At 43.2% G+C, this 115,569-nt stretch overlaps 4 protein-coding genes and 1 non-coding gene across 7 annotated transcripts in view; 2 read left to right on the forward strand and 3 right to left on the reverse strand.

The window, feature by feature from the left end:
- LOC120059101 (eosinophil peroxidase-like) overlaps positions 1-4,433 on the forward strand; it is a 20,697-nt gene extending 16,264 nt beyond the window's left edge. For both annotated transcript variants that reach the window (XM_039007909.1, XM_039007908.1), the window contains exons 9-13: positions 1,316-1,574; positions 2,000-2,170; positions 2,723-2,960; positions 3,122-3,371; positions 3,540-4,433. In XM_039007909.1, coding sequence (XP_038863837.1) covers positions 1,316-1,574; positions 2,000-2,170; positions 2,723-2,960; positions 3,122-3,371; positions 3,540-3,545 — 924 coding nt within the window. In that variant the 3' untranslated portion in view covers positions 3,546-4,433. The remainder of the gene's footprint in view (positions 1-1,315; positions 1,575-1,999; positions 2,171-2,722; positions 2,961-3,121; positions 3,372-3,539) is intronic.
- A 19,280-nt stretch (positions 4,434-23,713) lies between these two features.
- On the reverse strand, positions 23,714-46,932 carry LOC120059102 (la-related protein 4-like). Its single transcript, XM_039007910.1, has 16 exons — positions 46,384-46,932; positions 43,658-43,760; positions 39,976-40,134; positions 39,661-39,748; positions 37,552-37,688; positions 37,108-37,211; positions 36,821-36,931; positions 36,628-36,681; positions 36,250-36,468; positions 35,786-35,889; positions 29,055-29,285; positions 28,565-28,616; positions 28,180-28,338; positions 27,870-28,018; positions 27,393-27,612; positions 23,714-27,231 (listed from the first exon to the last, which is right to left on the reverse strand). Exons 1-16 carry the CDS (start codon positions 46,501-46,503, stop codon positions 26,797-26,799), a joined length of 2,445 nt encoding a protein of 814 aa, XP_038863838.1. The 5' UTR covers positions 46,504-46,932; the 3' UTR covers positions 23,714-26,796.
- A 120-nt stretch (positions 46,933-47,052) lies between these two features.
- LOC120058818 (integrin beta-7-like) lies at positions 47,053-54,567 on the reverse strand. Its single transcript, XM_039007550.1, has 16 exons — positions 54,506-54,567; positions 54,322-54,401; positions 53,906-54,089; positions 52,909-53,079; positions 52,385-52,548; positions 52,126-52,206; positions 50,549-50,707; positions 50,379-50,474; positions 50,169-50,258; positions 49,933-50,073; positions 49,501-49,691; positions 48,891-49,129; positions 48,457-48,667; positions 47,984-48,168; positions 47,662-47,822; positions 47,053-47,464 (listed from the first exon to the last, which is right to left on the reverse strand). The coding sequence occupies exons 1-16, from the start codon at positions 54,507-54,509 to the stop codon at positions 47,351-47,353; spliced, it is 2,271 nt and encodes a 756-aa protein (XP_038863478.1). The 5' UTR covers positions 54,510-54,567; the 3' UTR covers positions 47,053-47,350.
- A 2,728-nt stretch (positions 54,568-57,295) lies between these two features.
- On the reverse strand, positions 57,296-86,507 carry LOC120059103 (ATP-dependent 6-phosphofructokinase, muscle type-like). Of its 2 annotated transcripts, XM_039007911.1 has the most exons (20): positions 86,404-86,507; positions 86,004-86,081; positions 84,154-84,343; positions 83,621-83,786; positions 83,330-83,483; positions 81,893-81,988; positions 81,595-81,687; positions 76,270-76,395; positions 76,089-76,153; positions 75,924-75,987; positions 75,075-75,221; positions 74,708-74,778; positions 68,941-69,028; positions 68,509-68,661; positions 66,785-66,949; positions 63,080-63,141; positions 60,277-60,388; positions 58,735-58,834; positions 58,099-58,204; positions 57,296-57,755 (listed from the first exon to the last, which is right to left on the reverse strand). In XM_039007911.1, exons 1-20 carry the CDS (start codon positions 86,500-86,502, stop codon positions 57,569-57,571), a joined length of 2,322 nt encoding a protein of 773 aa, XP_038863839.1. In that variant the 5' UTR covers positions 86,503-86,507; the 3' UTR covers positions 57,296-57,568. The 2 variants fall into 2 exon arrangements, with proteins under 2 accessions (XP_038863839.1, XP_038863840.1); XM_039007912.1 differs by lacking the exons at positions 86,004-86,081; positions 86,404-86,507 and adding an exon at positions 85,425-85,529.
- LOC120059634 lies at positions 84,723-84,779 on the forward strand. Its single transcript, XR_005478158.1, has one exon. It is a non-coding gene; the product is annotated as a U7 small nuclear RNA (small nuclear RNA).
- Positions 86,508-115,569: the final 29,062 nt, after the last annotated feature.

A 115,569-nucleotide genomic window follows, 5' to 3' on the forward strand; every position in this document is an offset into this window, starting at 1 on the left:
GATATCACCATCCAGGTAGTAACAGACTCATATCACCATCCAGGTAGTAATAGACTCATTTCACCACCCAGGTAGTAACAGACTCATATCACCATCCAGGTACCAGTAACAGACTCATATCACCATCCAGGTAGTAACAGACTCATATCACCAACCAGGTACCAGTAACAGACTCATATCACCACCCAGGTAGTAACAGACTCATATCACCACCCAGGTACCAGTAACAGACTCATATCACCATCCAGGTACCAGTAACAGACTCATATCACCATCCAGGTACCAGTAACAGACTCATATCACCACCCAGGTACCAGTAACAGACTCATATCACCATCCAGGTAGTAACAGACTCATATCACCAACCAGGTACCAGTAACAGACTGATGTCACCACCCAGGTACCAGTAACAGACTCATATCACCACCCAGGTACCAGTAACAGACTCATATCACCAACCAGGTACCAGTAACAGACTGATATTTTTTGTAAAAAAATAAATATTTAACCTTTATTTAACCAGGTAGGTTAGTTGAGAACAAGTTCTCATTTACAACTGCGACCTGGCCAAGATAAAGCAAAGCAGTGCGACACAAACAACAACACAGAGTTACTCATGGAATAAACAAGCGTACAGTCAAAAAAAAGAAAGTCTATATACAGTGTGTGCAAATGGCGTGAGGAGGTAAGGCAATAAATAGGCCATAGTAGCGAAATAATTACAATTTAGCAAATTAACACTGGAGTGATAGATGAGCAGATGATGATGTGCAAGTATTAATACTGGTGTGCAAAAGAGCAGAAAAGTAAATAAAAACAATATGGGGATGAGGTAGGTAGATTGGGTGGGCTATTTACAGATGGGCTATTTACAGATGGACTATGTACAACTGAGATTGGTTAGCTGCTCAGATAGCTGATGCTTAAAGTTAGTGAGGGAAATATAAGTCTCCAGCTTCAGCGATTTTTGCAATTCGTTCCAGTCATTGGCAGCAGAAAACTGGAACGAAAGGCGACCAAAGGAAGTGTTGGCTTTGGGGATAACCAGTGAGATATACCTGTGGGAGCACGTGCTACGGGTGGGTGTTGTTATCGTGACCAGTGAACTGAGATAAGGTGGAGCTTTACCTAGCATAGACTTATAGATGATATCACCACCCAGGTACCAGTAACAGACGCTATTCACCACCCAGGTACCAGTAACAGACTGATGTCACCACCCAGGTACCAGTAACAGACTGATGTCACCACCCAGGTACCAGTAACAGACGCTATTCACCACCCAGGTACCAGTAACAGACTCCCTCCCTCCCAGGTGCTTGTGTTCAGGGACTACCTGCCGCACATCGTGGGCCGAGACACCATGGCCCGGCAGCTCGGCCGTTACCCTGGCTACAACGAGACGATTGATCCCAGCATTGCCAACGTGTTTGCGACAGCAGCGTACCGCTTTGCCCACCTGGCCATCCAGCCCACGCTGTCCCGCCTGGACATCAACAACACGGAGAATCCCATGTTCCCCAGCGTGCCCCTTTTCAAGGCCTTCTTCACCCCCTGGAGGCTGGTGTTTGAGGGTGAGTGGTGGTGGGTCACATAGGAATGCTTTGCAGACCCCTTTGCCAGTTGTAAACTAATTCACTCTCTGGATTATTAATTAAGCAATAAGGCCCGAGGGGGTGTGGTATATGGCCAATATACCACGGCTAAGGGATGTTCTTATGCACGATGCAAAGCAGAGTGCCTGGATACAACCCTTAGTCGTGGTATATTGGCCATATACCACAAACCCCCGAGGTGCCTTATTGCTATTATAAACTGGTTACCAACGTCATTAGAGCAGTAAAAAATAAATGTTTTGACATTTCAGTGGTATACGGTCTGATATACCATGGCTGTCAGCCAATCAGCATTCAGGGCTTGAACCACCCAGTTTATAACAGTCTATGATGGGGGGAAAGGTTAAAAAAAAACATCCTATTCTCTGTCTGTCCTCCTTCAGGTGGTATCGACCCTCTTATCCGTGGTCTAGTGGGTCGCCCTGCTAAGCTGAACACCCAGGACCACATGATGGTGGATGCTCTGAGGGAGAAACTCTTCCAGTTCATAAACCATCTGGCTCTGGACCTGGGCTCTCTCAACATGCAGCGTGGACGTGACCATGGCCTGCCTGGTACACACCTTTAATTTTCCCTCTATACTGTTATACTGATACTACAGATAACACATTTATACTGTTAGACTGATACCACAGATAAACACATCTATACTGTTAGACTGATACCACAGATAAACACATCTATACTGTTAGACTGATACCACAGATAAACACATCTATACTGTTAGACTGATACCACAGATAAACACAGCTATACTGTTAGACTGATACCACAGATAAACACATTTATACTGTTAGACTGATACCACAGATAAACACATCTATACCATTAAACTCATATCCTTTGGCTGTTAACACAAAATCAATCATCACTCTAATTCCTCTCGTCTTCCATATACTGTATCTCTATTGGTCAGTTCCAAAATCATTCCTCTCGTCTTCCATGTACTGCATCTCTATTGGTCAGTTCCAAAATCATTCCTCTCGTCTTCCATGTACTGTATCTCTATTGGTCAGTTCCAAAATCATTCCTCTCGTCTTCCATGTACTGCATCTCTATTGGTCAGTTCCATTCATTTATTATTTCCTTTCTCTTCCCTAACCTAGACTACAACGCTTGGCGTAAATTCTGTGGGCTCTCAACACCTAGTAACCTGGGCGAGCTGGCCGTGGTTCTGAACAACACAGACCTGGCCTTTAGACTGCTGCAGCTCTACGGCACCCCAGATAACATTGACGTGTGGATGGGGGGCGTGGCTGAACCCTTCGTACACAGGGGCCGCGTCGGGCCTCTCTTCGCCTGCCTCATCGCCACCCAGTTCCAGAGGATCCGCCAGGGAGACAGGTGTGTGTGTGAGAGAGAGGGAGAGAGAGAGATGTTGACTGACCTGCATCATGTAAGGCATTTGACATAGCACTGCCAGAGTGCAGTTTTTACTTTTTTTAAAGGTCCAGCATGTGTTTGTCTGTAATAGTATGTGTCTCATATCACTTGTTGATCCCCAGGCTATGGTATGAAAACCCAGGCGTCTTCACCTCGGCACAGAGGAAGGCCCTGAAAAATGTCTCTCTGGCTCAGATCATCTGTGACAACACTGGCATTACAGCCGTATCACGTGACCCCTTCCGCATCCCTGAGGGAGAGAACACACCCATCAAGTGCAACAACATCCAGCAATTAAACCTTAGTGCCTGGAAGGAGAGCGCTTCTACGGCCGATCAGGAGCAGCATGAGAATTCGGACCAGGACAACGAGGTAGTAGATTGAACTACAATATCAGTTAAGGTGTCTTTTAATCCATCCACCCCTCTCTCTCTCTCTCTCTCTCTACCACTCCACCCTCTCTCACCTCTTTCCTTCTGCCCCGCTCTCCATCCAACCCTCTCTCCAGACATCATCCTATTTTTCTCTATTCCTCTGTAGATCTGATGTGAGCCCCTCCCTCGTACCCACCTGGACACCCCAGGGCCCAGCAGCAACATATGCCATCAGCAGCTCTCCGCCTTCTCTGTCCAGCTGACCGACAACTTCCTCACACACAACAAAGCCATCGTTTTTAGCCAGGTTGTCTACAACAGACCGAACCATTACAATACAAAGTCAGGGGTGTTCCTAACCACCAGCACCACATCTGGTGATACCAGTTTTCCTTTAGTTTCTCAGTGTGGACCTGTGGCTTAACAATGAGGTGAATTGTGTCAATGGCCTCACTTCAGACAGCTTCTGCACTTCTTGCAGTTGGTCAAGGTCAATTAACCAGTAAGGGTGTTTGCCATTTTAAACAGGATTTAAAAATTACTTTCTTTGGAATCTTCTATTTTGTTATGCCTTTGTTATTGTGACTTCTTATGTGTTGCTATGACAATCAATCAAGGAGTACTTCATAAATTTGTATGTATTGATTTATGCGAAGAAATGTAAAAGACTTGCCTTTATAAAAGCGTTTGGAAATCATAAAGTATTTTTTCCCCAAAGAATTCCTATATACACACCGCCTTACCTCAATCACATACGATGGCACTAAACGTGGTACTAATGTCAATCAGCTAGAAGTTCTAGTAGCACATTTTGGATAATTGTGTAATTAGTTTATTATCAACAATCTTAGATTATATTTGTAGCCTATGTTCATGTCAGTTATCATAAGACTTTGCTAATTGTAGATTTTGCGCACCTTCTGAATTTTGTACTGATTTAAATGTTTACTGTTTGTTAATGGTGCATTTCGCTAATATTTTATTGAAATACTGTATTCGTGTGTTTTATTGCGTAAATAAGCACTGCATCAGAAAATGAAAATAAAAAGACTTAAGACAGAAAAAATATTTGTATGGTTGCAAATTATTTGCATGGTGACAGGTAGCCTAGTGGTTAAGAGCGTTGGGCCAGTAACAGTAAAGGTTGCTGGGTCGAATCCTCGAGCTGACTAGGTGAAATATCTGTTGATGTGCCCTTGAGCAAGGCACTTAACCCTTATTGCTCTGGATCAGAGCGGCTGCTAAAAGTAAATGGTGTGTTAACCTCTTCTATGCTGAGTGCTTGTATGAAAAAACAGGTGGCATACTACTACCCTAACCCAGGGGACTGCATTTTGATATCTTAACATTCTCACGACCCCAACCATGTGAAAAACAATGATGTAATTAACAGCCAATGTTAACTTTTTATTATGGGCTATGGCAGTCAGTTGAAAAACATTAACAGTATTGCTGAATGTATTCTCAACTCACCATCACATTCTTAACAGTCAATTACAAATTAGTCTGACATAATGTATCTTATCTCACCACCACTAATGAGATGGGTGCGTCTTGCAGTGATGACAATTTAGCAATTTTGTTGCTAGATTTAGCAACTTTTCAGACAACCCTGGCAACTTTTTTTTCAAACAGCACCTAGCAACACATTTAGCTACTTTTAAAAATGTATTTGGAACTTTTAGCAAATTTTGAAAAGTGACTCAAACGCTAAAATGCACGCATTTTCCCTCTAAAGGACACAAACACTTTTTTTTCTGTCACACACTCAGTCACAACACACGTGCCTGGCTGCAAAAGTGCATTGTGAGTGACGTCAGCAGCAGGCGCTCAGCCAGCAGCAACTTCAGTAAATTTCAAATCATTGTTGGCTGACTGCAGCAGCAGTAGTACGGGTTCAGCGAGCCAAACCCAATGAATATAGCTGGTCACGAATGTTTGATCTTGAACAGAACTTACAACATCAATCAACATGTCTCAATCAAAATTGTACAGCCAGAAGTACAGAAAATAGTGAGAGTCTGTACCTGAACAAATGTCAAATCCTATTTTTTGCGGAGATGGCCAGTCAATTTGAGTAACGTTATTGCGTATTCTACGTAATGACGCAGTTTTACGTTATCACTCAACGACATCGCAACATCATTGAGCAACTTTTAACAACAAATCAACCTGCCTATAGCAATTTACCCTGAAAATTAGTTGGCAACACTGGGATGTATGTCTCAAAGTCAGGGGGCGTGATCGACAGTGCGCAATGCAGACGAGAGCACTGAATCAGAGTACCATGAGTTGTAAAGCTTGGAGGGAGACGGCACACTATTCCGTTTTAGTCAGGATCCAAAACTCCTCCATAGTGAGCCGTGAATGCGTTGTCTGCAGCATTCGATTTCACATACCTGCATGTCAACTGAGCAAGGATCACAGTCAAATGGGTTTCGCAGATTCGGTCACTAATCTGTATACTTTTTTTGTTTTTGTATTTCCCTTGCATCCTTGCGTTCAGTTTCACAAATATGTCAGTTACATAGGCAAGGATACACGTTTTATTTTCATTGCACAGAAAGTCAACAAACTCGGTTTGTTTTTACATCCATTGCGAATGACATCTGTTCCTCTCTCAATTCGAAAAAATATTCCCTCGATAACCACCTAGCCTCGGTGTGAAATAGAACATTGTCATGCTATGATCTCATATATCCATATAGTTTCGCGAACAGGCGTGCGCGATGTAATTTACAAATCTACCTGCTGCGTATCTCCGAGTTCTGCGCTCAGCTCTTTTGCCACCAGTTGCTCTCGGTGTATTCATTATAGCTCAGCGGGTGTATCATATAAGGCGTCCGTATAGCATTGGGAGACATTCATAACTAGAGTGCAGAGGCCTGCTCACCGCCCCGTGCTAGATGGAGCCCCATCTGTGCAAAAGACCACCATTCGATCATATGGAATCTGTTTTTCGTCAATCTAGCCACGCAGAACACTGAACATCACCGAGACAGAACAATTTGTCCTCGTGAATAGCATTTTGTCCTCGTCCTAACATCCCCGGGCCGGCATATAGTGAACAAAAGTCAATGCATGGGCATGTCGGCCCTCACAGCTAACTTCCATTTGGAGAGCATATGGTGTGGAGTTTTTGAGTTGTTCAGTCCGTTTCCTCTTGACAGCTAGCTATAGCATCAATTATTTGTTTCACAGTGTTGTTATCTGACAAAGTTATTGTTGTGAGTTTCTGTGTCTCTGCCTCCCGCACACATGGTTTTCACCATATCAAATGCGACCGGTAATATCAACATTGCAAGCTTAGCCATTCACCATGGGAATGATTCCAGTGCAACTGTCAAGGGCGGCATTTCCCCCACGATCTAAGGATGCTCTTTGGTTGAATAATTATTATTGTTTTATTTAACCTTTACTTAAACTTTTAGATTTGAATTATTTTCATTTAGATTTTTAAAGTTACAATAATTTTGAGAGACAAAGACGATGTTATAATATTTTATTTTTATCAGGATTTTGGAAATTCTCCTGCGACCCCATTTGGTGACCGCTGCCCTAACCCTATCACTTTACACAATGAAGAATACTTAACACTCTTGGTACCCTCCTTAAAATAACATCAATAAGTATCACTGCCTGAAATCAGCATAAAAAAGGAACATATCTAAACCAGGTCCAAAGCATTGGTGTGGCTGTTTTATTTCAAATGACCTTAGTCATGTTGCACTGGACCTTTAAGGCCTTTAACAAGGTTTGCCATTACTCATTTACTCCTGGCCTTTCTGGAAGGTTTGTAGAAAACATGGAATGAAAGATAAGTTGAAGAGGAGTTTTAAGGAAAATATAGGAAAGACTGGGTATGAAAATGTTTACCTATTTAATTTCAGACTCCAAGCCATAAACAATAACCAAGCTATTTGTTCAAAATTAAAGAGTCATTATTCAGGTTGGCTTGCCACCCATAGTTTTGGAAAATGTGGCAGGTTTATGTCATGCCAAATAGTGTCCACCTCCTGAGTGACAATGTTCTAAAACAGGGTCACACAGGGTGTTTTTTGGTAGTCTTATACAAATCTTTGTGGTATCAAAAGTATACACCTCACACACATGGTTATTGGCTCAAATTGAAGACACCTGTACCATGTCAGATATTGACTTGAAATGTTTTTAAGTTTGAGACACTTTAATATACAACACAGAAGATTAAAATATAAAAACCTCTTGTTTGTTTTATCAGGTGTACACGAAGAGGCTTATTCAAAGAAGCTTTATTGGGCAATATTCCACTTCGGTGACCCCTTATCGTCTTGTCAACATGTGCAAAAGAAATTGAGCAGATATCTTATACCAATCTGTCTGTATAGGTTTTCATCCATAACAAGGCCCAGGTGTCCTCTACTACGTAAATAAGCCTAGTCCAAACTAGAACATCCTGGACAGGACACTACTCTGTCACAGGGCCTTACGCCCAATACATCTCTTTCATTCTGAGTGCCAAGCAGAGGCATCAGGTCCCGTTTTTAGTCTTTGGTATAACTCAACCATGAATAACCTTCCAATCTCTAGGCAGACACTTCACCCACAAGGCCACTGGGTTGGTTCCAGGAGTTCTATGTGTAATAAATCTCTCCAAAATGTCCAATAGTGTAAAATAGTTCTATCCACTTCAATAACTTACATGAAAGCATTGTCATGGCCAAAAGAACATTCTTTGATATACAGTGCATTCAGGTAGTATTCAGACCCCTTGACTTTTTCCACATTTTGTTACATTACGGCCTTATTCTAAAATGGATTAAATAGTTTTCTCCCCTTATCAATCTACACACAGTACACTACAAGGACAAAGCAAAAACAGGTTTTTAGATTTTTTAGCAATTTTTATAAATATTTAAACTGAAACATCACATTTACATAAGCATTCAGACCCTTTACTCAGTTGAAGCACCTTTGGCATCGATTACAGCCTCTTGTCTTCTTGGGTATGACGCTACAAGCTTGGCACACGTGTATTTGGGGAGTTTCTCCCAATCTTATCTGCAGATCCTCTCAAGCTCTGTCGGGTTGAATGGGAACATCGCTGCACAGCTATTTCCATGTCTCTCCAGAGATGTTCGATCGAGTTCAAGTCCGGGCTCTGGCTGGGCCACTCAAGGACATTCAAATCAAATTGTATTTGTCACATGCACCGAATACAACAGGTAGTGAAATGTTTACTTACAAGCCCTTAACCAACAATGCAGTTTTAAGAAAAATACCCCCCCCCCCCCCCCCCCCCCCCCCAAAAAAGTATAATAATAATGAAAGAGCAGCAGTAAAATAACAATAGCGAGGCTATATACAGGGATACTGGTACAGAGTCAATGTGGAGGCTATATACAGGGGTACCGGTACAGAGTCAATGTGGAGGCTATATACAGGCGGTACCGGTACAGAGTCAATGTGGAGGCTATATACAGGGGGTACCGGTACAGAGTCAATGTGGAGTTTATATACAGGGGGTACCGGTACAGAGTCAATGTGGAGGCTATATACAGGGGGTACCGGTACAGAGTCAATGTGGAGGCTATATACAGGGGGGTACCGGTACAGAGTCAATGTGGAGGCTATATACAGGGGGTACCGGTACAGAGTCAATGTGGAGTTTATATACAGGCGGTACCGGTACAGAGTCAATGTGGAGGCTATATACAGGGGGTACCGGTACAGAGTCAATGTGGAGGCTATATACAGGGGGTACCGGTACAGATTCAATGTGGAGGCTATATACAGGGGGTACCGGTACAGATTCAATGTGGAGGCTATATACAGGGGGTACCGGTACAGAGTCAATGTGGAGGCTATATACAGGGGGTACCGGTACAGAGTCAATGTGGAGGCTATATACAGGGGGTACCGGTACAGAGTCAATGTGGAGGCTATATACAGGGGGTACCGGTACAGAGTCAATGTGGAGGCTATATACAGGGGGTACCGGTACAGAGTCAATGTGGAGGCTATATACAGGGGGTACCGGTACAGAGTCAATGTGGAGGCTATATACAGAGGGTACCGGTACAGAGTCAATGTGGAGGCTATATACAGGGGGTACCGGTACAGAGTCAATGTGGAGGCTATATACAGGGGGGTACCGGTACAGAGTCAATGTGGAGGCTATATACAGGGGGTACCGGTACAGAGTCAATGTGGAGGCTATATACAGGGGGGTACCGGTACAGAGTCAATGTGGAGTTTATATACAGGGGGTACCGGTACAGAGTCAATGTGGAGTTTATATACAGGCGGTACCAGTACAGAGTCAATGTGGAGGCTATATACAGGGGGTACCGGTACAGAGTCAATGTGGAGGCTATATACAGGGGGTACCGGTACAGAGTCAATGTGGAGTTTATATACAGGCGGTACCGGTACAGAGCCAATGTGGAGGCTATATACAGGGGGTACCGGTACAGAGTCAATGTGGAGTTTATATACAGGCGGTACCGGTACAGAGTCAATGTGGAGGCTATATACAGGGGGTACCGGTACAGAGTCAATGTGGAGGCTATATACAGGGGGTACCGGTACAGAGTCAATGTGGAGTTTATATACAGGCGGTACCGGTACAGAGTCGATGTGGAGTTTATATACAGGGGGTACCAGTACAGAGTCAATGTGGAGGCTATATACAGGGGGTACCGGTACAGAGTCAATGTGGAGGTGTGACAGGTTAAAGGAAATACTAATAGCCTGTTATACATTAAACAGTATTAGTAAATTCATAGTATGTGAGGATTTTAAAACATCTAAGGTTAAGAAGATCATGCATTCATTATTAGTTGATAGATTGATAACATTTATATAATTGTGTTAAAATCCGTCAAGCATACAAAGGGTACGAATTGTGAGAGGAATGTGTAAACGTTATGTTGATTACTTTATGTTGTCGTGGGTAAAAGTGTTAATCTGTGATCTACTAAATGCTCTTAATCTATGAGCCTGAGATCGATTGCTCTGGTCTCCACTCAAGTTCACGGAGAATTCGCGGTCTTTTTCTCATTGCACTAAAAGTTCAATAAGTAAACATTCCGTATCACAATTGTGATTCTTTCTCCCCTTGTTCAGGTACGTTATTGATGATTAAAAAGAGTAATTTAAATGTAATAACTTGCTAACATGTCAAGAGTGTTTAAGGTGTGTCGTAGTAACATATTGAGGAAGTTAGTTAAGTTTGCAGAGAGTAATGAGCCGTGCTCGGTTGCAGCTAGCTTCGTACTGCTACGTAGCTGCCATTTTATGTCGATTGTGAATGAACAGGTGCGTTGTTAATAATATATTTTGCGGTGTTATTTGTGTAATGGTTTTTCAAACACTTTATTGCCTGTTGATAAATTGAGTTATGGTTTACTGAGTTAAAGCTTATATTATTATATTATATATTGAAAATAGTATTTGTTTCAGTGATGTACAGTGTATACTGTTGTGACTTGAATAAGCCTTGTACCCTACAAGACTCTATTTCCTGTAGATCTGTTATTCTGTAAAATGTGTTACTTTTGTAAAATGATTGCACTAAAAGTTCTCATGAGTAAACATTCCGTATCACAATTGTGATTCTTTCCCCCCCTTGTTCAGGGGTGTAACAGAGGCTATATACAGGGGGTACCGGTACAGAGTCAATGTGGAGTTTATATACAGGGGGTACCGGTACAGAGCCAATGTGGAGGCTATATACAGGGGGTACCGGTACAGAGCCAATGTGGAGGCTATATACAGGGTGTATTGGTACAGAGTCAATGTGGAGGCTATATACAGGGGGTACCGGTACAGAGCCAATGTGGAGGCTATATACAGGGGGTACCGGTACAGAGTCAATGTGGAGGCTATATACAGGGGGTACTGGTACAGAGCCAATGTGGAGGCTATATACAGGGGGTATTGGTACAGAGTCAATGTGGAGGCTATATACAGGGGGTACCGGTACAGTGCCAATGTGGAGGCTATATACAGGGGGTACCGGTTCAGAGTCAATGTGGAGGCTATATACAGGGGGTACCGGTACAGAGTCAATGTGGAGTTTATATACAGGCGGTACCGGTACAGAGTCAATGTGGAGGCTGTATACAGGCGGTACCGGTACAGAGTCAATGTGGAGGCTATATACAGGGGGTACCGGTTCAGAGTCAATGTGGAGGCTATAAAACAGGGGGATACCGGTACAGAGTCAATGTGGAGGCTATATACAGGGGGTACCGGTACAGAGTCAATGTGGAGGCTATATACAGGGGGTACCGGTACAGAGTCAATGTGGAGGCTATATACAGGGGGTACCGGTACAGAGTCAATGTGGAGGCTATATACAGAGGGTACCGGTACAGAGTCAATGTGGAGGCTATATACAGGGGGTACCGGTACAGAGTCAATGTGGAGGCTATATACAGGGGGGTACCGGTACAGAGTCAATGTGGAGGCTATATACAGGGGGTACCGGTACAGAGTCAATGTGGAGGCTATATACAGGGGGGTACCGGTACAGAGTCAATGTGGAGTTTATATACAGGGGGTACCGGTACAGAGTCAATGTGGAGTTTATATACAGGCGGTACCAGTACAGAGTCAATGTGGAGGCTATATACAGGGGGTACCGGTACAGAGTCAATGTGGAGGCTATATACAGGGGGTACCGGTACAGAGTCAATGTGGAGTTTATATACAGGCGGTACCGGTACAGAGTCGATGTGGAGTTTATATACAGGGGGTACCAGTACAGAGTCAATGTGGAGGCTATATACAGGGGGTACCGGTACAGAGTCAATGTGGAGGTGTGACAGGTTAAAGGAAATACTAATAGCCTGTTATACATTAAACAGTATTAGTAAATTCATAGTATGTGAGGATTTTAAAACATCTAAGGTTAAGAAGATCATGCATTCATTATTAGTTGATAGATTGATAACATTTATATAATTGTGTTAAAATCCGTCAAGCATACAAAGGGTACGAATTGTGAGAGGAATGTGTAAACGTTATGTTGATTACTTTATGTTGTCGTGGGTAAAAGTGTTAATCTGTGATCTACTAAATGCTCTTAATCTATGAGCCTGAGATCGATTGCTCTGGTCTCCACTCAAGTTCACGGAGAATTCGCGGTCTTTTTCTCATTGCACTAAAAGTTCAATAAGTAAACATTCCGTATCACAATTGTGATTCTTTCTCCCCTTGTTCAGGTACGTTATTGATGATTAAAAAGAGTAATTTAAATGTAATAACTTGCTAACATGTCAAGAGTGTTTAAGGTGTGTCGTAGTAACATATTGAGGAAGTTAGTTAAGTTTGCAGAGAGTAATGAGCCGTGCTCGGTTGCAGCTAGCTTCGTACTGCTACGTAGCTGCCATTTTATGTCGATTGTGAATGAACAGGTGCGTTGTTAATAATATATTTTGCGGTGTTATTTGTGTAATGGTTTTTCAAACACTTTATTGCCTGTTGATAAATTGAGTTATGGTTTACTGAGTTAAAGCTTATATTATTATATTATATATTGAAAATAGTATTTGTTTCAGTGATGTACAGTGTATACTGTTGTGACTTGAATAAGCCTTGTACCCTACAAGACTCTATTTCCTGTAGATCTGTTATTCTGTAAAATGTGTTACTTTTGTAAAATGATTGCACTAAAAGTTCTCATGAGTAAACATTCCGTATCACAATTGTGATTCTTTCCCCCCCTTGTTCAGGGGTGTAACAGAGGCTATATACAGGGGGTACCGGTACAGAGTCAATGTGGAGTTTATATACAGGGGGTACCGGTACAGAGCCAATGTGGAGGCTATATACAGGGGGTACCGGTACAGAGCCAATGTGGAGGCTATATACAGGGTGTATTGGTACAGAGTCAATGTGGAGGCTATATACAGGGGGTACCGGTACAGAGCCAATGTGGAGGCTATATACAGGGGGTACCGGTACAGAGTCAATGTGGAGGCTATATACAGGGGGTACTGGTACAGAGCCAATGTGGAGGCTATATACAGGGGGTATTGGTACAGAGTCAATGTGGAGGCTATATACAGGGGGTACCGGTACAGTGCCAATGTGGAGGCTATATACAGGGGGTACCGGTTCAGAGTCAATGTGGAGGCTATATACAGGGGGTACCGGTACAGAGTCAATGTGGAGTTTATATACAGGCGGTACCGGTACAGAGTCAATGTGGAGGCTGTATACAGGCGGTACCGGTACAGAGTCAATGTGGAGGCTATATACAGGGGGTACCGGTTCAGAGTCAATGTGGAGGCTATAAAACAGGGGGATACCGGTACAGAGTCAATGTGGAGGCTATATACAGGGGGTACCGGTACAGAGCCAATGTGGAGGCTATATACAGGGGGGGTACCGGTACAGAGTCAATGTGCGGAGGCACCGGTTAGTCGAGGTAATTGAGGTAATATGTACATGTAGGTAGAGTTATTAAAGTGACAATGCATAGATAATAACAGAGAGAAGCAGCAGCGTAAAAGGGTGGGGGAGGGGCACAATGCAAATAGTCTGGGTAGCCATTTGATTAGATGTTCAGGAGTCTTATGGCTTGGGTGTAGAAGATGTTAAGAAGCCTCTTGGACCTAGACTTGGCGCTCCAGTACCACTTGCCATGCGGTAGCGGAGAAAACAGTCTATGACTAGGTTGGCTGGAGTCTTTAACAATTTTTAGGGCCTTCCTCTGACATCGCCTGGTATAGAGGTCCTGGATGGCAGGAAGCTTGGCCCCAGTGATGTACTGGGCCGTACGCATTACCCTCTGTAGTGCCTTGCGGTCGGAGGCCGAGCAGTTGCCATACCAGGCAATGATGCAACCCGTCAGGATGCTCTCGATGGTGCAGCTGTAACAACCTTTTGAGGATCTGAAGACCAATGCCACATCTTTTCAGTCTCCTGAGGGGGAATAGGTTTTGTTGTGCCCTCTTCACGACTGTCTTGGACCATGTTATTTTGTTGGTGATGTAGACGCCAAGGAACTTGAATCTCTCAAAATGCTCTACTACAGCCCGTCAATGAGAACGGGGGCATGTTCGGTCCCCCATTTCCTGTAGTCCACAATCATGTCCTTTGAGGGAGAGGTTGTTGTCCTTGCACCACATGGTCAGGTCTCTGACCTCCTCCCTATAGGTTCTCTCGTTGTTGTCGGTGATCAGGCCTACCACTGTTGTGTCATCTGTAAACTCAATGATGGTATTTGAGTCGTGTCTGGCCGTGCAGTCATGAGTGAACAGGTAGTAAGGGAGGGGTTCTGAGCATGCACCCCTGAGGGGCCCCCATGTTGAGGATCAGTGTCGCGGATGTGTTGTTACCTACCCTTACCACCTGGGGGCGGCCCGTCAGGATGTCCAGGATCCAGTTGCAGAGGGAGGTGTTAAGTCCCAGGGTCCTTAGCTTATTGATGAACTTTAAGGGCACTATGGTGTTGAACACTGAGTCAATGAATAGCATGCTTACATACAGTTGAAGTCAGAAGTTTACATACACTTAGGTTGGAGTCATTAAAACTCCTTTTTCAACCACTCCACAAATTTCTTGTTAACAAACTATAGTTTTGGCAAGTCGGTTAAGACATCTACTTTGTGCATGACACAAGTAATTTTTCCAACAATTGTGTACAGACAGATTATTTCACTTATAATTCACTGTATCACAATTCCAGTGGGTCAGAAGTTGACTGCCTTTAAACAGCTTGGAAAATTCCAGAAAATTATGTCATGGCTTCAGAAGCTTCTGATAGGCTAATTGACATCATTTGAGTCAATTGGAGGTGTACCTGTGGATGTATTTCAAGGCCTACCTTCAAACTCAGTGCCTCTTTGCTTGACATCATGGGAAAATCAAAAGAAATCAGCCAAGACCTCAGAAAACAAATTGTAGACCTCCACAAGTCTGGTTCATCCTTGGGAGCAATTTCCAAACGCCTGAAGGTACCACGTTCATCTGTACAAACAATAGTACGCAAGTATAAACACCATGGGACCACGCAGCCGTCATACCGCTCAGGAAGGAAACGCGTTCTGTCTCCTAGAGATGAACGTACTTTGGTGCGAAAAGTGCAAATCAATCCCAGAACAGCAAAGGACCTTGTGAAGATGCTGGAGGAAACAGGTACAAAAGTATCTATAGCCACAGTGAAACCTGTCCTATATCGATATAACTTGAAAGGCCGCTCAGCAAGGAAGAAGCCACTGCTCCAAAACCGTCATAAAAAGCCAGACTATGGTTTGCAACTGCACATGGGGACAAAGAACGTACTTTTTGGAGAAATGTCCTCTGGTCTGATGAAATAAAAATGGAACTGTTTGGCCATAATGACCATCGTTATGTTTGGAGGAAAAAGGGGGAGGCTTGCAAGCTGAAGAACACCATCCCAACCGTGAAGCACAGGGGTGGCAGCATCATGTTGTGGGGGTGCTTTGCTGCAGGAGCGACTGGTGCACTTCACAGAATAGATGGCATCATGAGGAAGGACAAATATGTGGATATATTGAAGCAACATCTCAAGTCATCAGTCAGGAAGTTAAAGCTTGGTCACAAATGGGTCTTCCAAATGGACAAAGACCCCAAGCATACTTCCAAAGTTGTGGCAAAATGGCTTAAGGGCAACAATGTAAAGGTATTGGAGTGGCCATCACAAAGCCCTGACCTAAATCCTATAGAAAATGTGTGGGCAGACCTGAAAAAGCGTGTGCGAGTAAGGAGGCCTACAAACCTGACTCAGTTACACCAGCTCTGTCAGGAGGAATGGGCCAAAATTCACCCAACTTATTGTGGGATGCTTGTGGAAGGCTAACCGAAACGTTTGACCCAAGTTAAACAATTTAAAGGCAATGCTACCAAATACTAATTGAGTGTATGTGAACTTCTGACCCACTGGGAATGTGATGAAAGAAATAAAAGCTGAAATAAATCACTCTACTATTTTTCTAACATTTCACATTCTTAAAATAAAGTGGTGATCCTAACTGACCTAAGACAGGGAATTTTTACAAGGATTAAATGTCAGGAATTGTGAAAAACTGAGTTTAAATGTATGTGGCTAAGTTGTATGTAAACTTCCGACTTCAACTGTAGGTGTTCCTTTTGTCCAGGTGGGAAAGGGCAGTGTGGAGTGCAATAGAGATTGCATCATATGTGGATCTGTTGGGGTGGTATGCAAATTGGAGTGGGTCTAGGGTTTCTGGGATAATGGTGTTGATATGACCCATGACCAGCCTTTCAAAGCACTTCATGGCTACAGATATGAATGCTGCGGGTCGGTAGTCATTTAGGCAGGTTACCTTACGTGTTCTTGGGCACAGAGTCTATGGTGGTCTGCTTGAAACATGTTGGTATTACAGGGAGAGGTTGAAAATGTCAATATAGACTTGCCAGTTGGTCAGCGTATGCTTGGAGTACATGTCCTGGTAATCTGTCTGGCCCTGCGGCCTTGTGAATGTTGACCTGTTTAAAGGTCTTACTCACATCGGCTTCGGAGAGCGTGATCACACAGTCGTCTGGAACAGCTAATGATCTCATGCATGTTTCAGTGTTACTTGCCTCGAAGCGAGCATAGAAGTAATTTTGTTCGTGTGGTAGGCTTGTGTCACTGGGCAGCTCTCGGCTGTGGTTCCCTTTGTAGTCTGTAATAGTTTGCAAGCCCTGTCACATCCGACAAGCGTCGGAGCCGGTGTAGTACAATTCGATCTTAGTCCTGTATTGATCATTTGCCTGTTTGATGGTTCGTCGGAGGGCATAGTGGGATTTCTTATAAGCTTCCAGGTTAGAGTCCCGCTCCTGGAAAGCGGCAGCTCTACCCTTTAGCTCAGTGCGGATGTTGCCTATAATCCATGGCTCTGGTTGGGATATGTACGTACAGTCACTGTGGGGACGACGTCATCGATGCACTTATTGATGAAGCCAGTGACTGATGTGGTGTACTCCTTAATGCCACCGGAAGAATCCCAGAACATATTCCAGTCTGTGCTAGAAAAACAGTCCTGTAGCTTAGCATCTGCTTCATCTGACCACTTTTTAATTGACCGAGTCAATGCTGCTTCCTGCTTTAATTTTCGCTTGTAAGCAGGAGTCAGGAGGATAGAATTATGGTTAGATTTGCCAAATGGAGGGCGAGGGAGAGCTTTACATGCGTCTCTGTGTGTGGAATACTGGTGGTCTAGAGTTTTCCCTCTGGTTGCACATTTAACATGCTGGTAGAAATGAGGTAAAACATATTTAAGTTTCCCTGCATTAAAGTCCCAGGCCACTAGGAGCACCACCTCTGGATGCAGTGGCGTGCCGTGGGCCTGGGGCCTGGGCCTTCAGTGAGGTCCTACACAGTCCCACCCGAATTAATCCACCTCTTATTACCATCATTATGATGCCATGGCTCTAGACACTATACATTTAGACAGAAACGCAGTATAACCAGGCGTTGCGTCACCTTGAAATTGACAAAAATTGACATTTTTGGGTAAACAGTGTTTACCCAAAAACATGACACAATCAATGAGTCTTTTCAATATTTCCCTATTTTTCTTCACCTTTTCATTGTGCAGCTCCGTTGCCCTGCGCGCTTGTTCGTTGAGCTGTAGATCCACTCGGGTGTCAACAAAAGTTTTCAAAAGCACCATTGCTTGTAAGTGCCCAGCCTTACTTTGGTGTCTCGTTGCTGCCTTGGTTAGACAACTCAAGTTTGCAAAGCCAGTGTGGCTCCAAACACCAAATCGATCACTTGCAAATAATAGGCATTCCCAGCAGTACAGTTTGCAGTGCTTCTCGGAGCCTGTGAGCCATTGATAGCGCTCGTAGTTGGAACTTTGAAAGTGGCGAACGAACCCCTTTCCCGCCTGTGACAGGCTTTGTAGCGTCGGGCGACCTTGAGTTCGTCTTGAGAATGGCGTTATAATTATATCCTCGACCAAATCGATATCTTCTCCTCCTTCCGCCATTGTGGGTTGAAAAAACAGCTTAGTAGTACTCGAATTAATTCGTTTATCAAATTCAGTTTCCTAGTTTTGAGGTTCTGCATAGACCTGCCCATAGGACCTTCCTCTCAATATTGGTAATCCAATCAAAAGACGTGCACGCACTACGCCTGCTAGCTGGCTCCTGTGTAACACTGGAGCCAGCCAGCAGGCGTACAATAGCCAACTCTAAAGCTGATTGGTTGACACTAAATTTTCATTTCCATTCACTTTAAGCTACAAGCGCCCGCACTGTTGATTCTGAAGGCCTGAGGGCAGATTTTAGAACCCTGGCAACACATGATGGCTGAATATGATTGGATAAAAGATCTAACATAAAGACCAGCCCTCCAAATCTCAACCTGGGGCTGGAAGCAGTGCAACCAAGAGGAAAGCTATGAAATGAAGAGTATAACTCTTACTCTGGGGAATAATTTAATACATATTTGTGGGAAAATATATTTAAAAAAATATTATATTCTGATGATGTTTAGGCCAGCAGAGAAGGCCTTGCTGGCCCTGACGGCCCACCACTGTCTGGATGAGGGTTTTCCTGTTTGCTTATGGTCGTATACAGCTCATTGAGTGCGGTCTTAGTGCCAGCATCAGTTTGTGGTGGTAAATAGACCACTACAAAGAATATAGATGAAAACTCTCTCGTTAGATAGTGTGGTCTACAGCTTCAGGCCAAAGAGTTCAATCTTGGTTTCATCAGACCAGAGAATCTTGTTTCTCATGGTCTGAGAGTCCTTTAGGTGCCTTTTGGAAAACTCCAAGCGGGCTGTCAGGTGCCTTTTACTGAGGAGTGGCTTCCATCTGGCCACTTTACCATAAAGGCCTGATTGGTAGAGTGCTGCAGAGATGGTTGTCCTTCTGGAAGGTTCCTCCCATCTCCCCAGAGAAACTCTGGAGCTCTGTCAGTGACCATCGGGTTCTTGGTCACCTCTCTGACCAAGGACCCGTTCCCCCGATTGCTCAGTTTGGCCGGGCAGCCAGCTTTAGGAAGAGTCTTGGTGGTTCCAAACTTCTTCCATTTAAGAATGATGGAGTCCAATGTGTTCTTGGGGACCTTCAATGCTGCAGAACTTTTTTGGTACCCTTCCTCAGATCTGTACATCGACACAATCCTGTCTCGGAGCTCTACGGATAATTCCTTCGACCTCATGGCTTGGTTTTTGCTCTGACATGCATTGTCAACTGTGGGACCTTACAGTATGTAGACAGGTGTGTGCCTTTCCAAATCATGTCCAATCAATAAATTTACCACAGGTGGACTCCAATCAAGTTGTAGAAACATCTCAAGGATGATCAATGGAAACAGGATGCACCTGAGCTCAATTTCGAGTCGCATAGCAAAGGGTCTGAATACTTATGTAAATAAGGTATTTGTTTTTTTACTTGCAAAAGTTTCTAAAAACATGTTTTCGGTTTGTCTACATGGGGTATTGAGTGTAGATGGATGAGGGGAAAAAAATATTTAATACATTTTAGAATAAGGCTGTGTAACGTAACAAAATCTGTTAATACTTTCCAAATGCACTGTATACTGTACAATACCTTCATGTTTTCATGAGTGTTTGAGTTTAGGTCCATAACTGGCCTCTGTCTGCTTAAGACTGCTTTTATGGTAAGGATACCTTTCAACGTTTTTGTGCCAGGGACCGGCAAGATATCCTTCCTCTGGGTACTGCTAGTCTAAAAACATTTTTTATTCAAAAGAAAAAAATATTTTCTCTAGATCTACTACCCTAACATAGTTTAAAAATATTAATAACATGGACAATCAAGCTATCAGAAACAAGTGTAGAAATTATTTGATTAAACATGGATTTGACCTTACTGCCATTACATAATTAAATGCCCTAAATGTTTTGTATTTTTTATTTTATTTAACCTTTATTTAACCAGGTAAGCTAGTTGAGAACAAGTTCCCATTTACAACTGCGACCTGGCCAAGATAAAGCAAAGCAGTGCGACACAAACAACAACACAGAGTTACTCATGGAATAAACAAGCGTACAGTCAAAAAAAAGAAAGTCTATATACAGTGTGTGCAAATGGCGTGAGGAGGTAAGGCAATAAATAGGCCATAGTAGCGAAATAATTACAATTTAGCAAATTAACACTGGAGTGATAGATGAGCAGATGATGATGTGCAAGTATTAATACTGGTGTGCAAAAGAGCAGAAAAGTAAATAAAAACAATATGGGGATGAGGTAGGTAGATTGGGTGGGCTATTTACAGATGGGCTATGTACAACTGAGATTGGTTAGCTGCTCAGATAGCTGATGCTTAAAGTTAGTGAGGGAAATATAAGTCTCCAGCTTCAGCGATTTTTGCAATTCGTTCCAGTCATTGGCAGCAGAAAACTGGAACGAAAGGCGACCAAAGGAAGTGTTGGCTTTGGGGATAACCAGTGAGATATACCTGCGGGAGCACGTGCTACGGGTGGGTGTTGTTATCGTGACCAGTGAGCTGAGATAAGGCGGAGCTTTACCTAGCATAGACTTATAGATGACCTGGAGCCAGTGGGTCTGGAGACGAATATGTAGCGAGGGCCAACCGACTAGAGCATACAGGTCGCAGTGGTGGGTGGTATAAGGTGATTTGGTAACAAAATGGATGGCACTGTGATAGACTGCATCCAGTTTGCTGAGTAGAGTATTGGAAGCTATTTTGTAGATGACATCGCCGAAGTCGAGGATCGGTAGGATAGTCAGTTTTACAAGGGTAAGTTTGGCGGCGTGAGTGAAGGAGGCTTAGTTGCGAAATAGGAAGCCGATTCTAGATTTGATTTTGGATTGGAGATGTTTAATATGAGTCTGGAAGGAGAGTTTACAGTCTAGCCAGACACCTAGGTATTTGTAGTTGTCCACATATTCTAAGTCAGAACCGTCCAGAGTAGTGATGCTAGTCGGGCGGGCGGGTCCGGGCAGCAAACGGTTGAAAAGTATGTATTTGGTTTTACTAGCGTTTAAGAGCAGTTGGAGGCCAGCGAAGGAGTGTTGTATGGCATTGAAGCTTGTTTGGAGGTTTGTTAACACAGTGTCCAAACAAGGGTCAGATGTATACAGAATGGTGTCGTCTGCGTAGAGGTGGATCAGGGAATCACCCGCAGCAAGAGCGACATCGTTGATATATACAGAGAAAAGAGTCGGCCCGAGAATTGACCCGTGGTACCCCCATAGAGACTGCCAGAGGTCCGGACAACAGGCCCTCCGATTTGACACACTGAACTCAATCAGAGAAGTAGTTGGTGAAACAGGCGAGACAGCCATTTGAGAAACCAAGGCTGTTGAGTCTGCTGATAAGAATATTGTGATTGACAGAGTCGAAAGCCTTGGCCAGGTCGATGAAGACGGCTGCACAGTACAATCGTTTATCGATGGTGGTTATGATATCGTTTAGTACCTTGAGCGTGGCTGAGGTGCACCCGTGACCAGCTCGGAAACCGGATTGCACAGCGGAGAAGGTACGGTGGGATTCGAAATGGTCAGTGATCTGTTTATTAACTTGGCTTTCGAAGACTTTAGAAAGTTAGGGCAGGATGGATATAGGTCTATAACAGTTTGGGTCTAGTGTGTCTCCCCCTGGAAGAGGGGGATGACCGCAGCAGCTTTCCAATCTTTAGGGATCTCGGACGATACGAAAGAGAGGTTGAACAGATTGGTAATAGGGGTTGCAACAATGGCGGCGGATAATTTTTGAAAGAGGGTCCAGATTGTCTAGCCCAGCTGATTTGTACAGGTCCAGGTTTTGCAGCTCTTTCAGAACATCTGGATTTGGGTGAAGGAGAAGCTGGGGAGGCTTGGGCAAGTAGCTGCGGGGGGTGCGGCGCTGTTGGCCGGGGTTGGGGTAGCCAGGAGGAAAGCATGGCCAGCCATAGAGAAAGCTTATTGAAATTCTTGATTATGGTGGATTTATCGGTGGTGACAGTGTTACCTGGCCTCAGTGCAGTGGGCAGCTGGGAGGAGGTGCTCTTGTTCTCCATGGACTTGTGTCCCAGGTTTTTTCCCCCAAGGTTTTGGAGTTAGAGCTACAGGATGCAAATTTCTGCTTGAGAAAGCTAGCCTTTCCTTTCCTGACTGACTGCGTGTATTGGTTCCTGACTTCCATGAAAAGTTGCATATCGCGGGGACTATTTGATGCTAGTGCAGTCCGCCACAGGATGTTTTTGTGCTGGTCAAGGGCAGTCAGGTCTGGAGTGAACCAAGGGCTATATCTGTTCTTAGAACTATATTTTTTTTTAAATGGGCATGCTTATTTAAGATGGTGAGGAAATTACTTTGAAAGAATGACCAGGCATCCTCACCTGACGGGATGAGGTCAATATCCTTTCAGGATACCCGGGCCAGGTCGATTAGAAAGGTCTGCTCGCATGGGGTGGTCGTTTGACCGCAGACCCATAGCGAATGCAGGTAATGAGGCAGTGATCGCTGAGATCCTGATTGAAAACAGCAGAGGTGTATTTGGAGGGCAAGTTGGTCAGGATAATATCTATGAGGGTGCCCATGTTTACGGATTTAAATAACAAAGATGTCAAATCAGGTAGCCCAAATTTCAATCTGAAGGATTAATGGTTTGTATTGACTGAAATGCATCAAAAGGTTTTGGGATCTGGTAATAAGTGTGTAGAATAGAAAATCTACATTGCTTTCAAATGCGAATTTGTCACTCTCCCTTCTAACGTGTCCCGTGCGGTTTGTGAACGTCCTGAAAGCTCCACCATTCAAAAGTTAAAGACAAACAGGATAACAAACTGCTCCGTCACAACGGTTTATAGCAGAAAAGCCATCTGGAATATTGGGTGGGACATGTTCCCCTCACATGCCAAATACACCTACGCATGTAAACAATGACAAATTCACAAATTAAAACAATATGTATGATCTAGGACAGTTCTCAGACTGTCAATGTTTTCTTTTCAGCTTAGATGGTCAGAATTGATCGTCGATGTAATTGTGAGTGCACAACATATGATTAACATTTAGCACTCTTATCCAGAGAGACTCAAAATGGAGCGCTCTTGTTGGGGTGTAGGTTTGACCGTAAACTGAAGGTAGGTAGGGGCTGTAACCTTTGCTGCACAGTATGCAAGCATCAGGGTCTGAAACTGGATGCATGCTTCTATTGGGAGCCAGCGGTGAATGCAAAAGGAGCGGGGGGGACTTGGGAAGGTTGACACCAGGCACGCTGTGGCGTTCTGGTTGAGTTTCAGGGGTATGATGGCACGGGAGCTTGGAGCCCAGCCAGCACAGAGTTGCCGTAATCCAGACGTGAGATAAATCTTGGTTATTCCAGACGTATAGTGCCTGGACTAGGAACACAACATACTTTGATAAATCAAAAAAATAATAATACAGAACTCAAAAGGCCAAATCAAAATAATTTATTTTTTTGGGTGACATTTCATACAGAGTTCTAGAATTTAGTGTGTCAAACACTTAAAACCGATCCGTTGCTATATTTGCTTGTTGCCACCCCAAACCCCAAATTTACAGAAGAATTCTACTGAAAACATTATGGAGGAAAAAAGAAAAAGAAAAAAAAACTATTCCTGTAGATTCTCAAGCTTGTCAACATTAATATCATTACCATATGCTTCTAAAATTCTTTCACATTACTTGAACAGTAAGATTCTTTTTAAAAACAAGTTAGTGCATCACCACACTACATCACTAGCTGCTCACAACTCATTCATGAATAAACAGCCTCAGTGAGTGATTAACTCAATTATAAACGGCATTACTAAACCCAAAGTCAATGCATCAAGTATTTCTCTCAGCTGAAATCTCAAACAATATACAATGTCATCATCTGCGTGCTTCTTTGCCAATTCGCTCTCACACACCTTGGGGAAACCAGCCAACCAACAGTAGGATTAAAATAAATACAATCTAAGTAGTAAATGTTGTACAGTACAAACTGAAAATCCCCATGTCAAATTTCTGTCTGTTTTTACCCAATTTTAGAACTGCAAACTCACCCTAAAAAAACAATATGGTGGTAGATGCCCATCTTTGACCAAAGCCAGCCTCCCTCTGGATGTTCAGCATTAGAACCAATACATTCTTCCACACACGGCTCTAGCAAAGGGTTAATAATAATAATACCATACAGCATAGGATACTACACCTCTTCAGTACAACTGGGACAAAGAGTTTACCCCCTGAAGGACTACATTACTAAGCCGACCTTTCAACTCCGCGTTCGTCCCAAATGGTATCCTGGTCCCTATATAGTGCAATACTTTTGACGAGGGCCCTGGTCAAAAGTTAGGGCACTATATAGGGACGAGGACGCCATTTGGGACACAGAGAGCCTACCCTACCACGTCAACTAGAACTATAGGCAGCTGGCACATAGCACATAAATGGTCTGATTGTTTAACCCTTTACTTGGCTGCCAAATCTACTATATAGGCTAGCTAAATCCATCTCGGTTAACAGCACTCTTTAGCCCAGGGTTCCCAAACGTGGTCCCAGGTGCACAGCTTGGTTTTTGCCCTAGACCTACACAGCCAATTGAAATGACACTCATCAAGCTTTGATTATTTGAAATCAGCTTTGTGGTGTTAGGTTAAAAACCAGAACGTGCAGCCAAGGGGGGGCAGGACTGAGTTTGGGAAACACTGCACTACCCCTACTTCAATCTGATACTTCTAAACCATATTTTTTTATTTTATTTTTTACAATACACAAAAATGAGTTGCTAAACCTGAATATCCTCCATTGATGTGGGGAGAAACCAAACAGATCTTGCCAAGACCATTTAGGCCACCTAAGCAGTCAGGTTTGACCGCATCAACCTTTCAGCCTGGTCCCAGATCTATTTGTGCTCTTACCAACCCCATTGTTGTCAATGTCAAGCCAAACATGACAAATCCATAAGTAAAGGCAGAAACAGACTGGCACCCATCAACATATATTTCCTAAGTTTCCAAATACAAACATATCAGGAAATGAAGATAAAGAGATGAACGAACTTGAAAATGAACAGGTTTGGACCAGGAAACTGCGATCTCAACAGGCTGAGGAGTGCTCTTACCCCAAGTGGACCCGTTTGCAACAACAAAGCAGTCACATACAGTTAACTGACAAAATAAGGGAAACACTTGAGTAAATGAGATCAACACCGGTGTGATTCCTGAGTTATTTAAGCAATTAACATCCCATCACGCTTAAGGTTGAGTAAATAAATGCTGGCCAGGCCATTATGTTGGCTATCATGGCTATGCCAATATAGGTAGGATGACAATGCCCCCATCCACAGAGCACTGACAAAGTAAACCATATGCCATGGCTGTCAGTCACCAGATCTCAACCAAATTAAAACACTTATGGTAGATTCTGGAGTGGCGCCTGAGACAGCATTTTCCACCACAAACCAAACACCAAATTAGGAATTTCTTGTGTAATAATGGTGTCACATTCTTCCAATACAGTTCCAGTCACTTGTGGAATATATGCCACGGTGCTCTGAAGCTGTTCTGGCAGATCATGGTGGCCCAATGTCATATTAAGAGACACTTTATGTTGGGGTTTCCTTTATTTTGGCAGTTACCTGTATATGCCACAGACAGCTCAAGGGCGGGGGGGAAACGAGCATAAAACTAACTTGATTATTACCAATTATTTTGGTTGAATTCTTTACTGATAACATAGGTGAGCCAATCATTAACAACACTCATATCTTTAACATTTTTCATGAATAAACATTATTAAGAGGATAATGTCTAACTGGCCAATTTCAGGGAGTTGATTCTTGAATCCCAATGAGCTGTTCATTTGTTCCATGAAAACCAGTGAACTGAAGTGTAGCACTCTGTCCCAATCTGTTTGCTTAGCAACAATCGACGCATAAAACAGACATCTCAATCAATCACATCTTATTTCAGTCAGTCATTCATCCTTGCCGAACGTACACAAAAGAAAAAAAATAAGATAGTCGTTGTTAGTGATATCTTTGTTATGTACACAACATATGCATGTATGTTAAGTTCTTTAGTGCATATGTTCCTTGTAGACCAACATCTATTGTTTAAAATCTAAAATGTAGAGGGCCTTAACACAGGGCCCAGTGTGCAACCTCTCCCCAGGCAGAGTAGCAAAGGAAACTAACTCCAAATAAATCATTGATTTTAAATTCTGCTAATAATAGATTTGTTTACGAGGCCTAAATTATATATTTTTCCTTTTTCAAATCACTCCGAAAGTTAGTTGATACTTATTTAGATGTTGGTTCTTTCTCCTGGATGTCCCCATTTTAACTTCATCAACAAAGCTTTTCTTTCTCTGGGACAGTGTTCCAGGAGGCAAGGGGGGGGGGGGGGGGGGGATTACCACTAAGGTTGTTGCTTTTATATGCATTGATTTTCTTTATATATATCCATATATATATATATATATATATATCACACTTTTGTTTGTTTGTTTTTGTCAGTCATATCAGAAGTTTTACTTTGGCGACACCGGGGGGATGTTCTGCTCTTTGCCAGTGTGTCGGGGGCCTCCTTGGGGGGAGCTGCGTCGGGCCAGTTGGGGACCCCGTCTCTGTTCATGGAACTTGAGGCCCCCAGAGCTCCCCTGTCTGGGGGGTCCATTGTTGCGGTAGTACCGTCCATCCCGGGAGTCACGGTCTCGATGGTCACGATCACGTGGTCGGCTCTCCTTGCACTCCCAGCCCCCATCCCTCTCTCTCTCCTGGGCCTTGTCCTGCCGATCTCCCCTGGTGTGGTCGTCTGGGCTGGTGGTGGAGCTGGATCCTGGCTCCTCTGCTTTGTTGACGCGCTGCTCACGCAGCGGCTGGGCTGGTGTGGAGGAGGCCGAGGCTGGGGGGCCTGGAGGGGGGGCTCGCTGGCACACCTCGGCATAGCTGAGCTTGCGGGGCTCCTGAACGAGAGACAAAAAAAATGAGTTAAGATGTAGATGTTTGGGCTAAGGTCAGAGAAATCAATTATGTTTCATAAGACAAAGAAGCAATCCTTATGTAACACAGATCCACCATGTGTAAATGGCTAGAGTAGAGGTCCAGTATGATCATGGTGTCTTACCAGTGGTGCAGGGGTAGTAGTGGTGGTGGTGGAGGCCAGGGTGCTCGGTGTAGCTGGTGTAGAGGACACTGTGCTGGGTTGGGGCTTGGGGCCAGGCACAGCTGGCTGTGTGGAGGGGGGTCCGGTTGGGTTGGTCCCAGAGGTAGCAGGTCTATGTGGGGTGACTTTGGGGGCTGAGGGCTCTGCCACCCTATCCCACTTCTTCTCCTGATGTGGTACACTACAGAAGAAAATTAAACACCACCATTAGGACCGAGGCAGACCTGTACCTCCCTATTTGACCTCTACATATCATGATTCTAGTCAATTCAACCTTTACATGAAAATGCTGAGGAGGAGAATGACCAGCAGATAGGCCTAAGAAGTAGAATACTTTCCACTCGTAGGTATTCATTTAGTCTCTAAACAAAGAGTACGTGAAATGACGGCACAACTGTTACCCTAAAAAATGAGCAAAAAATGAGCCTGTTTCCTTACCTGGGGGCTGGGACAGGGGCGGGGGGTGCGTGAGGGTGTACAGCAAGTTTGGCTGTAGGCTGAACAAGACTAGAGACAGACACTGCCTCCTCATGTCCTGGGGCTGAGGCTGGGCCGGCATTCACTTCCTTGTTGGCTAGTTCCGTTGTCTACAGAGAGGAGGGCACACTGAAGTGAGCATATGACTTGATCTGCATGTGTAACTCCCATTTTCCATTGATGTGTCAACGTGTGATTTATACAACAGTCTGAGTTAATTGTATCCATCTCAGTATTAAGGTATGAACAACCACAGGGATCCAGTGTTTACCTTGTCCCTGTTCAGTCCTCGCACCACGTCAGACATCCTGTTCTCCAGTAGGGGCTCTCCCTGGGTACTGGCCACACAGCCCGGCAGCGGGGGGAAACTAGTAGTAGCCAGGTCAAACTTAGGGGGCGCCACCTTTACCTCAGCCAGAGGGCTGGGTCTCTGGAAGGACCAAGAGAGAACATTAAACATGTTAATGCCCTCAATGAGGAAATTCATTTTGCACCATAAAACTCAATGTACAGCCACACAATGTAACAGACATTAAACCATAAGCTTAAAAACAACAGACATGCACCAGGAAGTAGATAACCGGTTTGGTCCTAATTAAATACATTATTCAAAAGCCAGCTCTACATAGTTACTGTAGTAAATTTTGTAACGTTACCGTGATCCGCTCATCCTCTCTCCTCCTTCGCGTGCCTCTGTATGTCGTCCTTCTGTAATGGAGGACAGAAGAGATGCTTCTCTTTTAGAGATGGTGCTGAAATTTGTACACTTGGTTCTCTGTAAACTGGTTGGTTTTACATTCTCCATCTCAGACCTTCAGATCTCATAATCTTAGCGCTCATCGGGACAGGTGTAGAAGATAATAGCTTCGGGGAGAGGAGGAGCAGAGGTAGAGAGGGGGAGCAGAGGGAGAGGAGAAAGAATCCCAAAACCATCCTCACTCCACAGCCTGATTTCCCTCCTGTGCATCAAGTTGTCATCACTAGGTCTGAGATGATTCAGAGGAATTCACCACTTCAAAAACCCAACTACATTGTTCCAATAGGGGGGAAACAATACCTCACTGTGTGTTATGTCATGTCATAACATCTGGTCCAGATAATTTTTACCAGTTAAAACACCAAGGTTAATAATAGTGTCAGCCTCACCTTCCGCGTACAGACATGCTTCCATCATCATTGGGGTCCGAGGAGGTGGAGGAGAGGTGGGGGAAGGTTGAGGTCGGGTCCGGAGGTGTCTGGGTCTGCAGGGGCCCAGGGCCAGGGTTGGTGGTGGGGGGCTGAGGGCTCCTCAGGCCAGTCAAGCTCTCCAGGGGGACAGGGGCCACAGATGTAGGGGTCACTTCACCTGGTCTCCCCACCTGGGGTTTCACATGGTTCCTGAAAGACGAAGGAGATGTGATAACAGATCCAACCAGGTTTAGATACATCTGGGTCGTATTCAATAGGCCCCAAACAGAAAACTGACAAACAGGGAGGGACTTCCTGTACTAAACCAAAAAGAAAAATGTAATTGTTGCAAAACATTTTGCTACGGTGTGCCCTAATGAATACGACCCAGAGTTAGAGGCTAATCTTGGCACAACTGGGACGGGAATATGTGGTGGGCAATAAAATAATAGCATGCAGTATGTTGGCCAACTCCTGATGACAAATACAGAGGCAAGCAAAGAAAACCACAAAAAGATGAACTTGGTAAGAGTATTACAATACTTCTTTTCCCCTTCCTTCCATTGGTTCGTTTTTTCCAATCCATACTTAAAGACCTTCAGATCTCAATCTTAGCACTCATCGGGACAGATATAGATATTAAATAAATTCAATGAGAGGTAGAGGAGTGCACCAGACCGCTCTTCCTCTATGAACATCACTTTCTCATCTTAAGGTCCAACCAGTGTTTGCAAAAAGAGTACAATAGAACGTGACACTTTCATTGTGTGTTCCTGCTATGGTTGGATTCTTACAAATGTAAACTCAGCAAAAAAAGAAACGTCCCATTTTCAAGACCCTGTCTATCAACGATGATTTGGATTTTTACAAATTACTTCACAGATCTTCATTGTAAAGGGTTTAACTTCTTTGGGACTGGGGGGCAGTATTGAGTAGCTTGGACAAAAAGGTGCCCAGAGTAAACTGCCTGCTACTCAGGCCTAAAAGCTAGAATATGCATATCATTAGTAGATTTGGATAGAAAACACTGAAGTTTCTAAAACTGTTTGAATGATGTCTGAGTATAACAGAACTCATACGGCAGGCAAAAAAAAAAAATCCAACCAGGAAGTGGGAAATCTGAGGTTTGTAGTTTTTCCAAGTCATTGCCTATCGAATATACAGTGTCTATGGGGTCATATTGCACTTCCGAAGGCTTCCACTAGATGTCAACAGTCTTTAGAACCTTGTTTGATGCTTCTACTGTGAAGGAGGGGGGAATGAGAGCTGTTTGAGTCAGGGGTCTGGCAGAGTGCCATGAGCTCAGTCTCGCGCGCTCCCGTAAGAGTTGGCTGCGTTCAATTGCATTTCTACAGACAAACGTATTCTCCGGTTGAAACATTAATGAAGATTTATGATAAAAACATCCTAAAGGTTGATTCTATACTTCGTTTGACATGTTTCTATGAACTGTAATATGACTTTTCGTCTGAACTTTCACCTGGACCTGCCCGCGCCTCCTGAGTTTGGATTTGTGTACTAAAAGCACAAACAAAAAGGAGGTATTTGGACATAAATTATGGACTTTATTGAACAAAACAAACATTTATTATGGAACTGGGATTCCTAGGAGTGCATTCTGATGATCATCAAAGGTAAGTGAATATTTATAATGCTATTTCTGACTTCTGTTGACTCCACAACATGGCCGGTATCTGTATGGCTTGTTTTTGTGTCTGAGCGCCGTACTCAGAATATTGCATGGTGTGCTTTTTCCATAAAGTTTTTTTGAACTCTGACACAGCGGTTGCATTAAGGAGTAGTTGATCTTTTAGCAATGTTTATTATGAATATTTCTGTAAATTGATGTGGCTCTCTGCAAAATCACTGGATGTTTTGGAACTACTGAACATAACGCGCCAATGTAAACAGATTTTTAGATATAAATATGAACTTTACCGAACAAAACATACATGTATTGTATAACATGAAGTCCTATGAGTGTCATCTGATGAAGATCAAAGGTTAGTGATTAATTTTCTCTCCATTTCTGCTTTTTGTGACTCCTCTCTTTAGCTGAAAAAATGGCTGTGTATTTCTTTGACTAGGTGCTGACCTAACATAATCGTTTGGTGGGCTTTCGTCGTAAAGCCTTTTTGAAATCGGACACGGTGGCTGGATTTACAACAAGTTTATCTTTAAATTGGTGTAAAATACTTGTATGTTTGAGGAATTTTAATTATGGGATTTCTGTTGTTTGAATTTGGCGCCCTGCAATTTCACTGGCTGTTGGCGAGGTGGGACGCCATCGTCCCGAATATCCCAGAGAGGTTAAACACTTTCCCATGCTTGTTCAATGAACCATATACAATTAATAAACATGCACCTGTGGAACGGTCATTAAGACACTAACAGCTTACAGACGGTAGGCAATTAAGGTCACAGTTATGAAAACTTAGGACACGAAAGAGGCCTTTCTACTGACTCTGAAAAACACAAAGATACCCAGGGTCCCTGCTCATCTGTGTGAACGTGTCTTATGCATGCTGCAAGGAGGCATGAGGACTGCAGACGTGGCAATAAATTACAATGTCCGGACAGCTGATCGTCCTCGCAGTGGCAGACCACGTGTAACACCTGCACAGGATCGGTACATCCGAACATCACACCTGTGGGACAGGTACAGAATGGCAACAACAACTGCCCGAGTTACACCAGGAACGCACAATCCCTCCATCAGTGTTCAGACTGTCCGCAATAGGCTGAGAGAGGCTTGACTGAGGGCTTGTAGGCCTGTTGTAAGGCAGGCCCTCACCAGACATCACCGGCAACAACGTCGCCTATGGGCACAAACCCACTGTCGCTGGACCAGACAGGACTGGCAAAAAGTGCTCTTCACTGACGAGTTGCGGTTTTGTCTCACCAGGGGTGATGGTTAGAGTCCCGTTCATCGTCAAAGGAATGAGAGTTACACAGAGGCCTGTACTCTGGAGAGGGATCGATTTGGAGGTGGAGGGTCCGTCTGGGGCGGTGTGTCACAGCACCATCGGACTGAGCTTGTTGGCATTACAGGCAATCTTAAACGAAGTGCGTTACAGGGAAGACATCCTCCTTCCTCATGTGGTACCCTTCCTGCAGGCTCATCCTGACATGACCCTCCAGCATGACAATGCCACCCGCCATGCTGCTTGTTCTGTGCGTGATTTCCTGCAAGACAGGAATGTCAGTGTTCTGCCATGGCCAGCGAAGAGCCCGGATCTCAATCCCATTGAGCACGTCTGGGACCTGATGGATCGGCGGGTGAGAGCTAGGGCCATTCCCCCCAGAAATGTCCGGGAACTTGCAGATGCCTTGGTGGAAGAGTGGGGTAACATCTCACAGCAAGAACTGGCAAATCTGGTGTAGTCCATGAGGAGGAGATGCACTGCAGTACTTAATGCAGCTGGTGGCCACACCAGATACTGACTGTTACTTTTGATTTTGACCCCCCCCCTTTGTTCAGGGACACATTATTCCATTTCTGTTAGTCACATGTCTGTGGAACTTGCTCAGTTTATGTCTCAGTTGTTGAATCTTATGTTCATACAAATATTTACACATGTTAAGTTTGCTGAAAATAAACGCAGTTCAGCGTGAGCACTTTTTTTTTTGCTGAGTTTATTTGTTAAAAAGCAGTGGATGCATTTCTCAATGTAAACCACCATACAATATTAACAAGTGGTTTCCCGTACCAGTTCTCCAGCTCAAATTAAATGGCTGATGCTCAAATTAAATGGTTGAAATGGCAGTTGACAAATGAAAATGTACCAGCCAAATATTTTGGACTGACCAGATCTTCATTCCCCTGGCTACAGCAGCTAGTGGTCTTAGTTATATAGTCATCATATGAATCAGATGTCATAGGATCTCACTCACTTCTTAGTAAAGGACATATGTATTTGGTAACATGACTACATTGCCAAAGTACAGCTGTAATAATGAAACATCTAAATTAAAATTGAGATAAATTATGAAAAGAAACCAGATGGATGGTCAGGATGATGAGAGAAACAGTTGACTAAATGGAGGGCTAGCTAGGTCACTTAGCCTAACTACGATCTGGCCCATTTAGTATAGCTCATATAAACAGAGTCTAAACATAAGTTAGGTCAAATGAGTTAACAAATCCTAGCTGTCCATTATGCAAGAACATACTGTATCTTGACATTGGTTATGTTAAAGAGCTGTACTGCTTTGGCCCAGTTCTAGATTTAGCCATTAGGTTGTAGACTGGTATGGTAAGAGATGGGTTAAAACTGAACTGTTATGAACTGACAAAGCGATGAAGCTGATTCTAGACAGTATAATGGCTGTACCTGAAGGTATTTATTACTTTCTTTCTTGAATAGAGGGGGACACTGTGGGGACAGACCGTAAGAGAACAGGGAGTGGTTCAGTCAGTAATACCCATAAACTATTCATATGGAAATGCATCCTCTCTGGTTTTATGGAAGCCTAAATGGCATATACACCGCATTCAGAAAGTATTCAGACCCCTTGACTTAGTCCACATTGTTAAGTTACAGCCTTATTCTAAAATGTATTAAATCGTCTCCCCCCCATCAATATACACACACACACACACACACAATACCCCATAATGGCAAAGCAAAAACAGGTTTAGAAATAGTTATTTTAAATAAAATATATCACATTTACATAAGTATTCAGACCCTTTACTCAGTACATTGTTTTAGCACCTTACAGCGATTACAGCCACGATTCTTCTTGGGTATGACACTACAAGCATGGCACACGTGCATTTGGGGAGTTCCTCCTATTCTTCTCTGCAGATCCTCTCAGGTTCTGTCATGTTGGATGGGGAGCGTTGCGGCACAGCCATTTTAAGGTCTCTCCAGAGATGTTCGATCGGGTTCAAGTCCAGGCTCTGGCTGGGCGACTCAAGGACATTTCAGAGACTTGTCTCGAAGCCACTGCTGCATTGTCTTGGCTGTGTGCTTTGGGTCGTTGTCCTGTTGGAAGGTGAACCTTCGCCCCAGTCTGAGTGTTCTGGACAGGTTTTCATCAAGGATAACTCTGTTCATCTTTCCTTTGAACCGGACTAGTCTCCCAGTACCTGCCGCTGAAAAACAACCCCACAGCACGATTCTGCCACCACCATGCTTCACTGCAGTGGTGGTGCCAGGTTTCCTCCGGACATGATGCTTGGCATTCAGGCCAAAGAGTTCAATATTGGTTTCATCAAACCAGAGAATCATGTTTCACATGATTTGAGAGTCTTTAAGAACTCTGTCAGAGTGACCATGTTCTTGGTCACCCCCCTGAACAAGGCCCCTCTCCCCCGATTGCTCAGTTTGGCCGGGCAGCCAGCTCTAAGAAGAGTCTCGGTGGTTCCAAACTTCTTACATATAAGAATGACTGAGGCCACTGTATTCTTGGGAAACTTCAATACTGCATAAATATTTTGGTACCCTTCCCCAGATCTGTGCCTCGACACAATCCTGTCTCGACGCTCTACGGACCTGTCCTTCGACCTCGTGGATTTGTTTTTGCTTTGACAAGCAAGGTCAACTGTGGGACCTTACAGTATATAGACAGGTGTGTGCCTTTCCAAATCATGTCCAATCAATTGAATTTACCACAGGTGGACTCCAATCAAGTTGTATAAACATATCAAGGATGATCAATGGAAACATGAAGCAACTGAGCTCAATTTCGAGTCTCATAGCAAAGAGTAAATACTTATGTAAATACGTTATCGGTTTGACATTTTTTGCTCTTTATCTCCCCAATGGTATCCAATTGGTAGTTACAGTCTTGTCCGTACGGGAGTTCGAGCGATGGGACTCGGGAGAGGAAACGGTTGAGAGCCGTGTGTCCTCTGAAACACTACCGCGCCAAGCCGCACTGCTTGACGACACAATGGCCGCTTAACCCGGAAGCCAGCCGCACCAACATGTCAGAATAAAACACCATACAGCTGGTGACCGTGTCAGCGTGCATGCGCCCGGCCCGCCACAGGAGTCGCTAGAGCGCAATGGGACAATTGTGCACCGCCTCATGGGTCTCCAGGTCGCGCCCGGCTGCGACACCGGAATCAAACCAGGATTTGTAGTAACACAGCTAGCACTGCGACGCAGTGCCTTAGACCGTTGCACCACTCGGGAGGCCCTGTTTTTTTTATGTTTAATAATTTTGCAAAAGGTTCTACAAACCTGTTTTCGCTTTGTCATTATGGGGTATTGTGTGTAGATTGATGAAGAATTTTGTTCATTTAATAAAGTTTAGAATAAGGTTGTAACGTAACAAAATGTGGAGAAAGTCAAGGGGTCTTAACACTTTCCGAAGGCACTGTATATCTTACGGCCACAGACTCATGAACATGAATTAATTTAGATATGCATTCATCAGCTGTCAGTCAAAAGTTAAACCCAAGTCAACCCTTTTTGGATGAGCAGCATACGTTAACGGCAGACATAATGTACGCTTTTGATAGATAATCTTGAATTTTAAAAAAACATCCTCAATCTACAACTTCTGTGTGGCTGAAGCCTTGCTCTACAGAGAATTAAAAACTAAATGTCATAAATTCCTTTTCAAGTCACCAATGTTACTATGGTTTAACCATTTACCCCACTCACAAACTGGAATGCAAGAGTTCGAAGCAGATTCACCCACAGAAAGAAACTCATTGCACTTCAGAGAGAATACTAGACCAACTTTCAACGTACCGGTTTCTGTTGAAGGGGCGAGTTATGTGGAGGGAGTTGTTGCCAGTCTTGTAGTGTCCAGGAGAACTGAATCCATTCACAAAGCCACTGTTGGGAAACGGTGCCTGAAGAGACGGGGGAAAAAATCATATTTGTTTATTTCTTAGACAACAGAATTCCTCCTTTTTGTCTGATCAGCCTAACCTCCTGACACACAGAGGGGTTGGAAGCACAGGGTCAGCCGCAGTGTACAGCAATCCCATTTATACAGATCACTGTTGAACAAACAATAACTTAATAAAATATTTTTTAATTGTAAATGTCATCTCATGTACAAGAGAAGTTACCAAGAATAACCGATATAAATGAATGAAGTTTCAGTTAACACAATCTACTAGGATTAGTTTATAGCGTTCTGCATCTCACCAAATATTTTCAATATTATTTATAAAACCATTTAAAAGGATAAAGTCTAAGATGCTCACCAGCGGAGTCTCGAAGTAGGGTGTAGGAGAGGTTGTCCAGGTCTGTGGTACAATGCCGTAGAGAGGGTACTGCTGCTGAGGGCTGTAGACGTGCTGCATGTACAGGTTAGGGTTGTACTGGGTCTGGGTCGGGGCAGACTGCTGGGCTGTGTACAGGCTGCTGTCCATGCTACGGTAGCCATTCTTAGCAAAGAACGTGTTGATGGCTTTTATCCTCGCCTGGAAGAAAGAAGTAAAAAGTTTTAGAAACTTGTGAAATGTGTCTTTGGCTTCACAACATGATTGGGAAGGGAGGAGAGATCAATAAAGGGACATGCTAGTTGAGGGAAATTACAGACTTAATTCGCAAGTGATTGATAGTGTTATAATGCAACTCACCATGATAGGTTTTCCCTGAAATGTTTTCACCTCTTCTCTTAGATATCTGTGTGCCTGAAAAGGACAGAAAGACTCAGACAGGCAGTAATTCCATAACTCTTTTCAACAAAATTGGGACTGATGACAGCTTAATGCCCATTACACCAATCAGAAGCCTTAACACGGCTTTATAAACCAATCAGATCCAGCTTACCTGTTGAGCATCAGTGTCAGATTGGAATGTGATGTACCAGTTGTTGTTGTGCGCAAACTCTACACTAATGACTTTCGGACAGTCGTCACTTTTAAAGAGAGCCTCCACTTCCTTAGGGAACAAAGAATACATTTTTTATTAAATACAGCAAATAAGATTAAATACAGCAAATGTGCCAGCGTTGTGACTGACGGAGGCGTACATACACCAATTAACCTTTTTCAATAAGACATTGTCTGTAACATGGTTGTGTATTGACTATAACATGACTAACATGTTTGTCTTACCTCTATAGGTGTTGTCTCAGGAACCTCCCTCAGTATGATGATGCAGCGTTTGTGATCAGGACGCACCTTCTCTCCTTGCTCATCCACCTGAACCATTGGAGAGGCTGAGAACCACAAGCATGTCAGGCTCAGGGACACAAATGACATCATTATCGATCCACATACAGTAACTAGCAATGTAGTGGGGTGGGGGGGGGGGGGGTCCATCCCTCTTCTACACTGCCCTAAACATATTTCCGTAGGTGCGTTTAAAAAATAATCCATACCATTCGATCACAAGCCCACGTGGTCACAGAACTGTTTGTGCAGTCTTGCCAACTCCTATGGTCACGGTATTACCATCGGAGTTGGCAAGAAAAGACGAAAACAGATTTGTGACCAAGTTACATGGTTCCAAAAAAAACAGGAAAAAATACAAATAAAACAAAGGTTTTGTCCCCTTACATCGGAGCACGTCCAGGATGAGCTCCATGTCAGTAGTGAGGGCCTTGATGCTCTCCATGCTGGCGATGGTCCATATGGGGACAAACTGGTCACTGTCCATCTGGGACATCAGGTATAGGTCCTTGGACAGGTTCTCCCTACACAACAAACGAGGGACAAAGGTCAAATCATAAAAGATACATGCTATCAACCATGCACATGTATTCAAAGGAATACACTTATTACAATCACTTATCCAAAAACCACAAGACTCTGGGTCATTCAGTAGGGCATAATGTAGCAAAATGTTTTGCAACTAAAAAATACATGCAGTTTTTATTGGACAACTTCAGGTAGTATCTCCCGTTTCAAACATAGGAACAACTACGCTCACCTAGAGGTAGAACACCTAACCTAAAACAACATGTGTCCTCACCGAGAGGTAGAACACCTAACCTAAAACAACATGTGTCCTCACCTAGAGGTAGAACACCTAACCTAAAACAACATGTGTCCTCACCTAGAGGTAGAACACCTAACCTAAAACAACATGTGTCCTCACCTAGAGGTAGAACACCTAACCTAAAACAACATGTGTCCTCACCTAGAGGTAGAACACCTAACCTAAAACAACATGTGTCCTCACCGAGAGAAGTAGAACACCTAACCTAAAACAACATGTGTCCTCACCGAGAGAAGTAGAACACCTAACCTAAAACAACATGTGTCCTCACCGAGAGAAGTAGAACACCTAACCTAAAACAACATGTGTCCTCACCGAGAGAAGTAGAACACCTAACCTAAAACAACATGTGTCCTCACCGAGAGAAGTAGAACACCTAACCTAAAACAACATGTGTCCTCACCGAGAGGTAGAACACCTAACCTAAAACAACATGTGTCCTCACCGAGAGGTAGAACACCTAACCTAAAACAACATGTGTCCTCACCGAGAGGTAGAACACCTAACCTAAAACAACATGTGTCCTCACCGAGAGAAGTAGAACACCTAACCTAAAACAACATGTGTCCTCACCGAGAGAAGTAGAACACCTAACCTAAAACAACATGTGTCCTCACCGAGAGAAGTAGAACACCTAACCTAAAACAACATGTGTCCTCACCGAGAGAAGTAGAACACCTAACCTAAAACAACATGTGTCCTCACCGAGAGAAGTAGAACACCTAACCTAAAACAACATGTGTCCTCACCGAGAGAAGTAGAACACCTAACCTAAAACAACATGTGTCCTCACCTAGAGGTAGAACACCTAACCTAAAACAACATGTGTCCTCACCGAGAGAAGTAGAACACCTAACCTAAAACAACATGTGTCCTCACCGAGAGAAGTAGAACACCTAACCTAAAACAACATGTGTCCTCACCGAGAGAAGTAGAACACCTAACCTAAAACAACATGTGTCCTCACCGAGAGAAGTAGAACACCTAACCTAAAACAACATGTGTCCTCACCGAGAGAAGTAGAACACCTAACCTAAAACAACATGTGTCCTCACCGAGAGAAGTAGAACACCTAACCTAAAACAACATGTGTCCTCACCGAGAGAAGTAGAACACCTAACCTAAAACAACATGTGTCCTCACCGAGAGAAGTAGAACACCTAACCTAAAACAACATGTGTCCTCACCGAGAGAAGTAGAACACCTAACCTAAAACAACATGTGTCCTCACCGAGAGAAGTAGAACACCTAACCTAAAACAACATGTGTCCTCACCGAGAGAAGTAGAACACCTAACCTAAAACAACATGTGTCCTCACCGAGAGAAGTAGAACACCTAACCTAAAACAACATGTGTCCTCACCGAGAGAAGTAGAACACCTAACCTAAAACAACATGTGTCCTCACCGAGAGAAGTAGAACACCTAACCTAAAACAACATGTCCTCACCGAGAGAAGTAGAACACCTAACCTAAAACAACATGTGTCCTCACCGAGAGAAGTAGAACACCTAACCTAAAACAACATGTGTCCTCACCGAGAGAAGTAGAACACCTAACCTAAAACAACATGTGTCCTCACCGAGAGAAGTAGAACACCTAACCTAAAACAACATGTCCTCACCGAGAGAAGTAGAACACCTAACCTAAAACAACATGTGTCCTCACCGAGAGAAGTAGAACTCCAGCTCCTTCTTGAGGGACTCTGTCAGTTTCTCTGACGAGAGGGGCTGTTCCTCTGTCAGCTTGGTCTCCCCTTCAAACCAAAATGTGTTCAGTGAGTATGTAATATTGTCAGATAATTACATGAGGTCCGAAAAGAGATCCGTAAGAGGTCTGCCTGGATAATGCATTTGTAACCGTGTTGTAATTTGTCAGTGAGAAACATACAGCCTTGTGGCTATAATCAACTAATTATAACAGTTGTAATCTTATGGTGGATTATGTGTACTGTAGTTTAGTCCACCATGCTTTAAAACTAACCCAAGGTCCCAGTTGTAGTCTCAGCAGGGGTGAAGGCCAGGTCTGGAGGATCCATGCCGTTCACAGTGATCTCAGCTGTGGCTGCTGCGGAGGAGCTGCTGTCCTCCAGGGTGGTGAAGCCTACCCTGTACGGTTTACAACCGGTGGAGGGCACAGACTCTGAATAACAGGGATGGGAGAGAGTGGGAGCGACAGGGGCACCATTATTATTAGATTTATTAGTTAACCTGTTAAGGCTAGGGGGTGCTGTTGTCACTATTTATGGAAATCGTGCAATTTTTGAAACGGCTTCCTACAAACTTCTTGATCGTACAATATGCATATTATTATTATTATTGGATAGAAAACAGTCTATAGTTTCTATAGCCGTTGAAATTTTGTCTCTAAGTGGAACAGAACTCATTCTACAGCAATTTCCCTGACATGGAGTCAGATTTCACACATTTTGGCCCCTGTTCTGGAGTCAGTTTTAAGGCCACTGTTATTCCTATGAGTATACGGACACTGCTTACGTCTTCCCCTGGATGCCTTTACGTGATGACGCTTTGAATGGTATCGATTGCCCAATCACAGCCACTATAAATGAAAAAATCCTCTAGGTAGGAACTCTTTTCTAGGTGCGTCATGCGCGCGGAGGATACCGACCTACTGTTTTTCCAAGCATTAGTGTAGCCAGTTATATTTCTCCGGTCATATTTTTACTCGTTATAGGAGTTAAAAACATCATAAGGTAGTTAATTTAAAGCGTTTTATAGCAATTTATATCCGTTTAGTGCGATTTTGGGACATTTATTTCTGAGCCACTGTGAATCTCTGGGCACCGTTCCAGTTCATGCCGAACGCAATGTGCATTTCTGCATGGCAAGAGGACAGCTTTCGACCAAAAGACGATTAGACCCAAGAAAGGATTCTTTGCCCAAGATTCTGATGGAAGAACAGCTCAAAGTAGGAACAATTTATTATGATAAATCGTGTTTGTCGAAAAATGTTAGTGGCTTAGGACGCCATCTTTTTTGACGTAGCTTCGCTTGGCGCAAACTGTATTGAAAAGTAAGGATAATTTAAAAAATGTAATTCCGCGATTGTATTAAGAATTAAATTGTCTATCAATCGCTGTCCACCCTATATTTTTTAGTCACGTTTATGAGTATTTATGTATACGACTAGATCACTGTCTAATATGGCGCACGACATTTTCTGACCAGCTCGGCTACTTTTCTCATTGTATAACCACGATTTTGGTGGCTAAATATCCACATTTTCGAACAGACTGTATATGTATGTTGTAATATGATGTTACAGGAGTGTCATCTGAAGAATTCTGAGAAGGTTAGTGAAAAAATTAATATCTTTTGGCGATGTTGACGTTATCGCTGTCTTTGGCTAGAATCAATGCTGGGGTAATGTTTGGACATGTGGTATGCTAATATAACGATTTATTGTGTTTTCGCTGTAAGACACTTAGAAAATCTGAAATATTGTCTGTATTCACAGGATCTGTGTCTTTCGATTAGTGTATGCTGTGTATTTTTACGAAATGTTTTATGATTAGTAATTAGGTAAGACACGTTGCTCTATCTATTTATTCTAGTCGATTTGTGACGGTGGGTGCAATTGTAAACTATGATATCTACCTGAAATATTCACATTTTTCTAACAAAACCTATCCTATACCATAAATATGTTATCAGACTGTCATCTGAGGAGGTTTTTTCTTGGTTAGTGGCTATCAATATCTTAGTTTAGCCGAATTGGTGATAGCTAGTGGTGTTGGTGGACAAAGAAAAAATGGTCTCTTTTGCTAAGGTGTTTACCTAATAGATTTACATATTGTGTCTTCCCTGTAAAACATTTTAAAAATCGGACATGTTGGCTGGATTCACACGATCTGTATCTTTCATTAGCTGTATTGGACTTGTTAATGTGTGAAAGTTAAATATTTAAAAAAAAATTTTTTTTTGAATTTCGCGCCCTGGCTTTTCAGTGGGGGGGGGGGGGGGGGGGGGGGGTGCCGCTAGCGGCACCCCAGTCCTAGACAGGTTAAAACCTCTCTGGGATAGGGTGTAGTATTTTCACGTCCGGATGAAAAGCGTGCCCAAAGTAAACTGCCTGCTACTCAGGCCCAGAAGCTAGGATATGCATATTATTAGTAGATTTGGATAGAAAAAAACTCTGAAGTTTCTAAAACTTTTTGAATAATGTCTGAGTATAACAGAACTGAAAGGGCAGGCGATACCCCGAGAAAACAATCCATCTAGGGAAATTTTTTGAGGTCAATCTGTTTTCCATTGGGTTTCTATGGCAAGCCCGTTTTAATAGAAATATGCTTGCAGCTCCTACGGCTTCCACTAGATGTCAACAGTCTTTAGAAATTGGTTGATGTTTTTCCGCTGAGTAATGAATAAGTAGCCCTTTCCTTTCTGAGGCTCGAGCCAGGTGGACTGTTTTGTTTGGGGCGCGTGACACCTGAAGCTCGGTCCACTTTCATTTTATCAGCTATTGAACACGGTATAGTCCGTCTTAAATTTTATTGATTATTTACGTTTTAAAATACCTAAAGTTGGATTAGGAATGTTGTTTGAAATGTTTGGACCAAGATTACAGGTAACTTATTAGATATTTTGTAGTCATGTTGGGCGAGTTGGAACCGGTGTTTTTCTGAATCAAACGCGCCAAAAAAGAATGGACATTTTGGGGATATAACGATGGAATTAAATTGACCATTTGTGATGTTTATGGGACATATTGGAGTGCCAACAGAAGAAGATCTTCAAAGGTAAAGCATGAATTACATCGTTATTTCTGAGTTTTGTGTCACGCCTGGCGGGTTGAAATATGATTGTCATGTGTTGGTATGCGGGGTGCTGTCCTCAGATAATAGCATGGTTAGCTTTCGCCATAAAGCCTTTTTGAAATCTGACACGGTGGCTGGATTAACAAGAAGTCAAGCTTTATTTTGGTGTATTGCACTTGTGATTGTATGAAAGTTAAGAGAATAATAGTGTAAAAATTGTATGAATATTTAGTCGCCCATTTGAGATCCTAACTGTCTATAGGCCTGCGCTGGGACGGAAAGGGGTCTTACAGGCCTGCGCTGGGACGGAAAGGGGTCTTACAGGCCTGCGCTGGGACGGAAAGGGGTCTTACAGGCCTGCGCTGGGACGGAAAGGGGTCTTACAGGCCTGCGCTGGGACGGAAAGGGGGTGCAACAGGGTTCCCCATGATTGACTTCCTATATGTCTCCTGCTGTACCCGTTTGGCCCTTTTCAATAAAGAGAGATGATGTTCTCAGTAGAAACAGGCCTATAGATTTCAGTACATGTGGCACAGTATATGTATTGGTAGGTGCTTCCTGTTGTCAGCAATAATAGCTCATCATGGACTAATAAAGTTTATTGAATTGATTTGGTGGATAAGATGAAATTTCCTTACAATGTAAAAGCGCTTTGAACATTTGGAAAAGCATTATATAAATCAAATATGCTTATGATTCTTAGGTAGGGCGCCAGCAACGACAGGGTTGTGGGTTCAATTCCTACCAGAGCAAAATACATAGTTTTTATTTTATTCGTACTTTATACGCAACTATAAGTTGCTTTGGCTAAAAGAGTCTGCTAAATGGTATATACAGTAATATTATATGTTATTAAATGGTATATAGTATTATAATGTTATTTCTCACCTTCAGTGATGTCAGCCGGGGGCCACTGTGCTCCATCGGGGCCGTCAGCAGGGGCCTGCCACACCTTGGCATTGGGGTTCAGACCTGCGCCCTTGGAGGTGACCTTGGAACAGGGGCCCAGGAAATACAATGGAACATATGGATTGAAAAATGCATATATAAAGCCGCTCCAATCCAAGACAACATTAAATAGATTTACATGATGTATGTTACTGTACATTACACCATACACAGTGATACATGCACACACTGATAAAAGCAGGATGATCTCTTTACAGGGTGTCCTCTGATTGGCCCCATCACAACAAGGGAAATACACATGACCCCCATTTGCATTTACACATACTGAAAACAAAACAAACCCAAATCCGGTTGAATTTATGTTTTAGATTGACTCAGTTCTCAGTTAACCGAGTTAATTAGAAAATCATTGAAAATGTGCATGCTGCAAATTGGTTTAACAGTTGTACTATGCAATTATTTAACATTGGCAGAGGAATGTAGCAGGCAGGTAGCCTAGTGGTTAGAGCGTTGGACTTGTAACCGAAATGTTGCAAGATTGAATCCCTGAGCAGACAAGGTGAAAATCTGTCGTTCTGCCCCTGAACAAGGCAGTTAACCCACCGTTCCTAGGACGTCATTGAAAATAAGAAATTGTTCTTATTAACTGACTTGCCAATTTAAATAAAAGGTTAAAAAAAAAATGTTTTAACTGATCACATTTATTCGGGATTACAGTCTCAACATTTACTGAAATACAGTACATCAATAATACAAAAGTCAACCGAATTTGATATGTATCAAACGCCTAAAAAAAAGTTACATTTGTTTCCGTTATGTAATTATTGGCACAACACACAAACCCCGAACCCGAAAGACGCATAAATAACAACGTAAGCCATTGGAAACCAATTGAATTCGTGGTCGATTCCCATACATGTTTTTCATTCCAACCACTGATTGCTAATATGATCACAAAACCACTATCAGTCACTGGCGACTCGCGAGTATGTTGTCCGGCCTACATTTAACACAATAAAAGATGCTTACCTCAATAAATAAAATCATTTTATTTGACTTCCTTGATAACTAATATGTAAGACGCATATAATATAATGCGAGCAACAGAGAAAAGCAGAACTTGAGATGCTTTACTTTTGTAGTTTAAAGTTCAACATGTGGTTCTCGCTCTTCTCCACCTACATCCTTGGCAGTGGGACCCACATGTCTCTGCAGAGAGCGCGCTCTCTTCCGCAAGTTTACCGCCAACCCAAATCCAGAACGGCTGTTGGCAGACAGCTTTGTCAATCTCAAACCCGACAAAATAAAAGGAGTCTGTTGCTCCTGCTACCCCTGCTGGTGAGCACTTTAACATTTCTGATTATACTTGAGGCACGTGCCACTTTCTCCCTCCTCCCAGTGTTCTAGAATCGATAGAAAATTCGGAAATTAGTATTCTTCACGAGAGCATGGGCGGATCCCCAGGCGATACATTTTTAAAGGATTGGGTGGATTTTACAAAATCTCGGCACTAATCCCAATAAGGCGTAGAAATGTCTTGTTGAGCTGTCAATTATGTTGAGTGGGTGTGAGACAATAGGTCGTAGCCAGGGGTGTCAAATTTAATTTGATATTGTTTCACTGTAGGTAGGTAGTGGCACGTGTAAAGAAATAAATAATAATAAGGCAACCTTCCACTGGGAGTCGTTCCTAGTGACCACCTGCTACAAAATTGATCTACCCTTCTCGTAGTCTACTCCTAGCAAGAGCAGCTGTCACATCTCAATATACACTGTTCATGATTGAGTGGTTTCAAAATCATGTGATATGGAACAAACATTACACACATGAATTCCGTGAAAGCAGTCTCTGTGTAGCGAAACAACTCGGATTAATCTGGACATACGTGCAGTGCTAACTAGATAGCTAGCGTACTGCTGGTTGTATCTCGTTAGCCCCAGTTTTTAAAGTCGGCTGATATTTGCTGTGCTGCATAGGCCGGGTATTTGCAATGCATGGTAGTTAGTCTGGCGAGATTAGGCTAGTTTATGCTAGTTTTAATTCGGTAAATGTGCTTACTGGTTAGGTTGCATAGCTAGTTGGGCGATATCCGTGCCCGCCATCTCCAATCGATAGTATAATAAATATTGACACTTATGGCACTGCATAATGATTACTCAGCAAATTGCTGCATTTCCTAGCTTGGCTGCTAAACTAGCAAATTCAATCGCTGCCAAAGTAGCTAACGTTAGCTGACTAAACTAAACTGGCAGAAAAACGTTACAGTTTGGCTATTTAGCTTAGCTGGCAAATTAAGTTATTGGGGGACTACTCGTTACTCTAATTTCAAAGGACATAGTTAAGAACGCGTCAAACAATATATTAATGCTTTTAGCGAGCCAATTTAGCTAGTTAGTCGTTACATAGTGTATCCAACGACAGCAAATCAATCATTCACCAGAACATATGGTAACGTTAGCCATAAATCATCTCAGTCAATTTCTCGATGTGAATCAGATTGGTAGCTTGCAGAAAATATGGTAATAACATTAGGTAATATTCTTGGCCTCAGCCTATGACTGGAGCATGACCCTATTTAGAGAAGGGCAATGACGGCAGGCGACAAATCAAGTTGGTGGGACGCAATGGCAGGGGGATGGTGGGATGGTGTGTAGACTAGCTAACGTTAGCTTAGCTAGCTAGTAGGCGTAGAGGCCGCAACTCACCATGCCGCCTGATCCTCCCCCGATCCCAAGTGGTGTCTCTTCCTCCCCACAGGTCTTCGGCCCCGGATCAGCCTCCTCCTCCTGCAGCAGCCGCGGCTCTCCGCCCTGGTCCGAACTCATCGGCCGCTCTTGGCTCACGTCTCCCCCGTCGTTTTCCTCCCAACCCCCCGGCCCGTGTTCCACCCCCTAGTCTCTCAAAGTACAGGTTTCTGTCTACAATCAATCGGGTTATCTCCTGCTAGACTTGTTTAGCCAACACCAAAAGATACTTGCTAGCCCTGGCTGTTTAGCTAGCAAAGCTATCCTACTTAGCTAGCTAGTCAGCTAGATATTAATCAACGTTGGTGAATCAAGTTCGCACGACAATATATTTACAGACGAAAACTATGCCAGAGTATGCCTCTACTTTTACCAACCACCTTTATCACTAATGTTTCTTCCCCCCAAAATTTAACAAGCGTCAAAGCCGAAAGGCGCATTCCTAGCCGGGCGACCGAAGCGGACACGCACCTTTACTAAGAGCAGGCAGACATTGGTAAAGGGCGCCACCGTCCCGACTCACACTGCGGCTGGAAATGACCTTTGGAACGTTCGTATTTTCTGCTTCCGGTTGACAAACGGATAAACAAACAAGTAGCGTCTTTTCTTTCTTGAAATACTGTACTTTTATTGTAGGCTACAATACATTTGTACGTTTTATCAAAGAATGGCAACACATTTTTGGGGGAGGAGCTATAACGTTTCTAAACCATTTATTTCATATCAGAGGATCACTGGATAGAGTGTGATGTGATGTTCTACATTTTGGCAGGATTATGAAAGCTACTATTCATACTCAAAGTAGAACACCACTTTCATTGGGTTCTTTCACATGTACATTTAACAACAAAAAAATCTTCAGCCACATAAAAATCCCACCAAGTATCATATCTCCTACAACAATTCAGCTGAGCCATAATAGACCACATCACATTTGTTTTATTTTCCCAAAGGTTGATGTAGCACAATCTGCATCTGGCTCCAACACATGCATGGGGTGGGTGAATGTTGTCACGGCCTCTTGGAACAGTGGATTTTGAGTCTGTAATAAATAAATATTTTTTTTTAGGAAAAAACACTTTTCAACCTAGCAACCCATCAACATAGTTTTTGTCCTTCAAAGGGTCAGCATGTCTCCCAAAACTTTGAATCACACTCGTGCTGCCTTTTTCTACTTTTGACTGTGTTTTTGGATGGTGTATATTATAATTGTCCCTTTCTCTCTTTTCTTATACTCACGTCTTCCCACCAGATATTTTCCTTATCCTTCAGGAACCTTCTACGCTCCCGCTGGTAGAACACTTCTAACATCAGCCGGTAGATTATTATCACGATCACACCCAGTAAAACGATTCCTACCACTGCCTTCCCCATGTTTATAATCCATGGGTCAATCCCTCCTTTCAGGAATTGAGGAAGACACCACAAGACAAGAGACAAAATAGACACGATTTATTACCAAGGGGTGTTGCTTAGGATTGGCTTCAGATAATATACGGAAGTTCTCTATGGGGAAAATAAAGTTATTCTATAATTTACAGTTTGGCAATATAAAACTTACTTGGAGTATCTGTGTAGTAGACAAAGATGTCACCAGTATTTATGATGAGTTCCACATTAAAACGTACAGTATCATCCTGACAGGTGAATGATTGAGTCCCATTGATGCGGATAGGCTTGGCAGAGCCACAGGGATGGTGACACATGTTTTTGGCTGACTCATGTAACATGCAAGCAACACAGGCCCTAAAACACGCACAAAGGAAACAAAATTATTTAGTCCGTCGTACTCAAATATACAGTATATAGCAACCAACTAATAGTAATAGTGTGGAAACAAAACTGTAGCTGAAGTAATACGTTGCTCCTGTTGAAATGATCATGGACTAATATTTGGAAGATAAAATGTCCTGTATGGCTCTATTGGTAAGAGTGCCAAGGTTGTGGGGTCAATTCCCTCTGGGATTACATACAAGTTGCTTTGGATAAAAGCATCTGCTATGTGGCATATATAGTACATCAGGTTTATCTCACCGGTATGTGTCACATGGTGCCAGAGGCTTGGTGCAGTGGCTGCCAAAGAAACCAGGGTGACAATGGCATTCATTACATTCACATTGTCCTCGGTGAGAGCAGATTCCATCGTTACTGGTCTGGCACTGATCTGTGAGGGTAGAGCATTCACATGCAGGGCCTGTGTAGTTATGGAAACACCCACAGTTACCACAGTCACACCTCCCATTACCTGCAGAACAGACATATACACGGACAGAACACATACAGGGGCGTTAATAATCTCAATACAGACTGTACTAAAAACCCTCTCCAGCTCTTTCGAGCCGGATAGGATAATAATTTTCAGCATATTAAACTGAAGTGGTTGAGAAGAAAAAGCAGTGAAACCAGGTGATAAACACATTCTAAAGGACATTTTAAACACCCCCATTCTAAACCTAACTTCCCCTTACCGCCACAGATCATGTTGTTGTGACGGTTGCAGCTAATGTTGTCACACTGGCAGTGTTGGCCCCTGTGTTGGCCCCAGCAGATACATTGGCCACACACACAGCTCCCACGGCCGCTGCACAGTGGTGTGCCTGTGCTGTTTGTCTGTGCAGGTGAACACAGGGCCTCTACGGCCAGACTGGTGTCTTTGTTCGGCTGTGTTTCACACTCACAACGCTGACCTGTGTATCCTGAATCACAGCTGTAAAACAACCAAGGTCAAGTAGAGAGGAGATTCAGCAACTCTTGGAGGACAATGGAATTAAATAAAAAAGCTTCTTTACTGTTAAAAATAGACGCATTTCAGCTTTTGGCCTTCACACAGTGATTCTATAAGTCAAATGTATTCTCAAAGCCCTTTTTACATCAGCAGTTGTCACAAAGACCTTTGCAGTAACCCGGCCTAGACCCAAAGATCAAGGTTATTGGTTTCAACAAAGCACTGATGTCTGCACCACATCAATTTCAACCAACATACAGCAGCAAGATGATGAAATGTCACTCTTCAATACACAACTTGATGCTGAAGATAGTGAAAATCAACATGGCTGTAAGTTGAGTGCCACTACCTACCTACAGATACCACAGTGGAATGTTCCATTGCCATGACACTGGGATGACTGTTCCTCGGAGTCCTGACAGTCACAGTCACACAGCGTCTCCACGGTAACCCTCAGCTCTTCATTGATACCCTGCACTTTGATGATGAAAGACTCTGTCTTGGACAGACAGCTCGAGCTGGTCACAGTAACTGTGAAATTGACCTATACAGTAGAATGATAAATAGAAAAGCAGTTTTTTATTTGTCTGGTTATCGGTCCCCTGGGTCACCACATGCTGTACCACATTTTTGTTAACTGTAGTGGATGACTAAGTGCAAACCTAGAATTATATCTTGGCTTTTCTGAGTCAGTGTATTGGCAGTGCTTTTTGAGTATACAGTTCACCGGGCATTATTAGAGGACGTTGCTACTGCCACAGTATTTAACCTGCCAGTTGCTTTACCTGTTGATTGATTCTGACATCACTGCACTCCCCTCTGTCCTGCCCCTGAGCTAGCCTGTCATCACCACAGTGGGAGCTGTAGGAGACCCCCAGGCCTGGTGGGACGTCACGGTGCTCCAGGACGATGTAGGACGATAGGTTCTGAGAAGGACATCAGTGGAGGAGGTCATCATGAACCTTTCAGTACAACTGAAATGCCATAGTTGGGTTTGTGCAGTAGGTATAAATAGACTCACGTTGAAGGCCTCAGAGATGAGCTCAACAACGTTGCTGGAGTCATCCTCCAGGAGGCCCACCACCGACTGGGGGATCATCTCACTGAGTGCCTGGGATGGGGGTTCAGAAAAGGAGTTTGAGGGTCATGTTCATTAGGGCACACCGTAACCAAAAGTTTTAGACATTGGCTAAGGGAGCTAACTCAAGTCTTCAGTAACTGAATTCCTTACCTCATAGTTTTGAATGTGCTGGTCTGTCACTGCAAAGATCAGCCTGATGTTATTGGCTGATAGGACCTGAGATAGGTGTCCAACTGAGGGATAGTCCTAAAATACATTTGTGTGGAGGTTGGTTTGTGAGAAGAGATAGCTTCCTAGGGACGGACATAGGGTTCACTCACATAAACGGTGTCCTTATTATAGAGCCCATTGCTATTCAGGTGGCATTTCCCGTCGTTAGGATGGTAGATCCCAGCAAGCTTCCCATCACCTGCCAGGTGGAAGGTATCGTCTGAAGTGTAGACCAGGATACGAGTTACATTACCCCAGCCAATGTCATCCTACAGACGGGTTGGGTGGAGGGTTTTAAACTACATATACAGTACATACAATATTACAGTATATAGAAACAATGACTTAGATATTGTGCTGACTAGGATTGACGGGCCGGCCCCAGGAGGTAAGGGTAGGAAACACATCCGCCACGCTGATCCTCAACAAGGGGGCCCCTCAGGGGTGCGTGCTCAGTCCCCTCCTGTACTCCCTGTTCACTCATGACTGCACGGCCAGGCACAACTCCAACACCATCATTAAGTTTGCTGATGACACAACAGTGGTAGGCCTGATCACCGACAATGATGAGACAGCTTATAGGGAGGACCGTGTGGTAGGGACCGTGTGGTGCAAGGACAACAACAACCTCTCCCTCAACGTGATCAAGACTAAGGAGATGATCGTGGACTACAGGAAAAGGAGGACGGGGCTGTAGTGGAGCAGGTTGCGAGCTTCAAGTTCCTTGGCGTCCACATCACCAACAAACTAAAATGGTCCAATCACACCAAGACAGTCGTGAAGAGGGCACGACAAAACATATTCCCCCTCAGGAGACTGAAAAGATTTGGCATGGGTCCTCAGATCCTCAAAAGGTTTTTACAGCTGCACCATCGAGAGCATCCTGACGGGTTGCATCACTGCCTGGTATGGCAACTGCTCGGCCTCCGACCGCAAGGCACTACAGAGGGTAGAGCGTATGGCCCAGTACATCACCGGGGCCAAGCTTCCTGCCATCCAGGACCTCTATACCAGGTGGTGTCAGAGGAAGGCCCTAAAAATTGTGAAAGACTCCTGCCACCCTAGTCAGATTGTTCTCTTTGCTACCGCACGGCGAGCTGTACCGCTTCTACCCCCAAGCCATAAGACTCCTGAACAGCTAATCAAATGGCTACCCAGACTATTTGCACCCCCCCCCCCCCATACGTCGCTGCTACTGTCTGTTATTATCTATGCATAGCCACTTTAATAACCCTATGTACATTATGCATGTACATAATTACCACAATTACCTCGACTAACCGGTGCCCCCGCACATTGACTCTGTAACGGTACCCCCTGTATATAGCCCCGCTATTGTTATTTACTGCTGCTCTTTAATTACTTGTTTTTCTTATCTCTTACTTTTTAAAAAAGTTTTTCTTAAAACTGCATTGTTGGTTAAGGTCTTGTAAGTAAGCATTTCACTGTAAGGTCTACTACACCTGTTGTATTCGGCGCATGTGACAAATAAAATTCGATTTTATTTTATTTGACTTTATGTACAGTATGCTGTTCTATGTGATGAGATATACTTAGGCCAGGCCAGTGCATAAAGGCTCAATGAAGCTTCTTATTTGCTGTTCTTTTCCACGGTTTTCTCTCTCACTCTATTTTCAAAATACAGTTCTGGGTTCTATTGAAACACCAGTCAACCATTTGTTCTTACCTGACAGACAGCCACCTGCATGATGGCGTCAAAGCCTGACTCTGGGCCGTCTAGGTTACTGGAGATGCTCTGCTTGCTCACCTAAATGCGTGACACAGAACAGGAAATTAATAAAGGACTGACATGGCAATACCTTGAACCAATGGCGCAGGACAGAAGAAGAAGAAGGAAAACAAGACAAAAAGAAGAAGAATAAGACTGGAGTTAGAAGTGATGTTCTACAAGGAATTCAAAGTCGTAAATAACTCTGCTGGCTCACCTTCCTCTCAAACTCTTCAACGTCCTCAGTGAGCTTCAGTACATGTTTGAAGCTGAAGGCAGGCTGGCAGGGGCCCTTGTACCCCTCTTTGCATGGGTTGGCCAGTTTGGCCTCCACTGTACTGACGTAGGGGTCCACCACCTTATCCACAAAGGAACCAAAGCCTGAGGGGGATAGAGAAACACTATGAGGGCTAGAGTTTTGACCCCAAGTGTGAACCTCATCCCCAGGATAGACTGCTGCAGCCGGATGATGGATGAGATTAGCCTGAACCTGACAGGGATTGTCAACAGGTTCCGATCGGATCAGGCATGAACTTTCAGTTCAAATCATCACGGTAAAGTGGGCAAACTTTTCTCTGCATGAACTGGTTGAGTTGGGCTGATGGGTGAATTGTATGCTCTGTTCAAGGGTCATATAATCTTACAGGTTGATGTAAAGTGATGGAGCTGAGATGCACAGACACAAGAAGTTTGAGAGCAACACCTTCCATAGCCCCATAATGGCTGGACAGTGACACTCACCTATCCTGACAGCACTGGTGATGTTCTTCATGGCAGTGACCACCTCCAGTCCCAGGTTCCTAACATTCTCCAGGTCATCTTTCATGGAGAAAGACAGGTCCATCAGGTAGTACAGGTCTATGGGATAACCCTCTGCACGCCTGAACCTCACCTCAAATGACTGGGGCATGCCTGGGATTTAAACAGAAGAGGGTAATAAGAGGAAAAGTGATGAGAATAATTGATTTATTCAACCATCAAATGTGCATGTGATTGATCAAAGGAGCATTGATCAAACATAACATATTTTGTACTTACTTAGGCCTTGGGCTATCAACAATCACTATCATATTGCATGAGATAGTAATATTAGTCTAAGATAAGATATACTTGCAAAGTAAAATGTCCTCTGATTTCCCTATAATAATCAGTGAACCAATCAGTGGGGACAATGTGTAGAAGTTTAAATCCTCACCAGAACTGGTTGTTCTCTTGTTGTAATGACCTCATTTCAACCTGTTTTGTCCGCTGTCTACAGTCTTTACCGACTCAGGTGTGTGTGTGTGTGTGTGTGTGTGTGTGTGTGTGTGTGTGCGTGCGTGCGTGCGTGCGTGCGTGCGTGCGTGCGTGCGTGCGTGCGTGCGTGCGTGCGTGCGTGTGTGTGTGTCTGCGTGTCTGCGTGTGTGCCTGCGTGTGTGTGAGTCCTCAGTCCCAACACTCTTAGGATTTTTTTTTTGCTATCTAGAACCAAAAAGAGTTCTTCAGCTGTCCCCATAGCAGAACCCTTTGAAGAACCCCTTTTGGTTCCAGGTAGAACCTATTTGGGTTCCTTGTATAAACCTTTCCATGGAGGGTTCTACATGGTACCTAAAATAGTTCTACCTGTAACCAAAAAGGGTTCTCCTATGGGAACAGCCGCAGAACCATTTTGGAAACCTTTTTTCTAAGAGTGTACCGACTCTAAGAGTGTGCCTTCCCGGCTTCCGTGCGTCCATCCGTGTAAATCCTAAGGCCTCACCGACTCTTAGCTTAAGGTGGAGGTTCTGTGGCTCTAGCTGGACCACGGTCCCCATTGGCTCCTCTGCCCTGCTACGTATTGCAGGCTGGGGGTTCAGGACCTGTCCGTCAGAGCAGTGTCTCTTTCTCAGAGCCTCCTCCCTGTCACAGCGACGCTCGTTTGGCTCCCCTTGCGCCAGGAAACCCTGCAGGTCAGAGATCAACAGAACACAACTTTGACAGACGGCTTGAAAGTTTCTGCTTGAATAGAGAGGGGTGTAAAGGATCTGTGGACTAATATGAATATTGTTGATACATACTGTATATAAGTATGTTATTGCTATGGAGGTTTGTTTTGAGTGTAACCCACACCAAAGTAATTCAAAGCCTGGTAGAATGTTCTCAACAAATGTAAAAAACAATAACAGATTGAGATACCTTCTGTTTACACCAGGCACAGCCAAGGCTTCTCAGACACTCAGTGCAGGTGGGCTTAGACAGGCATCTTCCATCCAGGCCTAGAGAGCATACACACATGGACACAGAGGCATGCAGTCTGTCTGTGAAAAACACACCCTTTCAGAGGATGGGTTCTTCATTAGCTATGTGCATCGCCACTTACCCATAGATCCTCTCTGCTCAGTGAAGTATATCAGAAGAACCACCACAGTCAGCCACACCTTTCTCATTGTCTGCCCACAGAGAGAGAGAGAGAGAGAGAGAGAGAGAGACATTTTATTGTTTATTATCTATTTCACTTGCTTTGGCAATGTAAAAATATGTTTCCTATGCCAACAAAGCCCATTAAATTGAAATTGAATTGAAAAAGAGACAGAGAGACAGAGACAGAGCGAGAGAGCGAGAGAAAATGGTAACACACTAAACAACAACGCGAAGAGTTATCTAAAATCTTTTTGGCTCAATAACAAAGAACAAAAACATATACATATACATGATCAAATACAAATATTAGAATCAACTATTAAAGACAACCAGAACCCACTGGATTCTCCAATTACATTGAATGAACTACAGGACAAAATACAAACCCTCCAACCCTAAACGGGTTGTGGTGTTGATGGTATCCTTAATGAAATAATGAAATAAACATACCACAAATTCCAATTGGCTATACTTAAACTTTTTAACATCATCCTCAACTCTGGCATCTTCCCCAATATTTGGAACCAAGGACTGATCACCCCAATCCACAAAACTGGAGACATTTTTGCAAATGTATAAAAAAATAATATATATACCATATTTACACAAGTATTCAGACCAATTGTTATGAGACTCGAAATTGAGCTCAGGTGCATCCTGTTTCCAATGATCATCCTTGAGATGTTTCTACAACTTGATAAGAGGCCACCTGTGGTAAATTCAATCGATTGGACATGATTTGGAAAGGCACACAGCTGTCTATATAAGGTCCCACAGTTGACAGTGCATGTCAGAGCAAAAACCAATCAATGAGGTCGAAGGAATTGTCCATAGAGCTCTGAGACAGGATTGTGTCGAGGCACAGATCTGGTGAAGGGTACCAAAACATTTCTGTAGCATTGAAGGTCCCCAAGAACACAGTGGCCTCCATCATTCTTAAATGGAAGAAGTTTGGAATCACCAAGACTCTTCCTGAGCAATCGGGGAGAAGGGCATTGGTCAGGGAACCTGATGGTCACTCTGACAGAGCTCCAGAGTTCCTCTGTGGAGATGGGAGAACCTTCCAGAAGGACAACCATCTCTGCAGCACTCCACCAATCAGGCCTTTATGGTAGAGTGGCCAGATGGAAGCCACTCTTCAGTAAAAAAAAACATGACAGCCCGCTTGGAGTTTGACAAACGGCACCTAAAGGACTCTCAGACCATTTGTTTTGTTTATCTATTTATGTATGGAAATGTTTAAAATATCTTCCGAATGCACTGTACTTCCCTCAGATTACACAGAGTCACAAAGAATTCGAAAACAAATCCAAATTTGATAAACTCCCATATCTACTAGGTGAAAGACCACAGTGTGCAATCACAGCAGCAAGATTTGTGACCTGTTTCCACAAGGAAAGGGCAACCAGTGAAGAACAAACACTATTGTAAATACAACCCATATTTATGTTTATTTATTTTACCCTTTGTACGTTAACTATTTGCACACCGTTACAACACTGTAAATAATCCATAATATGACATTTGAAATGTCTTTATTCTTTTGGATCTTGTGTGTGTAATGTTTACTGTTCATTTTGTATGTATTATATATTTCACTTGCTTTGGCAATGTAAACATATGTTTCCCATGTCAATAAAGCCCCTTGAATTGAATTGAGAGAGAGAGACCGACAGAGAGAGACAGAGAGAGCGAGACAGAGAGAGAGGTAGAGATAGAGCGAGAGAGAGGGGTAGAGAGAGAGAGCGAGGTGTTGCCTCCAACAGTTCCACACTCTTGTTATTGTAGTTTCAGTTCCTCTTCACAGAGACAGGGTCACCACACTGTTTCAGATGAGTGATCAATGCTACTCAGCATGAGATGCATTAATGTTGATGTTTAATGTACTTTTTCAAAAGATATACACTTTTCAAAAATATATGAAAACAGTCCCAAAGACACTCTTAAGTGTTAGCAATATATATATACAAAGCAGCCAGTTATATTGTTTCCTACTTCTAACCAACACGATTTGACCAGTGAGCACAAGTTTTCTTCAGCTAAGAACAATTGAAAAGTTTGACAGACATGTTACAATCACATACCTGAGAGCTTCTGAGCAGGCCCATTAGTATGACAGGTCTGTCACCTGCTCTTGAGGTTTCATGAGTTCGATGATAAAGAGTTGGGTTACAGTAGTGTCCTTGTGACTTTTAGTCGGCTGGATTCGGACTTGAGTTGCACTTTAAGTTGTAAAAATGGTTGACAAACCTGGATGGCACCAACACATCCACTTCTCTGTCTCTCAGTTCTGGAATGTCCTTCTGCAAGACAGGCTGGGGACATCAGGGACGTCCCAAGTGAAGTGAACATTGAGGCCGGGTCCGTACAACAGAGTACATCCTAAAGGTAATGAATGTAAAGATACAGTAACAAGGTAACAGTAGAAGTAGGAGGGAGAAGGAATCCTGAGGTTAGGTTGTCTGTCTGATGGAGAGGTCCCTCTTTGACAAGTTTGGGTGAGATGTGAGAACACATGCAACTTTGGGTGGGTCCCTCCTTTGCATATCATCACGTTTAGCTTCTGAATGCTGAGTGAGTTCTCTATTTTGCAAGGCGGCCACCAGCCAATACTCCACATAAAACATTGAACCTCTTTTTTAAGATTATGCTCTGATTCTAATGTCATTATATTGCACTATTGTTTTATTGGAGAGGAAAAGCATTAAAATACTGTAAACCATGGATAAATAAATCACAAGAGTCAAAATAGTAACATGTGTTTAATTCTTGACGAAAGGCAAAACTGTCTCCCAGTGCAGGGCAGCCCACCGAGTTAACTGATTGAGACGTGAAGACAGAGTGCGTGAGGAAAAATTGTTGAGAAGACCAAGGAGATCAGAAAGGAAACAACAGGCACAAAATAATGTAACTCTGGTTCAGATGATTAATTAATCCAGAAACATACATGTAAAACACACATATTTGAAACAAAAATAAATTACTCTTCTTCCTCTTCTTCTCCCTCCTCCTCCTCTTCCCCCTATTCTTCTTCCTCCTCTACCTCTTCTTTGTGCTTCTTCATCAGTGGTGCAGGCATCGACACCCTCTTCTTGATCACATGTTCCATGTGGGCATGCTCAGATGTGTCCAGACTGATGTTGTATTTAGCCAAGATCTTCATGATTGGCCTCAGCTTCAGCCACCACGATGTCTTGGGGATGCGGTGCCTGGACATGACAGCAGAGGGGGGTAGAGGGATGTTAAAGGGAATCTTCACCACCTTTTTACCTTTTATTCATTACATACCATTATGTCTACATACATAATGTGAAAACAGCGATGTAGTCAGAAAGAGAAGAAGGAATGTTCCTTTTCAAAACAGATATTAGCTGAGGGATATGCACTCACAATATCCACTTGAACTGTGGATCAGTATGAACAGTGTGTTAAAGTATGACTCAATTAATGTTGAGGAGAGTGAGCAACAGTCAGCAAATGCCACTCTCGTGTTTTAGCGTCATAGTGCCTTGAGTTTGTAAGAAGAAATCTCTGCGGATGAAAGGATCTTACTCGAAGTCTGTCTGTTCATTAAGCTCAGCCAACGGCTGGAAGGTCAGTGCTCTCTTCCTCATGCCCAGCACACAGGCAGAGTCTGGGGTGTTAGCGAAGATACGACCTGGAGGAGAGAGAAGGCAGGGTGACAGATGGAGTCATATAGCGTTATACTCAATGAGACAAACTAACAACTGGTATCAGCAGGTAAAAACTAGACTCTTAGAAGAAAAGGTTCTATCTAGAACCTAAAACAGTTATTTGGCTGTCCCCAGGGTAGAACCCTTTGAAGAACCCTTTTTGGTTCCAGGTAGAACTCTTTTTGGTTCCACGTAGAACCTTCTGTGAAAATAGTTTTACATGGAACCAAAAAGGGTTCTATCTAGAACCTAAAACAGTTATTCGGCAGTCCCCATTGTAGAACCCTTTGAATAACCCTTTTAGGTTCCAGGTAGAACCCTTTTGGGTTCCATGTAAAACCCTTTTCACAGAGGGTTCTACATTGAACCCTAAATAGTTCAACCTGGAACCAAAAAGGGTTCTCCTATGAGGACAGCCGAAGAACCAAAACTATGTGTATTTGGGTGCAGCAATATGCCTCTCATTCCTTTATCTCAGTATCTTTTCATGGTGACACCCCACAGCCTGTCTTACCATGTCTGTACACCTCCTTGAGTTTCTCTGTGAGCCACAGAACAGCCTTGGAGCCCATCTTTGTACCAAAGTTCCTGTCGAAAGGTGTCGGGGTTCCACCCTGGGGAGAGGGAATAGGACAAAGGTGGGGGGGAAAAGAGAGGGGAGGAAAGAAGGGAGAGTTAGAGGGGGAGAGGAGAGGACAGGGGAGGGGAGAGTTAAAGGGGGAGAGGGGAGAGTGGAGGACAAGGGGGGAGAGTTAGATGGGGAGAGAGGGAGGGGGGAGAGTGGAGTACAGGGGAGTGGAGAGTTAGAGGGGGAGAGTTAGAGGGGGAGAGGGGAGAGTAGAGGGGGAGAGGGGAGAGTGGAGGACAAGGGGGAGAGTTAGATGGGGAGAGAGGGAGAGGGGAGAGTGGAGTACAGGGGAGTGGAGAGTTAGAGGGGGAGAGGGGAGAGTTAGAGGGGGAGAGGGGAGAGTAGAGGACAGGGGGGGAGAATTAGATGGGGAGAGAGGGAGAGGGGAGAGTGGAGTACAGGGGAGTGGAGAGTTAGGGGGGGAGAGGGGAGAGTTAGAGGGGGAGAGGGGAGAGTAGAGGACAGGGGAGGGGAGAGTTAGAGGGGGAGAGGGGAGAGTAGAGGGGGAGAGGGGAGAGTTAGAGGGGGAGAGGGGAGAGGGGAGAGTAGAGGACAGGGGAGGGGAGAGTTAGAGGGGGAGAGGGGAGAGTTAGAGGGGGAGAGGGGAGAGTTAGAGGGGGAGAGGGGAGAGTAGAGGACAGGGGAGGGGAGAGTTAGAGGGGGAGAGGGGAGAGTGGAGTACAGGGGAGTGGAGAGTTAGAGGGGGAGAGTAGAGGACAGGGGAGGGGAGAGTTAGAGGGGGAGAGGGGAGAGTAGACGGGAGAGGGGAGAGTAGACAGGGGAAGAGAGAGTTAGAGGGGGAGAGGGGAGAGTAGAGGACAGGGGAGGGGAGAGTTAGAGGGGGAGAGGGGAGAGTAGAGGACAGGGGAGGGGAGAGTTAGAGGGGGAGAGTAGAGGACAGGGGAGGGGAGAGTTAGAGGGGGAGAGGGGAGAGTAGAGGACAGGGGAGGGGAGAGTTGAGGACAGGGGAGGGGAGAGTTAGAGGGGGAGAGTAGAGGACAGGGGAGGGGAGAGTTAGAGGGGGAGAGGGGAGAGTAGAGGACAGGGGAGGGGAGAGTTAGAGGGGGAGAGGGGAGAGTAGAGGACAGGGGAGGGGAGAGTAGAGGACAGGGGAGGGGAGAGTAGAGGACAGGGGAGGGGAGAGTTGAGGTTGGATTACTCAACTAAAGTCTATGCACTTCATGTTCTGGTTGAGCTTTATAAGTAATAAGGGAAAATTGGAATGGGAATTTCAGATTACTTTCTCAACTGGATTACTTGAAATGGAATTAACCCCAATTAGGAGCACTCTTGTAATTAATTGAAACTGGTTACATCCTAAATGGCACATATTTCCTACATAGAGCACTTCTTTGAACACAGCCCTGGTCAAAAGTAGTGCACTATAAAGGGAATAGGGTGCCATTTGTGAGCAGACTGTTAACTGACCTGTTGCATGTGTCCCAGGATGTTCTTGCGGCAGTCGAAGACACCCTTGCCCTCCTCAGAGTAGAGGGCGAAGATGAAGTCTGTAGTGTAGTTGGCATTGCAGTTCTCATTCCTGAGACAGAGGAAAACATGAATATACTGTATATATGAATATACTGTATATTTACAGTTGAATTGGCATGGTATTGCAGTTCTCATTCCTGAGACAGAGGAAAACATGAATATACCGTCTATTTACAGCTGAATTGGCATGGCATTGCAGTTCTCATTCCTGACCACAAAGAGGAAACAGCACGAGCACTGACTCTGCTGATAGATGCTTTATTGAGGAATTATTTGCTTCCTATAACCAGGTTTCCATCTAAGCATTAAAGGGGGTTAAGACTATTCTACTAAGGACTCTGGTAGGAAACACATGACTGTCCTGGATGAAAGATGGCTATGGAGGCGGGGCTGACACTCTAGGGTTTTCTCGTTTGGGCAAAGAGATGGTGGGATCTTTTTGTGTCTGTAAAATCTATTATGTGTGAAATAGAGGTGGAAACGCCTTTATGCGCAAATATTCATATAATAACCATTATACTGAAGTAAAGTTGGGGTCACTGATATACAGTTGAAGTCGGAAGTTTACATACACTTAGGTTTTCAACCACTCCACAAATGTCTTGTTAACAAACTATAGTTTTGGCAAGTCGGTTAGGACATCTACTTTGTGCATGACACAAGTCAGTTATCCAACAATTGTTTACAGAAAGAGTATTTCACTTATAATTCACTGTATCACAATTCCAGTGGGTCAGAAGTTTACATACACTAAGTTGACTGTGCCTTTAAACAGCTTGGAAAATTCCAGAAAATGATGTCATGGCTTTAGAAGCTTCTGATAGGCTAATTGACATAATTTGAGTCAATTGGAGGTGTACCTGTGGATGCATTTCAAGGTCTACCTTCAAACTCAGTGCCTCTGCTTGACATCATGGAAAAATCAAAAGAAATCAGCCAAAACCTCAGAAAAGAATTGTAGACCTCCACAAGTCTGGTTCATCCTTGGGAGCAATTTCCAAATGCCTGAAGGTACCACAGTCATCTGTACAAACAATAGTACGCAAGTATAAATACCATGGGACCACGCAGCCGTCATACCGCTCAGGTAGCAGACGCATTCTGTTTCCTAGAGATGAACGTAATTTGGTGCGAAAAGTGCAAATCAATCCCAGAACAGCAAAGGACCTTGTGAAGATGCTGGAGGAAACAGGTACAAAAGTATCTACATCCACAGTAAAACGAGTCACATATCGACATAACCTGAAAGGCCGCCTAACAAGGAAGAAGCCACTGCTCCCAAAACCGCCATAAAAAAGCCAGACTACAGTTTGCAACTGCACATGGGGACAAAGATCGTACTTTTGGAGAAATGTCCTCTGGTCTGATGAAACAAAAATAGAACTGTTTGGCCATAATGACTATCGTTATGTTTGGAGGAAAAAGGGGGAGGCTTGCAAGCCGAAAAACACCATCCAGACCATGAAGGCCGGGGGTGGCAGCGTCATGTTGTGGGGGTGCTTTGCTGCAGGAGGGACTGGTGCACTTCACAAAATAGATGGCATCATGAGGGAGGAAAATTATGTGGATATATTGAAGCAACATCTCAAGACATCAGTCAGGAAGTTAAAGCTTGTTCGCAAATGGGTCTTCCAAATGGACAATGACCCCAAGCATACTTCCAAAGTTGTGGCAAAATGGCTTAAGGACAACAAAGTCAAGGTATTGGAGTGGCCATCACAAAGCCCTGACCTCAATCCCATGGAAAATTTGTGGGCAGACCTGAAAAAGTGTGTGCGAGCAAGGAGTCCTACAAACCTGACTCAGTTACACTAGCTCTGTCAGGAGGAATGGGCCAAAATTCACCCAACTTATTGTGGGAAGCTTATGGAAGACTACCCGAAACGTTTGACCCAAGTTAAACAATTTAAAGGCAATGCTACCAAATACTAATTGAGTGTATGTAATCTTCTGACCCACTGGGAATGTGATGAAAGAAATAAAAGCTGAAATAAATCATTCTCTCGACTATTATTCTGACATTTCACATTTAAAAAAAGTGGTGATCCTAACTGACCTAAGACAGGGAATTTTTACTAGGATTAAATGTCAGGAATTGTGAAAAACTGAGTTTAAATGTATTTGGCTAAGGTGTATGTAAACCTCCGACTTCAACTGTATTGTGTGGTCCTCCCACTACGATTGGGGAAAGCATACAGTTTATTAGGCTACATATTAAATACATTGTGATGAACTTCACAGGGTGGTGAAAGTGCACATGATGAGCTTGATGGTCCTTTCCAATAAATATATAATATTCTGGTGACATGATGATCGATGCTTGGCTGCAGTTTGACAAATAAAATGAATCTAGCTCTTATCCCTAATAATCTCATCATGTACAGTAGGCTAGCCTATATTTGCGGGCTGTTGGCTAGAGCGCATTTGCAACCAGAGTGGGCACATTTGCTATATAACACAACCGTTTTTGAGACAACCATTTGTAGAGTTGAAAATGCAATGGAATCCCATTTAACTTTTTATGGGCCCACTAAGGAAATCACTCTGGATAAGAGCATCTGTTAAATGCCAAAAATGTAACATGTAAATGAGAGGGACAGAAACAGGGAGAGGGTAAGAGGGAGAGAGTTTTGGAAAAGTACAAGTATGGCAGATTGAGATCTAGATGAATGAATAAATAAATGAATGAATAAATGGATGACTGAATAAATAAATAAATGAGTGCTTCAATGAAACCCACCTGAGAATCAAACCTCTCTTCACGTCTGTCTTCATCTTCTGCACGAGATGCTCTACGTTCATCTGTAAACCGAAGCCAGTCAGTCAGGACACATTTATGTAAGGTATACTTTTATATAGAGGAAACCTCTAAACATTCCTATCATGTATACTTTTATATATAGGAATCCTATAAACATTTATATAATGTATACTTAGTCCCCTCCTGTACTCCCTGTTCGCTCACGACTATGTGGCCAATCACGACTCCAACACCATCAATAAATTTGCTGACGACACTACGGTGGTACTGTAGGCCTGATCACCGACAACGATAAGACAGCCTATTGGGAGGAGGCCAGGACCTGGCAGTGTGGTGGAAGGACAACAACCTCTCCCTCAACGTGAGCAAGACAAAGGAGATGATCGTGGACTACAGGAAAAGGAGGGTCGAACTCCCCCATTCACATTGACAGGGCTGTAGCAGAGCGGGTCGAGAGTTTCAAGTTCCTTGGTGTCCACATCACCAACAAACTATCATGGTCCAAGAAAGTCGTGAAGAGCGAATGACAATGCCTTTTGCCCCTCAGGAGACTGAAAAGATTTGGCATGGGTCCTCAAATGCTCAAAAAGTTATACACCTGCACCATTGAGAGCATCCTGACCGGTTGCATCACTGCCTGGTGTGGCAACTGCTCGGCATCCGACCATAAGGCGCTACAGAGGGTAGTGCGTACGGCCAAGTACATCACTGGGGCCAAGCTTCCTGCCATCCAGGACCTATATACTAGACTGTGTCAGAGGAAGGCCCAAAACAAAGACTCCAGTCACCCAAGTCATAGACTGTTCTCTCTGCTACCGCACGGCAAGCGGTACTGGAGCGCCAAGTCTAGGTTTCAAAGGCTCCTTAACAGCTTCTACCCCCAAGCCATTAGACTGCTGAACAATTCATCAAATGGCCACCCGGACAATTTGTATTGATACCCACGCCCCCATTGTTTTTACACTGCTGCTACTCTCTGTTTATTATCTATGCATAGTCACTTTACCCCAACCTACATGTACAAATTACCTTGACTAACCTGTACCCCCGTACATTGACTCGGTACCGGTACCCCCTGTATATAGCCTCATGATAGTTATTTTATTGTGTGACTTTTAATTGAATCTAATTTTTTTACTTAAGTTTATTTAATAAATCTTTTCTTAACTCTATTTTCTTAACTGCATTGTTGGTTCAGGGCTTGTAAATAAGCATTTCACGGTAAGGTCTACTACACCTGTTGTATTCAGTGCATGTGACAAATACAATTTTATTTTATTTTATTTTGATTTAGAGGAAACCTACAAATATTTATATAATGTTTACTTTTATATAGAGGAAAGCTTTAAACATTCATGTCATGTTTACTTTCATATAGAGGCCAGTTTCTATCGTCAATAATTATATATAGGAAAACCATAACATGTTGGTTTCCCAGACATAGATTAAGCCTTAGAAATCATGTTCAATGAATATTTATTGACAGTGCTCACATGAAGAAATACTACATTTTACACTATAGAATACTACAGTACTTACTATAGAATGATATAGTAAACTGTAGTATACTGTAGAATACTATACTACATGCCAGTGGAGGCTGCTGAGGGGAGGACAGTTCATAACAATGTCAGGAAAGGCACAAATGGAATGACATCAAACACATGGAAACCATATGTTTGATGTATTTGATACCGTTCCACTGATTCCGCTCCAGCCATTACCACGAGCCCGTCCTCCCCAATTAAGGCGCTGACAACATAACATAGGTACAGCAGATCCCCTTATGGGACACCTGTATGGGACACCTTTAAATGTTGCTTTAGAGGCAATGCAATTCAGTACTCATCTCTAAAGCAAAAGCAATTTAGGTCATAAGAGTCCATATTAACAAAGGAAATGGAAGGACTAACAGTACAGTTAGATAGCAATAAGAACTGTACCATAGAGGCTCAGAATAAGTTAATAGGAAAAATAAAAATAAATGGAGGAACTTATTCAAGAAAGATCCAGCGTAATATATTATAAAAATAAAGTGAACTGGATTGAATATGGGGAAAAATGCACCAAATCATTTTTTAATCTTCAAATTAGAAATGCTACCAAAAATAATTTACTGAAACTTGTTACAGTCACCGATGATTCGCCAAACAATGTTTTGAAAGAGGAAGTAAAGTACTTTAAGCATATGTTTTTGTTTCAGTATCCTCCATCTCCACTAACCGAAGATAATTGTATGGATTTTTTTTGTATTAATAATGTAAAATTAAAAGCTGTACAGAAAGACTCATGTGAAGGAAAAATTACAGAAGAGGAACTTCTAGATGCAATTAGGGAAAGGGAAAGGGGGACACCTAGTCAGTTGTACAACTGAATGCCTTCAACTGAAATGTGTCTTCCCGCATTTAAAGACCAAAATTGGTTAAAGAAAATTGTGATAAATAAAAAAATATACCAGTTTAATTTAAGGACCAAAAAATTGGCAGCTGTGCCATATAGATTGCAAAATAGTTGGGAAGAGATTTTCGATGTACTGATTCCATGGCACATGGTTTCTGAACTGATATGCAAAATGACGCCGGATTCAAAACTTAGTATTGTTCAATTTAAATTATTATACAAAATTCTTGCAACCAATAGAATGTTATATATACAGGGGATACAACCTTCCCAGCTCTGCAGATTTTGCTGCAAAGAGACATAGTCATTAGATCATTTATTTTGGTACTGTTCATATGTAGCTTGTTTTTGGTCACAGGTCCAGGAATGGCTGAATAATTGCAACATTTGCCTGGAGCTAACTCTGCAGACAGCAATACTGGGTAATTTGAAAAGTCATAGTCAATCAATCAATAATATAATAATAATACTTTTAGCAAAATATTGTATCTTTGATTTACATTCTGTAGAAGCTATGAGAATAGAAAGGTTCAGAACTTTTGTGAAGTATCACAGCACAGTTGGAAGATATATGGCAAAAACAGGTGTGCAAAGCTGTCATCAAGGCAAAGGGTGGCTACTTTGAAGAATCTAAAATATATTTTGATTTGTTTAACACTTTTTTTGGTTACTACATGATTCCATATGTGTTATTTCATAGTTTTGATCTCTTCACTATTATTCTACAATGTAGAAAATAGTACAAATAAAGAAAAACCCTGGAATGAGTAGGTGTGTCTAAACTTTTTCCTTCGATCATTTGTAGTACTTACTATATAATGTTGTAGTATACTGTAGAATATTATAGAAATACTAAAGTATTATATGCAAAAAAAACACTGTAGTAAATACTACAGTAATGTCCGCAAAAACCCAACACTTTTTTAAACTATAGTAAATACTACAGTATTTAATTTGTATATACCCTGCAAATTCCCCTCCCCCATATAGCAATCTGTGTCACGCATAAGTGAGAAACCTACATGGCAAGTATAGACCATATATTGTGTTCCTACAAGTTATAGAAAAGAGCAGAAGCTCTGAACCATTTGTTCAGACCCCAGCCCTGGGGTCCAAAGATTTTCACAAGCTGGCATACTGTGGTGTTGTTTATGTACACTGTGTCTAAAGCTCTCAATGCCATCGGAGAGCGAGAGCGCGAGAGAGAGAGAGCGCGAGAGAGAGCGAGAGAGAGAGAGATGGAGAGAGAGAGAGAGAGAGAGAGACAGAGAGAGTGTATCTCACCTCGAGGTCCCTGATTCCAAACTTGTCCTCATAGATGTATGCAGCATCAGCCCCAGCAGCCAGACCTGCCATGGTAGCCAAGTAACCACAGTACCCTCCCATGGTCTCAACGATGAACACACGACGCTTGGTGCCTGCTGCTGACTGCTTGATCCTGTCACAGGTCTGTTAAAGGGGAATCAGGAATCAAGAGAGGGAAGAAGCGAAAGTGAGGGTAGCGAGGATAGGGGCATAGTGATGATTAATATGTTGACAGTTAAAGCACATATTAAATTGCTTCAGTTGAAGACAGACATTACATACATTTTAAGCAGGTCTCACAGGTGTTACAGAATGTGATAGTTATGGTTTGGACTGTGGCATTGAGTTGGGTGATGTGATGTGTGACTCACATCATAGGAAAATGTTTTGCAATGGAGAATTGAACATTTATTTTCTTACGGGACAAGTTCAGGTACAGCAGCACCTCACAGTTTCAAAACATTTTCTCCCTACTGAACACAAACCAGATGTTGGTGGTGTTATGGGGATGGTGTTGCTGTATAACAGTACTGACCAAGATGATGGTGCTGATGTATTACAGTACTGACCTAGGTGATGGTGTTGATGTATTACAGTACTGACCTAGGTGATGGTGTTGATGTATTACAGAACTGACCTAGGTGATGGTGTTGATGTATTACAGTACTGACCTAGGTGATGGTGTTGATGTATTACAGTACTGACCTAGGTGATGGTGTTGATGTATTACAGTACTGACCTAGGTGATGGTGTTGATGTATTACAGAACTGACCTAGGTGATGGTGTTGATGTATTACAGTACTGACCTAGGTGATGGTGTTGATGTATTACGGTACTGACCTAGGTGATGGTGTTGATGTATTACGGTACTGACCTAGGTGATGGTGTTGATGTATTACAGTACTGACCTAGGTGATGGTGTTGATGTATTCCAGTACTGACCTAGGTGATGGTGTTGATGTATTACAGTACTGACCTAGGTGATGGTGTTGATGTATTACAGTACTGACCTAGGTGATGGTGTTGATGTATTACGGTACTGACCTAGGTGATGGTGTTGGTGTATTACAGTACTGACCTAGGTGATGGTGTTGATGTATTATGGTACTGACCTAGGTGATGGTGTTGATGTATTCCAGTACTGACCTAGGTGATGGTGTTGATGTATTACGGTACTGACCTAGGTGATGGTGTTGGTGTATTACAGTACTGACCTAGGTGATGGTGTTGATGTATTATGGTACTGACCTAGGTGATGGTGTTGATGTATTCCAGTACTGACCTAGGTGATGGTGTTGATGTATTACAGTACTGACCTAGGTGATGGTGTTGATGTATTATGGTACTGACCTAGGTGATGGTGTTGATGTATTCCAGTACTGACCAAGATGATGGTGCTGATGTATTCCAGTACTGACCTAGGTGATGGTGTTGATGTATTCCAGTACTGACCTAGGTGATGGTGTTGATGTATTACAGTACTGACCTAGGTGATGGTGTTGATGTATTATGGTACTGACCTAGGTGATGGTGTTGATGTATTCCAGTACTGACCTAGGTGATGGTGTTGATGTATTCCAGTACTGACCTAGGTGATGGTGTTGATGTATTACGGTACTGACCTAGGTGATGGTGTTGATGTATTATGGTACTGACCTAGGTGATGAAGAAGTTAATAGTGTTGATGTATTACGGTACTGACCGAGGTGATGGTGTTGAGGGCGGTGTCAGCTCCAATGCTGAAGTCGGAGCCGGGTACGTTGTTGGAGACAGTGGCGGGGATGACCACCATGGGAATGCACAGCTCCTCATACTTCTCCCTGGCTGTCACCAGCTCCAGACCACCCATAAACGCCTGGCGAGGGGACAGGAGGAGAGGGGAGAGTCTAGACCTGATGTTTACGAAGCATGTTACAAATATGATTCGATTTTGAGAGAAAGGTGAGAGGAGGGGAAGCGCAGCAGTGGGGACACTACTGAGGTACCGGGCTTATTTGTCTTTTGTGGTTTTGTGGTTAGACATTACATTTACACCTTAGTAATTTATCAAATTCAATTTAATGTTCTGAAGTAGGTAAGACAACCACATATCAAAGAAGACATGCATGTGATGGGGTAGTCTTCAGAATCTTACCTCAAACCCTCCAATTATTACCAGAGAGTGGATATTGAACTTAGCAATAGTCAAGCTGATTTCCTCAATGTACTTAGAAGGCAGGACTCTTCAAATAAAGAAACAGACATCAGTTATTGTGTGAAACATCAGTGATATACAGTACTCACAAGCAGGGGAAGGGTTTATATTTTTTAATCTCTGCTCAAAAAATATTTGTACGTTTTTACATAAATCCTGGATTGCTGATGCTATGTATTGGCCAATGAGAGGCTTTGAAGCCAACGGTCGGCCATATTGTCCCTCCCCGGTAGGAGCAGTCCTCCATAGGAATGAATGGGATTCTACAGTATATAGAGAAATAGTAATGGTGTCTTTTTGTAGGCACTAACTCCAACACAGTTCATTGGACAAAGCCTATGAGAAAATTGAATGACGTTTTTGGATAAACGGCGGAAAATAAGGTCTGTGGTAAACACAGGCTTAGGAGATCTTATATGTTTTGTTCAATGAGATAATCTTTATCAGCTAACGTCACTTTTTGGGAATTATGGGGAATTTACACTACCAGTAAAAAGTGTTAAACAAATCAAAATATATTTTATATTTGAGATTCTTCAAATAGCCACCCTTTGCCTTGGTGACAGCGTTGCACAGATTTCTCTCAACCAGCTTCATGAGGTAGTCACCTGGAATGCATTTCAATTAACAGATGTGCCTTCTTAAAAGTTAATTTGTGGAATTTTATTCCGTCTTAATGTGTTTGAGTCAATCAGTTGTGTTGTGACAAGGTAGGGGTGGTATACAGAAGATAGCCCTATTTGGTAAAAGACCAAGTCCATATTATGGCAAGAAGAGCTCAAATAAGCAAAGAGAAACGACAATCCATCATTACTTTAAGACATGAAGGTCAGTCAATCTGGAAAATTTCAAGAACTTTGAAAGTTTCTTCAAGTGCAGTAGCAAAAAACATCAAGCGCTATGATGAAACTGGCTCTCATGAGGACCGCCACAGGAATGGAAGACCAGGAGTTACCTCTGCTGCAGAGGAAGTTCATTGGAGTTACCATCCTTAGAAATTGAAGCCCAAATAAATGCTTCAGAGTTCAAGTAACAGACACATCTCAACATCAACTGTTCAGAGGAGACTGCGTGAATCAGGCCTTCATGGTCGAATTGCAGCAAAGAAACCACCACTAAAGGACACCAATAAGAAGAAGAGACTTGCTGGGCCAAGAAACACGGACATTAGACCGGTGGAAACTTGTTCTTTGGTCTGGAGTCCAAATTGGAGATTTTTGGTTCCAACCGTGTCTTTGTGAGACGTAGTGTGGATGAACGAATGATCTCCACATGTGTATTTCCCACCGTAAAGCATGGAGGAGGAGGTGTTATGGTGGGTGGGTGCTTTGCTGGTGACACTCTATGATTTATTTATAATTCAAGGCACACTTAACCAGCATAGCTACCACAGCATTCTGCAGCGATACGCCATCCCATCTGGTTTGGGCTTAGTGGGACTATCATTTGTTTTTCAACAGGACAATGACCCATCACACCTCCAGGCTGTGTAAGGGCTATTTTACCAAGAAGGAGAGTGATAGAGTGCTGCATCAGATGACCTGGCCTCCACAATCCCCCAACCTCAACCAAATCGAGATGGTTTGGGATTGTCACGTTCCTGACCTGTTTTCTGTTAGTTTTGTATGTGTTAGTTGGTCAGGACGTGAGTTTGGGTGGGCAGTCTATGTTTTCTGTTTCTATGTTGGTTTAAAGGGTGACCTAATATGGCTCTCAATTAGAGGCAGGTGTTTTTCATTTCCTCTGATTGAGAGTCATATTAAGGTAGGTGTTTTCACACTGTTTGTTTGTGGGTGGTTGTTTCCTGTGTCAGTGTTTGTTGCACCATACGGGACTGTCTAGGTTTGTTTGTACGTTCGTTCTTTTATGTAGTCAGTTTTCCTGTTCATGCGTTCTTTGTGTTTAATGTAAGTTCGTAGTCCAGGTCTGTCTACTCCGTTTGTTGTTTTGTTAGTTTATAGTGAAGTTCGTGTTTTCGTCTTTTCTTTAAATAAATCATGTCAACTCAAGACGCTGCATTTTGGTTTAATCCCTGCTCCTCCTCTTCGGATGAAGAGGAAGAGGAGAACCGTTACAGAACCACCCACCAATCCAGAACCAAGCAGCGCAAGTTTGAGCAGCGGCCAAGAAATCAGGACTCATGGACTTGGGAGGAAGTATTGGAGGGAAAAGGACACTGGGCTCACATTGGGGAATATCGCCGCGCTCGTGAGGAGATGGAGGCAGCGAGAGCCCAAGAGCGGTGGTATGAGGAGGCAGCAAGGAGACGTGGCTGGAAGCCCGAGAAGAGACCCCAAAAATTTCTTGGGGGGGGGCTAAGAGGTAGTGGGCCGAGGGCAGGTAGGAAACCTGCGCCCACTTCCCAGGCTTACCGTGGAGAGCGGGAGTACGGGCAGACATCGTGTTACGCAGTAGAGCGCATGGTGTCTCCTGTACGTGTGCATAGCCCGGTGCGGGTTATTCCACCTCCCCGCACTGGTAGGGCTAGATTGGGCATTGAGCCAGGTGTCATGAGGCCGGCTCAACGCGTCTGGTCTCCAGTGCGTCTCCTCGGGCCGGCTTACATGGCATCAGCCTTACGCATGGTGTCCCCGGTTCGCCTACATAGCCCGGTGCGGGTTATTCCACCTCCCCGCACTGGTCGGGCGACGGGGAGCATTCAACCAGGTAAGGTTGGGCAGGCTCAATGCTCAAGGGAGCCAGTACGCTTGCACGGTCCGGTATTTCCGGTGCTACCTTCCCGCCCCAGCCCAGTACCACCAGTGCCTACACCATGCACCAGGCTTCCAGTGCGTTTTCAGAGCCCTGTTCCTCCTCCACGCACTCTTCCTATGGTGCGTGTCTCCAGCCCAGTGCCTCCAGTTCCGGCACCACGCACTAAGCCACCTGTGCGTCTCCAGAGTCCTGTACGCACTGTTCCTTCTCCCCGTACTCGTCCTGATGTGCGTGCCCTCAGCCCGGTGCCACCAGTGCCGGTACCACGCACCAGGCAAATAGTACGCTTTGAGAGTCCAGTGTGCCCTGTCCCTGCTCCCCGCACTAGCATGACGGTGCGTGTCCTTAGCCCGGTGCCTCCAGTTCCGGCACCACGCACCAGGTCTACAGTGCGTCTCAGCCGGCCAGAGTCTGCCGTCTGCCCAACGGCGCCTGAACTGTCCGTCTGCCAAGCGCCGCATGAACTGCCCGTCTGTATTGAGCCTTCAAAGCCGCCCGTCTGCCATGAGCCTGCAAAGCCGCCCGTCTGCCATGAGCCTACAGAGCCTTCCGCCAGACTGGAGCCGCTAGAGCCTTCCGCCAGACAGGAGCTGCTAGAGCCTTCCGCCAGACAGGATCAGTCTGAGCCATCCGTCTCCGCAGCGCCATCTGAGCCATCCGTCTCCTCAGCGCCATCTGAGCCATCCGTCTCCCCAGCGCCGTCTGAGCCATCCGTCTCCCCAGCGCCGTCTGAGCCATCCGTCTCCCCAGCGCCGTCTGAGCCATCCGTCTGTCCCGAGCCATTAGAGCCGCCCGTCTGTCCCGAGCCGTCAGAGCCGTTAGTCAGTCAGGAGCCGCTAGAGCCATTCGTCAGTCAGGATCTGCCAGAGCCGCCAACCAGACAGGATCTGCCAGAGCCGCCAACCAGACAGGATCTGCCAGAGCCGCCAACCAGACAGGATCTGCCAGAGCCGCCAACCAGACAGGATCTGCCAGAGCCGCCAACCAGACAGGATCTGCCAGAGCCGTCAGCGAGCCATGAGCGTCCAGAGCCGTCAGCGAGCCATGAGCGTCCAGAGCCGTCAGCCAGCCATGAGCGTCCAGAGCCGTCAGCCAGCCATGAGCGTCCAGAGCCGTCAGCCAGCCATGAGCGTCCAGAGCCGTCAGCCAGCCATGAGCGTCCAGAGCCGTCAGCTAGTCATGAGCGTCCAGAGCTGCCATGTATCCAGAACTGCCACTCAGTCCAGAGCTGTCTCTCTGTCCGGAGCTGCCCTTCAGTCCGGAGCTACCTCTCTATCCTGAGCTACCTCTCTATCCTGAGCTACCTCTCTATCTTGAGCTACCTCTCTATCCTGACCTACCTCTCTGTCCTGAGCTACCTTGTCCCGGAGCTGTCCCTTATTTTGGTGTTGCCTCTTCTATTAGGTGGGTGGAATAGGAGGGTGGTCATTCTGAGGGGGAGAAGTAAGCTGGGATTGACTATGGTGGGGTGGGGACCTCGCCCAGAGCCTGAGCCACCACCGTGGTCAGATGCCCACCCAGACCCTCCCCTAGACTTTGTGCTGGTGCGCCCGGAGTTCGCACCTTGAGGGGGGGGTTATGTCACGTTCCTGACCTGTTTTCTGTTAGTTTTGTATGTGTTAGTTGGTCAGGACGTGAGTTTGGGTGGGCAGTCTATGTTTTCTGTTTCTATGTTGGTTTAAAGGGTGACCTAATATGGCTCTCAATTAGAGGCAGGTGTTTTTCATTTCCTCTGATTGAGAGTCATATTAAGGTAGGTGTTTTCACACTGTTTGTTTGTGGGTGGTTGTTTCCTGTGTCAGTGTTTGTTGCACCATACGGGACTGTCTAGGTTTGTTTGTACGTTCGTTCTTTTATGTAGTCAGTTTTCCTGTTCATGCGTTCTTCGTGTTTAATGTAAGTTCGTCGTCCAGGTCTGTCTACTCCGTTTGTTGTTTTGTTAGTTTATAGTGAAGTTCGTGTTTTCGTCTTTTCTTTAAATAAATCATGTCAACTCAAGACGCTGCATTTTGGTTTAATCCCTGCTCCTCCTCTTCGGATGAAGAGGAAGAGGAGAACCGTTACAGGGATGAATTGGACCGCAGAGTCAAGGAAAAGCAGACAACAAGTGCTCAGCATATGTGGGAACTCCTTCAAGACTGTTGGAAAAGCATTTCAGGTGAAGCTGGTTGAGAGAATGCCAAGAGTGTGCAAAGCTGTCATCAAGGCAAAAAGTGGCTACTTTGAAGAATCTCAAATATAAAATATATTTTGATTTTTTAAACACTTTTTTGGTTCCTACATGATTCCATATGTATTATTTCATAGTTTTGATGTCTTCACTATTATTCTACAATGTAGAAAATAGTAAAATAAAGAAAACCCTTGATTGAGTAGGTGTTCTAAAACTTTTGACTGGTAGTGTACATAGTAATAAAAAACACATACATCACATAAAGGCATCATAAAGGTCATGTTAACTGATTGCTATTATCTAATAGAACAAAACATAGAAGATCTCCTAAGCCTGTGTTAACCTCAGACCTTATTTTCAAAACCACAATTCTTTCCACATTCAATTTTGCCATTAGGATGTCTGAACAAAACAGAGGTAACTTATAAATGTGTTTTAGGACTACAAGCTGGCTAGCTCTATTTCAATGAAACGTTTCAAGGACAAAATCTTTTTTTTTGTTGAAGTGGGGACAGTAACATTAGTACTTTCAAAATATTATACTACAAGGAAAATGTTTTAATATATTATTTTTCATTTGTATTTTTATGTTTAGCTCGCATAAAATAATTTAAAGGTATGCATTAAGGTGTCTGTAATAGAATAAACATGGTAAAAACAAGTACAGATATAATTTTTTACTATGGTAGGCAATGCCAAGATGGAGGCGCAGTGGCTTCAAAACAAGACACCTGTCAGTCATCTAGTGTATATATAAATCATTGGTTCCACCCCAGTTGACAATACAAACTGAGTAGTAAAAGAGATATGATGTAATACCTCTTGGTGCCCAACTCAGAGCCTCCCTTCCCAGTCCAGCCTGACACTCCTGTCCAGGTGATGGGCTCAATCTGGTCAAGGGGTAAAGATCAGGGGTCAGAGGTTTCAAGCTTCACTGGACAAGAGTTACTGTACCAGGCCTTGTTCTATCTTTAGATTATAGATGACCTGGTTCTGTAATCACAAAGCATCCCAGCCTTATATACCATAATGTATAGGATTAAATGGACAAAAGGGACCTGATCCTAGATCAGCACTCCTACTCTGAGACGCTTTATGAGTACAGGCCCTGATCAAAAGAGGAGTTTAGGCTGAGACGAATGGGCTCTGCGTAGTGTGCAGTGCATAGTTAGTAATGTGTACGTACATTTCCGTGAGCGAGACCCTCAAACCCGTCATGAACGGCCAGCATATTGTGTCCCTGAATGATTCCAATCCTCACTGCAGAACGCACGGCAGCATTCATACCAGCACAGGGGGCACCGACGTTAACTATGGCCACATTAATGTTGCTCTGGAGGGGAGAGGTGGAGAAAAGGGGAGAGGTGGAAAGAAGAGGAGAGGTGGAGAGGAGAGGTGGAGAGAAGAGGAGTGGAGAGAAGAGGAGAGAAATGGTGGAGAGGGGAGAGGAGAGGATAGGTGGAGAGAAGAGGAGAGAAGTGGTGGAGAGAAGGGGAGAGGAGAGGATAGGTGGAGAGAAGAGGAGAGAAGTGGTGGAGAGAAGGGGAGAGGAGAGGATAGGTGGAGAGAAGAGGAGAGAAGTGGTGGAGAGAAGGGGAGAGGAGAGGATAGGTGGAGAGAAGAGGATAGGTGGAGGTGGAGAGAAGGTGAGAGGAGAAGTGGAGGAGGAGAGAAGGGGAAAGAAGAGGTAGAGAAGAGGAGGAGAGAAGGGGAGAGGAGAGGAGAGGTGGAGAGAAGAGGAAAGAAGTTGTGGAGAAGAGGAGGAGAGAAAGGGAGAGGAGGGGAGGAGAGGAGAGGAGAGGTGAAGAGGAGAGGATAGGTGGAGACAGGGGGAGAGGTGAGAAGAGGCGAGAAGAGGTGGAGAGAACGGGAGAGGAGAGAAGGTGAGAGGAGAGGTGGAGGTGGAGAGAAGGGGAGAGAAGAAGAGAGGAGGAGAGGAGAGGAGAGAATGGTGACATATTGATCTGTTAGTGCTCTCGTTTTGTAACTAATTTAATGCAACTCATGTGTTAATTGTGTAGGTGTTGTCCCTCACCTTGGTATCTGGAGGGTTGATGTGGGCTAGCATCTTGTATGTGTTCCAGTTGTTTTCAAAGCTCCTGGACAGGGCCAACAAAAACAGTGATGTAACATCCGACTGAGTAGTTTCAGTAACAGTGAAGACATTGCAAGAGTGGTAAAAGTAGGCTAGAGTTCTTACTTTCCTCTGAGCTTGATAGCATCCTCCCATCTATTCTCAGCCATGGCAGTAGTCACATCCTTAGTCTGAGGAGACAGAGAGAGAGAGGGGGGGGGGGGGGGGGGGGAGTGCTCAGATATAGGTGAACCCATTAGAATGGCACACATACAACAGTTGATGGGGCTTAGTTACTGATACTGACCACTTGGACACATTCCATGAGGGGCAGCCTGACAGCCTGGTTACCGGACAGACTGACCACACAGGCCGGGGTCTCTGGAGTGGCCTCCAACAGGGCCATCACAGCCTCCACACCCATCCTGCTGCCCTGGGGGAGAACACACACCAGGGTTAGAGAGACACCACAGTCAGACACAATCACAACACACCAGGGTTAGAGAGACACCACAGTCAGACACAATCACAACACACCAGGGTTAGAGAGACACCACAGTCAGACACAATCACAACACACCAGGATTAGAGAGACACCACAGTCAGACACAATCACAACACACCAGGGTTAGAGAGACACCACAGTCAGACACAATCACAACACACCAGGGTTAGAGAGACACCACAGTCAGACACAATCACAACACACCAGGGTTAGAGAGACACCACAGTCAGACACAATCACAACACACCAGGATTAGAGAGACACCACAGTCAGACACAATCACAACACACCAGGGTTAGAGAGACACCACAGTCAGACACAATCACAACACACCATCGTTAGAGAGACACCACAGTCAGACACAATCACAACACACCAGGGTTAGAGAGACACCACAGTCAGACACAATCACAACACACCAGGGTTAGAGAGACACCACAGTCAGACACAATCACAACACACCAGGGTTAGAGAGACACCACAGTCAGACACAATCACAACACACCAGGGTTAGAGAGACACCACAGTCAGACACAACCACAACACACCAGGGTTAGAGAGACACCACAGTCAGACACAATCACAACACACCGTCGTTAGAGAGACACCACAGTCAGACACAATCACAACACACCGTCGTTGGAGAGACACCACAGTCAGACACAATCACAACACACCAGGGTTAGAGAGACACCACAGTCAGACACAATCACAACACACCAGGGTTAGAGAGACACCACAGTCAGACACAATCACAACACACCAGGGTTAGAGAGACACCACAGTCAGACACAATCACAACACACCGTCGTTGGAGAGACACCACAGTCAGACACAATCACAACACACCAGGGTTAGAGAGACACCACAGTCAGACACAATCACAACACACCAGGGTTAGAGAGACACCACAGTCAGACACAATCACAACACACCAGGGTTAGAGAGACACCACAGTCAGACACAATCACAACACACCAGGGTTAGAGAGACACCACAGTCAGACACAATCACAACACACCAGGGTTAGAGAGACACCACAGTCAGACACAATCACAACACACCAGGGTTAGAGCGACACCACAGTCAGACACAATCACAACACACCGTCGTTAGAGCGACACCACAGTCAGACACAATCACAACACACCGTCGTTAGAGAGACACCACAGTCAGACACAATCACAACACACCGTCGTTAGAGCGACACCACAGTCAGACACAATCACAACACACCAGGGTTAGAGAGACACCACAGTCAGACACAATCACAACACACCAGGGTTAGAGAGACACCACAGTCAGACACAATCACAACACACCGTCGTTAGAGAGACACCACAGTCAGACACAATCACAACACACCGTCGTTAGAGCGACACCACAGTCAGACACAATCACAACACACCAGGGTTAGAGAGACACCACAGTCAGACACAATCACAACACACCGTCGTTAGAGAGACACCACAGTCAGACACAATCACAACACACCAGGGTTAGAGAGACACCACAGTCAGACACAATCACAACACACCAGGGTTAGAGAGACACCACAGTCAGACACAATCACAACACACCAGGGTTAGAGAGACACCACAGTCAGACACAATCACAACACACCAGGATTAGAGAGACACCACAGTCAGACACAATCACAACACACCAGGGTTAGAGAGACACCACAGTCAGACACAATCACAACACACCAGGGTTAGAGAGACACCACAGTCAGACACAATCACAACACACCAGGGTTAGAGAGACACCACAGTCAGACACAATCACAACACACCAGGATTAGAGAGACACCACAGTCAGACACAATCACAACACACCAGGGTTAGAGAGACACCACAGTCAGACACAATCACAACACACCAGGGTTAGAGAGACACCACAGTCAGACACAATCACAACACACCAGGGTTAGAGAGACACCACAGTCAGACACAATCACAACACACCAGGGTTAGAGAGACACCACAGTCAGACACAATCACAACACACCGTCGTTAGAGAGACACCACAGTCAGACACAATCACAACACACCGTCGTTAGAGCGACACCACAGTCAGACACAATCACAACACACCGTCGTTAGAGAGACACCACAGTCAGACACAATCACAACACACCGTCGTTGGAGAGACACCACAGTCAGACACAATCACAACACACCGTCGTTAGAGCGACACCACAGTCAGACACAATCACAACACACCAGGGTTAGAGCGACACCACAGTCAGACACAATCACAACACACCGTCGTTAGAGCGACACCACAGTCAGACACAATCACAACACACCAGGGTTAGAGCGACACCACAGTCAGACACAATCACAACACACCGTCGTTAGAGCGACACCACAGTCAGACACAATCACAACACACCAGGGTTAGAGAGACACCACAGTCAGACACAATCACAACACACCGTCGTTAGAGCGACACCACAGTCAGACACAATCACAACACACCAGGGTTAGAGCGACACCACAGTCAGACACAATCACAACACACCGTCGTTAGAGCGACACCACAGTCAGACACAATCACAACACACCGTCGTTAGAGAGACACCACAGTCAGACACAATCACAACACACCGTCGTTAGAGAGACACCACAGTCAGACACAATCACAACACACCAGGATTAGAGAGACACCACAGTCAGACACAATCACAACACACCAGGGTTAGAGAGACACCACAGTCAGACACAACCACAACACACCGTCGTTAGAGAGACACCACAGTCAGACACAATCACAACACACCGTCGTTAGAGCGACACCACAGTCAGACACAATCACAACACACCAGGGTTAGAGAGACACCACAGTCAGACACAACCACAACACACCAGGGTTAGAGAGACACCACAGTCAGACACAACCACAACACACCGTCGTTAGAGAGACACCACAGTCAGACACAATCACAACACACCAGGGTTAGAGAGACACCACAGTCAGACACAATCACAACACACCAGGGTTAGAGAGACACCACAGTCAGACACAATCACAACACACCAGGGTTAGAGAGACACCACAGTCAGACACAATCACAACACACCAGGGTTAGAGAGACACCACAGTCAGACACAATCACAACACACCAGGGTTAGAGCGACACCACAGTCAGACACAATCACAACACACCGTCGTTAGAGCGACACCACAGTCAGACACAATCACAACACACCAGGGTTAGAGAGACACCACAGTCAGACACAATCACAACACACCGTCGTTAGAGCGACACCACAGTCAGACACAATCACAACACACCAGGGTTAGAGAGACACCACAGTCAGACACAATCACAACACACCAGGGTTAGAGAGACACCACAGTCAGACACAATCACAACACACCGTCGTTAGAGCGACACCACAGTCAGACACAATCACAACACACCAGGGTTAGAGAGACACCACAGTCAGACACAATCACAACACACCAGGGTTAGAGAGACACCACAGTCAGACACAATCACAACACACCGTCGTTAGAGAGACACCACAGTCAGACACAATCACAACACACCGTCGTTAGAGCGACACCACAGTCAGACACAATCACAACACACCAGGGTTAGAGCGACACCACAGTCAGACACAATCACAACACACCGTCGTTAGAGAGACACCACAGTCAGACACAATCACAACACACCAGGGTTAGAGAGACACCACAGTCAGACACAATCACAACACACCAGGGTTAGAGAGACACCACAGTCAGACACAATCACAACACACCGTCGTTAGAGCGACACCACAGTCAGACACAATCACAACACACCGTCGTTAGAGAGACACCACAGTCAGACACAATCACAACACACCAGGGTTAGAGAGACACCACAGTCAGACACAATCACAACACACCGTCGTTGGAGAGACACCACAGTCAGACACAATCACAACACACCGTCGTTAGAGCGACACCACAGTCAGACACAATCACAACACACCAGGGTTAGAGCGACACCACAGTCAGACACAATCACAACACACCGTCGTTAGAGCGACACCACAGTCAGACACAATCACAACACACCAGGGTTAGAGAGACACCACAGTCAGACACAATCACAACACACCAGGGTTAGAGAGACACCACAGTCAGACACAATCACAACACACCAGGGTTAGAGAGACACCACAGTCAGACACAATCACAACACACCGTCGTTAGAGCGACACCACAGTCAGACACAATCACAACACACCGTCGTTAGAGAGACACCACAGTCAGACACAATCACAACACACCAGGATTAGAGAGACACCACAGTCAGACACAATCACAACACACCAGGGTTAGAGAGACACCACAGTCAGACACAACCACAACACACCGTCGTTAGAGAGACACCACAGTCAGACACAATCACAACACACCAGGATTAGAGAGACACCACAGTCAGACACAATCACAACACACCGTCGTTAGAGAGACACCACAGTCAGACACAATCACAACACACCAGGATTAGAGAGACACCACAGTCAGACACAATCACAACACACCAGGGTTAGAGAGACACCACAGTCAGACACAATCACAACACACCGTCGTTAGAGCGACACCACAGTCAGACACAATCACAACACACCGTCGTTAGAGAGACACCACAGTCAGACACAATCACAACACACCGTCGTTAGAGAGACACCACAGTCAGACACAATCACAACACACCAGGGTTAGAGAGACACCACAGTCAGACACAATCACAACACACCGTCGTTAGAGCGACACCACAGTCAGACACAATCACAACACACCGTCGTTAGAGAGACACCACAGTCAGACACAATCACAACACACCGTCGTTGGAGAGATACCACAGTCAGACACAATCACAACACACCAGGGTTAGAGAGACACACACACACCAACAGAGCCTCCACACAAATCCTGCTGCAATGGGGATTGGGAAGAACACACACACACACTTACACACCATTACACGCACATGCACATCACATTACACAGTCAGACATGCTTTTGCTCATACGCATAAAGAGAGAGAAAGAGAGAGAGAGAGAGAGAGAGAGAGGGTGAAAGAGACAGGGTGAAATAGAGAAAGAGAGACAGAGACCCTACCAGGATTCTGTCGAAGGCGGAGGGGGTACCGCCTCTCTGCACGTGTCCCAGGACAGTGGTACGGGTGTCAAAGCCCAAATTCTTCTCCACCAACTACAAACGTGAACACACAGAGAGCTGCTAGCAACTGACAGTTTAACCTTATTCAAACCCTGGTAGATAACGCAGTAGAATATTAGTGCTTTAACTCTGAGGTAATATTTGGGAAATGGACGAGACTACTCTAAAAGAGGTCTTAACAAACAAGCAAATGGTTTTGAACTGCTAGGTACAGTAATATGAGGGAGAGCTTGCTGACCTTCTTGATGTCTTCAGAGCCGATGGGTTTTCCATCTCTGCCCATAGCTCCCTCTGCCACAATGATCACATTCAGACGACATCCTCTGGCCCTTTGCTGTCAGAGACACAAGACGTCAGCTTGGTGATTAGGTACCAAGGGTGGAAACAGATAACTGGAATGAAAGATTGTGGTGTAATGTGTTGTATTTAAAAAGTACTTCAATATGGAGAAGAAAATAGAAAATAAGAGAATAAGAGGAGAAGAAGAAGAGGAGAAGAAGAAGAGGAGAAGAAGAGAAGAAGAAGAAGCGAAGAAGAGTAGAGAAGAGGAGAAGAAGAGGAGAGAAGAGTAGAGAAGAGGAGAAGAGGATAAGAAGAGGAGAGAAGAGGAGAAGAAGAGGAGAAGAGGATAAGAAGAGGAGAGAAGAGGAGAAGTGAAGAATAGTAGAGAATAGGAGAAGAGGAGAAGAGAAGAAGAGTAGAGAATAGGAGAAGAGGAGAAGAGTAGAAGAAGAGGAGAGAAGAGGTGAGAAGAGGAGAAGTGAAGAATAGTAGAGAATAGGAGAAGAGGAGAAGAGAAGAAGAGTAGAGAATAGGAGAAGAGGAGAAGAGTAGAAGAAGAGGAGAGAAGAGGAGAAGAGAAGAATAGTAGAGAATAGGAGAAGAGGAGAAGAGGAGAAGAGAAGAATAGAAGAATAGTAGAGAATAGGAGAAGTGGAGAAGAGAAGAAGAGTAGAGAAGAGGAGAAGAAGATGAGAAGAGAAGAGGAGAGAAGAGGAGAAGAGAAGAATAGTAGAGAATAGGAGAAGAGGAGAAGAGAAGAATAGTAGAGAATAGGAGAAGAGGAGAAGAGAAGAATAGTAGAGAATAGGAGAAGAGGAGAAGAGAAGAATAGTAGAGAATAGGAGAAGAGGAGAAGAGAAGAAGAGTAGAGAATAGGAGAAGAGGAGAAGAGGAGAAGAGGAGAAGAGAAGAAGAGTAGAGAATAGGAGAAGAGAAGAAGAGTAGAGAATAGGAGAAGAGGAGAAGAGAAGAAGAGTAGAGAATAGGAGAAGAGGAGAAGAGGAGAAGAGGAGAAGAGAAGAAGAGTAGAGAATAGGAGAAGAGAAGAAGAGTAGAGAATAGGAGAAGAGGAGAAGAGAAGAAGAGTAGAGAATAGGAGAAGAGGAGAAGAGAAGAAGAGTAGAGAATAGGAGAAGAGGAGAAGAGAAGAAGAGTAGAGAATAGGAGAAGAGGAGAAGAGAAGAAGCGTAGAGAAGAGGAGAAGAGAAGAAGAGTAGAGAATAGGAGAAGAGGAGAAGAGAAGAAGAGTAGAGAATAGGAGAAGAGGAGAAGAGAAGAAGCGTAGAGAAGAGGAGAAGATGAGAAGAGTAGAGAAGAGAAGAAGAGTAGAGAAGAGAAGAGGAGAATCCTGTCCAGAAGGCTAGTGTCAGTCTGTCTGTGATTGTAAACATACATCAGACAGTCTTCTGCACAGATGCCCCTCCCATCCCTCATCTGGGGGCATCTCTGGGATGAACACCCAGTCAGCACCGCAAGCCAGAGCAGTCACCAGGGCCAGGTAGCCACAGTGTCTACCCATCACCTCCAGGATAAAGGTCCTCTGGTGACTGAAGAGAACAACAGAGGAAACCTCTTTGTTATAAACCAGGTGCCAAAGAGACAACAGAAACAGTGTGTGCGGGCGTCTGTATGCATGAGCGCACGGCTGCAAACGTGTGACAGCGATGACCTCTCCTCTCCTCACCTCTGTGCGGTCGTGGTGATGGCATCCACCACCTCTATGATGCGGTGGAGGGCGGAGTCTGTCCCGATGGTCATGTCTGTGCCACAGAAGTCATTGTCGATAGAACCCACCATGCCAACTATGTTGAGGTGGGACGACGTCTTGGCCTCGTCATCACTGATCTTACCTGGAGACAGAGAAGTCCCACACTTCTGTCAGTTATATTCAACAGCAATTCCACCAATGTAGCCAGGCTATCTGGTGTATCTGGGATCGCTCAAATTGTTTTATGGTAAAAATAAATGACAAAGAATGCTGAAACTGCATCAGTGGTTAACTAAATAAACCCTGCATTGGGTCTTAATAATAAAGAAGCATTTTGTACTTTCAATGAACTATCCAATTTCAATGAACTATCCAATTTCAATGAACTATCCAATTTCAATGAACTATCCAATTTCAATGAAGTGTTTCCATGTGGACGTAGATTTTATTGTGACCCTTCCCAGTTCTTAGGTGTTTTCCATGGTCCCCGTGGGGTTTGTCAGCCTTACCGGCTTTGACCAGGTCGACCAGCAGAGTGGACCACTCCGTCCTGAACTGGTTAGCTCCGGTTAGACTACCGTCACCCCCGATCACACACAGGTTGGTGATACCCAGCTTGACCAAGTTCAGGGCAGCCTTCATGCGGCCCTCCCTGGCTCTGAAGTCCATGCAGCGGGCACTGCCGATGACCGTGCCCCCCTGGTAGAGAGACACTCATTGAATCAGAAGAAAGACAAAGTCCCTCAGACTGGTGCAATACTGTAGAATACTATAGTAAATACTAAAGTATTATATGTAAAAACACTACACTTTTTAAACTATAGTAAATACTAAAGTATTATTTGTAAAAACACTACACTTTTAAACTATAGTAAATACTACAGTATTTAATTTGTATATACCCTGCAAATTCCCCTCCCCCATATAGCAATCTGTCACGCATAAGTGAGAAACCTACATGGCAAGTATAGACAATATTTTGTGTTCCTACAGGTTATAGAAAAGAGCAGAAGCCCTGAACTGCCCGCCTGCCTGCCCGCCTGCCTGCCTGCCTGCCTGCCTGCCTGCCTGCTAGCTAAAGAAAACGTGTTCTTTTAGTATTTCTCCAGTAGGTTTCCTGAAGGAGGAAGCCACCACTTCTATGTCAAATATAACAAAACCAAAACACTACAGTAAATACTACAGTAATGTCCTCAAAAACACTACAGCAAATACTATGGTATAGTACAGTCTGCAAAACACTACATAAAATACTATGGTATAGTACAGTCTGCAAAACACTACATAAAATACTATGGTATAGTACAGTCTGCAAAACACGACATAAAATACTATGGTATAATACAGTCTGCAAAACACTACATAAAATACTATGGTATAGTACAGTCTGCAAAACACTACATAAAATACTATGGTATAGTACAGTCTGCAAAACACTACATAAAATACTATGGTATAGTACAGTCTGCAAAACACTACATAAAATACTATGGTATAGTACAGTCTGCAAAAAACTACATAAAATACTATGGTATAGTACAGTCTGCAAAAAACTACAGTAAATACTATGGTATAGTACAGTCTGCAAAACACTACATAAAATACTGCAGTATAGTACAGTCTGCAAAAAACTACATAAAATACTGCAGTATAGTACAGTCTGCAAAACACTACATGAAATACTGCAGTATAGTACAGTCTGCAAAACTCGACATTAATTAATATAGTATTACAAGTTTTCTTTTACTACAGTAATTATACTACAGTTATTTGTACATACTACAGTGAAGGCCCAATGGCCGAAACATCAAGGATTTTTCTTAATATGTCATTATACGCTATTCAGTGATGCGTGTGAATCTTGCATCTCGTCCTGCCCTCAACATTAGGTCGGTTTGAACACTGTCTTCTGTTACTGAGAATATGTCAGGCTATCAGGAAAGAGCAGCTCTGTAATCACACCCTGCTTTGATCTTCCCATGGCACCTGGCCAGGTCCCGACTCAATCCAAATACTCTGTGTGCGCAGAGGTCAGTTTGTGTTACTGGAGCCGACCCCTGTTCTCTCTTAGTTACAGTAGGCATCATCGTCATCATCATCACCATCTATGAACACTCTTGGTTGTGAGTCTGTATCTGTCTCTAATATTCAAACAAAGCAGAACTCTTGGTTTCTTGTCATTCATTTACTGTAATACCCTCTCTAGACAGTGGCAGTTTATGGGCCTGTAATACCCTCTCTAGACAGTGGCAGTTTATGGGCCTGTAATACCCTCTCTAGACAGTGGCAGTTTATGACAGTTGTGTCCTGACTCCTGTATTGGCATCAGTGGTTGTGAGAGTCTGATAACAGGACTCACCAGTTGCAGCATCATGGACACACTCTCCCATGTGGCCAGTTTGATGTTGTCTCCTCCGTCCACCAGACCCTGGTAACCCTGGAGACACACATCATCAACACAAATACAAACTATTATCTTCAACGTGGTTTCACCCACACACGAGGAACACTGCCTTCTGAGATGGGAGACAACAGCATGCTACTGCAGCGACACAACTTTGCTCTCTATGTGGTATGTGATATAATCTATTTTTGGGCTGTGAATTTCTTAAACCTTCAGTCAGATCAGGAATGAATTAATAGTAGAAGACACTATACTTTGGGTGATCAGCAATGATAGACAACACATTATCAAGTGTATAAACTTGAATCACAGAACTGTGATTGTGATTGTATTCTATTCTACTGCATGTCTTTACCTCATGAACAAAGTAGACTTTGGCTCCAGTGTAGAGACCAACTCTGACTGTGGCCCTCACAGCCGCGTTCATACCTGAGAGACACAGACAGACAAACATGGGGTTTTCAGGACTGACTGAAGGCTCGTATATGCATATAACAAGTTATAAAGCCCTTACACCTTCCAGTAAAGCGTTGCCCTGAGGGTCAATGCACTGCACAAAAAAGAATAGCTTGTCAAAGTTCACAGTGACACACACACACACACACACACACACACACACACACACACACACACACACACACACACACACACACACACACACACACACACACACACACACACACACACACACACAGCTCACATTGGCAGAACAGTAGTTATGGCGTAAAACAACTCGTTTCACCAATGCTAACATTAATACTTAATCAAGTTTACAATCAAGATTACGTTTGGATTCAGGGTTGTCATCTGTTGTGACGTGACTATCATTAATCTGATAACTGTTATTTATTTTATAAATGAACTACATTTAATTGTTACTTGATTAAATTAATCACGTAACAATTAATTCATTAGGAATTTGGGGCACCACGGGAAAAGTTGTTTAACGAGTTACTATTTCCCAACTTAAACTCTAAAGATATACAGATATCTCTTCCCTCAATAACAGTCAATTATGAATGATTACCTCATCAGTCTCATTCTGAACGTCGCATAATCCTTGGATCCGCAAGAACACTAGCCCTTCTGAATATTCAGTACTACACAAATTGATTTAATAATTTATTAATTAACTAACTCAATAATGACACAGAATAGACATACACACTTACATGAGATAAATGTCCCTAGTGGACTGACAAGGTATGACAGGGCATCCCGGATGGCGCAGTGGTCTAAGGCACTGCATCGCAGTGCTAGCTGTGCCACCAGAGACTCTGGATCTGTCGCAGCCGGCCGCGACCGGGAGGCCCATGGGGCGGCGCACAATTGGCCCAGCGTCGTCCGGGTTAAGGAGGGTTTGGCCAGCAGGGATATCCTTGTCTCGTCTCGTCGCGCACTAGCGACTCCTGTGGCGGGCTGGGCGCAGTGCACACTGACCAGGTCGCCAGGTGTACGGTGTTTCCTACAACACATTGGTGCGGCTGGCTTCCGAGTTGGATGTGCATTGTGTCAAGAAGCAATGCGGCTTGGTTGGGTTGTGTTTCGGAGGATGCATGGCTCTCGACCTTCGCCTCCCCCGAGTCCGTACGGGAGTTGCAGTGATGAGACAAGACTCTAACTACTACCAATTGGATACCACGAAATTGGGGAGAAAAAAAAAGAAAAAAAAAAGAGGTATGCTTGTTACACATATGGAGAGGGAGGGGTAAGTAAAGGGAGGGAGAGAGAGACAACACTTGGATTAGCACCCTAACCACCGCTCATTCGTATTAGAAATGCTATATATATATTTATTCGTAGCTACCCTTGATCGTTGTTAAATCTCTGTTGAACTCGATGACTCCTATGGTGAAGTTATCAATGTCTGTAAGGCTCTGGTTTGTCCACCAGAGGTCACAATGTCCTTTGTAGAGCTTCCCTGGTTGTGGAGTGTTTGGTAGAACAGCTACTTCAGGTTGTTTGAGGGGATTCTCCTTCCCACCTTGTGTCTTTATTCAAAGCTATAGGACCTCTTTAACATGCACAGCTGCAGACTGTGAATGTTTCTGGTCTCGTAGGTGAGGTTATCTTCTCTTCTAGTGTTGAGAGCTTCAGAGCTTCTCACCATTTCAACATGTTGACTAACGTCTCATGTCTTTTGGTATCAATGGTTGATTATTCAGGGTTCAGCTGCCAATCACTATACACGCCAGTAGTAACCCGACAATGTACAGGTCTCACCATTTTAGCCAATGTGTAGCCACTGCTCCACGCTGTCTGGTAATGTAGTTTTAACCATTTGAAACGTTCAGCTCACGCTGTACGTCGGCTGGTCGGTAGAGTTGAAAACATTTTGTAACATTCAGCTCACGCTGTCTGTCAGGCTGGTCTGTAGAGTTTAAACCATTTCATAACGTTCAGCTCACGCTGTCCGTCAGGCTGGTCTGTAGCGTTTACACCATTTCACAACGTTCAGCTCACGCTGTCTGTCAGACTGGTCTGTAGAGTTTAAACCATTTTGTAATGTTCAGCTCACACTGTCCGTCAGGCTGGTCTGACATGTTAATTCTGTAATTTTAAGCACTCTGGTCGGAAAGGCGGTTCCATCACACTGACACGCTCTTCTGACTTCATTAGGGTAGCGGTTACTGACTGGGCACAAGTTTATATGAAAAACAATTATCTCATTTAGAAGGCTAAAACCACATTGCTATCTTCACAAAAGTATTCTCATATGTAATCATATATTTTATACAACCTTTAGATGTAAACTTGACAGACAGAATGTGTGTCCTTCCTAACTTACAGTTACTGTGTTACACCATCCTTAATGACATCACAAAATAATAAACAATGTGACAGGATTATTCTTATGACCACCCAGGACCATTCTTAACATTCCTATCTTATGAATATTGTTCATTCTCTTGGAAAAAAAGGTTTTGGCGGCAAAAGTCTCTCTGTAACAAAGAGCGTTTCAGTCTTCCAATACTGCAGGGCAAGGAAGAGAAAGTTCTCTCTAAATTTACAACCCAGTGTTAAGGTGTCAAGACTGGCACAGCCCCCCCCCCTGGCTATCTTCAAACATCTGCCTAGCTGATGGGTCCTTTGATCCACTGTCAGGAGATTCATGACACATGATTAAACACATTAAAATGACTTTTATAGCTCCAGAGTGACTTGATACCCATATGTCAATGCTTTATAGACATAGATGTCATGTGTATCAAGCATGGACATATGGGTATCAAGACCCTTGACATTTGTGTTTTGGGTTCAGAGTGTTTTGGCTATAACATTCAAAATGGCTCCTGCACATATTTTCAGAGTGAGAATAGAGAGGGTGTCATGTCTGTAAACAGATCTGTCTGACTCTACTCTATATTCCCTCCATGTTCAGAACACTGTAAAGGCCACGGTGTGTGTGTGTGCACACCCTTGCGTCTATGTGTGTTGTAGTTGCTCCATACACAAACATGGACAGGACGGTCTCTAGTTTCAACAGAGCAGCTGTTGAAGAAAGCCTCCATACCATGACATTCCACAAAAAGGTCAGAGGGTCTAAAATTAGACCCACATTTTTTTGGGGACAGAGGGTCACAAGGGGGAGACGGAGGGGAAGACAGAGGAGGAACAGGCGGGAGATAACAGTGACTCAAAGGAAAAGGTTAGGGGGCACATTTGGAATCCCTGTAATTGGGATCATCTAGTAATGATACAAGTCAGCAATATTAACATCAGTCATCATACTAGATACACATTTTTATAGACATACTATAGACATACTGTAATGTATACCACTTCCTGGCTGTTCAGGGACCAAGTGAAAGAAGAGAGTGACGTAGGATATTACCAGGATATCTGTTCACTGTTGTGTAAAGAATAAATTGACATATTATTCTGCAACTCTGCTAGGAGAAGATGCAGTCTACTGTATAATAATCTCTTGTGGACATAGAGCATCTGAACAAATCACAGTTAACCGAGATTAAGTGTATAAAAAATCTTTGTTTACATGCTAGCTGATGACTGGGCGTGAAATCATGGCCAAGAAGTGTGGTTATTTGTATGGGATGTCAACCTACACATCCCAAAGTCCCATGGCTCTAAGGGTACAGGATAGCTATCATACTGTACTTATCACGTCCTCCTCCCTGCCCTCCATAGTGAAGGTAAAAGCCAAAAGCCAAAAGCCAAAGACATCCATCTGCAACTGACAACTGGCTCCTGGGACTAAGTGACCAAGAAGACAAGCCACTCCAGCATCTGACTGGCATAGCTGATCTCCGTTGTCCTCACAGTTTTTTGTCTGCCTTAAGCGTGCTTTGGAAGCCCTTCAGACAGAATAACTCCAACCCTAACTCTTAATTCAACTCAGGGTGTTGAGTTTGATATAAACTCCTTTAACACTGTGTCAGTTCAACCGGGAGAGCTGGAGGTGTTCACAGTCAACATCAGAGAATAATGCTAGTGTAGGCTCGGACCTAAATGATGTGCTCTCTGTCACCTCCAGCCGCATGGCAAATGGCCCAAGACAATGCCCCGAGGACCAGTCAGCCCTTACCCCGTCAAGAGGCCCAAATGTAGGCCTATCTCTCTCTCTCTACAGTATCCAGAGGATGACTATTGGAATATGTATTAGTAACCACATTTCCATCCACAGTTTTTATGTGTGTTTTTTATTATTATTTTTATTTATTTCACATTTATTTAACCAGGTAGGCTAGTTGAGAACAAGTTCTCATTTGCATTTGCGACCTGGCCAAGATAAAGCAAAGCAGTGTGACACAGACAACAACACAGCACATGGAGTCAACAATAAACAAGCCAATAACACAATAAACAACTCAATGACACAGTAGGAAAAAGAAAGTCTATATACAGTGTGTGCAAAAGGCATGAGGAGGTAGGCAACAAATAGGCCATAGGAGCGAATAATTACAATTTAGCAGATTAACACTGGAGTGATAAATGAGCAGATGATGATGTGCAAGTGGAGATACTGGTGTGCAAAAGAGCATAAAATAAAATAAAATAAAAACAGTATGGGGATGAGGTAGGTAGATTGGGTGGGCTATTTACAGATGGACTATGTACAGCTGCAGCGATCGGTTAGCTGCTCAGATAGTTGATGTTTAAAGTTGGTGAGGGAAATAAAAGTCTCCAACTTCAGCGATTTTTGCAATTTGTTCCAGTCACTGGCAGCAGAGAACTGGAAGGAAAGGCGGCCAAATGAGGTGTTGGCTTTGGGGATGATCAGTAAGATATACCTGCTGGAACGTGTGCTACGGGTGGGTGTTGTTATCGTGACCAGTGAACTGAGATAAGGCGGAGCTTTACCTAGCATAGACTTATAGATGACCTGGAGCCAGTGGGTCTGGCGACGAATATGTAGCGAGGGCCAGCCGACTAGAGCATACAGGTCGCAGTGGTGGGTGGTATAAGGTGATTTGGTAACAAAATGGATGGCACTGTGATAGACTGCATCCAGTTTGCTGAGTAGAGTATTGGAAGCTATTTTGTAGATGACATCGCCGAAGTCGAGGATCGGTAGGATAGTCAGTTTTACAAGGGTAAGTTTGGCGGCGTGAGTGAAGGAGGCTTTGTTGCGAAATAGAAAGCCGATTCTAGATTTGATTTTGGATTGGAGATGTTTAATATGAGTCTGGAAGGAGAGTTTACAGTCTAGCCAGACACCTAGGTATTTATAGTTGTCCACATATTCTAGGTCGGAACCATCCAGGGTGGTGATGCTAGTCGGGCGGGCGGGTGCGGGCAGCGAACGGTTGAAAAGCATGCATTTGGTTTTACTAGCGTTTAAGAGCAGTTGGAGGCCACGGAAGGAGTGTTGTATAGCATTGAAGCTCGTTTGGAGGTTAGTTAGCACAGTGTCCAAGGAAGGGCCAGAAGTATGCAGAAAGGTGCCGTCTGCGTAGAGGTGGATCAGGGAATCGCCAGCAGCAAGAGCGACATCATTGATATATACAGAGAAAAGAGTCGGCCCGAGAATTGAACCCTGTGGTACCCCCATAGAGACTGCCAGAGGTCCGGACAACATGCCTTCTGATTTGACACACTGAACTCTTTCTGCAAGGCTATTGAGTCTGCCGATAAGAATACGGTGATTGACAGAGTCGAAAGCCTTGGCCAGGTCGATGAAGACGGCTGCACAGTACTGTCTTTTATCGATGGCGGTTATGATATCGTTTAGTACCTTGAGCGTGGCTGAGGTGCACCCGTGACCGGCTCGGAAGCCGGATTGCACAGCGGAGAAGGTACGTTGGGATTCGAAATGGTCAGTGATCTGTTTATTAACTTGGCTTTCGAAGACTTTAGATAGGCAGGGCAGGATGGATATATGTCTGTTACAGTTTGGGTCTAGGGTGTCACCCCCTTTGAAGAGGGGGATGACCGCGGCAGCTTTCCAATCTATAGGGATCACGGACGATACAAAAAAGAGGTTGAACAGGCTGGTAATAGGGGTTGCAACAATGGCAGCGGATAGTTTTAGAAAGAGAGGGTCCAGATTGTCTAGCCCAGCTGATTTGTACGGGTCCAGGTTTTGCAGCTCTTTCAGCTCTTTCAGAACATCTGCTGTCTGGATTTGGGTGAAGCTGGGGAGGCTTGGGCGAGTAGCTGCGGGGGAGGCGGAGCTGTTGGCCGAGTTTGGAGTAGCCAGGAGGAAGGCATGGCCAGCCGTTGAGAAATGCTTATTGAAATTTTCGATTATCATGGATTTAACAGTGGTGACCGTGTTACCTAGCCTCAGTGCAGTGGGCAGCTGGGAGGAGGTGCTCTTGTTCTCCATGGACTTTACAGTGTCCCAAAACTTTTTGGAGTTAGAGCTACAGGATGCGAATTTCTGCTTGAAAAAGCTAGCCTTTACTTTCCTGACTGACTGTGTGTATTGGTTCCTGACTTCCCTGAACAGTTGCATATCGTGGGGACTATTCGATGCTATTGCAATCCGCCACAGGATGTTTTTGTGCTGGTCAAGGGCAGTCAGGTCTGGAGTGAACCAAGGGCTATATCTGTTCTTAGTTCTGCATTTTTTGAACAGAGCATGCTTATCTAAGATGGTGAGGAAATTACTTTTAAAGAATGACCAGGCATCCTCGACTGACGGGATGTGTAAAGTCATAACATGTACAACAGCAAAAAACAACAACATCCGTGATGGAAACAGGACATTTCGGTAGAATTTTATAAATGCCGACAGAGCATTTGTGTGTTGGACATGATGGGATCATTTTGTGTCTGTAAAATTAATTATTCAAGAAATGGAGGGAGAAAAAGCTTTTAACACTCAAATATTGATATAATTACCATCATATTGAAGTAAACTTAGAGTCACGCAATGATATTTTGTGTGGTCCTCCCACTACGACTCGGGGAACGCATGCAGTTTATTCGTCTACAGATTAAATCAATTGTGATGAACTTCACATGGTGGTGAAAGTGGAAACCATACAGTTTATTAGCCTACAGATTAAATAAATTGTGATGAACTTCACATGGTGGTGAAAGTGGAAACCATACAGTTTATTAGCCTACAGATTAAATAAATTGTGATGAACTTCACATGGTGGTGAAAGTGGAAACCATACAGTTTATTAGCCTACAGATTAAATCAATTGTGATGAACTTCACATGGTGGTGAAAGTGCACGTGATGAACTTCACAGGGTGGTGAAAGTGCACGTGATGAACTTGATGGTCCTTTCCAATAAATATATAATATTCTGGTGACATGATGATCGATGCTTGGCTGCCGTTTGACAAATACAAATAATATCCCTTATCCCTAATAATGTCATAATGTAGGTAACCTCCCCCCACTGTCTCTGCCAGCTGTTGGCTAGAGCGCATGTACCAAGACCAGAGTGATCACATTTGCTAGATAACGCAATAGTTTTTGTGACAAAACCATCAGCACAGTTGAAAATGCAAAAGAAAACTCATTTAACTTGTATTTTTTATTCGGTACATGGGAATTTAACCGCAAAAGTTATTTAACTGCAAAATGTTTTGTACACTGTGTGTATAAAACATTATGAACACCTGCTCTTTCCATGACATAGAATGACCAGGTGAATCCAGGTGAAATTTATGATCCCTTATTGATGGCATTAGCTAAATCCACTTCAATCATTGTAAATGAAGGTTTGATGATTTTTAAGCCTCGAGACAATTGAGACATTTAAAAAAATATATAAATATTAAACTTTTATTTAACTAGGCAAGTCAGATAAGAAGAAATTCTTATTTACAATGACGGGCTACACCGGCCAAACCCGGACGACGCTGGGCCAATTGTGCATTGCCCTATGGGACCTATCGGACCAGGGTGTTTGTAGTGATGCCTATAGCACTGAGATGCAGTGCCTTAGACTGCTGCGTCACTCAGGAGACATGGATTGTGTATGTGTGCCAAGACAAAATATTTAAGTGCCTTTGAACGGGGTATGGTAGTAGGTGCCAGGTGCACTGGTTTGTGTCAAGAACTGCAACGCTGCTGGGTTTTTCATGCTCAACAGTATCCCGTGTGTATCAAGAATGGTCCATGCCCCAACAAATTGAGGCTGTTCAGAGGGAAAAAGGGGGTGCAACTCAATATTAGGAAGGTGTCCTTAATGTTTGTACACTCAGGTGCTGGGTTAGTAAAGTTGACCTAATAACAGGTGCTGGGTTAGTAAAGTTGACCTAATAACAGGTGCTGGGTTAGTAAAGTTGACCTAATAACAGGTGCTGGGTTAGTAAAGTTGACATAATAACAGGTGCTGGGTTAGTAAAGTTGACCTAATAACAGGTGCTGGGTTAGTAAAGTTGACATAATAACAGGTGCTGGGTTAGTAAAGTTGACATAATAACAGGTGCTGGGTTAGTAAAGTTGACATAAAAGCAGGTGCTGGGTTAGTAAAGTTGACATAATAACAGGTGCTGGGTTAGTAAAGTTGACATAATAACAGGTGCTGGGTTAGTAGAGTTGACATAATAACAGGTGCTGGGTTAGTAAAGTTCACCTAATAACAGGTGCTGGGTTAGTAAAGTTGACATAATAACAGGTGATGGGTTAGTAAAGTTGACCTAATAACAGGTGCTGGGTTAGTAAAGTTGACATAAAAGCAGGTGCTGGGTTAGTAAAGTTGACATAATAACAGGTGCTGGGTTAGTAAAGTTGACATAATAACAGGTGCTGGGTTAGTAAAGTTGACATAAAAGCAGGTGCTGGGTTAGTAAAGTTGACATAATAACAGGTGCTGGGTTAGTAAAGTTGACCTAATAACAGGTGCTGGGTTAGTAAAGTTGACATAATAACAGGTGCTGGGTTAGTAAAGTTGACCTAATAACAGGTGCTGGGTTAGTAAAGTTGACCTAATAACAGGTGCTGGGTTAGTAAAGTTGACATAAAAGCAGGTGCTGGGTTAGTAAAGTTGACATAATAACAGGTGCTGGGTTAGTAAAGTTGACATAATAACAGGTGCTGGGTTAGTAAAGTTGACCTAATAACAGGTGCTGGGTTAGTAAAGTTGACATAAAAGCAGGTGCTGGGTTAGTAAAGTTGACCTAATAACAGGTGCTGGGTTAGTAAAGTTGACATAATAACAGGTGCTGGGTTAGTAAAGTTGACATAAAAGCAGGTGCTGGGTTAGTAAAGTTGACATAATAACAGGTGCTGGGTTAGTAAAGTTGACATAATAACAGGTGCTGGGTTAGTAAAGTTGACATAATAACAGGTGCTGGGTTAGTAAAGTTGACCTAATAACAGGTGCTGGGTTAGTAAAGTTGACATAATAACAGGTGCTGGGTTAGTAAAGTTGACCTAATAACAGGTGCTGGGTTAGTAAAGTTGACCTAATAACAGGTGCTGGGCTAGTAAAGTTGACATAATAACAGGTGCTGGGTTAGTAAAGTTGACATAATAACAGGTGCTGGGTTAGTAAAGTTGACATAATAACAGGTGCTGGGTTAGTAAAGTTGACATAATAACAGGTGCTGGGTTAGTAAAGTTGACATAATAACAGGTGCTGGGTTAGTAAAGTTGACATAATAACAGGTGCTGGGTTAGTAAAGTTGACATAATAACAGGTGCTGGGTTAGTAAAGTTGACATAATAACAGGTGCTGGGTTAGTAAAGTTGACATAATAACAGGTGCTGGGTTAGTAAAGTTGACATAATAACAGGTGCTGGGCTAGTAAAGTTGACCTAATAACAGGTGCTGGGTTAGTAAAGTTGACCTAATAACAGGTGCTGGGTTAGTAAAGTTGACATAATAACAGGTGCTGGGTTAGTAAAGTTGACATAATAACAGGTGCTGGGCTAGTAAAGTTGACATAATAACAGGTGCTGGGTTAGTAAAGTTGACATAATAACAGGTGCTGGGTTAGTAAAGTTGACATAATAACAGGTGCTGGGTTAGTACAGTTGACATAATAACAGGTGCTGGGTTAGTAAAGTTGACATAAAAGCAGGTGCTGGGTTAGTAAAGTTGACATAATAACAGGTGCTGGGTTAGTAAAGTTGACATAAAAGCAGGTGCTGGGTTAGTAAAGTTGACATAAAAGCAGGTGCTGGGCTAGTAAAGTTGACATAATAACAGGTGCTGGGTTAGTAAAGTTGACATAATAACAGGTGCTGGGTTAGTAAAGTTGACATAATAACAGGTGCTGGGTTAGTACAGTTGACATAATAACAGGTGCTGGGTTAGTAAAGTTGACATAATAACAGGTGCTGGGTTAGTAAAGTTGACATAATAACAGGTGCTGGGTTAGTAAAGTTGACCTAATAACAGGTGCTGGGTTAGTAAAGTTGACATAATAACAGGTGCTGGGTTAGTAAAGTTGACCTAATAACAGGTGCTGGGTTAGTAAAGTTGACCTAATAACAGGTGCTGGGCTAGTAAAGTTGACATAATAACAGGTGCTGGGTTAGTAAAGTTGACATAATAACAGGTGCTGGGTTAGTAAAGTTGACATAATAACAGGTGCTGGGTTAGTAAAGTTGACATAATAACAGGTGCTGGGTTAGTAAAGTTGACATAATAACAGGTGCTGGGTTAGTAAAGTTGACATAATAACAGGTGCTGGGTTAGTAAAGTTGACATAATAACAGGTGCTGGGTTAGTAAAGTTGACATAATAACAGGTGCTGGGTTAGTAAAGTTGACATAATAACAGGTGCTGGGTTAGTAAAGTTGACATAATAACAGGTGCTGGGCTAGTAAAGTTGACCTAATAACAGGTGCTGGGTTAGTAAAGTTGACCTAATAACAGGTGCTGGGTTAGTAAAGTTGACATAATAACAGGTGCTGGGTTAGTAAAGTTGACATAATAACAGGTGCTGGGCTAGTAAAGTTGACATAATAACAGGTGCTGGGTTAGTAAAGTTGACATAATAACAGGTGCTGGGTTAGTAAAGTTGACATAATAACAGGTGCTGGGTTAGTACAGTTGACATAATAACAGGTGCTGGGTTAGTAAAGTTGACATAAAAGCAGGTGCTGGGTTAGTAAAGTTGACATAATAACAGGTGCTGGGTTAGTAAAGTTGACATAAAAGCAGGTGCTGGGTTAGTAAAGTTGACATAAAAGCAGGTGCTGGGTTAGTAAAGTTGACATAATAACAGGTGCTGGGTTAGTAAAGTTGACATAATAACAGGTGCTGGGTTAGTAAAGTTGACATAAAAGCAGGTGCTGGGTTAGTAAAGTTGACATAATAACAGGTGCTGGGTTAGTAAAGTTGACATAATAACAGGTGCTGGGTTAGTAAAGTTGACATAATAACAGGTGCTGGGTTAGTAAAGTTGACATAATAACAGGTGCTGGGTTAGTAAAGTTGACATAATAACAGGTGCTGGGTTAGTAAAGTTGACATAATAACAGGTGCTGGGTTAGTAAAGTTGACCTAATAACAGGTGCTGGGTTAGTAAAGTTGACATAATAACAGGTGCTGGGTTAGTAAAGTTGACATAAAAGCAGGTGCTGGGTTAGTAAAGTTGACATAATAACAGGTGCTGGGTTAGTAAAGTTGACATAAAAGCAGGTGCTGGGTTAGTAAAGTTGACATAAAAGCAGGTGCTGGGTTAGTAAAGTTGACATAATAACAGGTGCTGGGTTAGTAAAGTTGACATAATAACAGGTGCTGGGTTAGTAAAGTTGACATAAAAGCAGGTGCTGGGTTAGTAAAGTTGACATAATAACAGGTGCTGGGTTAGTAAAGTTGACATAATAACAGGTGCTGGGTTAGTAAAGTTGACATAATAACAGGTGCTGGGTTAGTAAAGTTGACATAATAACAGGTGCTGGGTTAGTAAAGTTGACATAATAACAGGTGCTGGGTTAGTAAAGTTGACATAATAACAGGTGCTGGGTTAGTAAAGTTGACATAATAACAGGTGCTGGGTTAGTAAAGTTGACATAATAACAGGTGCTGGGTTAGTAAAGTTGACATAAAAGCAGGTGCTGGGTTAGTAAAGTTGACCTAATAACAGGTGCTGGGTTAGTAAAGTTGACATAATAACAGGTGCTGGGTTAGTAAAGTTGACATAAAAGCAGGTGCTGGGTTAGTAAAGTTGACATAATAACAGGTGCTGGGTTAGTAAAGTTGACCTAATAACAGGTGCTGGGTTAGTAAAGTTGACATAATAACAGGTGCTGGGTTAGTAAAGTTGACCTAATAACAGGTGCTGGGTTAGTAAAGTTGACATAAAAGCAGGTGCTGGGTTAGTAAAGTTGACCTAATAACAGGTGCTGGGTTAGTAAAGTTGACCTAATAACAGGTGCTGGGTTAGTAAAGTTGACATAAAAGCAGGTGCTGGGTTAGTAAAGTTGACCTAATAACAGGTGCTGGGTTAGTAAAGTTGACATAATAACAGGTGCTGGGTTAGTAAAGTTGACATAAAAGCAGGTGCTGGGTTAGTAAAGTTGACATAATAACAGGTGCTGGGTTAGTAAAGTTGACCTAATAACAGGTGCTGGGTTAGTAAAGTTGACATAAAAGCAGGTGCTGGGTTAGTAAAGTTGACCTAATAACAGGTGCTGGGTTAGTAAAGTTGACATAATAACAGGTGCTGGGTTAGTAAAGTTGACATAATAACAGGTGCTGGGTTAGTAAAGTTGACATAATAACAGGTGCTGGGCTAGTAAAGTTGACCTAATAACAGGTGCTGGGTTAGTAAAGTTGACATAAAAGCAGGTGCTGGGTTAGTAAAGTTGACATAATAACAGGTGCTGGGTTAGTAAAGTTGACATAATAACAGGTGCTGGGTTAGTAAAGTTGACATAATAACAGGTGCTGGGTTAGTAAAGTTGACATAATAACAGGTGCTGGGTTAGTAAAGTTGACATAATAACAGGTGATGGGTTAGTAAAGTTGACCTAATAACAGGTGCTGGGTTAGTAAAGTTGACATAATAAAGAACAGACTGTATATGCTCCCAATCACCATCAATATTTCTTATACTGAAGCACACGTACACACACACACACACACACAAATATGTGTACAGACGCACGCAGTCACACACACACACACACCAACACTGTCTCTCTGATGACACACACATAGACTTCTTACCTTGGGCATCACCTCCTGAGGTCAGCACGGCGACAGACCGACCGATACCCATCTTGGTTGGATCCATGCTTGTATGTGACATGGTGTCTACAGGGCTCAACTCCAACCAGGTGGTGGCACTAAGGAAGGAAAGGAGACGGCTATGGCTGATACTCTTCTATGGCTGATACCCTGCTAAGGCTGATACCTTGCTTCTCACAGAGAGAATGGTAACGGCACCAGCTTTATAAGACACTACCCCCTGGCCCTCCCCCCGCATAGCACATGCGCGCACACACACACACACACACACACACACACACACACACACACACACACACACACACACACACACACACACACACACACACACACACACACACACACACACACACACACACACACACACACACACACACACACACACACACACACACACACACACGGCTCTGGGCTAAATATACAGTACCAGTCAAAAGTTTGGACACACCTACTCATTCCAGGGTTTTTCTTTATTTTTTACTATGTTCTACATTGTAGAATAATAGTGACGACATCAAAACTATGAAATAACACATATGGAATCATGTAGTAACCAAAAAAGTGTTAAACAAATCAAAATATATTTTACATTTGAGATTCTTCAAAGTAGCCACCCTTTGTCTTGATGACAGCTTTGCACACTCTTGGCATTCTCTCAACCAGATTCATGAGGTAGTCACCTGGAATGCATTTCAATTAACAGGTGTGCCTTGTTAAAAGTTGATTTGAGGAATTTCTTTCCTTCTTAATGCATTTGAGCATTTGAAACCACTACTAACGGACACCAATAAGAAGACTTGCTTGGGCCAAGAAAGAGGAGCAATTCATATTTGGTCTGATGAGTCCAAATTTGAGATTTTTGTTTCCAACCGCTGTGTCTTTGTGAGACGCAGATTAGGTGAACGGATGATCTCCGCATGTGTGGTTCCCACCGTGAAGCATGGACGAGGAGGTGTGATGGTGTGGTGGTGCTTTGCTGGTGACACTGTCAGTGATCTTTTTAGAATTCAAGGCACACTTAACCAGCATGGCTACCACAGCATTCTGCAACAATACGCCATCCCATCTGGTTTGCACTTTGTGGGACTATCATTTGTTTTTCAACAGGACAATGACCCAACACACCTCCAGGACGTGTAAGGGCTATTTTACCAAGTAGGAGAGTGACGGAGTGCTGCATCAGATGACCTGGCCTCCACAATCACTCGACCTCAACCTAATTGAGATGGTTAGGGATGAGTTGGACCGCAGAGTGAAGGAAAATCAGCCAACAAGTGCTCAGCATATGTGGGAACTCCTTCAAGACTGTTGGAAAAGCATTCCTCATGAAGCTGGTTGAGAGAATGACAAGAGCTGTCATCAAGGCAAAAAGTGGCTACTTTGAAGAATCTCAAATCTATATTTGGATTTGTTTAACATTTGATTTGTTCATAGTTTTGATGTATTCACTATTATACTACAATAAAGAAAAACCCTTGAATGAGTAGGTGTTCTAAAACTTTTGACTGGTAGTGTACATCACAGTGACTGTCCCCTCATTACGTTTACACAGTAACAGATCATATGACACAAACAATGTCTAGTTGGACGTGGAAGGATGGCTGGAACGAAGTCAATGGAATGGCATCAAACACATGGAAACCATGTGTTTGACGTATTTGATACCGTTCCACTAATTCCGCTCCAGACATTACCACGAGCCCGTCCTCCCCAATTAAGGTGCCACCGACCACCTGTGGACACAAACAATGTATACAGTAGCTGGATGTGGGAGGGATTAGCACATCAATTACATGATTAGAGCACACATGTTAAAGGCATGCAAGTCTGCCCATCTTAATGACTAGTCTAGACCAATAATAAAAGATGGTTTTATCAGCACACATTTTGATTATTCATGATTATTTATTAATACGCTCTAAAAAATATGGGTCAACATGGGTTCTTCTAAGATCCTCAAAGTTCTTTGAAGACCCGTAGGGTTCTTGGCACTGAAAATGCCCCCCAAAAGGTTCTTCCAAGAACCCCATACGAGGTTTCGTTCATCGAGGAACCTCCTTAGTTGGTGGGGGTTCTTGCAGGAGCCTAACTACCCAACTGAAAGGTTTGGATTTGAAAGGACAGCAGGTGCAGGCACTTAACTGATTTTTTTTTAAAGATCTCCTCAATTTAAGTTAAATTGTATGACCCCTTTGTATGACCTAAATGTATATATTGTTTTATGAAGATACCATCTATCTTTTCATATTTGTGCAAATCTTTCTAAAAACAGAAAATGGACACAATTCAATGTAAATCAATCAACAAAGAGGTAAGAATATGTATGCTATAAGAATATGTTGAAAGCTACCTGTATTGCGTGCAGATGACTGAACTTCTCACTTTTGTGTCTGTAGGTACACAGACAAGGAAGCATACAAAGGTATGTCAATTTGTATTGGCATGTTATGCAGATCACATTTAACATCCTCCTCCTCTTCAATGAATATCCCATAGGCCTCTACATTATGGACAAAATATGTGTATGTAAACCACACACGGGAAACTGTTGAGCGTGAAAAAAACAGCAGCGTTGCAGATCTTGGCACAAATTGTTGCACCTGGCACATTCTACCATACCATCTTCTAAGGCACTTAAATATGTTTCTTGTCCATTCACCCTCTGAACTGCACCCATACACAATCATTGTCTCAAATGTCTCCAGGCTTTAAAATTCTTCTCTAACCTGTCTCCTCCGCTTCATCTACACTGATTGAAGTGGATTTAACAAGTTAAATCAAGAAGGGACCATAGCTTTCACCTGGTCAGTCTGTCATGCAAAGAGCAGGTGTTCTTAATGTTTTGTATACTCAGTGTACATCATTGCATTCTACCCACAACATCAGGATATACACTATATTGCCAAAAGTATGTGGACACCTGCTTGTCGAACATCTCATTCCAAAATCATGGGCATTACTATGCAGTTGGCCCTCTCTTTGCTGCTATAACAGCCTCCATTTTTCTGGAAAGGCTTTCCACTAGATGTTGGAACATTGCTGAGGGGACATGCTTCCATTCAGCCACAAGAGCATTAGTGAGGTTGGGCGATTAGGCCTGGCTTGCAGTCGGTGTTCCAATTCATCCCAAAGGTGTTTGATGGAGTTGAGGTCAGGGCTCTGTGCAGGCCAGTCAAGTTCTTCCTCACCGATGTTGACAAATCATTTCTGTATGGACCCCGCTTTGTGCACAGGGGCATTGTCATGCTGAAACAGGAAAGGGCCTCCCCAAACTGTTGCCGCAAAGTTGGAAGCACAGAATCATCCAGAATGTACACTGTATGCTGTTGCGTTGAGATTTCCCTTCACTGGAACTAAGGGGCCTAGTATTCAGACCCTTTACTATGAGTGTCAAGGCTGTTGAAAGGAGAGGACCAAGGTGCAGCGTGGTGAGCATACATTTTCTTTATTTAATCAAAATGATGCCAAACAAAACAATAAACACTACAAAAACAAACCGTGAAGCTCAAAGGCAAAGTGCCCTAAACAAAGTGAACTTCCCACAAAGACAGGTGGAAAAAAGGGCTACCTAAGTATGGTTCTCAATCAGAGACAACGATAGACAGCTGCCTCTGATTGAGAACCACACCCGGCCAAACACAAAGAAATACACAACATAGAACATAGAATACCCACCCCAACTCACGCCCTAACCAAACCAAAAATAGAGACATAAAAAGGATCTCTAAGGTCAGGGCGTGACAATGAGACTCAAAATTTAGCTCAGGTGCATCCTGTTTCCATTGATCATCCTTGAGTCATTTCTGCAACTTGATTGGAGTCCACCTGTGGTAAATTCAATTGATTGGACATGATTTGGAAAGGCACACACCGGTCTATATAAGGTTGACAGTGCATGTCAGAGCAAAAACCAAGCCATGAGGTCGAAGTAGAGCTGTCCGTAGCGCTCCGAGACAGGATTGTGTGGAGGCACAGATTTAGGGAGGAGTACCAAAACATTTCTGTAGCATTGAAGGTCCCCAAGAACACAGCGGCCTCCATCATTCTTAAATTGAAGAAGTTTGGAACCACCAAGACTCTTCCTGAGAAATCGGGGGAGAAGGGCATTGGTCAGGGAGGTGACTAAGAACCCAATGGTCACTCTGACAGAGCTCCAGAGTTCCTCTGTGGAGATGGGAGGACCTTCCAGAAGGACAATCATCTCTGCAGCACTCCAGCAATCAGGCAGAAGCCACTCCTCAGTAAAATGCACATGACAGTTGTTAGGAATTTTGTTAATAAATAGTTAAAACAAATTCTAGCTTTAGATAAAACTATAACAAATTGAACTCTGCATGCCTGGTGAAAAGAGATTTGTGTTGTGGGTCATAAAATAAGCAGAAAGGGTCGTTAAACTATGGTTGAACTGACCCACCTTAGCCCTGAGGTGTTTAGATAAACTTTTTAGGTCTTCCATTATCTTGAGTTGTCTGCTAAAGTGGTAATAAATTATAGTGAGCCTTCAGGATAAATGATTATATATGTGTCATGTGAGTGCCCTGTGAAGTTGGAATGAACTTTTGAACCTGTTTTCTATTTGTCAGGACAATGAGACTTAATTCTGTAACCTATGACGTCATATCTTGTATATAAACCTGTGTTTATGATCAAATGGCAGTGTGCTCCGAGAATAAACACTATTATCTAATTTTGATAAAACTGTATCCTGTCTATTTTATGTTAATAAGTATCTTACAAATTCTTATAAATAGACAGATTGAATTTAATTAATGAGTATATTGGAGGAATTATATAATTCCACTAACAATTGGTCCTTCGAGTGGATTTCCAAACTTTGCCTCTGTCATCCGAAGATATTAGCCGGAAACCGTGCACGGGCGGGTCAAGACCCGTTATTTAAAGTCCTGGCCTCTGAATTGAGGTTAAAAAACAGGCCGGTATATATATATATCTGAGGTCGACAGAGACGGTGACGGAATCAAACCGGCATTGCTTTTCCCAGTCTGCAAGACGAAGGTAAATAGTCTTTATTCTCGAATGTGGGGGGTATGATGTAAGTTATCTTTGATTTTAAGTTCTAAACGTGTTTAGCATTTATCAATAATAGTAGCTTCGGATATTCCAAACAGATTGTGGGTTACTTGTATGACCGAAATACAAGATGGATGGATGAAAAGGTCCGAACAGACCTTGGTAGGTGCATTACCGTAAAAAAAATAATGAACTTAATGGTCCGGGCCTTGCAAGCTGTGAGGGTTATTAAGGGTGGGATATAGTAAGTGTTGTTAGGACGGTCGTTTTGTACAAATAGGACAGCCATTAATTCAAAAGACATACCTAAATGAAGTTTTAACCTAAAACAGGTGAGGATAAATTTGGTTTGGTGAGAAGGCAGGGTAATCCTAGGCGAACGGAATAACTGAACTTATTAATACTGAAAGATATTAATATCCAAAAGAGTGGGAGGGAAACTTAATATAGCGAAGTGAGATTGGATAAATACAACCAGAGTTTGACCAGGGAAGTGTGTCCCCTGGGCAATAACTGATAGTTTAAAGTGAGATCTAATGTCCGATGAATAACAACGCTATAGATAAAGTTTCCAGGGAAGAGAATCATATAAATTCATACACATAGATTATAACTAGGTAATGGTAAAACGCACATAACATAGAAATATATTCACCTAAATTGTGAGAGCGGTAGGAAGTGGTAACACACACATAGAGAAATAAATAAATAAATAGAAAGACATAAATAGGTGATAAATACCATAACTACTAGTAAAGGCAAGGATTATCAAACATGGGTAGTAAATCCTCCAAGGAGGTCCCGGTATTAACGGGAGACCAGCGTTTTATGGAACTGAAAGATAAGAGTAACTTAGAATTCTGTCCAAAATGGAGTAAGCATTATGGATTTGATGGTAGGCTAAATGTTGAAAAACTAGAATTGCTTATCAAACAGATACATGAGGAGTGTGGTGAGGATGAGAAGAAGCAGAATAAACAGGGGTTATACAAAGCTAGAGTCTGGCTTTCGGAAGCTAGGAAAAGAGTAGAGGGTAGTAACAGAAAGAAATCTAAAGAGAGCCAGGATACGCTGCACTCCGCTCCCACAGATGAAAAAGTTAGCCGAATGGGTGGGGGTGAGGGTAACAAACTATATCCTTCGCTAGGATACCAGATATACAGAGGTAATATTGTTGATGAGATAGTAGTGGTGAGAATACGGCTGCAGGAGATAACGGTACAACCACCACCCAAAATTGTGGAGTCTGCTGAAGCCGAAGGAGGAATAGTCGGTGTGGAGAAAGAAAATAAGTCGAGAAAAGTGGGAAATGTGAGTCAAAAGAAAAAGAGAAAATGTTTTAATTGCAATAATTTAGGGCATATCGCCTGGGAGTGTAATATTCCCTGCACACATTGTGACAGGTTAGGACATAAACATCAAGATTGTAATTTAATTAAGAGGGAGGTCAGGCGCGGTTATCGGGAGAATAAGAGAGAGCCGAGAAACAACGAAAGCGAGAAAAATGGGAATTCTCACTGAGGAAAGGCTTGAGCTTTTAAATTAGGGATATTTTGTTGACTCGGGATTGGAATTACGAATACAGATACATGTAAAGTGGGTTTAATTGCGAATAAGTTTTTGTTATTTACATGGCTTTGTTGGATCAGTGGTAGAATTCTCGCCTGGAACGCGAGAGTCTCGGGTTCGGTTACCGGTAAATGCTTTGGCTAAATTCAGAGTTTTTTGATTGTAATTAAACTAATTATATGGGTTGCCTAGAAAGTTATAGTTGTTAGTGTTTGTATAAGATATAAACTGAATGTTTTAATAGATTGTATAGGTTAAATTAATAGACTAATTCGTTCCACTTAAAATAATAACGTAGAGAATTTCGATGCAAGACGATGTCTGTTGCCTAAATTATATGTTTGAATAATGTATTGGGAATATAGTCGTAATTAAAATGCTGAATCAAGGAAGAGATAGTTACTAAATCTGATGAATTCTAAAGAATAACGGAGAAATACGATAAAGTTGTGCCCATCGGAATATTATAATTATTATGGATGATTGACATGCGATATAAATTTGGCGAAGTATATGGTACTTTTACACTTTGGAGTAGAGAAAGTTGAGAAGTTGATTTTACTTATACGATAGTTTTGATGCAAAACTCAGCTGGAGTAAGTAGATGTTTTGCCTAGAGGCATGAATTAGACAGTTAGTTTTGGTATTGTATTGGCTGCTAATTTTCAGGGTACGTTGCTGGAGACAGGATGATTTGTTTTGTAACGACGTAAAAACAATGTCGTTCGGTGGGATACACAATTACGTTACTCGAATGGATTTGGCCATTGTTCAGGTACACTATTTTCTATAATTCTGGCAGTATAGTTTTGATTGAGAGATGTTGATTGACGTTGTAAATTCTATTCAAGATCCAACCTTTGTGATAAATTGGGTTTGGTTTATCGAACCCGTACTACTGTTGCTGCAGACAGCCAACAATTATTTACAATTCATTGAAAGTCGTTGCGGCTTGGGTCTGGGTTGAGCGCCTGTTGATGACATCACTCACAAGGCACTTTTGTCGCCACGGCAATGATGTTGTGACTGGGGTGTGGCAGAGAAAAGTGTTTGTGACATTTAGAAGGAAAATGCGTCCATTATGGTTTTGAGTCACTTTTCAGAAGTTGATAAACATTTCCAGATACATTTTTAAAAGTAGTTGTAAATCGTCAGGGTAGTTAGGAAAGATGCTAAAAACTAGCAACAGATTCGCTAGGTGGGCATCATTGATTTATGGTGTTTATTGGACTATATTCACCTGTGTGAAGGGAGATCTGAATGTCTGAATCGTAAAACATAGTAATAATGGATTCTGATGGTTATTGATTATAAACATTGTATTCTGGTGTGTTTAAGTAGGATTCCTTCTTCCGGGACGGATGGAAGTTATCTAAAATATGTAAGTTGAAGGAGCCATGGGAAAATACGTTTACATTTTTATTAAATACCTGGGATTAAATTACTGATTTCTTACACTGAGAAATGTACAACATACGACAGAGGAAAAAAGTAATACGGTTAGATAATAAATATCAGGTTAATTGCATCTAAGGCTAGCATGTTCACTTAAGTAGGCATATACATGGACGTTGTTTAAAACTTATGATTAATGATTTGAGGTAAATTGGAAATTATCATTAGGTTTGGTTAATAGTTCACTTTTGAGTTTCTGAATCGATGTAGCACAGTGAATGCTAGTTAGGCGCTTTGTGTTTTTCCTGGGAGAGTACGAGTTTTATTGTCTTCTTGAATGTTTAAAGGGACTATTATCTTGGGGAGAAATTGAGTTTGAGATTGAGGAGTGAGATTGAGGCCATAAACGACCAAATTGGAAAGGGCCTGAAAGGTTTTTGTTTTTTCATTAAGGTTTGCAAATATACACACATAAAACATTTGTTAGGACTATTTGTTTTAGTGCAAAGGTATTTTAAAGGGGCATTCTCACATTTGGAGTTTTATGAGTTTTTATCTTCTGAGTTTTAATTACACAAGTGAATTTTTTGATTTTAAGGATAAAGGGTTCTTTAAAATGTCTAGGAACAAGACTATACAGGGGTGGTATAACCTTTGACCTTTATCATGGCTGTCTCTTGAAGTCTGATCAGCTTCAGGGGAGGGCCATGAAGATAATGCATTTGTGGTCATTTGGGATACTAGTTTTGAGGTAAATTAATTGACTATTATTGATTTGGTATTACAACTGGAAAAATCCCCTTTGTCATCAATAATAAATGAGGGAAGATATGATACATTGAGGTTTGGACAGGAGATATTTTAAGCCAATAGGGCAGGAAAATACATAAGCATTAAAATTATTTATGAGAAGAAATAAGTTTTAGTTCTTAGGAGTGGTAATTTACTGTGGATAAGGTATCCACACTGTAAAACATATATTAATTATTTATGAGACTGAGTTTAAGTTTAACCAATATTATTATTTAATAAAAAACGGACTCCTGGGGGAGAGAGCTTATTAGTAAAGAAAGGATTTGATATGGTTACCATTTGTTTTGGCCATTAGAAGATTTTTATTTAAATAGTATTAAAATTGACAGGGGTATATGACATGTGTGATGATTTGGGATTATTGATAGGTTGATTAAGGTTATGTAAGGATTTTAGAGATTCACACTATAAGACATGTTGTTTTTTTAAATCCATGATTTTAGATAAAGCCAAAACAGTGAGACACTTAGTTAATATTTGGATGAAACACATAGTTGTTATTGACTATTATGAGAAAAAGGCATACAGAGGGGTCTGCCACGCACTGTTGAGATCTTGAAGGTTTGAGAGCAGAGTGGAGAGGGGGGACCAGGACATGAGCAAGGTAGGCTGTGAAATAAGATAGGTGAGAAGAGGGATACGGTTTAAATCAATAAATATATATATATTTAAGAACATATATAAGCAGCACAGATACTTTTTAATGTAGATAAGTCACTTGACAGAGAATTAGAAAAGGATAGATATGAATGGACGCCCAAGGGAGAATTGGACATGCGGCGAATGAAAGGGGCGTTCCTACATGATAATGTCAGACATAAGGATAATTTACACTAATTTTACCTAAGTCATTGGTTAGGTTAGGCAAGGTTGTTACCTGGCAGAGTCAGGTAACAAAGGGGGGATGGGTAAGTTGTGGTCTAGGATAGGATGTGGCCTATTGGATGATAAACTAAAAAAAAAAAAATCTAGCTAAACAAGCAGATATAGAAATAGAAAGAAGTATTGTTAATTACATGAAAAGGTTGTTTGTTTAACCAAACCTGTATGTCCAAGATTTTATGCACTACAGGTGAATTACAGGTGAAGTCACTCAATCCAGTCCCTGAGGCCTGTTGGGGGGACCATACCAAGGACTCCTGGTAACAGCTAGCTGAAAGAGCTACCCGGATTCATATCACACTGCGGGAGGGTAAGACACATTGACACTGTCGAACAAGCACAGTGTCCGAGAGGAGAACTGGAATTAACAGAATTCTGGGGGCCATCTCTCGGATGAAGATTTCCTTTTCCCGTCATTCCATTCCTGTGTTTGTTCATAGAAGTGAAAGTGTGTCTGGCTTCTTGCTGATGATGTTTTCTCTGGGAGAGGGTGGGGCTTTATAGGTGGGCGGTCCATCCTGAGCTGTTTAATTGTGGGAGCAGTGTTCCTGATACACCATGAACCCCGAGAAGGCCAAAGAGGGTAGCTAGATAGAGAATGAGGATTTTTTTGTATTAACCAAGCATAAGAGATCACTTGATCTGGATTGACAGGAAGTTAGAGTAGAGATTGGGAAGGATGTCTCTGTGGAGTTCTATGTAGACCAAATGGGGTCTCTGACTCTTTGGCAGTTAGGACTAAGAGCAGCCATTGTGGAAGACATCTATGAATGTCCCTGTGTAGCTCATGGAAACAGGTTATAGCTCATGAGGGCTACATAAATCTACATACCCAGTATGGAAGATGGAGAGTAGTGAAAGTAAGGGTTTCAGTTGACAACCTAGTGCCATTCCGAGTACGAGAAGTTAGAGCAGATGATAGTCAGCCAGAATACAAGCAGAGCCCCAGACAAAGCAGATACTGACCGTAGAGTTGTCCAGAGCCAAGGCCGATGTGGATGGTTCAGATGAAAGATTTTAAGGAAGTGATTGAGGTGGAAACTGTTATGGGATTCTAACCTATGGTTAGGCATGCCTCAGCAAAACCTCAGTTCATAACCATTTCCTTTCCAATTGATGGAATTGCTACACCCATGGAATGGCCTGTATGATAAAGCGGTTCAAGAGGGCAGGAAGCTGAACTATGACAGTTGCATTGATCTGTGATATGTGTCCCCAGGTGCCGATTACATCCAGATTTTCTCTTTCACAGTGACAGGATTTTATGGATCGCTACATAACACACGGATGGGAAGTAGGGGAAGTCAGTACATGCAATAGGACTGAGAATGTTACAACCGAGAAGACAATGAGGGACCTGACTGGCAGATGAAAAGGTTTAGAGTGTGGAGGTATGAAGCTGTGACCTAACCTGCCTACCAATTGGAACGGTAGTTATGCACTAGTGCAGTTAGGCATGCTCTTTACCCTTACTCAGATCCAATTCAAAGCGAGGAATTAGATCTTAGCAGGATTAGAGTCAAGTATTTTCTAGTGGTCCACTCTCAATAAGAATGTGGACTAGATCAATTATACCAGAGATGTAATGAATGGCTTGGCAGAATAGAATAGAATCGAGATAGATATGTTATTGGCAGAAAAGGGTGGGGTTTGTGTGTTATTCGGGTCGATGTGCTGTACGTTTATCCCAAGTAACACAGCTCCGGATGGATCTGTGACTAAGGCCTTGGAGGTTTAACCACCCTAGCTCACGAGTTGGCAGTGACCTCAGGGGTGGATACTTTTCTGACTAATTGGTTTGACAGTATGTTTGGGAAATGGAAAAATTTCATGATTACTGTGTTATGGGCTACCTTCACATGTGTGACTGTGTTAGTTTTGTGCGGATGTGGTTTGATTCCGTGTGTGAAAGTTCTAATTTCCAGGATTCTGGAGAAATTGATGACACAACAGATGATGAAGTACGGATCAATTCTAAGCTCTGACCAGTGGAAGGATGAATGTATGGGGCCGGATCTAGTGGAGAACGATTCCGGATCTTTTAATTATGAGGAACCGAGATTGGACGAGACTGTATTTGACGTTTAGAGAATTTAGACGGTTACATGTTTCAATGTATAGACTGTTTCTTTAATGAAGATTGTAACGAAAATCCTAATAGAAGTGTTATAATTCTGATATAAGTTAGAACAATCATTGATGTTGATGGAGTGTAAATACATGTATTGATGTGGTATTATTCTTGTATAACATTTAAGTTTCTATATGATATTTAATATGTAGCTATGAATTGTTTTGTTATTTAGGGTGGATTGTTAGGAATTTTGTTAATAAATAGTTAAAACAAATTCTAGCTTTAGATAAAACTATAACAAATTGAACTCTGCATGCCTGGTGAAAAGAGATTTGTGTTGTGGGTCATAAAATAAGCAGAAAGGGTCGTTAAACTATGGTTGAACTGACCCAACTTAGCCCTGAGGTGTTTAGATAAACTTTTTAGGTCTTCCATTATCTTGAGTTGTCTGCTAAAGTGGTAATAAATTATAGTGAGCCTTTAGGATAAATTATTATATATGTGTCATGTGAGTGCCCTGTGAAGTTGGAATTAACTTTTGAACCTGTTTTCTATTTGTCAGGACAATGAGACTTAATTCTGTAACCTATGACATCATATCTTGTATATAAACCTGTGTTTATGATCAAATGGCAGTGTGCTCCGAGAATAAACACTATTATCTAATTTTGATAAGACTGTATCCTGTCTATTTTATGTTAATAAGTATCTTACAAATTCTTATAAATAGACAGATTGAATTTAATTAATGAGTATATTGGAGGAATTATATAATTCCACTAACACAGTCCGCTTGGAGTTTGTCAAAAGGTACCTAAAGACTCCCAGATCATGAGAAACAAGATTCTCTGGTCTAATGAAACCAAGATTGAACTCTTTAGCCTGAATGCCAAGCATCACATCTGGAGGAAACCTGGCACCATCCCTACGGTGAAGCATGGTGGTGGCAGCACCATGCGGTGGTGATGTTTGTCAGCGGCAGGGACTGGGAGACTAGTCAGGATCGAGGGAACGATGAACGGAGCAAAGTACAGAGAGCTCCTTGATGAAAACCTGCTCCAGAGCTCTCAGGACCTCAGACTGGGGCGAAGGTTCACCTTCCAACAGAACAATGACCCTAAGCACACAGCCAAGACAACACAGGGGTGGCATCGGGACAAGTCTCTGAATGTCCTTGAGTGGCACAGCCAGAGCAGGGACTTGAACCCGATCGAACATCTCTGTAGAGACCTGAAAATAGCAGTGCAGCGACACTCCCCATCCAACCTGACAGATCTTGAAAGGATCTGCAGAGTAGAATGTGAGAAACTCCCCAAATACAGGTGTGCCAAGTTTGTAGCGTCATACCCAAGAAGACTCGAGGTTGTAATCACTGCCAAAGGTGCTTCAACAAAGTACTGAGTAAAGGGTCTGAATACTTCTATAAATGTAATATTTCAGTTTATTTATTTGTAATAAATTAGCAAAAATGTCTAAACCTGTTTTTGCTTTGTCATTATTGGGTATTGTGTGTAGATTGAGGGGAAAAAACATTTTCATCAATTTTAGAGTAAGGCTGTAACGTAACAAAATGAGGAAAAAGTCTGAATACTTTCCAAATGCACTGTATACTGTATCTGTTTCACATGACAATGACTGTTAGGAGTTGCCAAGAGAGTACAAACAGGTTTAATAAACCTCTTAAGGGTTAGCCCCTTTTTAAAAATGTTTGCCTAAAATGACATACCCAAATCTAACTGCCTGTAGCTCAGGCCCTGAAGCAAGGATATGCATATTCTTGGTACCATTTGAAAGGAAACACTTTGAAGTTTATGGAAATGTGAAAGGAATGTCGTGGAATATAACACAATAGATCTGGTAAAAGATAATAAAAACAATTTTAAAACGTTCTTTAGTATCTTTTTGTACCATGTTTGAAATGCAAGAGAAGTGCCATTATATATTATTCCAGCACAAGTGCAATTTAGATTTTGGCCACTAGATGGCATCAGTGGCTGTGCAAAGTTTTAGACTGATCCAATGAACCATTGCATTTCTGTTCCAAATTTTGTATCAAGACTGCCCAAATGTGCCTAATTTGTTTGTTAATATATTCGTCTCAGAATAGGAGTGCTCATCTAGGATCAGTTTTCCCTTTTAGATAATAATGAATAAGATTATATAATGGAATGGGGGGGACCTGATCCTAGAACAGTATTCCTACGGAGATGCAGTGTGATGTAATATACAGTATGCCCAGAACAGTACGTGTCCTCTAAGAAAGTTGCTGATTCAGCGAGAGACAGAGTTAATTTCAAATATGAGTAGTGTAATACTGTAGAGCAGGGATCATCAACTAGATTCATCTGCAAGACTATTGTTTGGTTGAGCAGATGGTCGGGCCCGAAAATAATTTACAAATAATTTATAGACTGCAAATTGACTACAAGAAGCCAAAACAGATTTACTTGACTAAAACATAATTTTCAAACCTTGCTTACATTTGTATATGATCACGTGTCTCTCTACTATGCATGAGAATACCTGAACAGATTTCCAAAATAAAAATCCCTTGGAGCTGCTCAGAAAATTGGGGGATCAAATATATATATATATATATATATATATATATATTCTTTATGTTGGGGAACCCTATTGTAGAGGAACACCATCACACACCTTACATGAGGGATAGTGTGCCACATGTGCTAACATGATCATTTTGGTATGTTATTAGGATCCGCATTAGCTGTTGTGAATGCAGCAGCTACTCTTCCTGGGGTCCACACAAAACATAATACAGAACATTAATAGACAAGAACAGCTCAAGGACAGAACTACATCAATTAAAAAACGTCACACACAGCCTACATATCAAAGCATACACACAGTATCTAGGTCAAATAGGGGAGAGGCGTTGTGCCGTGGGGTGTTGCTTTAGCTGTTTTTGAAATCAGGTTTGCTTTTCATTTGAGCATGGAGTTCCATGCAATAATGGCTCTATAAAATACTGTACACTTTCTTGAATTTGTTATGGATTTGGGGACTGTGAAAAGACCCCTGGTGGCATGTCTGGTGGGGTAAGTGTGTGTGTCAGAGCTGTTTGTAAGTTGACTATGCAAACAATTTGGAATTTTCAACACAATGTATCTTATAAAAAGAAGTGATGCAGTCAGTCTCTCCTCAACTCTTAGCCAACAGAGACTGGCATGCATAGTATTAATATTAGCCCTCTGATTACAATGAAGAGCAAGACATTCCGCTGAGTTTTTGGCTAGCTGCAGCTTAACTAGGTCTTTCTTTGCAGGACTGGAAAATAATCAAGGTTAGACAAAACTAGAGCCTGCAGGACTTGCTTTTGGAGTGTGGTGTCAAAAAAGGAGAGTCATTCTTTATTATGGACAGACCTCTCCCCCATCTTTACAACCATTGAATCTACAAGTAATTTAGTCTCCTCAACTTGTTCAACAACCACACCATTCATTACCAGATTTTGCAGAGGTCTAGAACTTAGGGAATGATTTGTACCAAATACGATATTCAGGACCAGTTTATTACTGGCCACCCATTACAAAATTGACTGCAACTCCTTGTTAATGGTTTCGGTGAATTCATTAGCTGTGGTTGTTGACACTTATATGAGTGAATCATCAGCATATGGACACACAGGCTTTGTTTAATGCCAGTGGCAGGTCATTGGTAAAAATAGAAAGGAGAAGAGGGCCTAGAGAGCTGCCCTGCGGTTCACCACACCCTACATGCTTTACAGTAGAGAGGCTTCCATTAAAGAAAATCCTCAGTTGTATTAGATAGATTGCCATATAGTGGATTCAGAGCTGAGGTTGAAAAGCCATAAAACATGTTTTCTCAACAACAGGTTATGGTCAATAATATCAAAGGCTACACTGAAATCTAACAATACAGCTCCAACAATGTTCTTATCAATTTCTTTCAACCAATCGTCAGTCATTTGTGTCAGTGCAGTACATGAGCATGCTGAAAGTCTGATGTCAGATTGTTTACAGAGAAATAGCACTATTTGGTCCAACACCATTTTTCCCAATGGTTTGCTAAGAGCTGGCAGCAAGCTGATAAGTCTGCTGCTAGAACCAGTAAAGGCTGCTTTACCACTCTTGGGTCGCAGAATGACTTTGGCTTCCCTCCAGGCCTGAGGACAAACACTACCAGGTTTGTCATTATTG

This window comes from Salvelinus namaycush, chromosome 14, assembly GCF_016432855.1.
Source record: "Salvelinus namaycush isolate Seneca chromosome 14, SaNama_1.0, whole genome shotgun sequence".
Lineage (NCBI taxonomy): Eukaryota > Metazoa > Chordata > Actinopteri > Salmoniformes > Salmonidae > Salvelinus > Salvelinus namaycush.

Bases quoted from the DNA above. Each gene is read 5' to 3' on its own strand.
- LOC120059102 (XM_039007910.1), bottom strand. From the start codon at position 46,503: ATGAGTTCGGACCAGGGCGGAGAGCCGCGGCTGCTGCAGGAGGAGGAG. The intron at 40,135-43,657 runs GTGAGAAATAAC...CCTGTTATTCAG, and splicing joins CCCGGCTGACATCACTGAAG to AGTCTGTGCCCTCCACCGGT. The intron at 28,019-28,179 runs GTAAACACTGGA...TCCTCTCTGTAG, and splicing joins GAGGACTGAACAGGGACAAG to ACAACGGAACTAGCCAACAA.
- LOC120059103 (XM_039007911.1), bottom strand. From the start codon at position 86,502: ATGTTTGTCTGTCTGTGTCTCTCAGGTATGAACGCGGCTGTGAGGGCC. The intron at 81,688-81,892 runs GTCAGCAAGCTC...TCACGTTTGTAG, and splicing joins GCTCTGAAGACATCAAGAAG to TTGGTGGAGAAGAATTTGGG. The intron at 68,662-68,940 runs GTAAGATTCTGA...TCCCCTCGCCAG, and splicing joins TAATAATTGGAGGGTTTGAG to GCGTTTATGGGTGGTCTGGA.
- LOC120058818 (XM_039007550.1), bottom strand. The intron at 48,169-48,456 runs GTGAGATAAACC...TGCGTGTTTTAG, and splicing joins GCACCATGTGACACATACCG to GGCCTGTGTTGCTTGCATGT. The intron at 47,823-47,983 runs GTAAGTTTTATA...AATTCCTGAAAG, and splicing joins CTACTACACAGATACTCCAA to GAGGGATTGACCCATGGATT.